Here is a 108,348-nt window from a genome sequence, read left to right as displayed (position 1 = left end):
TTTTCTCAAAAACGTTTGCAAAATTCTTCCAATTAATTTCTGGGGAAAAAAAAATCATATGAGGAGTTTTTATATTTTATCCAATCAAAACGCTGTAAATAATGCGTCAGGAAAAGAAAAAACTCTTCCAAAACTCCTTAAAACCAACATCCAGGAAAAAAAAACTCGTCCAAAAACGCCTCGAAGATGGAGACTTTCCTGACGCAGTTTCCGGTAGAAAACAAATTTTTAACTGCCTTGAAAAAAAACTCAATGTGCAAAAACTTTAAGGCCCTGTGCAGTTTTTGATGCGTTTTTTTTGGTGCAGTTTGTTGCCCAAATCTGCATGTCTATCTTTATGCCAGCAAAGTGAATGAGATTTCTGAAGTGTTGTGCGCACGTTGCTTCTTTTTTTCCTTGCAGTTTTGGGTGCAGAAATAAAGAAACAGCGTGTCAATTGTTGGTGCGTGTTTTTTTTAAGCCCTTCCACTCATTGATTTGACTAAAAAAACGCATGGCACAAAAAGGCACCAAAAAACGCACCAAAATTGCATGCATTTTTGTTGCGTTTTTCTGCCACTAGATGCAGTTTTGGTGCAGTAAATTTCTGCAACCAAAAACTCAGCGTGCGTACATTTGCTAAGTCTTTTTGCAGAATTTTTGGAGCAGAAACTGAATTCCTCTGTGGTTAGTAGTTGCTTTGCAGTCCAGGAAACCTGTGTTCAAATCCTTCCAAGGAGATTTTCCCAAAAAAAGATCTTAGATTAGCAAAGGTTTTGATTTCATGTTCTGTATATTGCAAAACTGCATTATATAGGAGAAACAATCATCTCTGCCTAAAGCCAGCACAGTGGCTCAGTGGTTAGCGTTGTTGCATTTCTGTTGCTGAAAAGCCTGTGTTCAAATCTCACCAAGAAGCACATCTATAAGGACCTGGGGTTATTTCTTTAGCCGTAGTTTGATTGTCTGATGTATGTGTATGTATGTATGTGTATGTCACACATTGAATTATATAGAAGAAATGACCATCACCTATTTAGTGCAATGTGATGGCTCAGTGGTTAGCACTGTTTCTTTACAGTGAGTGAAATCTGTGTTCAAATTTCTAAAAATGTCTTAGGTTACTTCTTTAGCCAGGGGTTTGATTGCTTTTTTATGTACTCCAGAATTGCGTTATGTATATAAGAAATGACCTTCTTCTACTTAAGGCGGCTCAGTGGGTTGTACTGTTGCTTTGCATTGTCAGACACCTGGGTTCAAGGCCTAATAAGGAAAATGTATGTAAAGACCTTGGGTTAGTTATTTATCTATAGTTTGAGTGCTTGTTCTATATACTACTTCAATATATAGAAGAAATTACCACCTCTGACTTAGGGTGAAGCGGTGGCTCAGTGGGTTGCACTGTTGCTTTGCAATATTGGACCCCTGGGTTCAAGGCCCACTAAGGAAAAGAACTGCAAAGCCCTTAGGTTAGTTCTTTATCTATAATTTGATTGCTTAGTCTATATACTATTATATGGAAGAAATGACCACCACTGGCTTAAGGCCCAGTCACACTAAACAACTTACCAGCGATCCCAACAACGATACAACCTGATAGGGATCGCTGGTAAGTTGCTAGGAGGTCGCTGGTGAGATGTCACACTAAGCGACACTCCAGTGATCCCACCAGCAACCTGACCTGGCAGGGATCGCTGGAGCGTGGCTACACGTGGAAGATGCTGCGCTTGGTAACTAAGGTAAATATCGGGTAACCAACCCGATATTTACCTTGGTTACCAGCGCACACCGCTGGCTCCCTGCACACCTAGCCACAGTACACATCGGGTTAATTACCCGATGTGTACTCTGCTACGTGTGCAGGCAGCCGGCTTCTGCGGACGCTGGTAACCATGGTAAACATCGGGTAACCAAGAAGCCCTTCCCTTGGTTACCCGATATTTACCTTCGTTACCAGCGTCCGCTGCTCTCAGCTGTCAGTGCCGGCTCACTGTTCCCTGCACTTCCTAGTGACAGTACACATAGGGTTAATTACCCGATGTGTACTCTGCTACGTGTGCAGGGAGCAGGAGCCGGGACTGACAGCTGAGAGCGGAGGACGCTGGTAACGAAGGTAAATATTGGGTAACCAAGGAAAGGGCTTCTTGGTTACCCGATGTTTACCGTGGTTACCAGCGTCTGCAGAAGCCGGCTCACTGCACATTTAGTTGTTGCTCTGTCGCTGTCACACACAGCGATCTGTGCTTCACAGCGGGAGAGCAACAACTAAAAAATGGTCCAGGACATTCAGCAACAACCAGCGACCTCACAGCAGGGGCCGGGTTGTTGCTGGATGTCACACACAGCAACATCACTAGCAAGTTGTGCCTCAGCAGCGATGTTGCTAGCGATGTTGCTTAGTGTGACGGTACCTTAAGGTGGTGCAGTGGTTAGCATGTTACCTTCCAGTGCAAGAAACCTGTGATCAAATCCTAACAAATAGAGTCTTGTAATGACCTTGGGTTTCTTTAGCTACAGATGAAAATTCTGAATGATTTTAATTAGCAAAAAATATATATATATATATATATATATATATATACCATTTCAGAAATATTATGCCAAGTCATGTTCCCCAGAAGGGCCACCATTCTAACCACAAGTGTTGTCTTCTAGTACAGAGGATTTGAACCCAGGAGTCCAACACTGAAACACAACACAGCTTTCCACTGAGCCACTATGTCACCCTAGGGAAGGAGATGGTAAATTACTCTATATATTTCTGTATATAGAACAAGCAATCAGACTGCAGCTAAAGAAGTAACCCAAGATCCTTACAAAGTCTCTCTGTGATAGGATTTGATCCCAGGTTCCCTGCTCTGGAAAGTAGCAATTCTAACCACTGAGCCACCATCTCACCCTATGTCAGAGGTGGTAATTTCTTCTATATAATGCAGTAGAATATTGTAGAACAAGGAATCAATGAACTAACACAAGGTCTTTTCAGTTGTTCCCTTTGGTAGGATTTGAACCCAGGTGTTCACCCTGGAATAACACCTATGCTAACCACTGAGCCAATGTGTTGCCTAATGTATAAGATGGTCATTTCTTCTACATAATGAAGTTTGGCAGTATATAGAACAAGCGATCAAAAGCTCTACTAAACAAGTACCCTAAGATCTTTATAGAAGTTGTTCTCGGTAGGATTTGAACACAGGTTTGCTGCACTGTAACATAACAGTGCTAACCACTGAGCCATCAGATTGACATATTATATATATAACAGGCAATAAAAATATACAGCACAAAGAGTCTTTTCAGATGTTTTTCTTAGGGATTTGAATACTTGTCTTCTACATGGCAAAGGACCGATGCTAACCACTGAGCCACCATACCGCTCTACTAGAAGGAGATCAATTCTTCAATATAACACCAATCAACATTTACAAATTCAGGGACTAAATAAATAAATACATTAATTGAATTATTTAAATGGCAGATTGTGTATCAGTTCTTTATAGAGTTTATGATCTCTGCTTGCTGTCATTGAATGGCCTCTTTGATTACTTGTAGGACACTTGAGACAAGCTCTTCTCGCTGCTTTCACACATCCGGCTTGAGCTCTGCGGCTCAATCCGGCTGTGCAAGCTATGCAATGGATGCGGTGAACACACCGCATCCTTTGCATATGTTTTTCCTTTGCGGCCAGTCCGGTTTTTGCCACTTGCGGCATGCTACTGAGCATGCGCAGTGGCAAAAACCGCATGCGGCGGCCGGATGCGGTTATTGCCGCATCGCGCCGCATCCGGCCGCCATTGGCATGCATTGAAAAATGCGCCGCATCGGCCGAATGCGGCGCGATGCGGTTTTTTTTTGCCGCACGAAAAAACGTGCCAGGCAACGTTCCATCCGGCCGCCGCATCGGCTAAATCTGCCGCATGCGGCAAAAACCGGACCGAACGGGAGCCCATGCGGCACAATGCGGCACTAATTAAAGTCTATGCAGGAAAATCGCAACCGGCAGCAAACAAAAACGATTGCGATTTTCCTGCAAAGTGCCGGATTGTGCCGCATTGCAGAAACCGGAGGTGTGAAAGCAGCCTTAGGGGTACTTCACACACAGCGAGATCGCTACTGAGAGCGCTGCTGAGTCACGGTTTTTGTGACCTCATTAGCGATCTCGCTGTGTGTGACACTGAGCAGTGATCTGGCCCCTGCTGTGAGATCGCTGCTCGTTACACACAGCCCTGCTTTGTTTTTTTATTGTTGCTCTCCCGCTGATAAGCACACATCGCTGTGTGTGACAGCGAGAGAGCAACAATCCTGAATGTGCAGGGAGCAGGAGCCGGCGTCTGACAGCCTGCGGTAAGCTGTAAGGTGGTTACCCGATATTTACCTTCGTTACCAGCCTCCGCAGCTCTTGCGCTGCCAGTGCCGGCTCCTGCTTCCTGCACACGCTAAGCTAAGCGGTGTGCGCTGGTAACTAAGGTAAACATCGGGTAACCATACCCGATGTTTACCTTAGTTACCAGTGTCCGCAGCTTCCAGACGCCGGCTCCGTGCAAGCGCAGCGTCGCTTGCACGTCGCTGCTGGCTGGGGGATGGTCACTGGTCGCTGGTGAGATCTGCCTGTTTGACAGCTCACCAGCGACCATGTAGCGACGCAGCAGCGATCCTGACCAGGTCAGATCGCTGGTGGGATCGCTGCTGCGTCGCTAAAGTGTGCCGGTACCCTTAAGGCCACGTCACACTAAGCAACATCGCTAGCAACATCGCTGCTAAGGAACAACTTTTGTGACGTTGCTAGTGATGTTGCTGTGTGTGACCTCTAGCAACAACCTGGCCCCTGCTGTGAGGTCGTTGGTTGTTGCTGAATGTCCTGGGCCATTTTTTAGTTGTTGCTCTCCTGCTGTGAAGCACAGATCGCTGTGTGTGACAGCGAGACAGCAACAACTGAATGTGCAGGCAGCAGGAGCCGGCTTCTGCAGACGCTGGTAACCACGGTAAACATCGGGTAACCAAGAAGCCCTTACCTTGGTTACCCGATGTTTGTTTACCTTCGTTACCAGCGTCCGCCGCTCTCAGCTGTCAGTGCCGGCTCCTGCTCTCTGCACATGTAGCTGCAGTACACATCGGGTAATTAACCGGATGTGTACTGTGGCTATGTGTGCAGGCACTGGCAGTGTGAGACCGGCGGACGCTGGTAACGAAGGTAAATATTGGGTAACCAAGGTAAGGGCTTCTTGGTTACCCGATGTTTACCGTGGTTACCAGCGTCTGCAGAAGCCGGCTCCTGCTGCCTGCACATGTAGCAGAGTACACATCGGGTAATTAACCCGATGTGTACTGTGGCTAGGTGTGCAGGGAGCCAGCGCTAAGCGGTGTGCGCTGGTAACCAAGGTAAATATCGGGTTGGTTACCCGATATTTACCTTAGTTACCAAGCGCAGCATGCTTCCACGTGTAGCGACGCTCCAGCGATCCCTGCCAGGTCAGGTTGCTGGTGGGATCACTGGAGCGTCGCAGTGTGACATCTCACCAGCGACCTCCTAGCAACTTACCAGCGATCCCTATCAGGTTGTATCGTTGTTGGAATCGCTGGTAAGTTGTTTAGTGTGACTGGGCCTTTATCCTGCCCTTGTTTGCAGATAGAACTTACACCCATCCAACCCTAATTACCTCTATTTTTTTATTTTTTTTAGGAAAGTTATAAATAGGTACAAAAATAAGCATTTTTTTCCACCAGAAAAACAGAGAGCAGTCCTTGAAGAAGTCCTTGATGGCGTCTGTGTCCTTCAGCCGCCACACCTTACAGACTTATATTATCTGGATGGGGTTAATGATTAATGCCAGGTTTTCTTCCTGTTTTTTCTTTTTATCTATCGCCATATTCTGTATGACCCTTATGTCATGGCGCGGTGTCAGAGTTTCTGCAATCAGCAGACTCAGTTTTTACTAGTTCACACCTTGTGAGCCTGGACTGTCACTGACATACACTCATCCGAGTGGACCATGACCCGGGTATATAGTAGCGTTCACATAATAAGCATTTGGAGCATAATTTCACGTGCCAGATAAAAAAACGCAGCAGCATTTTTCAGCTCCAGCAAAGTGGACGAGACTTATTACCACTTTGCTGTTTGTTTTTTAAATTCTACAGAAACTGCACATCCGCCTCCCATTCACATCAATAGGAGGTGCAGTACCCAGCCACGGCCACTATCAGAAGACGGAGCAGCTCCAAAACTGAGCATTTCTGTCCGCCTGCTACCACCGGGACCGAGATCAGCTGATCAGCGGTGGTGCGGGGTGTCTTCCCCAGGCTGAGCAGACAGTGATAACCTATCCTAAGGACAGGCCATCAATGTAAAAGTAATGGACAACCCCTCTAAGTCTACCTTCAACCTTAAAAACTATAAAACTCATTTATCCGTACATGACTTCATCACGAACGTCAGCAAACAACAAGTTACCAAAGACATAGTAAGAAGCACAATTATAAAATGCAGGTAACCCAAGTTACCAACTTTGTTGCAGCATCAACTACTCATCATCGTGGGAACTGAAACTAACGGTCCCCGTGCTCCTTATTGCCATCCTGTGCTCCTCATTGGCCTCCTGTGCTCCTCATTGGCCTCCTGTGCTCCTCATTGGCCTCGTGTGCTCCTTACTGACCTCCTGTGCTACTTAATCGCCTCCTGTGCTTCTTATTGGCCTCCTGTGCTTCTTATTGCACTCCTGTGCTCCTTACTTATTGCCCTCCTGTGCTCCTTATTGCCCTCCTGTGCGCCTTATTGCCCTCCTGTGCTTCTTATTGCCCTCCTGTGCTCCTTATTGCCCTCCTGTGCTCCTTATTGCCCTCCTGTGCTCCTTATTGCCCTCCTGTGCTCCTTATTGCCCTTCTATGCTCCTTATTGACCTCCTGTGCTCCTTATTGCCCTCCTGTGCCCCTTATTGCCCTTCTGTGCTCCTTATTGACCTCCTGTGCTCCTTATTGACCTCCTGTGCCCCTTATTGCCCTTCTGTACCCCTTATTGCCCTTCTGTACTCCTTATTGCCCTCCTGTGCTCCTTATTGCCCTCCTGTGCCCCTTATTGCCCTTATGTGCTCCTTATTGACCTCCTGTGCTCCTTATTGACCTCCTGTGCTCCTTACTGCCCTCCTGTGCTTGTTATTTACCTCCTGTGCTCCTTATTGCCCTTCTGTACCCCTTATTGCCCTTCTGTACTCCTTATTGCCCTCCTGTGCTCCTTATTGCCCTCCTGTGCCCCTTATTGCCCTTATGTGCTCCTTATTGACCTCCTGTGCTCCTTATTGACCTCCTGTGCTCCTTACTGCCCTCCTGTGCTTGTTATTTACCTCCTGTGCTCCTTATTGACCTCCTGTGCTTCTTATTGACCTCGAATTTTCAGATTGCAGTGAATTGTGGCTGAACATTCCCATCTGCTTTGTCCTGTAGAACTGTAAACTAGGGACCTTGGAAACTCTGAATTATTGCACTCCTGTGCTCCTTACGTATTGCCCTTCTGTGCTCCTTATTGCCTTCCTGTGCTCCTTATTGCCCTCCTGTGCTCCTTATTGACCTCCTGTGCTCCTTATTGATCTCCTGTGCTCCTTATTGCCCTCCTGTGCCCCTTATTGCCCTTCTTTGCTTCTTATTGACCTCCTGTGCTCCTTATTGTCCTCCTGTGCCCCTTATTGCCCTTCTGTGCTCCTTTTTGCCCTTCTGTGCTCCTTATTGCCCTCCTGTGCTTGTTATTTACCTCCTGTGCTCCTTATTGACCTCCTGTGCTCCTTATTGACTTCGAATTTTCAGATTGCAGTGAATTGTGGCTGAACATTCCCATCTGCTTTGTCCTGTAGAACTGTAAACTAGGGACATTGGAAACTCAATTGTGACTGCAATGTGAGAATTACAATTCATGAGCCATTGGGCAAGTTTTGCTACCTAGTATTGTAACGATACAGTATACAGCAGTGTTGGTTGATATAAGAGTATACAGATGTATAAGGACCCTCGTGTGCTGCCCCCCCAATATAGAACATTATATATATATATATATATATATATATATATATATATATATATATATATATATATATATATATATATATATATATAAAATTGATGGATAGATAGATAAATAAAAAATAAAAGGACTATATATGAGCCGCTTTTTCCCAGCATGATTTTATGATAATTTGTTGGGAAATGTTTATATCATACGTGTCTATATGTGGCCATCCAGAGGTTTCGATGTGAATTTATGCCTTGCAATGGTTTTCTTAGTCAATTCGTTTTTTTAAAGGTTTGGGAAAACTCCCGTCCCTCTTTTCCTCACCCTCCCTGGGTCCAGCACCGAACCGCCGCCATTGCTCCCGGTGTCTATTATTCAACCAATATCTTTCCTCATTGGCTTTGCCTCAGTTAATGTCTCGAGTCGCTGAGCTCAGTTACTGGCTGCAGATAATAAAACATGGAGAGCAGCGCTGGACCTGGGGAGGGTGAGTAAAGCATTTTTTTTTTTTTTTTCTGTGCCTGGGGACGAATTTTTCGAAACCCAACAGTCGCTTTTATTACATTTTTGGCAAGTGTGGATATAGCTGTACATAGTAATAATGAGCAAATCTGCCCAATCTCGATTACGTACAGGAAATAAACATTTTTAGCTGCTATTTTGCCCGTAACCCTTTAGGCTTCTTTTCGGCAAAGTCTTGGGTGGCTACATCCATACCATTGACTTCCATGACCCCCGTGTACATCTGGATTAGAGATTCGTAAAGGAACAAGCGAGAATATAATAGAAGAATGCAATATGTGGTATGATCGATGTATTAGGTCAATGTGCGTCCAATTAGCTGTAATAAAACTTGTTTTCTCCTGTAATTTCCTACTAACAACGGATCCTATTAGTTTCTCAGTGATCCATGGCCAGGACCTCGCCGTTTCACCAGCGCCGGCGGTGCGGAAAGCCACACGGTGAGGATCAGCGAGGATGGGGTATTAATTTGGGTAACGTTGTGATGGTTGCTGTGGGGACTGAGAGCGCCGGATGCAGAATTTTGTTTATTCCTTTCCTTCAGGGTTTCTTTTTTTGCGTTGTTTTGTCTCTTGATGTAACTGTTTGCAGCAATTCTACGCGTGCAGCATTCAGAAAAGGGCCGTCAATGTGTTCACCGACGGGTAAATGTCATTACAAAACACGATCGGGAAATTCTAGCAGCCAAAGAGGACGAGAGTCAGGAAGTGTTCTGCTGTATAAAAGAATAATTTGTGCTAGGAGTAAAAGACTGACGACCAATCAGATGTCTGCTTACATTATAGAATGCGTCTCTGCAAAATGAGAGCTGAAATCTGATTGGTCATAATTAGCTTTCTATTTGATATAGTGTAGTAGCTGAATGTCCTGGATCGTTCAGCAGGAAATATCAGAACCTGTATACAGTGGGCTCCCCCTTGTGGTGGTTGCTGGCATATAGCATATTAGCATATTACCATTTAAAAGGGGTTGTAATAAATTATTTATATATATATATATATATATATATATATATATATATATATATATTTATTTTTTTTATTATTATTTTTTTTAAAGTCAAGGAATGTGCTAAAATGATAACATAACTAATGCACCAGCAAGCCACCACCATAATGGTGCAGCTGATCTAGTCCCCGCCGGTCTGTAGCTACTTCCAGGGAGCTGGTCACCTGCCAAGTACATGACCTCTGTCAATCATTAGCCCAAGGACTATCACCTCCATAAAGATAAAGTATGAAATAAAAAAGTTGAACGTCTCATGTTTCCTCCCTCTCCTAACCTTGCTAAACCCAATATTACCATCTCCGTGTGTGCTTCTATCATTAGGCCCCTCTCTTGGGGTTGGTTATATGTGACTCGGATCTTTTTTACTCCCTACATCCGATCACTCGCTCGCTCATGTCACCTCCACCTCAAATACATTTTTAGAATTTGACCTTTTCTTACCTTTGACTCTGCAAAGACTCTTATTATCACTCTTATTCAGTCTCGTCTGGATTATTGCAACCCACTACTAATCGGTCCCCCTCTTAGGGTACTTTCACACCTCCGGTTTTTCTTCTGCGGCACAATCCGGCACTTTGCAGGAAAATCGCAACCGTTTTTTTTTGCTGCCGGTTGCGATTTTCCTGCATAGACTTTAATTAGTGCCGCATTGTGCCGCATGGCCTTGCGTTCCATCCGGTTTTTGCCACATGCGGCAGATTTAGCCGATGCGGCGGCCGGATGGAACGTTGCCTGGCACGTTTTTTCGTGCGGCAAAAAAAACCGCATCGCGCCGCATTCGGCCGATGCGGCGCATCTCTCAATGCATGCCTATGGCGGCCGGATGCGGCGCGATGCGGCAAATACCGCATCCGGCCGCCGCATGCGGTTTTTGCCACTGCGCATGCTCAGTAGCATGCCGCAAGCGGCAAAAACCGGGCGGGCCGCATGGGAAAAACTTATGCAAAGGATGCGGTGTTTTCACCGCATCCGTTGCATAGCTTGCACAGCCGGATTGAGCCGCAGGGCTCAAGCCGGATCTGTGAAAGTAGCCTTACTAATCTCTCCCCTCTCCAATCCATCCTGAATGCTGCAGCCAGGATCATATTCCTTTCCAACCATTCCACCGATGCCTCTACCCTGTGCCAGTCATTGCACTGGTTGCCTATCCGCTACAGAGTACAATATAAACTTATCACTCTCATCCACAAAGCTCTCCACAGTTCTGCACCGCCCTACATCTCTTCCCTCACCTCTGTCTAATCACCCAACCTATGCCCTCTATTCCACTAGTGACCTAAGACTGTCATCCTCTATAATCCGAATGTTACGGTCGCCGAGAGGCGGCGAGTATCCGGGAGTGGACCCACTGGGCCGTACACCAGACTCCCCTGGAGGAGATAACCTAGAGCTACAGGGATTGTCAGGCGCAGCCCCAGTGGGGCCTAAATACACGGCAGCCAGGACCAGTGGAGTCGGCTTTGACGGACTGGTGAGTGTCTGATGTCCAGTACAGATGTCCTCAGATATGACAGCATGGATGTAGTGACTCAGACGTGGCAGCACAGAGGTGGAAACTCAGACGTGGCATCATGGAGCTAGTGGCAGCAAGCTGGCTCTAAGAAGAGAGACAGGTTGGCGGAACAAGTAACTAGTACCAGGACAAGAAACACAGAACTAGACACAGTAGCGGGTACGCGAGCGGAGAACTAGCAACGCAGTAAGAGTAAGCAACGTTGCTCAGGCACCTCCCCTTAAGGGAGGCAGTCTTAAATACCTTTAGGGTAATAGCTGACCTCAAGGATCACTTCTGGGTAATGGGACACCAGCCCTTTAAGAAAGGGGGTGTGGCCGCACACACACCCTATGGGCACTCCCAGAAGGCCTGCGTGTGGCATGGAAGCAGGAGGAGGCCGCGGCAGACCCAGGGGCAGGAACAGAATGCATGGGACCAGGGGGCAAGTGAGGAGAATGGCACCCTCTCCGGGGCCTTGGAGAGTGCAGGGGTGCTGTACCGGGACCTAGCACTACACTGAACCTCCTACTCCAGTCTCCAGGACTTCTCTTGAGGTGCACCCAGGGCTGTATTTTGCCTTCGTGCTGCCCTAGGCACTTTAAGTGGTCGCGCCCCTTAGTGACAACGTAACACTATGAGTTTTCGCACACAACATCTGTTTAAGGCAGATCTACTCTGTAAAACACTTGAAAAAGTATCAATGAGAAACGAAGGGCACTAACCCCCCCCCCCAATGGGGATCACCACAGGCACATCAAATCATAGCATGAGTATAAAATATTCCCACCACACCGTCCCCACTTATATACTGTGACTGTCACACTGCCCCTAATAAACTACACACTGCCCTCCCTTATAAATTATACCCACCACACCTTCCTCAATTATGAAATATGATCTGCACATTGACCTCACATCATGTTGCCCCCTCCTCACAATGTCCCATGCATGCTGCCCCCTCCTCACAATGTCCCATGCATGCTGCCCCCTCCTCACAATGTCCCATGCATACTGCCCCCTCCTCACAATGTCCCATGCATGCTGCCCCTTCCTCACAATGTCCCATGCATGCTGCCCCCTCCTCACAATGTCCCATGCATGCTGCCCCCTTCTCCCAATGTCCTATGCATGCTGCCCCCTCCTCACAATGTCCCATGCATGCTTCCCCCTCCTCACAGTGTCCCATGCATGCTGCTCCCTCCTCACAATGTCCCATGCATGCTGCCCCCTCCTCACAATGTCCCATGCATGCTGCCCCCTCCTCACAGTGTCCCATGCATGCTGCTCCCTCCTCACAATGTCCCATGCATGCTGCCCCCTCCTCACATTGTCCCATGCATGCTGCCCCCTTCTCACAGTTTCCCATGCATGCTGCCCCCTCCTCACAATGTCCCATGCATGCTGCCCCCTTCTCACAATGTCCCATGCATGCTGCTCCCTCCTCACAATGTCCCATGCATGCTGCTCCCTCCTCACAATGTCCCATGCATGCTGCCCCCTCCTCACAGTGTCCCATGCATGCTGCCCCCTCCTCACAATGTCCCATGCATGCTGCCCTCCCCCTCACAATGTCCCATGCATGCTTCCCCCTCCTCACAATGTCCCATGCATGCTGCCCCCTCCTCACAATGTCCCATGCATGCTGCCCCCTCCTCACAATATCCCATGCATGCTGCCCCCTCCTCACAATGTCCCATGCATGCTGCCCCTCTCCATGAGCTCCTAATGCTGCCTTCCTCTTTTCCATAATGACACCTCCATGCTGCCCCATTCATCATACTAAGACCACCACACTAACGCTTATGCTGAGACCCCCCCCCACACACACACTACCCCACTCTTGATATTGACTCCCCTACATTGCTCCACTCCATACTGAGCCCACACATGCTGCCCCTTCTCCATAATGAGCTCCCAATGCTGCCCCCCTCTCATTCTGAGTCCTTACACTCCCCCCATCGATTTTGTCATTGCACTATCCCTCAACCCTTGTCCTCTGTCTCTAGCATTGGCCCCTCTCTCCCATTCCCCCAGCAGCAGCCTCTCTCCCCTGCCTTCAGCAGCAGCCTCTCCCCCAGCATCAGCCTCTCTTCCCCAGCCCCCCCAGCATCAACCTCTCTCCCCCCAGCGTCCCCCAGCACCAGCCTCTCTCCCCCCAGCCTCCCCAGTTTCAGCCTCTCTCCCCCAGCTTTCCCCAGCATCAGCCTCTCTCCCCCAGCTTCCCCCAGCATCAGCCTCTCTGCCCCCAGCATCAGCCTCTCTGCCCCCAGCATCAGCCTCTCTTCTCCCAGCCTCCCCCAGCATTAGCCTCCCTCCTCCCAGGCTCCCCCAGCATCAGCCTCCCCCCTCCCAGCCTCTCCCAGCATCAGCCTCTGTCCTCCCAGCCTCCCCCAGCATCAGCCTCCCCCAGCATCAGCCTCTCTTCTCCCAGCCTCCCCCAGCATCAGCCTCTCTCCTCCCAGCCTCCCTCAGCATCAGCTTCCCCCTCCCAGCCTCCCCCAGCATCAGCCTCTCCCAGCATCAGCCTCTCTCCTCCCAGCCTCCCCCAGCATCAGCCTCCCTCAGCATCAGCCTCCCTCCTCCCAGCCTCCCCCAGCATCAGCCTCCCTCCTCCCAGCCTCCCCCCTCCCAGCCTCCCCCAGCATCAGCCTCTCTCCTCCCAGCCTCCCCCAGCATCAGCCTCTCTCCTCCCAGCCTCCCCCAGCATCAGCCTCCCTCAGCATCAGCCTCTCCCAGCATCAGCCTCCCTCAGCATCAGCCTCTTTCCTCCCAGCCTCCCCCAGCATCAGCCTCTCTCCTCCCAGCCTCTCCCAGCATCAGCCTCTCTCCTCCCAGCCTCCCCCAGCATCAGCCTCCCTCCTCCCAGCCTCCCCCAGCATCAGCCTCTCTCCTCCCAGCCTCCCCCAGTATCAGCCTCTTTCCTCCCAGCCTCCCCCAGCATCAGCCTCTCTCCTCCCAGCCTCCCCAGTATCAGCCTCTCTCCTCCCAGCCTCTCCCAGCATCAACCTCCCCCAGCATCAGCCTCTCTCCTCCCAGCCTCCCCCAGCATCAGCCTCCCTTAGCATCAGCCTCCCTCCTCCCAGCCTCCCCCAGCATCCGCCTCTCTCCTCCCAGCCTCCCCCAGCATCAGCCTCTTTCCTCCCAGCCTCCCCCAGCATCAGCCTCTCTCCTCCCAGCCTCCTCCAGCATCAGCCTCTCTCCTCCCAGCCTCTCTCCTCCCAGCCTCAGCCTCTCTCCTCCCAGCCTCCCCCAGCATCAGCCTCTCTCCTCCAAGCCTCCCCCAGCATCAGCCTCCCCCAGCATCAGCCTCCCTCTTCCTAGCCTCCCCCAGCATCAGCCTCCCCCAGCATTAGCCTCTTTCCTCCCAGCCCAGCCTCCCCCAGCCTCAGCCTCCCCCAGCATCAGCCTCCCTCCTCCCAGCCTTCCCCAGCATCAGCCTCCCTCCTCCCAGCCTCCCCCAGCATCAGCCTCCCCCAGCATCAGTCTCTCTCCTCCCAGCCTCCCCCAGCATCAGCCTCAGCCTTGCTCCTCCCAGCCTCCCCCAGCGTCAGCCTCCCCCAGCATCAGCCTCCCCCCTCCTAGCCTCCCCCAGCATCAGCCTCCCCCTCCCAGCCTCCCCCCTCCTAGCCTCCCCCAGTATCAGCTTCTCTTCCCCCAAGTCTCCCCCAATATCAGCCTCTCTCCCCCCACCACATGCGCAGATCTCCAGTCTGCATTAGAGACACCCCCATGCTCCTTATGAATTTTCAGCTCTGCGAGCACTTACCTGCTCCGGGGCCCACTGTCATCTTCCTGGCTCACGTAAGTATCCTCTTCTGACACCGGCTTCCATTGCGGTGTCCTCTGCGGCGTCCTGCTGTGAGCTCTGCATGTGAAATCCACACAGCATTGGACGCAGCACAGAGGAAGGAGCTGATTGGCGCGCCTGTGACCTCGGAAGTGCAGGCGCCGGCAGTTCCGGGGTCAATCAGCTCTCTGTGCCCGGCCGCCGCAGTTTGTTTGCATTCGCGTCTTAATTGATGCGGATACAAATAAATGGAGGTGCACCTCTTCCCCCTCCCCCCTCCGAAAATACAGCGGATTTAATGGATATGTAAACAAAAAAAAAAAAAATGGTTTTTTTACTGCTAGAAGGTGCCGCCCCCCCGCATCCTGCCGCCCCAGGCACGGGACCACGGGTGCCTAATGGTAAATACGGCCCTGGGTGCACCAATTCTCTGGAACGCAATAACCAAGAAAATTTGCCTAATTCACAAAAACCACAGTTTTAGGCATGTCCTATAGATGCATTTCTTTAGACTGGCATTTCACATCACCTCACTTATCGTTGTGAATTTACAAAGTTTTCTTCCATATCTGGTCCCATGCAACTAGTTCCACCCTCCATGTACTTCATAGCCGTTTATACCTGTACAATACACACAGCGGCTGGTGACCGGTTCATGCAGCGATATATGAATCCCCTATTGATTATATTGATGACCGGACCACACAATACAAGCACTTTTACCATGTATCGTTTGTGCCCCCCATTTCCTCATAGACTGTAGCCTGAGAGCAGGACCCTCACTCCTCTTGGTATCTGTTGAATTGTGATATTCTGTAATGGCTGATATTCTCTGTACATGTCCCCTCTGTATTGTAAAGTGCTGCGGAATATGTTGGCGCTATAGAAATAAAAATGATTATTAGTATTATTAAAAGCATTAAGTTTTTAATGTCTTTACAGTAAAATGTGCCAGCATCGATTATTTGTCAGTGTTTTGGAGAGCATCCAGCGGCATCGCAGTGGTCTGAACGGTGCGCTCATCAATGCCCCCACAGCATCGGAAAAGAGCAGGCCAGATTGGGAGCTAACGGTGATCCGGCCAGCTTCAGAGCAGCACTTACAAACTCTATGGGAAAGAGCTAGTCAGCACTGCGCATGTTAGTTCCACCACTAATAGACTGCAGGGGTGGGGGGGGTAACATAACAGACAAGCCGCAAACAATAAAATAACTAAAAAAAAAAACCTCAATCCATAATTTCTTAATAAAAATTCATTTGCTGCTTAATTTTATAAGTGCTTACAATTTTACCCCTTAAAAAACTCACAAGAATAATCCTGTAAGGAGGACTTGTCCGGTCATCAAGTCTTTGTGTTCTTGGAAATGCTTGAATGCTCCTTAAAGTAATATTTCTTCAAAGACGTCAATGTTGTTCCTCCGTTACTCAAAATATGAGCACCCGAGCATGGTAGTGCCCACTCATCACCAATCGTCACAAGCACCCGAGCATGGTAGTGCCCGCTCATCACCAATCGTCACAAGCACCCGAGCATGGTAGTGCCCGCTCATCACCAATCGTCACAAGCACCCGAGCATGGTAGTGCCCGCTCATCACCAATCGTCACAAGCACCCAAGCATGGTAGTGCCCGCTCATCATTAATTGTTACAAGCACCCGAGCATGGTAGTGCCCGCTCATCATTAATCGTTACAAGCACCAGAGCATGGTAGTGCCCGCTCATCGCTAGTTGTTACGAGCACCCGAACATGGTAGTGCCCGCTCATCATTAATTGTTACAAGCATCCGAGCATGGTAGTGCCCACTCATCACTAGTTGATACGAGCACCCGAGCATGGTAGTGCCCGCTCATCACTAATCATTACGAGCACCTGAGCATGGTAGTGCCCACTCATCACTAATCGTTACGAGCACCCGAGCATGGTAGTGTCCGCTCATCACTAATCGTTACGAGCACCCGAGCATGGTAGTGCCCGCTCATCACTAATCGTTACGAGCACCCAAGCATGGTAGTGCCCGCTCATCACTAATCGTTACGAGCACCAGAGCATGGTAGTGCCCGCTCATCACTAATCGTTACGAGCACCCGAGCATGGTAGTGCCCGCTCATCATTAATCGTTACAAGCACCAGAGCATGGTAGTGCCTGCTCATCACTAATCATTACGAGCCCCTGAGCATGGTAGTGCCCGCTCATCACTAATCATTACGAGCACCTGAGCATGGTAGTGCCCACTCATCACTAATCGTTACGAGCACCCGAGCATGGTAATGTCCGCTCATCACTAATCGTTACGAGCACCAGAGCATGGTAGTGCCCGCTCATCACTAATCGTTACGAGCACCAGAGCATGGTAGTGCCCGCTCATCACTAATCGTTACGAGCACCCGAGCATGGTAGTGCCCACTCATCATTAATCGTTACAAGCACCAGAGCATGGTAGTGCCCGCTCATCATTAATTGTTACAAGCACCAGAGCATGGTAGTGCCCGCTCATCACTAGTTGTTACGAGCCCCCGAACATGGTAGTGCCCGCTCATCATTAATCGTTACGAGCACCTGAGCATGGTAGTGCCCGCTCATCATTAATTGTTATGGACACCCATGCATGGTAGTGCCCATTCATCACTAATCTCTACGAGCACCTGAGCATGGTAGTGCCCGCTCATCACTAATCATTACGAGCACCTGAGCATGGTAGTGCCCGTTCATCACTAATCATTACGACTCGAGCACCTGAGCATGGTAGTGCCTGCTCATCACTAATCATTATGAGTACCTGAGCATGGTAGTGCCCACTCATCACTAATCATTGAGTACCTGAGCATAGTAGTGCCTGCTCATCACTAATCGTTACGAGCACCCGAGCATGGTAGTGCCCACTCATCACTAATCGTTACGAGCACCCGAGCATGGTAGTGCCCGCTCATCACTAATCATTACGAGCACCCGAGCATGGTAGTGCCCGCTCATCACTAATCATTACGAGCACCTGAGCATGGTAGTGCCCGCTCATCACTAATCATTACGAGCACCTGAGCATGGTAGTGCCTGCTCATCACTAATCATTATGAGTACCTGAGCATGGTAGTGCCCACTCATCACTAATCATTGAGTACCTGAGCATGGTAGTGTCCGCTCATCACTAATCGTTACGAGCACCCGAGCATGGTAGTGCCCACTCATCACTAATCATTGAGTACCTGAGCATGGTAGTGTCCGCTCATCACTAATCGTTACGAGCACCCGAGCATGGTAGTGCCCACTCATCACTAATCATTGAGTACCTGAGCATGGTAGTGTCCGCTCATCACTAATCATTACGAGCACCTGAGCATGGTAGTGCCCACTCATCACTAATCGTTACGAGCACCTGAGCATGGTAGTGCCCACTCATCACTAATCGTTACGAGCACCTGAGCATGGTAGTGCCCACTCATCACTAATCGTTACGAGCACCAGAGCATGGTAGTGCCCGCTCATCACTAATCGTTACGAGCACCAGAGCATGGTAGTGCCCGCTCATCACTAATCGTTACGAGCACCAGAGCATGGTAGTGCCCACTCATCACTAATCATTACGAGCACCCGAGCATGGTAGTGCCCGCTCATCACTAATCATTACGAGCACCCGAGCATGGTAGTGCCCGCTCATCACTAATCGTTACGAGCACCAGAGCATGGTAGTGCCCACTCATCACTAATCATTGAGTACCTGAGCATGGTAGTGTCCGCTCATCACTAATCATTGAGTACCTGAGCATGGTAGTGTCCGCTCATCACTAATCATTGAGTACCTGAGCATGGTAGTGCCCGCTCATCACTAATCATTGAGTACCTGAGCATGGTAGTGCCCGCTCATCACTACTCTCCACATAATCAGACAACTTGTTACTCTATTCGTCATTCTATTTATGTCCACATTGAAGGCATCAAGGTAACTGTAAATTATTAACTCCTACAAATGTTCTAGTCACTTTGTAGAAAACTCGCCCTGCAGGAATTACTGCAGAAAAATCAATCTCATTATCCCTGGAAGTATAAATCTGCAGAATCTCTGCCCAGTAGTGTCAGGAAGGAGCCCGTCCTAGGATCACATGCCAGTATTTGCATATGTCGAGCTCCAAATGTCAACAGTAAATTGCTGTATCCTCAGGGGCTTTGCTGCTGCAGAGTAGAAATGTAGCAGGAGATACAGCAGAGTATGGGGATGAGCAGGAGACATTTATCAAAAGCAGAGCAGGCTGTTTAACCTTCACGTCACCTTGAGAAGCTCCTGTCTGCCGCTACTGGCTCCTATTATGGTAAAAGGAGGCAAATGACAACACAGTCCCAATTCTACACTCCTCATCATGGGTGATGGGAAAGGTCTTATTTTCCAATTAAAAAAAAAAGAATTGATGCTACATAAGTCCCTGTAAAATATCTTTTAACATCATAATTTTTTAATGTATCTTTAAAGCTGTCAGAGCAACAAATCCCCTTCATTAAAGGAATAGCCTATATATACATGGCTTGGGTACCGTACATAGCTTCAGACCATGCAGTGACTATGGGGACCGTGAGCTCAGCACCGGGCCCGGCCCCCGCCCATCGACACAATGTCAGCTGAATCTGCATCTTCAGGATAGGGTACCATTGAATAGCATGGAGGATCAGAGAGCCAGGGGGTCCTTGATCCACCACAATGGCCATGAAAGAAGTATCATGGGTGAAAAGAGGAGGGGGTCAAGAGCCTCATAATTAGTGAACGTGCCAAAGGACCCTCTTCTTGTTTCTAAAAGTTAGTACATTTCAGCCACCTATTGTGCTGATTATATTTTTGAGGAAGGGGGGACTAATTACTACTTTTGCGATGGGACTCTGATTCCTATGTACGCCCCTGATTAGCATGCCCACGTAATATGCCATAAGTATAACAACTAATTGGGAGCAGGGAAAAGGATAAGTGGTGCCTCACCAGAATCCAAAGGAACACAGGTGCCAGGAACAAGTGGCTGGATACCTACCACTCCTTAGCAATAATGGGGCGGGGCCTCAACCAACATAGCTGATACCAGGAAGCAACATTATTCTGTTGGCTGAGGCCCCGCCCCTTCTGGTCACATGGGTATGTCATCAGCACAGGTCCTTCTAGTTACTTTGTAAAATGATTTTATAATAGAATTAGCATAAATAACAAGGGGGGGATTGAGAGGCAGGGAATCACTATGAATATCCACCCCAGCTTTCAGCTGATCGGCAGCTGCTGTCACTCAAAAAGCTGCTAATTTTACAAACTTTACTTGCTTGTGTTTCAAAACCTATACATCCGAGCTGACCACTAATGGTATGTAGAGAATCAGCCTGATAGTGCCAGTATAGCACTGGCTTTAGATCATATAGGAAAATCCTGGTGATTGGTGCGCTTTAAAACTCATTTTCCCAGGAATATTAAACCTGACATCCCCACATGTATACCGCTACAGGGGATCTCAGTCGACTTCATCATCTTTTCCTTTTCCAACCCATGCTGTGAATAAAATGGTGTCATGTCAGCGTCTTCAACACAATTACTGTCAGAAGCCTCCCACCGACAGAACACATGCTATTGTCACTTATATAATAGAGGATGATATCACCTAATGGGCAGTAATAAGTGCGCGGAGCCAGTTATTATAGCCCGATAATATATTATGTCAGGGAGAAGAGAAGTCTCACCGGTGACTATCTTGTATCTGCACAACCAAAGTATGCACAACTGGGGAAATATAGATTACAACTGCACCCAGATCCTGGGCCAACTTGTCAGATGTTGCATTTAAAGGGATGAGTATATTCACACTCACATGTACTGGCACTGACTACTGAGAGACCACCAAAAAAAGAAAAGCTCCCTAGGGAAAAGGTTGGCAATAGCCTCTTCACAAAAGAACAGTCTCTCTAGCACCACCTATTGGATGTAGCTTTAAAAGGAGACTTGCCACATCACATAGACTATACAGCCCAGCCAAAATCTTCCCCCAAAAGGAAAAGACCTCCACTTACAGATATCTGTTTCATAGTTTTTGCTCAAGAAACATTGAACCCTAAATGGTCAATAAACCTTTCCTAAATCACTAGTACAAGAAAATATAAGTAAATTTGTCATATATCTGTTCAAATAAATATGCTTCTTTCTCCACTTATGAGCCATTTCTCTCTCATTCACTATAAAAACCAGCTAAAATCTATGTGATTACAGGCAAGATGGTCTGCTAGTGCACTGAGGCATCAGACTACAGCTGCCTAGTGTAGTCTATGGAAAGATTGGTTAGTGGGGGGAAAGAGCAGGGAGAAAGGTGAGAGTAGGGAAGAGGAGAGAGGGGAGGGAGTGGGAAGGGAGGAGAGAAAATTAGGAGAGAGATTGAGGGAGAGAGAGGAGAAAGTGGGGTGAGGAGAGAGTGGGGAGACAGGAGACAGTGGGGAGAGAGTGAGGAGAGTGGGAAGAGAAGAGACAGTGGGAAGAGAGGAGAGAGCAGGCAGAGAGGAGAAAGCAAAGAGATAGGAGGAAAATTGGAAGAGAGGAGAGAGCAAGGAGATAGGAGAAAATGGGGAGGAAGGGGAGGGAGGAGAGAGTGGGGAGATAGGAGACAGTGGGGTGAGAATGAGGAGAGGGAAGAGAGTGGGGAGAGAAGAGTGAGTGGGAAGAGAGGAGAGAGCGGGCAGAAAGGAGAAAGCAAGGTGATGGGACAAAATGGTAATAGAGCGGGGAGAGAGGAAAGAGCAATGAAAGAATGGGGAGAGAGGAGAGCGTGGGGAAAGAGGAGAAAGTGAGAAGAGTGGGGAGAAGGAGGGAGTGAAGAGAGATAAGAGAGTGGGCGTAGAGGACAGTGTGGGGAGAGAGGAGATGATGGGGACAGAGGAGAGAAAGTGAGGAGAGAGTAGGGAGAGATGAAAGAGGAGAAAGTGGGGAGGGAGGTGGGGGTGGGGGGAGAGGAAAAAGGAGAATGTTGGCAAAGAGGAGAAAGTAAAGTTGTGTGGAGAGAGGGTAGCGTGGGGAGAGAGAGAGGTGGAGGTGGAGGTGGGAGAGAGGAGAGAGTGGAACATGAGAGAGATTCTGAACATGTAATACTTAGAGACTGGAGAGCAGCATTCCCTCATGCCTCTGTGTGCTGTGTATAGGAGACATCAAAGCAGTCTTCACCCACTAGCTTGGCTGCAACTATAAACTATAGACAGAGCCTTCAGAGGGGAAAACTGGTGAAATATGCCGGATACAATTGTGATAAGTAGTGTTAATCTTCATGTATACACAAATAGCATCTTATTTTGAACAAGTCACCTGACACAATATGTACACGCTAATAATAAACCAGTATGCAATAAGCTCCCCCTAGTGGTGGCCGCAGAGGATCTTTTTTGTCAAGTTTTAATTCAATGCAGGGCATTTGGAGCTTTGAATTGGCAAAACAGCACACATTGTTAATAACATATATATATATATATATATATTTTTTTTTTTTAAGGAATTAATCAGCACAGAATTTATGACCTTGAAGATAAAGTGGAATCTGAGAAATGGATAAACTCGTTTGCAGGTAATTTAAAATGTTTTTGAAAAAGAAAAGGCTTTATGGGAAGCAAAAAAACTGAGATCCGTTTAATTTAATACTCTCTAGAGAATATATCATAAACCAATGCGGCGTCTAATGACTACATGGTGACAGACGCTCTTTCAAGTGCAGGAGCTTTATTCTGTTGTCACCAGGTAGTAACTTCCAGCCGCTTATATGTGTAATTGGTTTTGCGGTGTCACAAACAAACACTTTTAAAGCAGCAAATGCACAAAAATGATTTGTGCTCGAACTTTTTGGGATAAGTTAACCCCATAAAGTCCAAGCTGCCTTTTTTTTTTACTGACACACATGTATTATGGCTCAAACATTATTTTTGCAATGGGTTTTGTTAAAATTTTGCACCGTTTGTCTTCTGTAGCCCTTGTGTTGTACTGTTTATTGCTGGCTGCACAATGAGTTAACTTAGAACCCATAAGGGAGCTCTCTATGACACCTGAGGGGAGTTTGTAACTGTCTTATCTGGGGGTTTTTCAGCTCTAACCACATCAAAGTTGATTGTGTGGAAAAACAAAGCGCCTGTAATAGCCATACTGTGCAAATTTTGTTTTTCTTTTCTTCAAATTTAAAGGAGTTGTCCTGATTATTTTCTATTGATAGTCTACCCTAAGGATAGGTCATCAATATGTGATCAGTGGGAGTCTGACACCCGGCGCCCCCGCCGATCAGTTGATCACGCTGCTGGCGTTGGACGGATGTGCACAGTTGCAGAGCAGAATGGCACAGCGCCATCAATTTAGTGGTGGTCACAGCAGGTAACTGCAAATCTACCTTTATTCATTCAAACAGAAGCGGGTGTGCAGTACCCGTCCGCAGCCACTATACAGTTGATGGCGCTAAGCTGTGCATTTTTAAAAGGTATATGTCACTAGACAGACTTCAAGGGTAACCAGATTTTCAAGTAATCTTTAGTCCTTTGTGTGTGTACATGAGGAATAACATTGTAGGTGGCCATTATATCACTTGAATTCTGCATTTTCAACAGTTTTGCTCTCCACATACTCACTCTCAATTTGCAATCCACTCTGAGCTGGTGGTAGACTACTTGCTATGATTTCTCTTAGGCTGGACTCACACGAGCGTATGGCATACGATGCGAGAGCATCGGATGCGATATGCTAATGTCCCCGGCTCAGGCTCTGCTGCGAGCGTGAGCCGGGTGTCATGCGACTGTAACCCGATCTTGCGATCGGGTCACAGCTGTGAAGCTGAGTGCAGGTGCTGCGGAGGAGAGGGTGGGATTAATCCTCCCATCTCCTCCACTGTCAGCCTGTGCGTAGATCGCACTGCACTGGGATAACATCCGAGTGCAGTCCGATGTATCTCTCGCATCCATTCACTTGAATGGGTGCGAGAGATACGGCGGTAGCAGCAAAACGCTGCATGCTGCCGCTTTTCTCGCATCCAGAATCTGGATGCGAGAAAAGCTGACCAACAGCTCAACCTCATTACCTAACATTGGTCAGAGTGCAATGCGAGAATTTCTCGCATTGCACTGGTCCGATTTTCACGCTCGTGTGAGCGTACCCTTATACACAGAGCAATGCAGAGATGGATTCCTGCTCTTCATTACTTTTTAGTACATAGAGACAAGCAGCAGAAGAAGAACATTATACAGTAGTACTGAACAGTGTAGATGCGAGTCCAGCACTGGGGGGGGATAAACAAATAATTTATAGAAAGCAGCAGCATGGAGGACATTATACAGTAGTACTGAACAGTGTAGCTGTGAGTCCAGCACTGGGGGGAGATACACACATAATTTATAGAAAGCAGCAGCATGGAGGGCATTATACAGTAGTACTGAACAGTGTAGCTGTGAGTCCAGCACTGGGGGGTGGGGATAAACAAATACTTTATAGAAAGCAGCAGCATGGAGGACATTTTATAGTAGTACTGAACAGTGTAGCTGTGAGTCCAGCACTGGGGGGAGATAAACACATAATTTATAGAAAGCAGCAGCATGGAGGGCATTATACAGTAGTACTGAACAGTGTAGCTGTGAGTCCAGCACTGGGGGGGGGGGATAAACAAATACTTTATAGAAAGCAGCAGCATGGAGGACATTATACAGTAGTACTGAACAGTGTAGCTGTGAGTCCAGCACTGGGGGGGGAGATAAACAAATAATTTATAGAAAGCAGCAGCATGGAGGACATTATACAGTAGTACTGAACAGTGTAGCTGTGAGTCCAGCACTGGGGGGGGAGATAAATAATTTATAGAAAGCAGCAGCATGGAGGGCATTATACAGTAGCACTGAACAGTGTAGCTGTGAGTCCAGCACTGGGGGGGGAGATAAACAAATAATTTATAGAAAGCAGCAGCATGGAGGACATTATACAGTAGTACTGAACAGTGTAGCTGTGAGTCCAGCACTGGGGGGGGAGATAAACAAATAATTTATAGAAAGCAGCAGCATGGAGGACATTATACAGTAGTACTGAACAGTGTAGCTGTGAGTCCAGCACTGGGGGGAGATACACACATAATTTATAGAAAGCAGCAGCATGGAGGGCATTATACAGTAGTACTGAACAGTGTAGCTGTGAGTCCAGCACTGGGGGGGGGATAAACAAATACTTTATAGAAAGCAGCAGCATGGAGGACATTTTATAGTAGTACTGAACAGTGTAGCTGTGAGTCCAGCACTGGGGGGAGATAAACACATAATTTATAGAAAGCAGCAGCATGGAGGGCATTATACAGTAGTACTGAACAGTGTAGCTGTGAGTCCAGCACTGGGGGGAGATAAACACATAATTTATAGAAAGCAGCAGCATGGAGGGCATTATACAGTAGTACTGAACAGTGTAGCTGTGAGTCCAGCACTGGGGGGGGGGGATAAACAAATACTTTATAGAAAGCAGCAGCATGGAGGACATTATACAGTAGTACTGAACAGTGTAGCTGTGAGTCCAGCACTGGGGGGGGGAGATAAACAAATAATTTATAGAAAGCAGCAGCATGGAGGACATTATACAGTAGTACTGAACAGTGTAGCTGTGAGTCCAGCACTGGGGGGGGGGAGATAAACAAATAATTTATAGAAAGCAGCAGCATGGAGGACATTTTATAGTAGTACTGAACAGTGTAGCTGTGAGTCCAGCACTGGGGGGGGGATAAACAAATACTTTATAGAAAGCAGCAGCATGGAGGACATTATACAGTAGTACTGAACAGTGTAGCTGTGAGTCCAGCACTGGGGGGGGGGAGATAAACAAATAATTTATAGAAAGCAGCAGCATGGAGGACATTTTATAGTAGTACTGAACAGTGTAGCTGTGAGTCCAGCACTGGGGGGAGATAAACACATAATTTATAGAAAGCAGCAGCATGGAGGGCATTATACAGTAGTACTGAACAGTGTAGCTGTGAGTCCAGCACTGGGGGGGGAGATAAACAAATACTTTATAGAAAGCAGCAGCATGGAGGACATTATACAGTAGTACTGAACAGTGTAGCTGTGAGTCCAGCACTGGGGGGAGATAAGCACTGTATAGAAAGCAGCAGTATGGAGAAAATTAGACAGTGGTACTGAACAGTGTAGATGTGAATCCAGCACTGGGGGGGAGATAAACAAACACTGTATAGAAAGCAGCAGCATGGAGGACATTATACAGTAGTACTGAATAGTGTAGCTATGATTTCAGCACTGGGGGAGATAAACAAACACTGTATAGAAAGCAGCAGCATGGAGGACATTATACAGTAGTACTGAATAGTGTAGCTATGATTTCAGCACTGGGGGAGATAAACAAACACTGTATAGAGAGCAGCAGCATGGAGGACATTATACAGTAGTGCTGAACAGTGTAGATGTGAATCCAGCTCTGGGGTGAAGTAGAAAATTGCTAGAAAAGTCTCTTTTTGCAGTTTTCTCATTCTGCTCCTCAATCCTTCCCTGGGCTGTTTAATCTGACAGCACACTGTGGATGAAGTCTGCCTTGAGCAAGACAGAGTTGAGCTGCTTTTTGGAGTGGATGACAAGTGCAGGAGGCAGGGAGAGAAGTGTCTCATAAGTGGAGAAAGAAGAATATTTCTCTGATAAGATATATTACAAAGTTTCATATAGTCGTACTATTGATTTATGAAAAATGTGTTGACAGTACAATTCCTTATTAAAGGGGCATCTCCTCCCTGTAAATCCCCAACCACCCCACAAGGGCACTATAGGTACAGAAAGCACTTTTAACAAATCGGGCACATCAAGGAGGGCAATAACCCTTTAAGCTAGCATTGCCTTTGGTATTGTTAGCAAGTTCCATATTCAAAATTATGTTCCACAATAAATATCCAATTTCTCAGCCCAATTTTAGCTGCAAAATCATGTACCGTTATTTAGTCAGAAACATTTTTTTTTCCAGAAGAGCAGAATATCAGATTGTTATGCTTCGTAGATGCCCGGCTCCGACTAGGAATGTCCTGGGGGATTTTCTGACTCGTGATGCAGAACAGTCCCAGGGTTTGGGTGTGGGCTGTGTGCATTATACCGCCAGCTGGAAAACATTAATAATATCCAGCATGTGAGCCGTGCAGGACTGGTACAAGAATGTCATACTTTACATATTTTTCCCTTTGCACATACAGTCATGACCTAAAGTGTTGGCACCCTTGAAATTGTTCCAGAAAATGAAGTATTTCTCCAAGAAAATTATTGCAATTACACATCTTATGTTATACACGTTTATTTCCTTTATGTGTATTGGAAGAACAGAAAAAAAAAACTAAGAAAAAAAGGTAAATTGGACATAATTTCACACAAAACTCAAACAATGGGCCGGACAACATCGTTTACACCTTCTATTTAATATTGGGTTGCACACCCTTTACCCTTTGGAATAAATAACTTCCCTCAGTTGCGTCCACAAGCTTCTTACTTCTCTCACCTGGAATTTTGGACTCTTCTTTATAAACGTCTCCAGGTCTCTCATATTTCAAGGCTTCTTCTCTTCTCCCAACAGCAATTTTAAGATCTCCCCACAGGTGCCAATGGGATTTAGATCCGGAATCATTGCTGCCTTTTCAGATCTCTTCAGTGCTTTGCTTCCATCCATTCCTGGGGGCTTCTTGAAGTGTTTGGGGTCATTGTACTGCTGGATGACCCATGAATTAAAATGCAAACACAGCTTTCTGACTCTGAGCACTACATTGCACCCTAAAATCCTTTGGTAATCTTCAGATTTCATGGTTCCTTGCACACTGTCACTGTCAAGGAACCCAGTGCCAGAGTCAGCAAAACAACCCCAAAACATCTTTGAGCTTCCACCATGCCTGACTTTAGGTGCTGTGTTCTTTTCTTTTCCATTTTCAGTAAACAGTAGACCCGGAATGCCATCTAATTCCCCCCCCCTCCCCTCTCCCCCTCCCTAGTTACCTCCTTGCAACCATCCATGGTTCACCCCCTCCCTCCACCTCTCTCTCTCTCTCCTCCCATTTCTTATCTTCCTTTCTTACTCTCTGGTTCTGGTTGTTTGGAAGCCTCGTTTTGAGGATTAAAGAGTAAATTGTAGGTTGACGCTATACATATTGGGTATTGATTAACCTAAAAAAAGTTGCAACATGCATCAGACATGATTGTCGGTGGTTTGATAGGAAATATGAATCATAATCAAAGGTTATCATACTATGAAGAAAAAGACATGGATCGCACATCCCAAAAATACATTGATCTAAAGCCGCTAGGCAAAAAATTAAATAGAACATGAGGTTCTTTTGTTACCATTCTGATCAGATTGTATTAAGCCCACTGCCACGTCACGGCAAACCTCTTGAGTGGGTCCCTAACCTGACCTTTTTGTGCGGCACTGTGCACTGACCACCGCCGCAGCGATAAAACGCCAGCAGGGCGGGCGACCTGGTGCCTCACAGCACCCATGCTGCAAGGCGAAGCCCCCAAGGCTCCAGGCCGCGCCGCCCCACTGACACGACACCACCACGACAGCAGCCACCACACAGCACCAGCACGCAGTGAGAGGAGCTGTGCACTCACCTCCCACTGGCTCCCATATGTGAACTGGGAGCAAAAAGAAGGCTGGCCCCTCTTGCAGTCTCCTGCTGATTAAAATCACCTGTGCCAAATGGGGAGAGTGCAGATCCAAGCAAAAAAAAGAGGGGGATAGCCTGATATAAATACCATACTATGTCTTTTTCTTCATAGTATGGTATTTATAATCAAAGGTTATACTACCACATGTTACAGCGTTGTTCTCTTTGTGTATTATTGTCAATGATACCTGAATTTCTTCTTTTTGTAATGTAACTTCCTACAATAAAAATTGGTTGGGAAAAAAACAAAAAAAAAGCAAAAAAGGTAAACAGTAGAATGATGTGCTTTACCAAGAACCTCTATCTTGGTCTCATCTATCCAAAACAAGCTTTCCCAGAAGGATTTTGGTTACCAGTATAGCTTTGTTATGTCTCTGTGTCAGCAGTGGATTCCTCCTGGGTCTCCTCCATAGCATTTCATTTTATTCAGATGTGGATGGATAGTTTGTGTTGACTCTGATGCCCCCTGAGCCTGCAGGACAGCTTGAATTTATTTGGAACTTGACTGGGGCGGCTTATCCACCATCCGGACTATCTTGCATTACAATCTTTCACCAATTTTTCTCTGCTGTCCTCATCCAGGGAGATTACCTACAGTGCCATGGGTTGCAAACTTCATTGTGTTGCGAACTATGGACAAAGAAACATCAAGATCTCCGGAAACTGACTTGTAACCTTGAGATTGTTGATATTTTTCAACAATTTTGGCTCTCAAGTCCTCAGACAGTTCTCTTCTCGTCTTTCTGTTCTCCATGCTTAGTGTGACACATACAGACTTACAATGCCAAAATTGAGTCAACTTCTCCCTTTTTAATCTGGTTTCAGGTGTGATTTTCTTATTGCCCACACCTGATACTTGTCACAGGTGAGTTTGAACGAACATAAAATGCTTTAAACAAAGGTTTTTACCGTCAATTTTGGAAAAGCATCAACAATTTTGTTAGGACAATTACCTAATATACTATTATTTTAGGAATTGCGCCCCCATGGCAGCTTCATGACTAGGGATGACCAAATGAAAAAAATGGCAGGTCACTTGTGCTGTGGTCACGTCAGTAATCTGTCGCTGTCTGACCGGAAACTGATCCCCAGGGGAGCTTTTGATGCTTTGCTTATTATCATACACAGCAACTAATATCAGGAAGCAAAGCTGCAGTGTAAAGCACAGAGGGTGGATTTTAACCAAAAGGCTTGCAATTTAGATACAATGTTTTGAAGGCGCGTCTCAGTTGGATGGATTTCTAGTTCCTAATCAATGGTAATATCCTGCTTTCTAGCAATTCAGCACCGGCTGTTAATTTTGGAGGCTGCTGACTGCAAAAATAGTGTTATAAATCAGTGCAGCCAGGTAATTCTGACAAGGTCACCTCTGGATACACCAGACACTCTGTGCCCCCCAGCTAATTCGGCAGGGAACGGATGAAAGTCAAATGTCCGCACAGATTATGGTGGATATGATTCAGCAGCCGCCATGTGACTGACGCGGGATAAGGTTTATCGCCTGTGTATACTGAAATACTTCTCCACTGTTTACTCTAGAAGACGTCACTTCATTTTCTTAAAGTGAAGGTGCCCTTCTTGTGCTATGTATTTAAAAGGGACAGTCCTTCTTCTCTCACTTGCGTATAAAAGGACGAGCGGGGCCGGTGACATCTACATCACATCTACTGATACCTGCGAGAAAGTATCACGAGACCTGACGTCACCTTCAAGCACTCGCCTCTCTATGTACAAGGGAGTGGAGCAGGACTAGCCCTTTAAGATTTTCCAGTAGATGTCACCACTGGGATCCATGCCCTACTGGGGTGGGTGGAATTAAGCGATTGCCGAGCTATTCTGAGCCCTTAACATGCGCAGCATTAGCTCAGTAACACGAGTTTAATCCAAAAGGCTTTTTGCATCTGTATTATACTCTTGTGAAATTGATTTTAAAGGGGTTGTCCACTACTCAGACAACCCATCCTCATTCCACATGTATACCCCCATTACAAAGCTTATCCTCACCTCCGATGCCGGCACCATTCCAGCAGTGTCGCCACTCACTCATCACTAGTTAGGAGTACTGAGCACCTGAGCATGGTAGTGCCCGCTCATCACTAGTTACGAGTACAGAGCACCCGAGCATGGTAGTGCCCGCTCATTACTAGTTACGAGTACTGAGTACCCAAGCATGGTAGTGCCCGCTCATCACTAGTTACAAGTACTGAGCACCTGAGCATGGTAGTGCCCGCTCATCACTAGTTACGAGTACAGAGCACCCGAGCATGGTAGTGCCCGCTCATTACTAGTTACGAGTACTGAGCACCCGAGCATGGTAGTGCCCGCTCATCACTAGTTACAAGTACTGAGCACCTGAGCATGGTAGTGCCCGCTCATCACTAGTTACAAGTACTGAGCACCTGAGCATGGTAGTGCCCGCTCATCACTAGTTACAAGTACTGAGCACCTGAGCATGGTAGTGCCCGCTCATCACTAGTTACGAGTACTGAGCACCCGAGCATGGTAGTGCCCGCTCATTACTAGTTACGAGTACTGAGTACCCGAGCATGGTAGTGCCCGCTCATCACTAGTTACAAGTACTGAACACCTGAGCATGGTAGTGCCCGCTCATCACTAGTTACGAGTACAGAGCACCCGAGCATGGTAGTGCCCGCTCATTACTAGTTACGAGTACTGAGCACCTGAGCATGGTAGTGCCCGCTCATCACTAGTTACGAGTACTGAGCACCTGAGCATGGTAGTGCCCGCTCATCACTAGTTACGAGTACAGAGCACCCGAGCATGGTAGTGCCCGCTCATTACTAGTTACGAGTACTGAGTACCCAAGCATGGTAGTGCCCGCTCATCACTAGTTACAAGTACTGAGCACCTGAGCATGGTAGTGCCCGCTCATCACTAGTTACGAGTACTGAGCACCCGAGCATGGTAGTGCCCGCTCATTACTAGTTACGAGTACAGAGCACCTGAGCATGGTAGAGCCCGCTCATCACTAGTTACGAGTACTGAGCACCCGAGCATGGTAGTGCCCGCTCATTACTAGTTACGAGTACAGAGCACCTGAGCATGGTAGAGCCCGCTCATCACTAGTTACGAGTACTGAGCACCCGAGCATGGTAGAGCCCGCTCATCACTAGTTACAAGTACAGAGCACCTGAGCATGGTAGTGCCCGCTCATCACTAGTTACAAGTACTGAGCACCCGAGCATGGTAGTGCCCGCTCATCACTAGTTACAAGTACTGAGCACCCGAGCATGGTAGAGCCAACCCATCACTAGTTACGAGTACAGAGCACCCGAGCATGGTAGTGCCCGCTCATCACTAGTTACAAGTACTGAGCACCCGAGCATGGTAGTGCCCGCTCATCACTAGTTACCAGTACTGAGCACCCGAGCATGGTAGTGCCCGCTCATCACTAGTTACCAGTACTGAGCACCCGAGCATGGTAGTGCCCACTCATCACTAGTTACGAGTACTGAGCACCCGAGCATGGTAGTGCCCGCTCATCACTAGTTACAAGTACAGAGCACCCGAGCATGGTAGTGCCCACTCATCACTAGTTACAAGTACTGAGCACCCGAGCATGGTAGTGCCCGCTCATCACTAGTTACAAGTACTGAGCACCCGAGCATGGTAGAGCCAACCCATCACTAGTTACGAGTACAGAGCACCCGAGCATGGTAGTGCCCGCTCATCACTAGTTACAAGTACTGAGCACCCGAGCATGGTAGTGCCCACTCATCACTAGTTACAAGTACTGAGCACCCGAGCATGGTAGTGCCCACTCATCACTAGTTACAAGTACTGAGCACCCGAGCATGGTAGTGCCCACTCATCACTAGTTACAAGTACAGAGCACCCGAGCATGGTAGAGCCCGCTCATCACTAGTTACGAGTACAGAGCACCCGAGCATGGTAGTGCCCACTCATCACTAGTTACAAGTACTGAGCACCCGAGCATGGTAGTGCCCACTCATCACTAGTTACCAGTACTGAGCAGCCGAGCATGGTAGTGCCCGCTCATCACTAGTTACCAGTACTGAGCACCCGAGCATGGTAGTGCCCGCTCATCACTAGTTACCAGTACTGAGCACCCGAGCATGGTAGTGCCCGCTCATCACTAGTTACGAGTACTGAGCACCTGAGCATGGTAGTGCCCGCTCATCACTAGTTACGAGTACAGAGCATTTGTGGTTTTCATATTAATGATTTTTATCCCAATTGTCGCAGATTTATGAGTGGTTTATTGAGGAAACCGCAGTGAACACCAAAGATGAAGTTCTTCTTCCCTCTGATTCTCCGGGATCAGTCTCTCTGGTCTGCGTTCAGCTTCATTTTCATGCATGAAGAGAAGTTTTCCCGTACGCCCCCTCACAAGCCTCAGCGAGGACACTGTATCCAGCATTCAGTACGGCTGTACATCTTGTATACTGAGCCTCCTACGGCAAACACCATGACGTAAGAAAAAGGCTGATTGTTTCTGTTGAGAACAGAATTGGATAGTGATTCTTCACATCCATTGCCAGTGCGGAGATTAAAGGGATTGTGCCGCAGCGGTCCCATCCGCATCAGGAGGTGAGCACTGCTGATGCCGGAACATCTCCCCATACCCACCAGGACATATGCCTGATTGACAGGTGACAGGACATTAGCAGCAATGATTACCTCTATATAGAAAAGTGAACGTCTCCTTCAAGTTTACAGCTTTAGTTCTGCATCTTCATACCCTCCTCAAGGCTGAACGGCCTTCTGTATCTAGTACAGTATATAGTCTGTGTCCCCGAATAATATAGATTATGAGAAAAGATGACTGTGCAGTATATATGGTTAGTGGGCCGCTTGTCTTGGGATACACCCACAATTGTCCATTACACAATATATACCATGTGTGCGTTTTGTGGTTTTTTTTGTTTATTTGCAGTTTTTGTGTGTTATTCCGGATTGCTTTTTGGTAAAAAAAATAAAAAATCATAGAAAATTATTTTTTTCCTTAGCACAAAGCTGAGTTAAAAACTCAAGTTTTTGAGGAGGATTTGGAGAGTTTTGGCTCCTAAAAATGATTTATGCTGCAAAAATGCGAAGTGTGAACACAGCCTAAACCTATATCTACAGGATCACAACATTTGGGGACATTTTCTCTTTAAAAATAAAGGAAACTCATTGAATCAGGACATCAAACCCCCACAAAAAACCTTCACAGAAAAGAAAGGTCCCTGTTCATAGTACTGGCAGGACCCCATGATAAGAGGCGGCGGGGGGCAGACGACCACCCACCCCGATCATGGGGAGGTGGATGCTTAGTATTTTAGCTGCACTAGGATCCCGGATAATAGCTTAGGCCTCAACAATAGGCTGTAAGCCAGCAATGGTGCACTACATGTACCTGGGTGACTGGCGCCTTGTCTGTGTGCATCTACAATACTGAGCCACCACGCTCATCACTGATGGTCCATATGTGAGTGGCTGTCACTGGGTGGCTGTCACTGCGCGGCTGTATCTGGGTGGCTGTCACTGGGCAGCTGTCAATGCGCGGCTGTCAATGCGCTGCTGTATCTGGGTGGCTGTTACTGGGTGGCTGTCACTGCGCGGCTGTATCTGGGTGGCTGTCACTGCGCGGCTGTATCTGGGTGGCTGTCACTGGGCAGCTGTCACTGGGCGGCTGCCACTGGGTGGCTGTCACTGCACGGCTGTCACTGCGCGGCTGTTTCTGGGTGGCTGTCAGTGCGCGGCTTTCACTGGGTGGCTGTAATTGGCTGTCACTGGGTGGCTGTCACCAGGTAGTGAGTCAGGAGGGGAGATACGCCAGAATGAATCATTCAATTGTGTGAAGGTCATGTTTTTTTACATACAAGTCCTCCCGTATGAAAATATTGACCTTTTATTGTCTGGTCAGGATACTATTTTCTTTTGAAATAAGATTATGCAAATTCTAAATATGAAAGGAAGGAGGGAGTGATGGATGGAATAAGGAATAGAGGGAAGGTTGGGAGAAGGGAAGGAGGGATGGATAAAAGGATGAATGGAAGGAGAGATGGATGGAGAGTTGGATAGATGGATGACGTGACAGAGGGAGTAATAGATGAAAGGATGGATGTAGAGAGTGATGGATGCAGAGAGGGATATATGGAGGAAGGGAGAAAGGGAGGGATGGATGGAGAGAAGGAGAGATGGATGAGTGAGGCATAGATGGAGATATGGATGGATAGAGGGCGGGATGGAGTGAGAGATAGATGGATGGAAGGATCGATGGAGGGAGGGATGGAGAGAGGGATAGATGGATTAAGTGAGGGATAAATGTAGAGAGAAATAGATAAATGGATGGAGGAAGGGATAGATGGATAGATGGAGGGATAGATGGAGAGATGGATGGATGGAGTAAGGGATAGATGGATGGATGGATAGATGGATGGATGGATAGATGGATGGATGGAGTGATGGATGGATGGAGTGATCGATGGATGGAGTGATGGATGGATGGAGTGATGGATGGATGGAGTGATCAATGGATGGAGTGATCAATGGATGGAGTGATCAATGGATGGAGTGAGGGTTAGATGGATGAATGGAGGGAGGGATGGAGAGAGGGATAGATGGAGAGATGGATGGATAGATGAATAGATGGAGGGAGGGACGCAGTGAGGGATAGATGGAGAGATGGATGGAGTGATGGATAGATGGAGAGATGGATGGAGTGATGGATAGATGGAGAGATGGATGGAGTGATGGATAGATGGATTGAGGGTTAGATGGATGAATGGAGGGAGGGATGGAGAGAGAGATAGATGGAGAGATGGACGCAGTGAGGGATAGATGGAGAGATGGATGGAGTGATGGATAGATGGAGAGATGGATGGAGTGATGGATAGATGGAGAGATGGATGGAGTGATGGATAGATGGATTGAGGGTTAGATGTATGAATGGAGGGGGGGATGGAGAGAGAGATAGATGGAGAGATGGATGGAGTGAGGGATGGATGGAGAGATCTTGGGATGGATAGATGGTTGGAGGGAAGGATTGAGGAAGGGATAGCTGGAGGGAGGGATGGATGGAGGAAAGTAGGGAAGGTGGGGAGAAGGGGAGGAGGGTGGGATAATGTACAGTCGTATGCCTTGCTTTTAAGCTTCAGAATGAACATTTATATAGTTCTGTGTCTTGCTCCTTTAAGTCTGGTGGGTAAATGTGTATCTTTCTTCTTGATGTGTTGCGGTCTTGACAGATATCTCTAGCACCCTGAGACTCCGGGGTGAGAGGCTTTTGGCATCTCACGTCCAGACCAAGTGTGACTAGAGTTGTCATCTGGAAGCTATGACGGATCCGCTCAGACTCCCCCCTCCCGGCCGCCCCTCTCTGCACCTACACTGTATATAACAAGCGCTTGTTAATGCTTCATCCAGCTGCGGCCCTGTATAAACCAGCAGGATTCGGATGATCCTGCAATGGGCGCCGATTGTGCCGTGTAAATTAACCCCGTCATCACTGCACTATACATTCAAAATAATACAACTTTGATCATCTCAGCTTCCGTGTTTAGCGCCATTCGAGGACCCCAGCGACCCCACAATCAATGTCATTACGACTTTAAGCGACATTGTAGGTAAGAACCTGAAACGCGTTGGGGATGGGTCTTCGCTCCCGAGGGCTCTGATGAGGGTTTTCAAATACACATGGTCATTTTCTTAAAACCTGGAGGAAATAAAGACAGTTTTAAAGTTTTAATGACTGCTGGAAGGCGTATCCTAATACAGGCTGCGAGCACATCATGAATATTGAGGGTAAGGGGAGACGGATTAAAAGAAGAAGTGACCCCTTCCCTTGTACGTGAGGTATGTGATACAAAACCACTTGCTCAGCTGAGAAGGAACTTATGAAGAAACGAGGACTATGCATAACCATAAAAAAATGACATTCACTTGAGTAGGTATTCCTGCTGCATTTTCATCTCGGTGCTGGCAATTACGGGGTTACATTATGCCGTGATGCACAAGGCTTTCCCAAATCACCAGTATTTAGTGCGCTTTAGATTTGGATTAAAGTAGGCTGAACTTGATACACTTTGGCAGGATTGGCCAAAGATATAAAATAACAATGGAGGTTTTCCCACCTCCAGACACTGCTGTGGATCAATCATAAACTGCTCTTATAGTTGGTGCCAACTTCAAAAGCAATGACTCCCATGGAGCTGGTGATCGGCGTTACTTTACCTGTACAGCTCTCATTGACACTAATGGGAGCTCCATCAATATGCAGTCGGTGAGCGCCCTCTGGTGGCAGCTGGAGAGAGACAGAATTTTATTTAGGCTTGTGGCTTGGAAAGGAAATAGAAATATATACAATAATTAAAAGATACAGAATGACATTAATTAGAGTCCAAATTCTGTGCTACTTTAAAAATATGCCCAAATTTCCAATAAATCAATATTAAGGGGGCTTTACATGCAGCGACATCACTCTTGATGTCGCTCGTGAAAGCACCCGCCCCCGTTGTTTGTGTGTCACAGGCAAATCGCTACCTGTGGCGCACAATATCGCTAAGCCCCATCACACGGACTTAACTGCCTAGCAACGTCGCTGTGGCTGGCGAACTGCCTCCTTTCTAAAGGGGCACTTCGTGCGACGTCACACGGCAGGCGTCCAATAGAAGCAGAGGGGTGGAGAGCAGCCGCATGAAAGTCATGCCCACCTCGTTGCAGGAGGACGCAGGTACGGTGTTGTTCCTCGTTCCCGAGGTGTCACACGTAGGGATGTGGGCTGCCTCAGGAACGACCAACAACCTGCGTCCAGAACGAGGAACGATATTTGGGAAATGGACGACGTGTCAACGATCAACAATTTGGTGAGTATTTTGCGGTCGCTCATACGTGTCACACGCAACAACGTCGCTAACGAGGCCGGATGTGCGTCATGAATTCCGTGACCCCCAACGACATCTCTTTAGCGATGTCGTTGCGTGTAACGGGGCCTTAAGACTTTGAAATTTACAGCAATTTGTTCCCAATGAGAAACTACAGCTCCCAGCATGCTGAGTGCCAGGATCTGCTGGAAGTTTTGCTCAGAGCCCCGGGCGTCTATAAAATATTCCCATGCGGCAAATTTAGCTGTTTTTTTTTCAGTAGTGAATGTATTATGGATCCCCGGATCTGGTTGTGGGACGCCGTGTGGCTGCAACTTATTTCTCCATGCCAGATTCACACACCATTGATCACAGATAACTGCAGTGAAAATAGCGGATTAATGAGGAAGAATGCGGCTGCCATCCTTAGAGTCACGCTGCGCCCTTGGCAAGCGCCCAGCGCTGATTCTGGCTTTCTTCCAGGCTTCCTAGATCACAGTTATCTGGAGTAGGATGTTCCGATAATCATTGTGATTATTTACAAATAAAACAATACATCACCTTATTCCTGAACTGGCGGGAGACGGGGGCCGGGGTGCGGTATGAGGAACGGGAGGCATCACAAGGACGTTATTCAGATTGGGCCAAGGGGACGTCATCCTAAAACAAACGAGCTTGGGACCCAAGTGCACATGTAAAAAAAATACATAAATAAATTAATAAATAAATAAAAAAGTGCAATAACACAAATAAACACATTAAATTAGTGACAAAGAAACAAACAGAACATAAAAAAAATGCAAAACACCAAAATTCAGAGCAAGCCCTCTACTGATGGACCTATGCACCCAAGGCTAAGCCCCCTATGGATGGGGGATGTACCTGCCCCTGTATATCATGTAGGGTGAAATGATCCCTATTATAGCACCATCGCAACAACACCACAATGAGCTGCAGGAGACTCTACCATCCTGATACAATAGATGACAGGTGCAGCACTAGAGGAGTCTTGTCAATGGATGTTTATTTGATGCCTGCTCATCACTAGTTACGAGTACAGAGCACCCTAGCATGGTAGTGCCCGCTCATCACTAGTTACGAGTACAGAGCACCGGAGCATGGTAGTGTCCGCTCATCACTAGTTACGAGTACAGAGCACCGGAGCATGGTAGTGTCCGCTCATCACTAGTTACGAGTACTGAGCACCCGAGCATGGTAGTGCCCGCTCATCACTAGTTACGAGTACAGAGCACCCGAGCATGGTAGTGCCCGCTCATCACTAGTTACGAGTACAGAGCACCCGAGCATGGTAGTGCCCACTCATCACTAGTTACCAGTACTGAGCACCCGAGCATGATAGTGCCCGCTCATCACTAGTTACGAGTACCGAGCACCCGAGCATGGTAGTGCCCGCTCATCACTAGTTACGAGTACCGAGCACCCGAGCATGGTAGTGCCCGCTCATCACTAGTTACGAGTACAGAGCACCTGAGCATGGTAGTGCCCGCTCATCACTAGTTACGAGTACAGAGCACCTGAGCATGGTAGTGCCCACTCATCACTAGTTACGAGTACAGAGCACCTGAGCATGGTAGTGCCCGCTCATCACTAGTTACGAGTACAGAGCACCCGAGCATGGTAGTGCCCGCTCATCACTAGTTATGAGTACTGAGCTCCTGACCATGGTAGTGCTCGCTCATCACTAGTTATGAGTACTGAGCTCCTGAGCATGGTAGTGCTCGCTCATCACTAGTTATGAGTACTGAGCTCCTGAGCATGGTAGTGCTCGCTCATCACTAGTTACGAGTACAGAGCACCTGAGCATGGTAGTGCCCGCTCATCACTAGTTACGAGTACAGAGCACCCGAGCATGGTAGTGCCCGCTCATCACTAGTTACGAGTACAGAGCACCCGAGCATGGTAATGCCCACTCATCACTAGTTACCAGTACTGAGCACCCGAGCATGATAGTGCCCGCTCATCACTAGTTACGAGTACCGAGCACCCGAGCATGGTAGTGCCCGCTCATCACTAGTTACGAGTACCGAGCACCCGAGCATGGTAGTGCCCGCTCATCACTAGTTACGAGTACAGAGCACCTGAGCATGGTAGTGCCCGCTCATCACTAGTTACGAGTACAGAGCACCTGAGCATGGTAGTGCCCACTCATCACTAGTTACGAGTACAGAGCACCTGAGCATGGTAGTGCCCGCTCATCACTAGTTACGAGTACAGAGCACCCGAGCATGGTAGTGCCCGCTCATCACTAGTTATGAGTACTGAGCTCCTGACCATGGTAGTGCTCGCTCATCACTAGTTATGAGTACTGAGCTCCTGAGCATGGTAGTGCTCGCTCATCACTAGTTATGAGTACTGAGCTCCTGAGCATGGTAGTGCTCGCTCATCACTAGTTATGAGTACTGAGCTCCTGAGCATGGTAGTGCCCGCTCATCCATAGCTGAGAAGTAGGAATACTCCTTTAAGTTGTCACCCTAGTTTATTTAGTAACAGATATAACTAAGTAACATTTTATGGCAACTGAAGAATGGCCTTGTTGTTGCGGTTCATGCTTGTAGGCGGCTCTTGACACTTTGTATATTTCTGTTTTATGGTGTGGGGCACTAGTGGAGGAGAGTCGCTCTTCAGTTTGTCTTTCTTTAATTCTGGATGTGGCCTTCCTCTTTTTTTCATTCTCCGGTAATAGATTGTGATAAGACCAATGGCTTATTTCATGGGGTGATATGGAAGTCAGGACAATGCATGAAAAGCCGTTTCTAAGGCTACAATGAACGGCGTAAGAACATTGCGGCTCATTACAGATTCGCTCGAGGTTTGGGAGCAGATGGGGTGAGAACGAGGCACAATCCGCGTCTCACAAAGCCCTTGGAATCACACACGTCTCTTCCGATCATATAGAAGGGAAATCAAACACTTTGGGAACTTTTTCTGGAGGCAAAATTAGTTTAAGTTTTCCCTTTTTTTGTATAAATGAGGGATAAATCCTTAGCGATTACACCTAGAAAGACACCATGAAGGGGCGGTAAGAGGAGCCGGGCTGAATTTGGGGGATTTGGTTGCATGTTAATGGCTCTGCATTATGAAGGTGGTTGTTAATTTCAAGCCTATTCAGGACTATTATGATCCTGCTCCTTTTAGAGGGGGAAAATCTGAATTTCTGAAAAATCTGGAGCAGAGCTGTCTATGAGACACTTGCAAAAATGAACAAGACATTCGTTGGGGTTTTAGTTTCTAAATCCCTACTGATCTTCCCTTCTAGATGCCATCGTCTGATTACCTCTTTATAATAAAAGGAGTTGTCTGGGACTTAAGACCCCCATACACATTAGACTAATGTCGGCTGTTTGCAGCTCCATGGCGGGCAGGGGTGCCGGGCCGGTACACTACAGTTCCATACACCAGTGTATCGCCCATTGTTGCCTACTGCAGCTCCGCTCCCACTAATTTTGGTGGCTGCAGTACCTTAGAATGGCCACTATAGAGTGTATGGCGCTGCGCAGTTCTGGAACATCCAGCAACCACAGGAGCTGCAAACAGGGGTGATGGTGTCAAGAGGACCCCATTTTTTTAAAACATTTCTCATACACACAATGACTCTGGGATAGCGGGGAACTGGGGCTCCTAAGCTGTCCCTCAAACTAGGAGGCCCCTATGCTATCCCTAATCTCATGGATACTCCTGAGGGTGGAGAGGCCTGAGTCTCCTTCCTGGCCCTGCTCCTGACCAGTCCTGATCCTATTCCCCCTACCAGCAGGGAGGGACAGGACAGGAGTGTGGTGAAACCCACAGATATAGACAGACAAGGGAAAACCAAAACTCTGTCACACAGCACACACACAGGATAGGACAATAAGAGGTTCAGGAGGTAAAATAAGAGCAGGAAGGAAACTACAAAACTACAGGGGTAAACTCCACAACCATATCCAGCAGATAGCACAACTTTCACCAGTAAGTCTGGGACACCACGCTTCACAGGCCAACATAGAATAAACTATAGCTGGCATGCGTGGAAGCAATCAACCAGCATAAATAGGAGGGGAACAGATGTGATAGGCTTCCCCAGAAGTGACTAAAAGAGCAAGCAGACCAGCAGGAGATTAACTCTTGCTAGCCTGCCTATGAATCAGCACACAGCAGGTCAACACGCGTGTCTGCCTGTGCTGATCCTAGATACCAGTGAAACTATCGGGTGGAGAGTCAGAATCTGCAATGTGAACAGAGCCCAACGCTGTCATGACAGTCGGCGGAGTTTGTGCGAAACTCCTTGTCACACTTTGCCTATGATCTCCAATGCATTTTTAACCTTGTATTTTAAAGGGAATTTGTCAGCAGGTTTTTCCCATGTAATCTGACAGCAGCATAATGTAGTGGCAGAGACTCGGATTCCAGCGATGTATCACTTAATATACTGGGTGCTGCAGTCGTGATAGAATCTCAGTTTGCAGATCCTGCATAGCTTGGAATGCTGAGCTGCGTATAGCCCTGCCCACACCACTGATTGGTTGCTTCTTGTGTACATTGTTGACAGTTGTGGTGGTGGGGTTGGACCAAGAGGCACGAAACATCTAGTGCTGTAGTGATAATCTCCTGCTGATAAAACACTGATTTTACTGAAACAGCAAAACATCCCAGTAAGTGCACACCCCTGGAATCCGGATCATGTTGCGCTCAGATTACATAACAAAAACTATTTAATATTCTTTGGTACAATATTCTCTGATGAATAATTTTTTAAGTCTTCATAGCATTTTCAGCTCCAATTCCCCTGCATAGAGATAAAGATAAAGGGGGTATTCCCTCTTAACTTCCATTAGTGATTTTGCTCTCAATAACGATACAGATCTTCAATGGTCCGTGTCGGAGAGGGTGACCTAGGACAAAGAGGGCCGTGTACCTGGCTAGTGAGAGTGATTGAGAAGCTGTGCACACTCCTGCTCTATAATGGTTATTCTGTTGAATCGGAGTTACACTTTAAGGTTACAAGATAATTGCGTTAATCCTGAATTCTTTTTCATGACATTTTGTCTTTTGCCAAATTATTTAATCCAAAACAGGGTCATTTTCAGTTCAGTCCTCGGCTGTTTTGTAACTGTAGAACACTTTGTTAAAAGCCGATGGCAGGTTTATTTTTTGCAAACCTGTATCTGCCCGATGTAATTTCGGTGATGTGCAGCCTGCCCTGAATTGTAAATGGCACTGCGGACTCCTGGTGTTTGCAGTTTATTACGCACGGCCGCGCTCTCCGGGGCCTGACTGTGCAGAACGCAGTGTACTGTAGAGGGCGAGGATGTGTCTCCAGTGTAACTCCTTGGGTGCTGTGCCCACCAGGTTCAGACATCACTTTTTTTCCATCAGGCACAATCGGGGAAAAAACGTATAAAACGGATCCGGCGCCCGATCCGTTTTATCCCCATTGATTTGTATTAGCACTGGATTGTGCCTGATGGCCTCGCGTTGCATCCGGCTTTTGACGGATCCGGCGTAATTACTCAATGCATCGGCCGGATGGAACGTCTCATTGAACGTTTTTTTTGTCTCTGAAAAAAAAAAAACGTATTGCGCCGGATCCGGTGCGATACAGTGTGATTTACAATGGAAGCCTATGGACGCCGGATCCGGCAAAAAACGGATCTGTTTTTTAAACTGAGTATCCTCCAATTTATTGAAAAAAAACATATCCAGCAAAAAAACGGACGAAATGGATGCAAAAAACAGATACGCCGGATCCAATTTTTGACGGATCAGGTATACCGGATCCATAAGAAAAAAGGATCAGGCGCATCCGTTTTTGCATACTCTGTGCCGGATCCGTTGCATCAGGCACACGCCGGATTGTGCCTGATGCCAAAAAACTGATGTGTGAACGTAGCCTTACTGCAACTTGTAATAGAAAAGATAACTCCAACTCTGGTATCAGAAATGCCGAATACTAATCTATTAGACAAAGGAGGACATTTCCAATATTCTGACTCAAAAAGCTGGGAACGGCAGCCAATTTATTAAGCTAATGACCAGCAATGCTTGATATCCAATAGATCATTCTCGTGTTCTTTTTACACTGAGGCCTGCAACAAGGACGAGTGGCATCTTCTACATCAAAAGGAAAGACAGTTTAATCATCTTCACAGACAGCAATTCTTTACTGTAAAGAGTTAGATTAAGGATTCTTTACTGTAACAGCAGGGATATTATGGATTACTGTATGAGCAATGAGATTATGGTTTCTATACTGTAACAGCAGTGAAAGTATGGATTCTTTACTGTAACAGCAGTGTGATTATGTATTTTTTACTCTATGAGCAGTGCGATTATGAATTATTTACTGTATGAGCAGTGAGATTGTGTCTTATTTACGAGTAGTGAGATTATTGATTCTTTATAGTAACAGCAGTGAGATTAAGTATTCTTTAGTGTAACAGCAGTAAGATTGTGGATTATTTACTGCACGAGCATTCAGACTATGGTTTCTGTAGTGTAATAGCAGTGGGATTATGGATTCTTTACTGTAACTGCATTGTGATTATGTATTTTTTACAGTATGAACAGTAAAATTATGAATTCTTTACTGAAAGAGCAGTGAGATTGTGGCTTCTTTGCTGTACAAGCAGTGGGATTGCTGCTTATTTACTGTAATAGCAGTGAGATTAAGGATTCTTTACTGTAACAGCAATGAGATTCTGGATTATTTACTGTACGAGCACATCACGCTACGGTTTCTTTACTGTATTAGCAGTGAGATTAAGGATTCTTTACTGTAACAGCAATGAGATTCTGGACTATTTACTGTACGAGCAGTCATGTTATGGTTTCTTTATTGTAATAGCAGTGAGATTAAGGATTCTTTACTGTAACAGCAATGAGATTCTGGATCATTTACTGTACGAGCAGTCAGATTATGGTTTCTTTACTGTAACAGCAGTGAGATTATGGATTCTTTACTGTAACAGCAGTGACATTATGGAACTCTCTGCCCCATGATGCTGCACTGATTGAGATTACAGTCTGCATTGTAAACCTGAGCTGCATTCACTATTCTGCAGCCTTCAGAGCTTAAATTTCCAGCATCTTGATATTTACACAGAACGTGAACTGCTGTTATTATATATATCAGACATTAGCAACAGTGAGATTATGGCTTATTTACTGTACAAGCAGTGCAATTATGGATTCCTTACCGTAAACATAGTGAGATTATGGATTCTTTACTGTACGAGAAGTGAGACTATGGATTATTTACTGTAAGAGCAATGAGATAGGGAATTACTGTAAGAGCAGTGAGTTTCTGGATTCTTTACTGTAAGAGCACTGAGTTTGTGGATTCTTCTGTGTACAAGCAGTGAGATTATTGATTCATTATTGTAACAGCAGTAAGATTATGGATTTTCTACTGTACGACCAGTGAGATTATAGATTCTGTATTGCACAAGCAGTGAGATTGTGGAACTCTCTACCATGTGGTATTGCAAACAGCGGAATATGGTCTTTTCTGGGACGGTGAAGATGTCGTAGCAATGCTCACGTGGATAAGTATGGAAAAGGCGTGGTATATACGGTAAACTTCTGCAGGTCCAGGAACCAAGAATTGCAGGAGATGGGAACAACAAGTGGTTTTACTGCGCTCTTATAAATCGGCGACCTCAACAGATTCGGTAACATGGAAGTGGGTTATTAGATCTACGCAAGTCATCTGACATCTTCAGGATTGTGGTGTGATTCCTGTACATGGAGCGGGCTCAAGAGCTGAGCCAGCAGTAAGAGCACGCTATCAGATGATTGCAGATTCAAGTCCCTTGGGAGGACTAAAACAACAATTAAAAAAGAGAAACGTGAAGAAAAAAAAAGATTAAAAATTAGACTAATTCCCCATTCTTTTTTATTAAAATATTAATAATTGGACTTATTCCCCTTTTTCTTTCGCTAAATAAATTATATATACACCTCCATAAAAAATGTAATAAAAAGTGATCAAAATGTCGTATGTAACCAAAAATGGTTCTAATAAAACACTTGGCTCCCCACCCAAACAACCAATACCTCATCTGCTTAATCTACCGAAAAATGAAAACGCTGTGGGTCTCAGACAATGAAGACACAAGGCATTTTTTTTTCATATTTCTGATTTTTTTTTTCAGAATACTTTACTGTACGAGCAGTGACAATATGGATTCTTTACTGTAAGAGCAGTGAGACTATGGATTCTTTACTGTAAGAGCAGTGAGAGTATGGATTCTTTACTGTAAGAGCAGTGAGACTATGGATTCTTTACTGTAAGAGCAGTGAGACTATGGATTCTTCACTGTAAGAGCAGTGAGACTATGGATTCTTTACTGTAAGAGCAGTGAGAGTATGGATTCTTTACTGTAAGAGCAGTGAGACTATTGATTCTTTACTGTAAGAGCAGTGAGACTATGGATTCTTTACTGTAAGAGCAGTGAGAGTATGGATTCTTTACTGTAAGAGCAGTGAGACAATGGATTCTTTACTGTAAGAGCAGTGAGATTTTGAATTATTTACTGTAAAGGCAGCTTTACACGCAACGACATTGCTAACGAGATGTCGTTGGGGTCACGGAATTCGTGACGCACATATAGCCTCATTAGCGACGTCGTTGCGTATGACACGTACGAGCGACTGCTAACGATGCAAAATACTCACCAAATCGTTGATTGTTGACACGTCGTCCATTTCCCAAATATCGTTGCTGATTTTGGACGCAGGTTGTTCGTTGTTCCTGAGGCAGCACACATTGCTACATGTGACACCCCAGAAATGACGAACACCGTACATGCGTCCTCTGGCAATGAGGTGGGTGTGACTTTCTTTCGGCTGCTCTCCGCCCCTCCGCTTTTATTGGCCACTTGCCGTGTGACGTCGCTGTGACACCGCACGGACCGCCCCCTTAGAAGAGAGGTTGTTTGCCGCCCACACCGACATCATTAGGAAGGTAAATATGTGTGACGGGTCCTAGCAATTTTGTCCGCCACGGGCAGCGATTTGCCCATGACACACAAACGACGGGGGCGGGTGCAAACACTAGTGACATCGCTAGCGATGTCGCAGCGTGTAAAGCCCCCTTAAGAGTAGTGAGATTTTCAATTCCTGTAAGAACAGTGAGATTATTGATTCTTTACTGTAACAGCAGTGAAATAATACAAACTCCTCACTCTACCAAAAAATGAAAACATCACGGGTCTCAGACAATGAAGGCACAAGGGATTTATTTTTTTAAGATTTCTTTTTTTTTTTCGAATTCTTTACTGTACGAGCAGTGACATTATGGATTATTTACTGTTCTTTACTGTAAGAGAAGTGACATTGTGAATCACTGTAAGAGCAGTGAATTTATGGATTCCTTTTTGTACGAGCAGTGATTCTTTACTGTAACAGCAGTGAGATTATGCAAACTGCTCAATCTATTGAAAAAATGAAGACGTTACAGGTCTCAGACAATGGAGACATGGCAATTTTATTTTTTTTTTTTCATATTTCTGAATTTGTTTTTCACCACCTAAATAATTATCGCAGCACGGCCTGGAGAATCATGTCACCAGATCATATTTACTACTAAGTAAATGCCATAAAAATAAATCTCCCCCCCCAAAAAAAATAAACAAAAAACATTGTAAGCATTGCAAATTTTTTTTTTCACCATTTTATTGCACACATGGTGTTTAATGACACCATTTGGTTAATATGTTGGAAAATGGAAAAAAAAAATAATTCTGAAGATAAAAAAAAAGCCTTTCATATGGTTGGGTCAAGAAAAAAATATCTATAAAAAAATAAAATAAAAAAAGTCATGGTTCTTCGAAGTGGGAAAAAAATGAATTCACAGAGATGGAAAACTAACCGGTCAAAAAAAGGGTTAAAGCCCAAAAAGTTGAATACGGTCCTGATTTTAGTCGCAACGTTCCGTGAGCTTGAAAGAAAAATGCTAATTTGCATAAAAGGGGTCTTTGCTTATTTTGGGGGGCATCATGGCCTTAGCACAATGAACCACAGTGGAGCATATGCTCATATTTTCACCCCCCCACGTTGCCGTATATTTTGGGGGGCATCAGCATCTCTCCGCTTATCACACATTGTCGGCTTCATCAAGCAGCGCAGGAATTAAAACGCTAATAAAGATCTAGAAAAAAGCGGCGCCGTGTAGAAAAATCCTTCTCGAAGATTATAGGTTATTATTACTGCAAACAGCAGCACATGTGGCCTTGGGAGACGTTTTACAGATAATTGACTTTATGATGATTCAGCGTCTTGGAGATGCTCTGCGCACGACGAGGGGACGGCACAGTAACTCCATGCAACGTAGCCCCGAGATGTACGACATTATGGGATTGCGCGTCTCAGGGGAAGCCGTCAGATCTGGACAGATGGCTGGTGTCATATCACTGCGGCACTGCAGAGGCGGCTGTCAGTCACAGTGCCGGGGCGTGTCTTCATTAAAATGGCGCCGGAGATCGCGGTACGCGCATGCCCAGACTCCGGCACTATTTTAATGAAGACAGAATTACTGTGTCAATGCGCATGCACCGCCAACACCAGCAATGATGGCGCGGTGCGATATTCAAGGGGGCATGTAATAGAGGACGCTGGGGGAGAACTTTACAGCGAGGACCCAACCACAAAGATCAGCCCCTGATGCACCTGTCAATCAAAGTGCAGTACATTTCTACAACTCTGATTACAGATATTTCATCAACCAAGGATCCGATGCTCCTATTAGGGTAGGATTCCACTTGCGAGAGACTCGCTCGTATCATGCATCGCATTACCGGGGACGTCCTGCCTCTTTCCCGACGGGAGCGTCTCAGCTGCATAGAAATACATGCAGCTGACCTGCTCCTGTCGGAAAAGAGGCAGGCCGCGTCGGGTAATGCGATGTAGGATACGCGCGAGTCTCTCGCAAGTGGAATTCTACCCTAATAGGTATGTCTGTATTCAGCTTCTTACTACCTATATGGACGACTAAGTGCTTTATTTTATCTTTGTTTTTCAGAGCAGCAGGGATGGGGGGCATCCTCTACTTCAAGAGAAAAGCAGATTTAGTTTTTAACACAGATGGTGATTCTTTACTGTAAGAGCAGTGATATTATGCATTCTTTACTGTGAGAGCAGTGATATGGATTCTTTATGTAATATTAATTATACTATGGATTTTTTACTGTAAGAGCAGTGATATTATGGATTCTTTATTGTAAAAACATTGAGACTATGGATTATTTACTGTAAGAGCAGTGAGATTATGGATTATTTATTGTAAGAGCAGTGATATGGATTTGTTACTGAGATTATGGATTCTTTATTGTAAGAATAGTGAGACTATGGATTCTTTACTGTAAAAGCAGTGAGATTATGGATTATTTACTGCAAGAGTAGTGATATGGATTTGTTACTGTAAGAGCAGTGAGATTATGGATTATTTATTGTAAGGGCAGAGAGACAATGCATTCTTTTCTGTAAGTGCCGTGAGACTATTGATTCTTTACCATTAGAGCAGTTATATTATGGATTCTTTACTTTATGAGCAGTGTTATTATGGATTATTTAATGTAAGAGCAGTGATACTATGGATTCTTTACTGTAAAAGCAGTGAGATTCTGGATTATTTACTGCAAGAGTAGTGATATGGATTTGTTACTGTAAGAGCAGTGAGATTATGGATTATTTATTGTAAGGGCAGAGAGACAATGCATTCTTTACTGTAAGTGCCGTGAGACTATTGATTCTTTACCATTAGAGCAGTTATATTATGGATTCTTTACTTTATGAGCAGTGTTATTATGGATTATTTAATGTAAGAGCAGTAATACTATGGATTCTTTACTGTAAAAGCAGTGAGACTATGCAATATTTGCTGTGAGAGCAGTAAATCTATGGATTATTTATTGTAAAAGCAGTAAGATTATGGATTTACTGTAAAAGCAGTGATATGGATTTGTCACTGTAGGAACAGTGATACTATAGATTCTTTACTGTAAGAGCAGTGAGATTATGGAACTCTCTGCCACATGATGCTGTAATAGTTGATGTTACAGTCTGCATTGTAAACTTGAGCTGCATTCACTATTCTGCAGCCCTCAGAGCTTAAATCTCCAGCATCTTGATATTTACACAGAGCATAGTCTGCTGTTATCTTTATATTAGACATTATTCAGACATTATCATTATTGTGATGTATGTCTGTCGACATGCTTGACTATTTCTCATAAAAAAAAAAATAATAGTAGCCCTATTTCAAAAGTATTCGACCAGTTAATAATGTGACCAAATGAAGTCCTCCATGGGCCAGTTAGGAGGGGGGGGGCACATACATTTTTTGTCAGCCCTAAAATAAAAGCTCGATCTGCTGACATGAATGCCGTATTCCCAATTCTCATGAAATTTGTAGCGGTTATTGTAGATCGGTCGGAGAAGAAGTCTATGAAGTTCTTTCACATGGATGTTCAGGCCCAGGAGGCCTCCGACGCCTATTCACAAACGCTGCGAACAAAGGGCATCTGTGCGCCTGATTGGCAGCAGACGCGGCGGCTTTGTGCAGCATTGATACTCCGCTCACGTAGCTCATTGTTCATCAGTTCAATGAAAAGTGACCTCCCAGGATGCGATCTAGGAAATCTCTGTGTGACGACAGACTGAGCAAACCAGAACCAACAAGAGTGGGGGAAAAGCTGCAAAGCAAGAAGGATTCCAAAAAGAAAATATTAAAGACTGGCTGTCATTTAATTTTTTTTGTTCATGAACCAATTATACAAGTGACAATAAGAAACTTCGTCTATATCAGAAAATTCCACTTCTTTCTCCTCCTGAACTGATCTTTCATTCTTAAAATTCTCAATTCAGGGGTAAAATGTGGCTTCAATAAACACAGATTTCCCCATTGTCAAGAGAGGAGATGGCAGTTGGTGCTCATAAAGGTCTATGGAGAATGTAACTGTCGTTTCAGTAGAATGTCTGTGTCTGCCTCTAGCTCCTCCCCTATTTGTTGGCCTCTAGCGCCTCCCTCTCTGTCTTTGTGTGCCTCTAGCTGCTCCCCTATGCATGTGCTTGACTCTAGCTCCTCCCCTATGTATGTCTGCCTCTAGCCACTCCCTAGCTTTTAGCTCCTTCCCATGTTTATAGGTCCTCCCCACTCTGGCTGCCTCTGGCACCTCCCACCATGGATATTCTTGAGTCTAGCTCCTCCTCCTGTCTGTTTCTGTCTCTAGCTCCTCCCCCTATGTTCTTGATTCTATGTTCTCACCCTCTGTCTGCCTCTTGCTGTGTATGTGCTTGACTAGTTCCTCCCTTATGTATGTGGCTGTCTCTAGCTCTTCCCTTATGTATGTGGCCAGCTCTAGCTCCTCACTTATGTTTTTGGCTGTCTAGCTTCTCCCTTATGTATGAGGCTCTCTCTAGCTCAACCCTTATGTATGTGGCTGTCTCTAGCTCCTCCCTTATGTGGCTTTCTCTAGCTCCTCCCTTATGTATATGGCTGTCTCTAGCTCCTCCCTTATATATATGTGGCTGTCTCTAGCTCCTCCCTTATATATGTGGCTGTCTCTAGCTCCTCCCTTATGTATGAGGCTGTCTCTAGCTCCTCCCTTATGTGGCTTTCTCTAGCTCCTCCCTTATGTATGTGGCTTTCTCTAGCCCCTCCCTTATGTGGCAGTCTCTAGCTCCCCCCTTATGTATGAAGCTGTCTCTAGCTCCTCCCGTATATGGCTTTCTCTAGCTCCTCCCTTATATATGTGGCTTTCTCTAGCTCCTCCCTTATGTATGTCGCTTTCTCTAGCTCCTCCCTTATGTGGCTATCTCTAGCTCCTCCCTTATGTGGCTGTCTCTAGCTCCTCCCTTATATATGTGGCAGTCTCTAGCTCCTCCCTTATGTATGAGGCCTTCTGTAGCTCCTCCCTTATGTATGTGGCTATCTCTACCTATCTATAAGGGGTAACGCCATCCAAACATCTGCTCCTTTTGAAGTATTGTAACATATAGCGGCATTTTTGGACAGAAGTCTATAAAATGGAAATATGCATGTGGAAACCATCAGCAGCCAGTATACCTCCAACTGTCACGTGCAGGCAGCGGGGGAGGAGCAATTAATCGCCACGCCCCTGTGAGTGTTAGTAGAGCATGGCCTTCTGGGATATGGAACAATGAAGGCTGAAAGTATATATGTGGCAGTCTCTAGCTCCTCCCTTATGTATGAGGCCTTCTGTAGCTCCTCCCTTATGTATGTGGCTATCTCTAGCTCCTCCCTTATGTATGCGGCTGTGTCTAGCTCCTCCCTTATGTATGCGGCTGTCTCTAGCTGCTCCCTTATGTAGGTGGCTATCTCTAGCTCCTCCCTTATGTATGCGGCTGGCTCTAGCTCCTCCCCTATGTCTGTATCAGCCTCTTGCTCCTCCATGGAATTTTACAAGCACCAACTGTCATCTCCTCTCTTAGTAACGAGAACTCCAGTCTTCCTTGAATACAGATTTTATAGTTTTTACCCATAAATTGAAATATCAGTCCCAGTGGAGAAAGAAGCAGATTTCTCTGATAAGACATATTGCAAAGGTTGCTAGGTGGTTTACAAAAATGACAAATCGCTCCTATCTATAAGGGGTAACGCCATCCAAACATCTGCTCCTTTTGAAGTATTGTAACAAATAGCGGCATTTTTGGACAGAAGTCTATAAAATGGAAATATGCATGTGGAAACCATCAGCAGGCAGTATACCTCCAACTGTCACGTGCAGGCAGCGGGGGAGGAGCAATTAATCGCCACACCCCTGTGAGTGTTAGTAGAGCATGGCCTTCTGGGATATGGAACAATGAAGGCTGAAAGTTTGACGCTCGGTCGTTCCCCTTGACACTCAGTTGCTTTACTTCAGTAATACTAAAAGTAGCCAGTCTGACATTCTAGAATTATTTGACAAAGTATCTTAATAAATTAGCGCTGATCAGACCTCCGCGCAGAACATGGTAGAAGTTTGTGCCGCTTTACAGATCTCTGAGCCCACTCGGATCTAGACAAAGCCCCCGCATCTTCTCACCACCCACCTGTTTGACGTAGTTCACCGTTCTACGCTGCTGTGAATCATTAATGTGTACATTCTAAGAGAAACGCTGCCATGCCAACGATACAGCGAGGATGAACAGCTGCCACCACAAACCGCGGGCGGAAGAGGTCCCTGATCGCGGAAAGTGGGGGACCAAGGAAGCATTGCACCCCTGGCACATTTATTGCCCCAATGCATCTAAAAAATATATATATACTTTGACAAATTGTAAATATCATCTCTTACCGTTTTGCATTGCAGCTCCTACGCAAACCTATGTGTCTCCATGGCGACAGATTACAGTCCAATCCTGCCGTCCGGTGTTACTTTACCTCCTCTTCTATCAAGGGGACGACAGTAGTAATTCACGACCACAGGATCCGACTACACACCAGGTCTGTAACCATGGAGACATATGGCTCTGCACAGGGGCTGTACACATAAGGCCATTTTTAATATATATATATATATATATATATATATATATATATATATATATATATATATATGTGTATATATATATATATATACAGTTAGGTCCAGAAATATTTGGACAGTGACACAATTTTCGCGAGTTGGGCTCTGCATGCCACCACATTGGATTTGAAATGAAACCTCTACAACAGAATTCAAGTGCAGATTGTAACGTTTAATTTGAAGGTTTGAACAAAAATATCTGATAGAAATTGTAGGAATTGTCACATTTCTTTACAAACACTCCACATTTTAGGAGGTCAAAAGTAATTGGACAAATAAACCAAACCCAAAAAATTTTTTTTTATTTTCAATATTTTGTTGCGAATCCTTTGGAGGCAATCACTGCCTTAAGTCTGGAACCCATGGACATCACCAAACGCTGGGTTTCCTCCTTCTTAATGCTTTGCCAGGCCTTTACAGCCGCAGCCTTCAGGTCTTGCTTGTTTGTGGGTCTTTCCGTCTTAAGTCTGGATTTGAGCAAGTGAAATGCATGCTCAATTGGGTTAAGATCTGGTGATTGGCTTGGCCATTGCAGAATGTTCCACTTTTTTGCACTCATGAACTCCTGGGTAGCTTTGGCTGTATGCTTGGAATCATTGTCCATCTGTACTATGAAGCGCCGTCTGATCAACTTTGCGGCATTTGGCAGAATCTGGGCTGAAAGTATATCCCGGTACACTTCAGAATTCATCCGGCTACTCTTGTCTGCTGTTATGTCATCAATAAACACAAGTGACCCAGTGCCATTGAAAGCAATGCCTGCCCATGCCATCACGTTGCCTCCACCATGTTTTACAGAGGATGTGGTGTGCCTTGGATCATGTGCCGTTCCCTTTCTTCTCCAAACTTTTTTCTTCCCATCATTCTGGTACAGGTTGATCTTTGTCTCATCTGTCCATAGAATACTTTTCCAGAACTGAGCTGGCTTCATGAGGTGTTTTTCAGCAAATTTAACTCTGGCCTGTCTATTTTTGGAATTGATGAATGGTTTGCATCTAGATATGAACCCTTTGTATTTACTTTCATGGAGTCTTCTCTTTACTGTTGACTTAGAGACAGATACACCTACTTCACTGAGAGTGTTCTGGACTTCAGTTGATGTTGTGAACGGGTTCTTCTTCACCAAAGAAAGTATGCGTCGATCATCCATCACTGTTGTCATCCGTGGACACCCAGGCCTTTTTGAGTTCCCAAGCTCACCAGTCAATTCCTTTTTTCTCAGAATGTACCCGGCTGTTGATTTTGCTACTCCAAGCATGTCTGCTATCTCTCTGATGGATTTTTTCTTTTTTTTCAGCCTCAGGATGTTCTGCTTCACTTCAATTGAGAGTTCCTTAGACAGCATGTTGTCTGGTCACAGCAACAGCTTCCAAATGCAAAACCACACACCTGTAATCAACCCCAGACCTTTTAACTACTTCATTGATTACAGGTTAACGAGGGAGATGCCTTCAGAGTTAATTGCAGCCCTTAGAGTCCCTTGTCCAATTACTTTTGGTCCCTTGAAAAAGAGGAGGCTATGCATTACAGAGCTATGATTCCTAAACCCTTTCTCCGATTTGGATGTGAAAACTCTCATATTGCAGCTGGGAGTGTGCACTTTCAGCCCATATTATATATATAATTGTATTTCTGAACATGTTTTTGTAACCAGCTAAAATAACAAAACTTGTGTCACTGTCCAAATATTTCTGGACCTAACTGTATATATACATATATATATATATATATATATATATATATATATATATATATATATATATATATAAAAATAAAATTAAAAATATATAGATACTGTACATATACATACACATACTATTTTTTGTTATTTTTTTGTAGATGAAAATGGATTGGGGAAGATCTGTGTTGCAGCGTGAAGTAAGGAGTTGGATTTTAGGAGTTTCCTGCAAAAATAAAGGTTTTTTCCCTCCATTATCTGATCCACTAATGATAAGTGGTTTGTCATTTACTGGAGGGATATTTAGTTTTCTGCAGTTTACTGGAAATGCAAGATAAGTAAATGAGAAGTGGTATAAATAAATGGGGAATTATCGTTACATGTATGTAGCATTGTTAAAGGGGTTATACGCTAATATTGATGGCTTATCCTTAGGATAGTTCAGCAATACCAGGATCACCGGGGTGCGACACCCGACACCTCCACCAATCAGCTGTTCTTAGTGTCAGACAGATGTGATCAGTTGCAGATGGCGCCATCAACTGGGTACTGCACATAACTGAATAGGGGTGGACCTGCACTACCCCACTTTGGCCACTATGCAGTTGATGGCGCTGTCCACCTCCAGCATCGGTAACAGCTGATCGGCGGGAGTGTTGGCTGTCGCACCCCAAAAAGTCTGATATTGATGACCTATCCTAAGTATAGGCCTTCAATATTAAAGTAATTGGCAACCCTTTTAAAGGGGTGGTTCACCCATATTTTTTATTGTCTAGATCGATATTATATTGAGAAACAATGTTTCTCTCAAATACCTTGTGTTGTCAATAGTACCTGTGAGAGGCGCTATTGCAGACCGCTGCTCCCCGTCCAGTGACGTACCCGTCCAATGCTGCCTCGTCACATCCGTGCAGCCGGCTACATTCTGAGCCCATCTGCTCCCTGCTCCCCCTCCCTCCTCCCTCACAGCACATCTCTTGCTTGCAGCATTCTGCGAGGAGGGAGGAGGAAGGGGGAGCAGGAGACGTGCCGTGCTAGGAGGGAGGAGGGAGGGGGAGCAAATGGGCTGTGGCAGCAGTGAAACACCGCTCACAGCTCAGAGTCTGGAAGACTGTAGCCGGCTGCACGGATGTGACGAGGCAGCATTGGACGGGTACGTCACTGGACGGGGAGCAGCGGTCTGCAATAGCGCCTCTCACAGGTACTATTGACAACACAAGGTATTTGAGAGAAACATTGTTTCTCAATATAATATTGATCTAGACAATAAAAAATATGGGTGACCCACCCCTTTAAGGAAAATAACAAAAGATGTCCACTGTTCCCAAAATTCATCCTGCTGATCGGCCCAGTGCGGGTGATCTGTGTCATGATTGAGAGCTCTGATACATAACTATAGGCCTACCTGCGGACATCACTACACATACCCATCAGTATTATAGAACACAGCAAATACAGTATATCACAAAAGTGAGTACACACCACACATTTTTGTAAATACAGTATTTTATTCTATCTTGTCATGGGACAGCACTGCAGATCTGCCCCTGTGATACAATGTACAGTGTCAGTGTGCAGCTTGTATAACAGTGTAAATTTGGTGTCCTCTAAATAACTCAGCACACAGCCATTAATGTCTAAACCGCTGGCAACAAAAGAAACCACATCCCTAAGTGAAAATGCTGAAATTGTGCCCAATTAGCCATTCTCCCTCCCCAATGTCATGTGACTCATTAGTGTTTCGAGGTGTCAGGTGTGAATGGGGGGGGCAGGGGTGTTACATTTGGTGTTATCCCTCACACACTCTCATACTGGTCATTGGAAGCTCAACATAGCTCCTTATGGCAACGGATTCTTTGAGGATCTGAAAAAAATAATTGTTGCTCTACATAAAGATGGCCGAGGCTGTAAGAAGATTGTTAACACCCTGACACTGAGCTGCAGCACGGCGGCCAAGACCATACAGCGGTATAACAAGACAGGATCAACTCAAAACAGGCCTCGCCATGGTTGACCAAAGAAGCTGAGTGCACGTGCTCAGCGTTATTTCCAGAGTGCTGCCAGCATTGCTATTGCTGCAGAGGTTACAGGGGTGGGGGGGTCCGCCTGTCAGTGCTCAGACCATACACCGCACACTACAGAGGTTTCGGAGGTGGGGGGGATCTGCCTGTCAGTGCTCAGACCATACACCATACACTGTAGAGGTTACAGCGTCCTTAGTTATCCCTCTCCACCCATAGCAGTTTTTAATTGCAATGAGATGACACACAGTTAGGGTCACAGAGCTAGGGACCCCAATATAGAGATATACCTTGACGAGGCCTTGGGGCTCAGTTACATTGATCAATGCGATTGCTAAATATCTCCTTTTTCCTAATATTCATGGCAGGTATGCAATTCATTATTCACATGTTCAAATTAGCAAGTAGCATTTTTCATTGTATATTCCAATATTTTTCCATATGCTTGAGGCATTATACCTTTATCTAAGTTTGATGTGCAGCCTTATTCTTATATAATCTCTGTGATATATGACTTTTCCATTATTATAAATGGCACATGGCAGGTGAGTAGGACCTGTCACACATTTTGCATTTAGTCTGGATCCAGCTTTGATTGCAGCAGTTTAACCCTTTAGATGCGGTGTTGAGCAGCATCCATAGCATCTAAGCAGTTAGATTGGGGCGGTCTCTGTGATCCCCATTGGCCCTGCACAAAATGATTGCAGGAACCCAATAGGTTGTTTAATGACAGTCGGGAGGTCATGGAGTTAGCCCAAGTCGCAGCAGTTTAACCCCTTAGATGTGTTAGATAACGACTGTACCATCTAGTGGTTATACTAGGGACGCCTCGATCACCCCCTATAGGCCCCACGCAAAATGATCAGAGGAACCAATGAGTTAAGGTAGGCCCACTGTTAGAGGGCTCCCGGATTTCTATGTATGCCCCTGCTGCTGTATTAGGCTGCTTTCACACTTCCGTTGTTTGACATCACTCACAATCCGTCGCGTTGAGGAATTACGGTATCCTGCAAAATATTTTGCAGGAATCTGTTTTTTCCCCATAGACTTCTATTAGCGATGGATTGTGACTGATGGCCCTGTGTTGCATCCGCTGCATGACGGATCAGTCGTATACTGAGTGACCGTCAGGCGGGAGCATCGCTGAATGTAACTTTTTTTGTGTGCGGTGGATCGTTTTATTACTGTGAGCATGCGCACAGTAAAAAACCATGATCGACTGTAAATCCACTTCCAGCGGCCGGAACGATCAGCTGATCACCCGGTGGCCGCCTTTTGTGAACGATCAGCTGATCGCCCGGTGGCCGCCTTTTGTGAACGATCAGCTGATCGCCCGGTGGCCGCCTTTTGTGAACGATCTGCTGATCACCCGGTGGCCGCCTTTTGTGAACGATCAGCTGATCGCCCGGTGGCCGCCTTTTGTGAACGATCAGCTGATCGCCCGGTGGCCGCCTTTTGTGAACGATCAGCTGATCGCCCGGTGGCCGCCTTTTGTGAACGATCTGCTGATCACCCGGTGGCCGCCTTTTGTGAACGATCAGCTGATCGCCAGGTGGCCGCCTTTTCTGAACGATCAGCTGATCACCCGGTGGCCGCCTTTTGTGAACGATCAGCTGATCGCCAGGTGGCCGCCTTTTGTGAACGATCTGCTGATCACCTGGTGGCCGCCTTTTGTGAACGATCAGCTGATCGCCAGGTGGCCGCCTTTTCTGAACGATCAGCTGATCGCCAGGTGGCCGCCTTTTGTGAACGATCTGCTGATCACCCGGTGGCCGCCTTTTGTGAACGATCAGCTGATCGCCAGGTGGCCGCCTTTTCTGAACGATCAGCTGATCACCCGGTGGCCACCTTTTCTGAACAATCTGCTGGCGGCTGCCTTTTCTGAACTATCAGCTGATCATTCACAAAAGCCGGCCGCCGGTAAGACAGTAAAAAAAACCAATGGATCGTTTTTTTGCAGCATCAGTCACATCAGTTGTGCCACTATCTGCATCGCATGCGTTACATCAGTCACATCAGTTGTGCCACTATCTGCATCGCATGCGTTACATCAGTCACACAACTGTGACAGATGCAAAACAACGCAAGTGTGAAAGCAGCCTAACTTGTGGGCCCAAAGGTCTCTCTGACACATAAAAACACACCATTTTGCATATATTAAAATATTCTACAGATTCTAAAAAAAAAATTAATACTAAATAAGGAGCTTTTTCAGAAAAGAATTTTGGGGAAGAAGGAGCTTTATGTTGTGACTTTGAGTGGAAAGGATCTAAGGGCAGCCAGTAGTATTTTCTGGAAAAATGCTTTTTAAGCTATGTCCACATCGTTACCTACATAGCGGACGGTAACCCTACATTTTTTGCATTAGCTGTAGAATTACCCCCTCGTCTTTACTTAGACAAAGCCCCCCACTTCCCCCATTGCAGAGCTCACACACAGCCTCATCATGCTGCGGAGGGAAGCATCTGGCTTTTGCATTACAAGGAGTGAATAGGAATGTCTTCTCACTCCATGACCAGCATATAATAAGCAGGTCAAGAGGTCTGGCCCACTGTAAAATTACAATAAGTGATTGACCCCGGCAGTGGGGGGAGACGGGTGATTATATTGTACTGATCTGCGGAGAAGCTCGCTGAAGCATACTAATTGGAACATTTTTACAAGACTGGAAATAATTCCCCTAGAAGCTTGTGAAACAGATGGGAACTTATTTTTTTCCTTGTATTTTTCAGATATTATTTATAGGTCACTTCCCCCAAATCCTGAGTAATCAGAAGCGCTGTGGAAAATGCATCCTGTTTCTATCTATAAACCCGAGTCGAGGCTGTAAGTGTACACACGACCATTCTGGATTCAAGCTTGGATGGAAACCAGAGAAGAAAGCGGAACGTCCCTGGGAGTGTTACTGTGCTGTTTATTAACCTGTGGTCATTGAACTGATCTTATTTCCAATCAGTCGACTGCTCTTAAGGCCTCCAACAAGATTAGACTTGTCCGGAACATGGGCGCAACTACCATGTGTCAACTGTACCGATGCATTCGAGAGGCCCCCGGACAGGAGGAGACCTCCCGGACTCCTGTGTGCCGCACAATCCTCCCATGAGGCAGCGTTACCCATCTCTTCCTTCACCATGTCATCCAGATACACATTCATGGCTCAGGAACGGTGACGTAGATGGGAATCATGATAAAAGATAAAGGGGGCACATTCATGCAAAAAAAAACCAACCCAAAATCTTCTGAAGTTCAAGCCTCCCCATGTTTCACCTATACAGGCTTCATCAGGGGAACATTTTAGCCTCATATGTTCCCCTGATGAAGCCTGTATAGGTGAAACATGTTGGGGAAGCTTGAACTTTAGAATTTTAATAGCTAGTGATAGGACAGCATTTACTACTAATAGTTGCTGAAACAATATGCGGTCATTATGCAGTTATAGTAGGAGAGAGATAATATTCAGAATCTCCATAAAGATATTAGAATTAGCTGCTCTTCACTAAGTGTTCTTAAATGTATGTACACTGCACTTTATCTAATTATTTACTTTTTTGGATAAAAGTTAAGTTTTACTATTAAGTTTTTAGTTGCCATTGACAAATAGTAATCAAGATCACCCCTACACTGACTTATGAACTATTTAATAAGAACAATATATGGACCCTTTGCAGCACAATAGCTCATCATGATGCACCATTCCACCTGACCTGGAGGTAAAACTGGGCCCCTGAACCTCTTGGACCCCTGTGCATTTGCACTAGTTGTACAAAAGACATGTCCGCCCCTGGTCTCAACATACTTGATGGTTCAATGGTGTGTCAATCTGACCCTACGTACCTCTGGGCAGAAGACATTATTTTTGCGAACCTTTTGAGCTGTATAAAATAGTGATGAAGCAGCGTGACTGACACAGTTATGGAGGAACGTTAGAAGAGCCTGCTTTTAGGGCACCATGACTGTACGGTTATAGGGCATACATGTCATCGTCAGTAGTAGGATAGGCTAAATGATGCCCCTGTGTAGTCATCACCAAAATTTGGGTAGTGTAATGATGCCCCAGTATGGTCATCACTACAATTTGGGTAGTGTAATGATGCCCATGTATGATCATCACTATAATTTGGGGAGTCTAATGATGGCTGACCTCGTATCGTCATCACCAGATTTTGGGTAGTCATATGATACCCCCATATAGTCATCACTATAATTTGGGGACGCCAATGATGCCCCCGTGTAGCCATCATCACCAGAATTTGGGAAGTCTAATGATACCCCCGTATGGTCATCACTAGAATTGGGGTAGTCTAATGATATGTAAGAGTGGTGGACAATGGTGGTCGCATTCCTGCCCCTGAAGACGCCCCAGTGGCTGTGAGGTACTCGGTCCCAGGCGTGCGGTGCGCAGGGGAGGGGAAACAGTCGTGGTCGTGGCCGAGGCCCAGTCCGATAAAAAAGGGTGAAAAATAAAAAGGGAATAAAAATCAAGGAGTTTTCGACTACACCACTTGCGGAGTGCGGCCAGGTTATTGATGCCGCCGCTGCAGAGTCCTGCTGGGGCTGGTGGAGTGGTGCAGCTTGGGTGTTTTGGGCTCTCCGCAAGCAGGGACAGGCCCCAGCAGTGGATGATAAGGGGGGCAATGGTAAGGAACAATCAGTATATGTGTGCAGAAGCGAAAAGGAGACAGTCCACACTGGTATTTGCAGGTTCAACTTGCCTTTACTGGAGGCTGATACCTGGACCCGCTAGTGCTGGTTACAGGTGTTCCGATCCCCTTGTTCTGCGTGCCAGCTGTGACCTGGGATGGTTGTCCTCTGTGCACACTTGTTGATGGGCTCCCGTGGCCTAGAGCTTCTTGGGAGTCCCTTCTCTTCAGTCTTGGTCCTATTGCAGGCAGCCTGGACTATTTAAGGGGGTCAGTCCTCGGTCCCCTCTTCGCTGCTGATGCTTCAGACTCTTTGCATGGTGAGGGACCCTAGAGATCCCCTCACCTGGCAGAATTAACAGTTGACCATAAAGTGTCCCGCTGTCCTAGGGTCTGCACCCCGCCTTGTGCTGAGTCCTGTGAGCCTTGGTTCCAGACTTCCACAGGCGACCCGCAGTTCCTGGAGTCCTGGTTCCTGGCTCCACATTCCCTCACTCCTGCCACAGCAGTCCGTTATTACTGCAGGTCTTTTCCTTTCTTTCTGTACTTTCACTCTCAACTCCCCTCTCCTCACAACTCCTCTCCTACTACCCTCCGACTACTTTCCACACAGTTCTTCTCCTTCTTTTCTCAACTCTCAACTAAACACTTCCTCCCGCCAACTTCCAAACTGACCACTGGCCCCTCCCCCTACAGATCTCTCCCTACAGATTGGGTGGCAACTATCCAATCAGTGCCCATCCCTTTTACCTATTGCTATGCAGTCTCCCAGTCTGGTGTTGGGATTGTGTATGTGGCCTGAAGGTGCTGGTGTGTTGACTGGCACGGATATTCCGGGGTTTGGGTTTCCACAGGTTACATTTTGTGGCACCTGGTACCTCAGGGGTGCTACATGTAGCAGTGTTGATAATGTACTATGTAATGTACAGTATTTATATTAGAATGTTTATGTAGGTGAAAGGTTAAGTCTGCCCAGCAACAGACTGCAGGGACAGAAACAGTCAATGGTTGGGATTACCCTACCCTGGGAGGGTTCAGCTGATGGATAAAGGATGGTGTGGAGACACGGGGCTCAGTGGGTGCTCTCGTCCACTAAAACCCACCGCCTTTAGAAAGACAGCGTGGCTCAGAGCTCATCCCAACTGAACGCCGGCCTCCTTAACCGTGTGCATAACACTACTCAGACAATACAGGGTGAGGGAACCACAATAATTAGACTTTATTGGATCCCCAAACAATTAACGGCACATAACACATAACCGGCAAAACACAAATGTAACAGGCAACAGAGTCTCACCCTTCCGCTGGCTCACCAGGGATATGGAATGTCCATGCCTCAGAAGTTCCAGGGCTATTTACTCCAATCCAGCAGCACCCCGCTTTTGGCGGGCACCCACGAGAAAGGAATAATGCCAGCTTTAGGAAGCTGTGTGAGGTCTGCAAAGTCTGTACCAGGTGACTGAACTGTCCCAACCTGAGTGTCCTCCTTAGGTAGTCCTGGTATGATGTTACAATACTGGCAGCCGGAGTCGAAATCCCTAGGCTGTAGATATGGTCTCCAACCGGAACCGGAGTCCCTAGATTGAAGCCATAAGATATCCTGATCCTCTAGTCAGCTCCAAAGAGCTTAGACTGGATCCATCAACAACCTGGTGGCTTAAAGAAGTCCCTTTTATAGCCACAGCCTTCCACTTAGATACACTGCGTCCTCATCGATTGGTTGGACAAGAGCGCCTCTCCCATTGGATGAATCTCAAGCTGCATGGACAATGTTCATCCAAATGATGTCTACAGAAAGACTGAGGGTATACATGTAGTCTGGGAGTCACCGACTAGACAATGGCTACTAAGGTAATCACATTAGCAATACACAACTACAATACAATGATTACTGGAAAAGTCTGGAGAAACAATACGTCTGGCTTTCAGTGGCCAACACAATTACATGAGTCCAAAAGAGTCTTGTAAAAACAATGAGGGACTTATGCCACGTCTATAAACAGTCTATCATCCTGTCTGGCTGAATGTTAAGAACCTTTAACCCATGAGAGTCCATGTCGTCACAGACGGTTCTTTCTGGAAAGAATCAGTGAAGGCCTAATGAATGGACATGATAGTACAGTCAGTTAGTAGGTGAACTGTGGCAACAGAACAAAAGAGACAGAAGAAGAGATAGCATGATTCTCAAGAGAGGCCAGATACACATGGTGGGTATAGTATGGTAACTAGAGGCCGATCCTCGGACGGAGTGGATCCAGGCTATTGGAGCCGGAGAGCGCAAGCCAAGTAACCAGGCCCCATAACAATCAAGGTACTGCATAATCTCCACTGATGCAGGACTCAAGTGACCAGGCCCCTTAACTGTCAAGGTACCGGGTTAACCTCAAATGGTGTGTGGCGTAGTCCACCAAATCTGGTGGTGTTCCAATAAGACAAAACAGTGTGCAATGCTTTATTCCAGTCATTGGGACCTCTGAGGAGGCCAGACGTGGGACTGTAGGAAGGTAAGGTGACCGTCACGGTGTATACTGTAACGCCAGACTAGGTTGCACTGGGACTTGCTGGCCCAGTTAAATCAGATGCAGCCCGGAGGGAACTTGAACTGTGTCTATTAATGGAAAGTAAAAATGTAAGGCTCTGGAAGATACCGGCCCAGTTCCTGGAGTGCAAAGTCGTGAACGACAATGAACCGTCCATTAAAGAGTTGTGGTGTAAAGTAAACGTTCTCCTTGTGCGTGTGAGTCATCATCCGGCCCTGGTCATCCGACACCAGTGGCAGTATACATCCTTCAGGAGGTGCCAACCTACAAGGCCAAAGTCCACACCCCCAGGTATTTCACGTAGTGTGCCGGGGCGTATGAAGTCATCCGTCGTCCACGACCACCGCCTCGCACCACTTAGGAGATACATCCATATTGTATTCACATAAATTTTTGATGTCCCCGTATACGTAGCCATTGATACGACTTATTATCTGCTTACTATACGTAGCTATCTGAACTTCTGGGAAAATATAATGAGTCAGCACAGCACGTATCCCCCTCGTGGTGCAGGATTAGATGCACTTGTGAAACACAGGAGAATAAAAGCCTTTTACTCTTAATGAGTAACAATAAAAGAAAAGACAAAAAACACAAAAAAAACCCTAAATCTGGTTCAAGGAGCATTCAAATCACCACTGTCAGTTAAGGGACACAGTGCTGGGAAAATCTAGGACGTTGGCATCTTCTGCAGGTTGCCATGGCGATTCCAAAAGCAAGCATGATTAATAGGCGGCATTCCCAGGAAGGTTGATGCAGCAGCCAGCAGCGGTCTAAGTTTACATTACAGATCAGGACGCGTTACCATCATCACCACATATGGACACGGGCGGGAAAGTGCTCTGCTGCGATAGGAACGTTGTCTGGAGGAGAAATCCATAATTACAGCATGGATGGGTATGTGATGACGACGCACAATGGAAGCCGCCGACAGGGAAACCTAATGGCCCGTGCAAAATCTCATAGAACCACAGAAAACAGGAGGTGGCAAATTAGTGTGACCAGATTCAAGATCATTACTCTCCTGAGTGCCAAGGGGGCAGATAAGGCTCGGATTAGGAAATTCAACAACGGCAAAGATTCCACACATTTTCTTACAAAATGACTAAGTGGAATGCTACCATTACAACGCCAAGAGGACACCTCCATAATGGTGTGGATTTCCATACCAGTGTGTAAGAGGGTTATAGCCCCTTCAGATGGACCGATACAAGGCATTATAGGGGCTGTACCAACTTTGGAAGCTATCAAGGGGATAACTGACTGATTTTTGGGGGTACCACCGCTTGGACCCCCACAGATCTTAAGAACGGGTCTCAGTAGAGTTTTGACTGAATGTGCTTCGTTGATTTTCTTTGGGAACGCTGTAGATGGCTGTGCCTGGTTTTCGGAACTCCTATTACGAATAAATGGAGCGCAGGTCAGCCATCTGTTGACTTTCTTTCAGAACAGTGGAGATGGCTGTGCCTGGTCTTCAGCACTCCTATTAAGAATGAATTGTGCGGAGGTGGTCAGAAATCCGTTTACTTTCTTTGGGAACGGTGGAGATGTCTGTGCCTGGTCTTTGGCATTCCTATTAAGAATGAATGTAGTGGAGGAGGTCGGTCATCCATTGACTTTGTTTGGGAATGGTGGAGATGGTTGTGCATGGTCTTCGACACTCCTATTAAGAATGAATGGAGAAAAGGTCAGCCATTCCTTGACTTTCTTTGGGAACAGTGGAGATGGCTGTGCCTGGTCTTCAGCACTCCTATTAAAAATAAATGGAGCGGAGGTCATTCATCCGTTGACTTTCTTTGGGAATGGTGGAGATGGTTGTGCCTGGTCTTCGGCACTCCTATTAAAAATGAATGGAGCGGAGGTTCAGCCATCCGTTGACTTTCTTTGGGAACGGTGGAAATGGTTGTGCCTGGTCTTCGGCACGCCTAAAAAGAATGAAGCGGAGGAGGTCAGGCATCCATTGACTTTCCTTGGCAATGGTGGCGATGGCGGTGCCTGGTCTTCAGGACTTCTATTAAAAATGAGTACAGTGGAGGTCGGCCATTCCTTGACTTTCTTTGGGAATGGTGGAGATGGCTGTGCCTGGTCTTCTGCACTCATAATAAGAATGAAAGGAGCGGCGATACGCACACTCGAGTGGCTATATTCTTAGGATCGGTGGGGTCCCCTATTCTTGATACAACCCCTTTAAACAATGACTATATTGAAGTCAATCGCCCAATGCTTACAGACCTCTGAACGATACCCAATACGCTTGCTCTGTGCACACAGAACATCCCGTTCTCGGCAGCACTTCACCTGCGTACACAGAACGATTCGCTGCCGAGAACTATTTTTAATCCAGCTTAAAAATAATTGCACCCAACGAACAAGTGTTTTGCTTATTCTTTCCATGATTGGCGGCTCGTGTAGACCGGCCGATAGACCCTACCAACTCTCGTTCCCTGATGATTGGCTCGCCAAAATGGGCCATTAGAAAGGTCTGTCCTGTGTTTTCTTGTGAGAGCAGCTCTGCCATACCTGCAATAAAAAACATTCCATCTGCTTTAGTGGAAATATGTTTTTTCACCGACTCTTTTCATAAGCAATGATATTTGGTAGCAATGGGATCTATTAATTGGCAGTATATAGACCGTTCACCTCCAGGTACAGCAAGAACCCCTGGGTGTTCCGCCAGATGGCGTCAAGTCATTAGTGCAGCTTCATTATGTATTCTGAGTGTCGGATCTCTTCTAAGGCTGCACCGCTTTCATTTATACTCCAAACCTGAACACATTGTACAATGGCGACCTTCCAGGGAGGAAGAACGAAGCCGGTGAAGGCTCGGCTGTTGGAATAATATATATGGTTTATTGATAGCCAATGCAAAAAGAAGGAAACCATGCAAGACTGCCTTCCCATGCCATATATTTAGACAGTCCTTGGCACCCTGTTCTAGAGCAGGTGGCATTCAGATGATATAGTGTTAGGACGTGAGTCCAGTTTACCATTTAAAGGGAATCGGTCTGCAGGTTTTTGCTACTCCATCTGAGAACACCATGATGTAGGGGCAGAGACCCTGATTCCAGCAATGTATCGCTTAGTTTACTGGGTGCAGCAGTTGTCATACCATCCCTGTTTTCTATCTTGCACATCTAGCAGAGTATAACCACTCCCACTTCACTGATTGGCATCTCTTTATGTACCCTGTATATTGTCAGAAAGCTGCTAATCAGAGCTGGGGGCGGGATTACACAGAGCAGGCGGGTTAGGAGACACAAGAGTGATAATCTCCTGCTGATAAAACACTGATTTTATTGAAACAATACTATATAGCTTAGAAAGTAACACCGCTGGAATCAGGGTCTCAGCCCCCTACATCTTGCTGCTCTCAGATTACTTAGCAAAAACCTGCTGACAGATTCCCTTTAAAATAAAGGTTAAATGAATAACTAATTTCTTTTTGAGATATTAACCGTTTAGCTGCCTGAAACCCCAGTGATCTATAGAAGAAATCCGGCATTAAGTGCTCAATTTCCTTGCACTGCCTCTACAGGGGAAATTAGGTATTGCACAGCGTCCACTGAAAAGTCCTCTTTGCAGTAAAATGTAGAAGGGGACCTTAGGAAAAGCTAGCAGGGGAGATCCATTGAGGTTTTGCTCTGGCGGCGTCTGTCCTTCATGGATGCTCACCTTTTCCATCTACAGGTTTGCTTTTTATGTGCGTTTCCATCCTCATCTCCTCTGCTCTCTTATGCACGTTACGTCACTTTATCCATTTTTAAAACCTCTGAATTATTCACTGTGAGATGTCACAGGCGATCTTTCATGGAGGGGAATACGGCGTGCGAGGAGCAAGTTTTATTGCAGCCTCACTGTAAACAGAAGCAGAAAGACCTTGGCGGACATAACGGCTTGACGATTTTCAAGGCCAAGTGTGATGGCATAGGGGACACCCGCGTCCCACCAGAGAGGATTTTTAATTATTTAGGATGAATACACTTAAATCATGGCGTCAGCTAAAATTCCCCTTCAGTGAGTATCGAATAAAGACAGACAGCACAAAACTGGGCTTAATTTGTTCTGTACCAGAGATCCAGCTATGATTGATCCTATATATAAACTCAAGTGCCTAATTACCAAACAGCGAGCCACAGGTCATAGCCGACCGGTGGTCAGCGATATCCAAAAGCAGGCATAGCGGAATCACAGTCTGATGACCCCATAACTGTCCAGACCTCCTCTACTAACATCAGCACAAACACTGCGTCTGCCGGGAGCCTCATAGCCGAGCAGCTGCTCAATGCCAAGTCATGCATCAAAAAAGTACAATCTTGAGGCATATGTCACCAGGCACAATTCCGAGCCGTACATCACAAAGCACAATGCTGAGCCATACATCACCAAGCACAATGCCGAGCCGTACATCACCAAGCACAATGCCGAACCGTACATCACCAAACACAATGCCGAACCGTACATCACCAAGCACAATGCCGAGCCGTACATCACCAAACACAATGCCGAGCCATACATCACCAAGCACAATGCCGAACCGTACATCACCAAACACAATGCCGAGCCGTACATCACCAAGCACAATGCAGAGCCGTACATCACCAAACACAATGCCGAACCGTACATCACCAAGCACAATGCCGAGCCGTACATCACCAAGCACAATGCCGAGCCGTACATCACCAAGCACAATGCCGAGCCGTACATCACCAAACACAATGCCGAGCCGTACATCACCAAGCACAATGCCGAGCCGTACATCACCAAGCACAATGCCGAGCCGTACATCACCAAACACAATGCCGAGCCGTACATCACCAAGCACAATGCCGAGCCGTACATCACCAAGCACAATGCCGAGCCGTACATCACCAAGCACAATGCCGAGCCGTACATCACCATACACAATGCCGAGCCGTACATCACCAAGCACAATGCCGAGCCGTACATCACCAAACACAATGCCGAGCCGTACATCACCAAGCACAATGCCGAGCCGTACATCACCAAGCACAATGCCAAGCCATACATCACCAAGCACAATGCCGAGCCGTACATCACCAAGCACAATGCCGAGCCGTACATCACCAAGCCCAATGCCGAGCCATGCATCACCAAGCACAATGCCGAGCCATACATCACCAAGCACAATGCCGAGCCATACATCACCAAGCACAATGCCGAGCCGTACATCACCAAGCACAATGCCGAGCCGTACATCACCAAGCACAATGCCGAGCCGTACATCACCAAGCACAATGCCGAGCCGTACATCACCAAGCACAATGCCGAGCCGTACATCACCAAACACAATGCCGAGCCGTACATCACCAAGCACAATGCCGAGCCGTACATCACCAAGCACAATGCCGAGCCGTACATCACCAAGCACAATGCCGAGCCGTACATCACCAAACACAATGCTGAGCCGTACATCAAACACAATGCCGAGCCGTACATCACCAAGCACAATGCTGAGCCATACATCACCAAGCACAATGCTGTGCCATACATCACCAAGCACAATGCCGAGCCGTACATCACCAAGCACAATGCCGAGCCGTACATCACCAAGCACAATGCCGAGCCGTACATCACCAAGCACAATGCCGAGCCGTACATCACCAAACACAATGCCGAGCCGTACATCACCAAGCACAATGCCGAGCCGTACATCACCAAGCACAATGCCGAGCCGTACATCACCAAGCACAATGCCGAGCCGTACATCACCAAGCACAATGCCGAGCCGTACATCACCAAGCACAATGCCGAGCCGTACATCACCAAACACAATGCCGAGCCGTACATCACCAAGCACAATGCCGAGCCGTACATCACCAAGCACAATGCCGAGCCGTACATCACCAAGCACAATGCCGAGCCGTACATCACCAAACACAATGCTGAGCCGTACATCAAACACAATGCCGAGCCGTACATCACCAAGCACAATGCTGAGCCATACATCACCAAGCACAATGCTGTGCCATACATCACCAAGCACAATGCCGAGCCGTACATCACCAAGCACAATGCCGAGCCGTACATCACCAAGCACAATGCCGAGCCGTACATCACCAAGCACAATGCCGAGCCGTACATCACCAAACACAATGCCGAGCCGTACATCACCAAGCACAATGCCGAGCTGTACATCACCAAGCACAATGCCGAGCCGTACATCACCAAGCACAATGCCGAGCCGTACATCACCAAGCACAATGCTGTGCCATACATCACCAAGCACAATGCTGTGCCATACATCACCAAGCACAATGCCGAGCCGTACATCACCAAGCACAATGCCGAGCCATACATCACCAAGCACAATGCCGAGCTGTACATCACCAAGCACACTGCCGAGCCATACATCACCAAGCACAATGCCGAGCCGTACATCACCAAGCACAATGCCGAGCCATACATCACCAAGCACAATGCCGGGCTGTACATCACCAAGCACAATGCCGAGCCGTATTTTACCAAGCACATTTTCTAGCCATACATCACCAAGCACAATGTATAACCGTACATCACCAAGCACAATGTCTAACCGTACATCACCAAGCACAATACTGACCCGTACATCACTAAGTACAATCCTGAGCCATGTATCACCAAGTAAAATGCTGAGCCGTACAACCAAGCACAATGCTGAGCTGTACAACCAAGCACAATGCCGGGCCGTACACCACCAAGCACAATGCTGAGCCATACATCACCAAGCACAATGCCAAGCTGTATATTACCAAGCACAATGCCGAGCCGTACATCACCAAGCACAATGCCGAGCTGTATATTACCAAGCACAATGCCGAACCATACATCACCAAGCACAATGCCGAGCCCTACATCACCAAGCACAATGCCGAGCTGTATATTACCAAGCACAATGCCGAGCCATACATCACCAAGCACAATGCTGAGCCGTACATCACCAAGCACAATGCCGAGCCGTACATCACCAAGCACAATGCCGAGCCGTACATCACCAAGCACAATGCTGAGCGATACATCACCAAGCACAATGCTGAGCCGTACATCACCAAGCACAATGCTGAGCGATACATCACCAAGCGCAATGCTGAGCCGTACATCACCAAGCGCAATGCCGAGCCATACATCACCAAGCACAATGCCGAGCCATACATCACCAAGCACAATGCTGAGCCATACATCACCAAGAACAATGCTGAGCCGTACATCACCAAGCCCAATGCCGAGCCATACATCACCAAGCACAATGCTGAGCGATACATCACCAAGCACAATGCTGAGCCGTACATCACCAAGCACAATGCCGAGCCATACATTACCAAGCACAATGCCGAGCCATACATCACCAAGCACAATGCCGAGCCATACATCACCAAGCACAATGCTGAGCCGTACATCACCAAGCACAATGCCGAGCCGTACATCACCAAGCACAATGCTGAGCCGTACATCACCAAACACAATGTCGAGCCATACATCACCAAGCACAATGCCGAGCCATACATCACCAAGCACAATGCTGAGCCATTCATCACCAAGCACAATGCCGAGCCGTACATCACCAAGCACAATGCCGAGCCGTACATCACCAAGCACAATGCCGAGTCGTACATCACCAAGAACAATGCTGAGCCGTACATCACCAAGCACAATGCTGATCATCGAATGGAGCGGTGTAAAGACACCATCACAGGACTCTAGAGGAAATATGTTTTATGCAGTGACAGATTACACTTCTCTATCTGGGTCTGATGGAGGAGTCTGGGTTTGGTGATCATAAGAGAACGTTACCCCCTGACTGCATTGTGGCCGCTGTACAGTTTGATGGAGGAGGGATTTTGCAATGAGTTGCTATTTCAGGGCTCGGGCTCTTAGCTCCAGTGAAGGACAATCTTAATACTTCAGCACTAGACATTGTGGACAATTGTAGCTTCCAGCTTTGTGGGAACAGTTTGGAGAAGACCCTTTTCTGTTCCCCATGACTGTGCTCAGTGCCCAAGGTCCATACAGACATGGTTGGGAGAAGTTTGTTAGAATAACATGGCCGTCCGTGCATGGCCTGGACCTCAGCCCTACCAACACCTATAATGGAGATTGTGAGCCCAGCCTGCACCCAACATCAGTGTCTGACCCCACACATGGCTTTTCTGGATGAAGGGGCAAACATTTAATAGATACCTCCAAAATCTTGTAGAACCCTTTACAGAAGAATGGGAGCTGTTACACTGGCGGAGACAGACCGAAAAGGGCCCCTATGCAAGAACAATATATGGGCCCTTTGGCAAAGCCTTTGCAGCCCTAGAGTTCATCAAAATGCAAAATTGCACTCGATTTGGAGGTATCCAGAAAAATGTTGCAACATAAATAACCCTGATACCAAAAGATGAATCGGACATATTATCACACAACGTTGCACTTAGTATAAATAGAAGCATTGTGTCTCTGACGTGTCCCATCACTCCTTGCTGCATGTTACTAGTGCTCTGATGATAACAGCCTCCATCTCCGCCGGAGTAATTGGACGCAGACCCAGCGCTGACTTCTCCTGTCACCTCGTCTCATATCCTTCATTTACATAAAATATTAATGCTCTGTGGTTTTCCTCTGCCGCTCGCGTTTACGAGATCCTCATGATCCGCTCATTTCCCCCCCCCTCTGCCCCACACGTTGGGGGCAGCATTATAAGAAAGGACATTTCATCAGCTACATTTCATTTATGCTTTTCTGAATTTCCTTCCTGGTGGTAGCAGTCCCTCCTTAATGAGAATCCGCCGATACCTCTGTGCAGAGGCACTAGTATTAAGATTATTCACCAGCTCTCAAAAGACAACCCTGCCCCCACACGCTGTCTGCAGGATTTACTTTTGAAAAATACCTTGTTTCGTTTTCCCAGATCATTATCTTTTTTGAAAATAATAAAAAATTGACATCTTTTAATTTTCCATAATGGCCACTCAGCCAAATACCGGGCTCATAATCCCTGTTCTGTAAAAGGATGCGTTTTCAGCAGTCTCATTATCATCACAGACAGGATAGAATGACATTTATAGTTCGGCATACAGTAAGTAACACAGGATCCACCATTCACTATAGGTGATGTCACAGCTCACCTCCTTCTCCTCCTTTACAATGACTGATAACACCTCTATATACAGTAAATAACACAGGATCCATCATTCACAATAGGTGGCGTCATAGCTCAGCTACTCCTCCTCCTGTACAATGATTGATAACACCTCTATGTACAGTCGATAACTAAGGATCCACCATTCACAATAGATGAGGTCACGGATCACCTGCTCCTCCTGTACAATGACTGACAAAACCTCTATCTACAGTAGATAACACAGGATCCACCATTCACAATAGATGATGTCACAGCTCACCTCCTCCCCCTCCTGTACAACGACTGATAGCTCTATATACAGTTGATAACACAGTATCCACCCTTCACAATAGGTGATGCCACAGCTCCCCTCCTCCTCCTACTACTGTACAATGACTGATAATACAGGATACACCATTACAATAGGTGATATCACAGCTCACCTCCTCCTCCTGTACAATGACTGATAACACCATTATATACAGTTGACAACACAGGATCCACCATTCATAACAGGTGCTGTCACAGCTCCCCTATTCCTCCTTTCACAATACCATTTACACTGATTAGAGAATGAAAAGAAAATTCTCCCATGCAAGTCATTGATCACAGTCAGTCTATTGCTGCTTATGCCTAACCGTCAGCCGAAAAGAACAGGAATTATGAATATCCCATGAGACCTAGTGACTAGTGTGAAAATTGCAAGATTTCAGAAGTATTTTTAATATAAATATGGAAAAAAAAATATAAAACAAATACATTTCAGATAAAAACCTGATTTAAACAGGAGGTCATTTTCTGATATCATGTCTAATAGGATAATATACTGCCTGAGCTAAGATAGGCAGCTTTCTCACCATCATTGTCCTAAAGGGACTTTATCGGGACATTTTTGCTATGTAATCTGAAGCCAGTACGCTGTAAGAGTAAGGGTACAGTCACACTTTAGCGACGCAGCAGCGATCTGACCTGGTCAGGATCGCTGCTGCGTCGCTACATGGTCATTGGTGAGCTGTCAAACAGGCAGATCTCACCAGTGACCGGCCCCCAGCCAGCAGCGACGTGCAAGCGACCCTGCGCTTGCACGGAGCCGGCGTCTGGAAGCTGCGGACACTGGTAACTAAGGTAAACATCGGGTATGGTTACCCGATGTTTACCTTAGTTACCAGCGCACACTGCTTAGCTTAGCGTGTGCAGGAAGCAGGAGCCGGCACTGGCAGCGTGAGAGCTGCGGAGGCTGGTAACGAAGGTAAATATCGGGTAACCATCTTGGTTACCCGATGTTTACCTTAGGTTACAGCTTACCGCAGGCTGTCAGACGCCGGCTCCTGCTCCCTGCACATTCAGGATTGTTGCTCTCTCGCTGTCACACACAGCGATGTCTGCTTATCAGCGGGAGAGCAACAATAAAAAAACGAACCAGGGCTGTGTGTAACGAGCAGCGATCTCACAGCAGGGGCCAGATCGCTGCTCAGTGTCACACACAGCGAGATCGCTAATGAGGTCACAAAAACCGTGACTCAGCAGCGATCTCAGTAGTGATCTCGCTGTGTGTGAAGTACCCCTTAAGATACTTCACACACAGCGAGATCGCTACTGAGATCAACCAGAACCTTTCTTTCACTGAAGACTAGGCATGTAAAAAATCCCATTCCTTATTGCCATAGCATGTGGTGGGTATCAAGGGAAATCAAAAGGAGCATGTCTGTATTATCAACAGGATTGTAATCCTATAGCATATAACTACAATGATCATAAAAATTAATCATAGATATATCAAGTGGTACAACCACCAAGATAATTCCCCAAGTACCACAATCCTAGAAAAAAGGAACAGAACCTCAACCAGACATATGGAGATAATACATAAAATTGGTGCCAAGAAACAACATTTCAACAGCGGGGCTAGACATATAGGAACCTCATTCCCAATGCTGTAATATATGGCAAAAGTTTATAACAAGCCAAGAGAGGCCATAACTGCAGTCTCAGCAATGGTAAGCCTTTAAGGAGTGGCCAGGCCGGCCATAAAAACCGACCTTAACAGAGGATGATAAGCCCACAAAGACACACACCTACAAGATGTTAATCTGAGGGTAGATAATACCCCAACACGTGTTTCGCAGAAAGCTTCTTCCAAGGGGTGCTAATGGTAGTCAATACCCAGGTATATATACCCCCACTCACCAGCGTGATGTGTTACAGCGGCGCTCCATCACAGCTCCACTATCGCGCACATGGGGTCCGGCGTCTGACGTCACCATGGTCCGCCCATGTCAGACGCGTCATAACATGGGAGGAGCATGGCGAGATGGAGAGACACGTCGCCTTATTACATCACTTGCTCCTTCTTCCTCTTTTATTAAATAATAAAGATATTATGTTTTTATATGTCTATTTTCTGTTGTTTTCCATCTGTCTCCTCTTCTTCTCTATATATCCTCTCCATATATCTTTTTACTATTTCTTTTTTGTATTGTTCTTCTATTGGTTTCGAACACCCTTTTCATGCACTACATGCACCACACATTAGTAGGGCTGATTTTCGATGTGTGCCACTGACACATCGCTTTGTTGCATGCATTTTATTTATCATGTTGAATCACCTCTAGCATTATTCAAAGCACTTTATATTTCTACTATTTTGCGTCTTTGTACAAGAATTTACATTGCACTGTGCACTTTTGTATTGTCATTCCTCAATACAGCATCACCGGTACTGTATTTTGCACTTTTTAATATTTAAATATGGAATTGTCACATGGTCATTTTATATTATATTCACGTGTAGATTCCTTATAAGGGTATGTGTATGTATGTTTATACATACACTTTGCACTAAGATATATATGTGTTCATACATTTTTATGCACTAATTTTTTTTATTCGTTTTATATATATACTTGTATTCCTCTTAGCTTTATACTAAAAGGATTAAGGTTCCTTTTTCTGTAAATCTTTATACTCTATTCTGCCTAGATCCTTACATGCACCTCTGTGTAAATTCATGCTAATATGGATGGTCTATAGCTGCGTGCCACTGACATATTGTTGTTTTTGCCTTGCCTTAATGGCAATATCGCTTTATTTCCCAGCGTGTGTGGAGCGCTCCAGTCCTCCGCCCACCTTCTGCGCTCTGGGGCGACGTGTCTCTCCATCTCGCCATGCTCCTCCCATGTTATGACGCGTCTGACATGGGCGGACCATGGTGACGTCAGACGCCGGACCCCATGTGCGCGATAGTGGAGCTGTGATGGAGCGCCGCTGTAACACATCACGCTGGTGAGTGGGGGTATATATACCTGGGTATTGACTACCATTAGCACCCCTTGGAAGAAGCTTTCTGCGAAACACGTGTTGGGGTATTATCTACCCTCAGATTAACATCTTGTAGGTGTGTGTCTTTGTGGGCTTATCATCCTCTGTTAAGGTCGGTTTTTATGGCCGGCCTGGCCACTCCTTAAAGGCTTACCATTGCTGAGACTGCAGTTATGGCCTCTCTTGGCTTGTTATAAACTTTTGCCATATATTACAGCATTGGGAATGAGGTTCCTATATGTCTAGCCCCGCTGTTGAAATGTTGTTTCTTGGCACCAATTTTATGTATTATCTCCATATGTCTGGTTGAGGTTCTGTTCCTTTTTTCTAGGATTGTGGTACTTGGGGAATTATCTTGGTGGTTGTACCACTTGATATATCTATGATTAATTTTTATGATCATTGTAGTTATATGCTATAGGATTACAATCCTGTTGATAATACAGACATGCTCCTTTTGATTTCCCTTGATACCCACCACATGCTATGGCAATAAGGAATGGGATTTTTTACATGCCTAGTCTTCAGTGAAAGAAAGGTTCTGGTTGGACCGAATTGATCATATATTCCTCATCCCTATATGTTCTCCTCAGAACATTATTTTTTCATCTAGCCAAAGACTATTGGTTCCTAAAGAAATATTAAAGGTATTTTTACCTGACCCCTTTTTGGTGTATCATCTTATATGGTTTTCTGACACACGGCTACTATGCACTTATGCTACTTATTGCCCTAATATTTTGTCTACCTGAGGGTAATTGAATGTGTCCTTGTCATTGTTCATCTTTTATATGTCTGTTTTAAATCTAATTTTCAAATAAAGAATTTATATTTTATTTGGCTTGTTCACTCATATCTTTATAGGTTTTTATTATTGCATGAGTGTAGCTACCATCTACTTTTGGTCATTTAATTGGTTCCGATGTTTACCTTAGTTACCAGTCTCCGCAGCTTCTAGACGCCGGCTCCGTGCAAGCGCAGGGTCGCTTGCACGTCGCTGCTGGCTGGGGGCTGGTCACTGGTCGCTGGTGAGATCTGCCTGTTTGACAGCTCACCAATGACCATGCAGCGACGCAGCAGCGATCCTGACCGGGTCAGATCGCTGGTGGGATCGCTGCTGCGTCGCTAAAGTGTGACGGTACCCTAACATGAAGTTTACAACCAGCCCTCTCTTATCTCTAAGTGTGCTTTTGTTTTCCTATAATGTTGGTTTAAGCCCCTTAGCTTTATCATTAGTGGATCTGAGCTGTAGTCTGACTACGAACCCCCCCACCCTCTGTGATTAGCAGCTTCTGTCTATGGAAATACAGTGCTCTGAAAGCCTGGTGTGGGTGGGGCAGCTCCCAGAGCTCTGCAACATGTTAAAAATATTATCTTTCACTGTGTCAGAATAGCTCCATCCAATAATCTAAGTGATCTGCTGCTCTTAGAGAAGGTAGCAAAAAAAATACTGAGACATTCCCTTTAAAGAGAATCTGTCAGCAGGTTTTTGCTATGTAATCTGAAAACAGCATGGTGTAAGGGTCCATACACAGAATTTCAGGACAGCTGCACCCAGTAATCTAAGTGATACATCATTAGATTCAGAATCTCTCTGCTTAGATGAGGTAGCAAAAACCTGCTGACACATTCCCTTTAAAGGGAATATGTCAGCAGGTTTTTTGCTACTGTATATAATCTGAAAACAGCATGGTGTAAGGGTTAATGCACAGAATTCAGGACAGCTGCACCCAGTAATCTAAGTAATACATTGTTAGATTCAGAATCTCTTTTCCTACATCATGCTGCTCTTAGATGAGGAAGCAAAAACCTGCTGACACATTCCCTTTAAAGGGAATCTGTCAGCATGTTTTTGCTATGTAATCTGAAAACAGCATGGTGTAAGGGTTAATACACAGAATTCAGGACAGCTGCACCCAGTAATCTAAGTAATATATTGTTAGATTCAGAATCTCTTTGCCTACATCATGTTGCTCTTAGATGGGGTAGCAAAAACTTGCTGACAGATTACCTTTAAAGGGAATCTGTCAGCAGGTTTTTGCTATGTAATTTGAAAACAACATGGTGTAAGGTTTAATACACATAATTCAGGGATGCTCTCTTATCATGGTCCATGATGTTTACTTGCAATATTCATTTTAGCACCACGATCTGATCATTGCTGTGACTAGCTGGCAGGGAGCACTTGTTCGACTCTGCCCCTGGCTGTGATTAGCAGCTCACTGTCTATAGACTTTGTATACATTTCCTGAAACTGGACAACTCCTTTAAGACTCTCGTGATTGTATTTTATACAGTGTAAGAAATAGTGTATTTTGGATGCCTTGGGATAACTAGCTCCGTGTAGTCTGATTTGTTTTGGGTCCTATACAGAAGTACAGATGTGCGCCCATAGCCGGGTGGCACATGCAGACTGTTTAGTTACAATTGAGTGGCAAATGGATGAGATTACAAAGTGTGCACTGGATTCTTCCCTTGAGATATCACTTAGCACTCAGGGGGTCTTGCTGTGTGGTCCTGGCACTCACCCATATGCATCTGCGAGATGCTGCACGACGGCGATTGACAGCTGTGCTCCTCCGGTAATGTCGCAGCAGCTGCGGTATCCTGCTTCACAAGCTGTTACAGGCCACGGCCTGGTGGATTCTCTGGTGCTTAAGTGTTTTGGGTGACAATAATTCCCAGTGGGGGGGGGGGGGGGGGACAAAAGATGGGGCCCTAATGGATCAGCTGAATGGTACCGTGCCCCTTATCAGAAAAGAGCTGCACATTCTTCCAGAGAAGAGGCAATTACCCTTCATATCATCTACAGAGAGCGGATCTGCTGCTGCAGTAATGATAAGTACAATTCCCCAGTGATTGTTCAGAAATAGACGGCACAGCCATGAGATCATGAAATATACGCTTCATCCGCCCGAACAGAAGACTCTAAACATCTTGTGAGCGGCGTCTTTTAAATACGGATCGTCCTCAAGATTCCTTTTTGATAAATTTCCCTATTAAAAAGAAATAATGAAGTACTAAATCTAAGTCCCTAAGAAGCCCTTGTTTATTCGGCAGTTAAAGGGGTCGTCCAGGACTGGAATGTTGATGGGAATCGATTCGCACATCCCATTCCATGGGCCACAACACGGGAGCGGGAGTATGGCTTCTTACCTGCCGGCATCCTCAGCTCTTCTATTGATTGGGCAGCCAAGACGTCATGCCAGGCTGGCTAATAATATAATAATATTTATTAATTTATATAGCGCTATTAATTCCACAGCACTTTACACACATTGTGATCCCCAATGGGGACAGTGCTGCCAAGCTAGAGTCCCTAACTGTATGTTTTTGGAGTGTGAGAGGAAACAGGAGAACCCGGAGGAAACCCATGTAAACATGGGGAGAACATACCAACTGCTTGCAGATGTTGTCCTTGGTGGGATTAGAACCCAGGACCCCAGCGCTGCAAGGCTACAGTGCTAACCACTGAGCCACCGTGTCACTAATCAAAAGAAGAGCTGAGGATGCCGGCAGGTAAGAAGCCATACTCCCGCTCTTGTTGAGCAGCCACAGACCACTATCATGGCGGATGGAATGGGACGTGAGAATCCAATTTGCTCCCATCCTTAGGATAGAAAAAAAATGATGGAGGTCCAATCCAACACCAAGCACCGACACCGAGTAGCCGTAAACAGTGTACAGCGCCATATAGTGGCTTTTCTCAGGTATTGCAAGATGTACTCCTGTTCTTGGTGAGCAGCCACATACCACTGTCATGGCAGATGGAATGGGAGGCGAGAATCCAATTTGCTCCCATCCTTAGGATAGAAAACTAATGGTGGAGGTCCAATCTAGCACCAAGCACCGACACCGATTAGCCATAAACAGTGTACAGAGCCATGTAGTGGCTGTTCCCAGGTACTGCAGCTAGAAAAAGCCGCTAATCTGCAGTGCTGCAAAAAGCTGATCCATTAGAGCTAGGTGTTGGACCCCCACCCATCGGATATTGATGACTTACCCTAGTGATAGGTTATTAAAACAACCCCCTGTTGTCCTCTAGTCACATGACTAGCCAGGAGGAGTTTAATGCAGTGGCAGGATGTGCATACCCAGTTGGCTAACAAGACTAGATTTCCATACAGGGAACATTGAGGCATATTTCAGGGACGGAGAGAGCTCTGTATAACTCCACCCACACCACCGATTGACAACTTTATGTTTATGCTGTGCATAGGCAGAAAGTTGCCAATCAGTGGTGGAGGCAGGCTTATAAAGAGCTCAAATATATGGAGGACTACATGTCAGCAGGTTTACTAGTCCTCAAGAGATAATCTCCCGCTGATAAAACCGTGATTATATCAAAACAACATCAAGCAGCCCGGTAAGTTACACATCGCAGGAATCAGGATCTCTACCCCTACATTATGCTTCTCTCTGATTAGGTGGCAAAAGCCTGGTGACAGATTCCCTGTAACAAATGATGACTGGTTATACCCATGCAATGACTGCCAGCTGTGTAACTAACTGGCACTTATGGTCAATCACTGGGGGTTTAGCTCGGCTCCTGGGGAAGGGGGGGGGGCACAGCAGCCGGACAACTCGGGGACAGAACTATTGGATACAATATTTATTCAAGAATTTTACATGGTGTCCACATATACAGATCTAATAATAAATCACCATAGAAACTGAGGTCTCCGAATTATGTACCATAAACTGATACACTGAAACAAACAGCAGGACTCCTATTCACATTTAAAGGGATATTAGCAAAGTTAAAAGCCATCACTAATTTATGATCTCCACTGAACCTGAAGCCTGACGATACATTAGGAATTGGTAACTCGGTCATAAAATCCATTGATTTGTTAACTCATCCGTTAATATTAATGCTGTTTATTACCCTATCGTGTCCGGCTAAAGGAGACCAGATGGAGTCCAAAAGCTGCAGACTTTGGAGTCTGTTCTCTCATTGCACAAAGAGGCTAAAAGTGACATTTTCTGCACATCTAAAATAAAAATTGTAACTGCTTCCTTTGGAGTGAATGGGAGCTTAGCTGCAGTACCTGAGAATGGCCACTACAAGGTGTACGGAGCTGGTCCTGTTGTGCGCACTCTGCTGGAGCATGGGGCCAGGTATCGGCCTCCCACCAAATTGGACCTATACTAAAGGCTGGGTGATCAAAACAAGTCCTTGACTGTCATGCTAGGTACAGGGAAGTATCACGCGAACGGGAAGAGAAAGGAAACCCTAGGTCTAGGGAGAGGGGAGATGGTGACCCTTGACCAAACCTACCGCTGTTTCCTGGGATCCCTCCCCACCCTAGATAGGTTCCGTACCTATGTGCCGAGCCGGATACCTGCCCAAAGATATCCCTAGTGCTGGACCCTAACTAGGGAACGGGTAGGATGAGCTCTTGATCAACCCCACTAAACACTATAGAAGACACAAGCAGGACACACAGGGGAAAAATAAATTAACTACTTATATATAGATGACACAGGTAGACGTTTAGTAACAATACCACAGAGGAGTACAAGCCACCTGCTTGCAACCAAGGCTTGAATGAACTGAAAGTATCACCAGCACCAGTCCAAGGAAGGAAAGGGTATTTAAGCACCAAGGGAATACTGGTGATCAACAAATGGGTAGAAGTCGAGCTCCTGCTGTGTCCAAAAGCGGGAGAGATGAATCCAGCAGGAAAGCTAAGTATACCAATGCATACTGACAGCAGGAAAGTCAGGGAGCGTTCTGCGCAGCCAGATGCTGTGACCTTCTATGCCCAGAAATGACATGACTGTCTGTCACCTGTGACATGGACAGTCCCTGAATATTAATATTATGACCAGATATTGGCAAGTCAGGACCTTATTTTCCTGTGATGTGTTTGGATTTTAGATCCTTTTTACATCCAGGGTGCTGGGTTTCGCAGGGCCCAACACAGGTGACAATTCGGCTGGTCCATCCCCCTATATAGAACAGAACAGTGCAATTTATATATATATATATATATATATATATATATATATATATATATATATATATATATATATCTGAAATAGGGTTTTCTTCTGCACAACTTATTTAGTAAGAGCCTGGATCCACTGGAGGATGATCTGCTATCGCCGGCCAGTGCAGGCCTTGAGGATGTGACAGTACAGATTGCATTTAAAGGAAATACCTTCCTAATAGACTTCCTCTCTGGGCCAAGCTGAGTGATTATGGCTGACGTCGCTCGCCTGCGGTCACATGTATCATCTGAGCGTGGATGAAGCAGAGGTTAGATGACTTTACCATTGAAGGTCAAGAATTATGCATGATCTACAACTTAGAAATATAGCCCACAAGTCTTCCAACGCTAGATAATGTGACCACGAGATCAGCCTCGTTAGTAATCAGATCCCGTCACTCTTTGCATGCTTATACCAGAAGGCCATTGATTTCTATAGATTGAAAGGTGTCAATAATCAGCTCATGGCCACCAATCCATAAGGATCATTAGCCTTCATCATTGCAATTCAGGAGCACACTGCTCCTCAGCCTCCCCCGACTTACTACCATGGAGCGGCCCGGTCCTGCTTGATTGACAGTTTGGCTGAGGCCCTGACATAACCCAGCGCTTACAAGCTCTACAGGAAACAGATTGTCAGCGCTGCACTCCTTGTCTGATGGACACTGCGGCATCAACACAACACGAAGGAAAATATCAGAAACTAAACTAAACAAACCAGGAAAAATCACACAGTACACTATTTAAAAAGCTCCCTATGGCTACATGCACACAGAGTTTATTCCTGGAACAAGTCTGTTCCCCCAAAATAAGCCTGAAAAAAAAATCACTTGAAAGACTCTTCCTATTATTTTTTTTATTATTAAACCACTTATTATAAAGCCCTACCCCAAAAATAAGCTCTTGTAGTAGTTTGGGGGCTTTTTTTTTTCAAAGTATGCGTAAATATAAGCCCTACACCAAAAATAAGCCGTAGTTGCGGCTCCATAAGCAAGTGTTTAAAAAGCTAAAAAAGCTCAAGAATACAGCAGGACTCCATCAAAGGAAGCAGACACGACCAAAAGAACGCAGACACTCCTAAAAGAAAGCACACACCCGTAAAAGAAAGCAGACACCCACAAAAGAAAGCAGACACTCCTAAAAGAAAGCAGACACCCACAAAAGAAAGCAGACACCCGCAAAAGAAAGCAGACACTCCTAAAAGAAAGCAGACACCCGTAAAAGAAAGCAGACACCCACAAAAGAAAGCAGACACTCCTAAAAGAAAGCAGACACCCACAAAAGAAAGCAGACACCCGCAAAAGAAAGCAGACACTCCTAAAAGAAAGCAGACACCCGTAAAAGAAAGCAGACACCCACAAAAGAAAGCAGACACTCCTAAAAGAAAGCAGACACCCACAAAAGAAAGCAGACACTCCTAAAAGAAAGCAGACACTCCTAAAAGAAAGCAGACACCCACAAAAGAAAGCAGACACGCGCAAAAGAAAGTAAACACCCGCAAAAGAAAGCAGACACCTCTAAAAGAAAGCAGACAACCCTAAAAAAAAAAAAAAGCAGACACGCCTAAAAGAAAACAGGCATCCCCAAAGTAAAGTAGACCCCCCAAAATAAAGCAGGCATCCCCAAAAGAAAGCAGACACCCCCAAAAGAAAGCAGGCATCCCCAAAAGAAAGCAAACACCCCCAAAAGAAAGCAGACACCCCTAAAAAAGCAGGACACCCCCAAAAGAAAGCAGGACATCCCCAAAAGAAAGCAGATATCCACAAAAGAAAGCAGATTTGTATGTGAGAGCCCATTCAAATGCCAAGTGTAAATGTTTGGGGTCTGGTATGTGCGATTCTTTTAGGGGGTGTCTACTTTCTTTTGGGGGAAACTCAGCAGTACATAGAGAATAATACATTTAACCCTTTGTAAATCTGGTATGTACCCACCACTATAGGACTGGTGCTGCAACATGAGAATAGCAGATCTGATAAGAGAATGTGCATCTGAACCAGTAATGGGATTAACACAAAATGTTGATGTCCAGAAAGTGATGACAGGATTAGATTTCAATAAATGCCGATTTTTTTATGTTCAAGAATAAATGTGGATTGTTATTCATGGGAAAATATAAAAGACATCCCCTGATAATAAGCCCTAGTGCATCTTTCAGAGCAAAAAATAATATAAGACCTGGTCTTATTTTTTGGGGAAACATGGGTATAGTTCAGTGCTTTTAGCCTTTTTTCCACCTGGTAGAAAAAAAAAGTGGACGTCAGGCTGAAAAAAATACTTCAGATAAAAACGGTTCTAAACTGCTTCAAAGAATCTTCTCCAAAGAATGAGATTCTTGAAGCAGTTTCTGCTTGAAAAACTGTTAGTCTAATAATTGACATAGCGCCATCTGCTGTCTGCTCACAGTCGCTCCCCAGCATAAGCCTGCAGCTGCTGTATACTCCAACAGGATGTCATAAGGCAAGAAATGGAGTCTTTGAGTTTGCAAAATAACAAAAGCATACCCAAACGAGCAGAGATATTGTGAAATGTTTATTGACATAAAGTGCTCAAGGATATATTATACATAATAGTAGTAGGTTCAAGTAAAAAGGAAGGGGTGTGCTGAAGGGGAAGGAACCCCACGTGTCCCGGAGTGAAATAAGGAGAAAAGGAATTTCCTTTATCTCCAGTACAGGGTAACTATGAGTAAATTATGGCATAGTGCCCAGGGAAAGAGCGGTGCTATATCAGTAGCAATAGTAAGCTCATAAGGAAACACATTGTGTTCCTAAGTCAAAACCAAAAGAGGTAAAGCCACTTACCCAAATCAAGTTACCGTGAGGTACCGGGTTAACACGTGGGGACCAGCGCCATCTACTGTCTGCTCACAGTAGCTCCTCAGCATAAGCCTGCAGCTGCTGTATACTTCAACAGGATGTCGGCTGAGTCTGCTGATTTCAGCAGGACCAGACGACTATGAAATGTATATGGTTGTGTCCCTTCTTAAGTATTTTTCAACTTCAAGTGCAGCAGCGGCCTATTCCATTATCCCTAATAAAAACATATGCACGCTCAGCCGAGCTGAGAGTGCAGGTGTATGTGAGGGGCCAAAGAAATAGCAGGTAGCCAAACAAGTCGATATTGTCTAAGGTGTATAGCCATCGTAAAATAATGTCCTTCATGCACAGCCATGCAATGACTATTCCTACAAGCTCACGCCTAGATTAATGCATACAGGCAGACAGCTGCAGCCTATATGATTCATGTGCCTCTTGCTTGCTCCCTAGTGCAAGATGCACAAAGAAACCTGCACCGCGCGGTCAATACAGCTGGAACATGATGCATTGGACTGTGTGATGCATGGGAGCAAAGACACAAGGTGCAGGCCTGAAAACAGATGGGGTTATACTGCCACCTGGTGGAAGAAACGTGCACTAGTGATTTAAAAAAATAAAATAAAAAATATAATAGATATATTAAATTATTATTATATTCTATATTAAAAAATAATAATAAATGTGTGTGTATATATATATATATATATATATATATACATACATACACATACATACATACATACATACACACACACACACACACACACACACACACACACACATATATTGATTTGTGCAAAGTAGAGGTCATCCATGATAAACTGAAGCCCTTAATCTACATATGCAACAGCACAGCTCAATCTATACAGAAATGTATAGGATTGTGAGAAAAATTATAAGTACATTTTGTACAAATGTTGACATAATTATCAAAAGTCGCAGGGTATAAGACCACCATGGTGCACCTATAATCACCGCAAGGCAGTGTTCACTTCATATAGAATTATACAGCTGGCATTGACGCCTATAGTCTCTGCATAAAGCCATAGGCAGTAGCTCCCCCTAGTGGCAGCTGCCAGCAGAGAAACAGGTCGCCGCTATAAAGATAAATTAACCAGTTGAAGATCATTTTTTACTTTTTTTCTGGTTTTGTTAATTTGATACTATTTTTATTTTAGTATTTTTGTTTATTCCTCTGAGAAATCAGTAATTGTTTTTTAACAAGGTATAATTAGTTTTGGTTCCTCGGGGGTGGGGTTATTGATGTATGAACACGTGGTGGCATTCTTTGTTTTACTTTTTATATATTTAATGTTGTAGTTATTTATTTTATACGCTGTGATGGGGTTACTCGCTCTGTTTGCTGTGTAAAGTAGCACAAAGGAACACTTCTATTAAAAGATCAGCAGGTTTATTAAAAAAAAACAAAAAAAAACCTGCACTTTAGTGACATCACACAGCTTCTACCGGCTTAAAGTAACATACACGGTACACAGTCTGTTAACTTACGGTACCCCCCACAGGTTCGAATACCCCTTCTCCTCAGAAGGATCCCCAATGGAGGCATTTCTCTCTCCATTCACTAACCCCGGTTGTTACACATCTCTCCCCAGAGGTACCTTGTGGAGGTATCACAAACCTCCCTACACGGTCCCAGTCAGGACCAGCTAATCTACTTTCTTTCAGAGGATTCCTTAATGGAAACAACACAGCCGACTTACAGTGACCACGTATCAAAAAATCAGTCTCCATCTTGACACAAGACACCTGCCCCTGGAATGCCCTAATAGGACGCGTGGTACTGCAAGTACCAGAGTAGACATATATGTTTAAACCATCTCCGTGATACATATCCCCGTTATGTTAAAATGTATTTACATTAAAGGGAATCTGTCACTAGGCTTTTGCTGTTCTATCTGAGATCAGCATGTAGAGGTAGGGATATTGATTCCAGTGATGTGTCACTTACTAGGCTTCTTGCTGCAGTTTTTATAAAAATCCCTTTTTTATCTGCTGCAGATCTACCAGTTCTCACGGGTGTGTCTGTGATACCAATGTGATATGACTGAAAGAATGTGTGATTAGATAGGAATCATAAAAGATAGGAGTGATCCCAGATATTATTTGACCTATCAATAATTCAGTATCAAAGAGATGTCCTTTGGAAGGCCAATATGATGACCAAAGAATACATGTCTTGAAGCAGTTTCAAGATAATGGGGAAGTCACATTTACAGTTCCACTTACCGGAAACTTGTGGTTGGCTTAAAGACAGGTTTAAGGAAGCTTGCATATGAAATTTACGGCTCATTGCAATATTTCACTAACACTATGGTCAAACTGTGGTCGGCCAGTTGTCAACTGGCAGGATGTGGAGGAAATGTGCAGGAAGCTGCCAGTGCCCACAGCAGCTTGTGGTCAAGTTACATGAACATGACTCAGCTGTCACATGCTGGTGACCATTTAAACCCAACCTACAAAGTTTTCCTATAAAAAATACACCGGACTCGCTTAATGTTAGGGAAACCTTCCAGGACATTGAAGTGTACGTACGCACTGTTCCTGTGATGCTGTGATGCAAGATGCCATGTTGATTCCTTATCATTAACTCGAGTTCCCTCCGATGTGAAAGGATTGCTACAACAAACGGTAATGTTGATGCATATTTCTGTTATTGTATAAGTTTCTATGACTATAGTTCTAAATGCCTATGTACCATTAATTATATTCATGTACTATTAAAATAAATAGTATCTTGCTATAAAGAATATTAGTATTCGTGCCTGATTAGGATATCAGTGAGCGCTTCGTAAGTACGGGCTTTCAGCCCCCTTTTTAGTAGAATTTAGCAAGACATAAATTGGCGTAGTCGGCAGGATTACTTCTATAAGAAGTAATTAACGAATTTTTGTAATTTGGAAATTAAAAACATATATTTGGCAAAATTCCAGATATATTTTTTCAATCTTTTTGCATAGTGTCAAAATGTTCAGAAAATGTAAGGATAATGTTAAGGAGGTTGTTGTGGAGATCCCATGCTGGACTGAGGCTCCCTACAATCTTATAGCACATGAATTGGTCAATTGTGGATTGGCAGAACAATGGCAGAATAAGCTTAAGGGTTGTGTACCTACTGATGTTGTGAATGTACTCAGTGGTGCCCCTGTGAAAGCAGGTGATGTAGTGTCTTTAGCACGGCGCAAACAATGGCAGAATAAGCTTAAGGGTTGTGAAGCTACTGATGTTGTGAATGTACTCAGTGGTGCCCCTGTGAAAATAGGTGATGTAGTGTCTTGTGGATTGGCAGAACAATGGCAGGACAAGCTCAAGGGTTGTGAAGCTACTGATGTTGTGAATGTACTCAGTAGTGCCCCTGTAAAAACAGGTGATGTAGTGTCTTGTGGATTGGCAGAACAATGGCAGGATAAGCTTAAGGGTAGTGAAGCTACTGATGTTGTGAATGTATTCGGTAGTGTCCCTGTGAAAGCAGGTGATGTAGTGTCTTTAGCACGGCGCAAACAATGGCAGGATAAGCTTAAGGGTACTGAAGCTAATGATGTGAATGTATTCGGTAGTGTCCCTGTGAAAGCAGGTGATGTAGTGTCTTTAGGACGGCGCATCTGGATTTTGGCAAGTGCATATAGTGTAATGCATGAGCGTAATCTAAAGAGGCAGAATAAAAGTTCCCAGATGGAACAAAAGATGATAGAATTAGGTGGCCTGAAAACAGTTATGGAATGTAATACCAGAGTGTTGAAGGATAAATTGGAACATTATCAGAATGTGGCAGAAAAAGCTGCCATAAAAATTGCTCAAAATAAGTACAAGAAAAGAAGAGGAAAAGTAAATAAAACCAAAGTACATAAAAGTATCGCCTCAGCTTCTATAAACTGGGATCCCGATACTTGGGATGGGGATGTGTGGGATTCATCTTCATCATCTGATGAGGAGGATTACCATAAAGGGAAGATTCAGGCTAATCCAGTAAGGAGGCGCCTAGAGAGGACAGAGAATGAGATCATCCGGGAACATGTCCGGGATGGTCAGGGAAATCTGCAATATGACGAAGATGGTAATGCCATCACAAATGAGAGAACGATTCCTCATGTAAAAAAATCGAGTAACCATTGAAGATTACTCTCAGGGAGAAGTTGATAGCATTTTAACACAGTTTAGACAAAAACCAGGAGAAGGAGAAATTCCCTGGTTGGTCAGGATGCACGATCTCGGAGGAGGTGGAGTGCACTTTGACGCCGGAGACGTGGCAAAATTTGTCACCATGTCTCGTGACCCAGAAATTCAGAGATCAATAAAAAATTATTTTGTTGATCATAATGAGCATGGTACTCAAAACTTAATCATGATCTTAGCCCATGCTTTTCTGGACAAATATCCATCAGAAGCAGACTTTCCTATCAATGATAAACCTTGGTATACCTTAAAAGATGGTATGGAAAGGCTGAAGGAAGAAGCAATGAGGAATGCTCTTCCTCTTTTGGGAATGGATGATGATTATCTCCAGTACCCATTGACAGCCAGCATAAGAAATAGGCTGGTTAAACATGGTCCTCCAGCATACAAAACAGTTATTTTAACCTTAACTGTAGCGCTGACTGGAGAATCAATCGGTGTAGTTCTAGGGAGGATGAAGGAGTTACAGGATATGGGACAGTGGGATAAATCGTCCCCTGGAGGCCATGTTGGTAACAGTAAGCCAAACAATCCTGATTGTAAAGAGAAATCAGTAGGGAAGGCCCCACGGGTGTCTCGCAAAGACATGTTCCAGGCTTTGCTTAAAGCCGGGATAAATAAGGAAAGGATTGATGGAAAGGAGACAGGAGAATTATGGACGTTGTACAAACAGAAAGTTCTATCCACAAAGAAAGTGACCACTACTAATGTGGAAGGGGGTTCAAAAACCCCCAAGGTAAAGAAATCAGAGGGAAAAGGGGAAAACCCCCCAAAGAATGTGTCTTGGGAAGATTTTCAGTCAGTTTATCCATGGGAAGAACTGGCTGCAGCCGTGGCCACAAAGGTCACGGAAGGAAGGGCTAATACACAGACTGAAGTCTGTGTAAATGAAAGTTCAGAAGGAAGTGATTTACCATAGGTAGCCAGCCAAGCCCCCCTATTGATAAAAAGGGACGAACGTCCCTACGTCAATCTTAGCATACATTGGAAAGGGGGAAATGTTCAAAGAGTCCCAGCTTTGATTGACACGGGGGCAGAGGCTACTTTAATTCATGGAAACCCAGAAAAAATAAAAGGACCTCGAGTAAAAATTGCTGGACTAGGTGGTCAAGTGATCATCGGGGTTCAGACACAGGTAGCTTTGAAGATAGGTAATTTACCTATCAAGGAGTATACGGTACTGGTAGTTCCTATACCAGAATATATTTTGGGAATTGATATCCTAAAATGGATGACTCTTAATCTAACCGAAGGAAAATTCTCCTTTGGGGTTATGTCTTGTCATAAGGAAATGCAGATCTCACATTATATCAATGATATAATGATACAAGGACAAGATGAGCAAAGTGTGAAAGATCAATTGACAAAACTGGTTGCTCATATGAGGAGTAAAGGATGGGAAATCAATGATGCCAAGGTTCAAGGACCGTCTCAGGTGGTAACATTTCTAGGGATTCAGTGGAACAAGGGGCACAGAGAGATCTTGCCCAATGCCAGACAGAAAATTATTAATTTTCCGGTCCCTAAATCCAAACAGGAGACTCAGTCTTATATTGGATTGTTTGATTTTTGGAGACAACATATCCCTCATTTGGGACAAATGTTGGCTCCTTTGTACAAAGTAACGAGGAAAAAATATGAGTTCCACTGGGGAGAGGAACAGCAAAATGTGTTTGAGATGGTCAGGGAAGTGTGGCAAGACATTGAAGAGATTATTCAATCTACCAAGACCACTGTATTTCATGTCGATGCTCATGTCCCTACTAACTCACTTGAACGTTTGTTTAATTCAGAAGCAGATAAAGCAGCAGCTATCAGACAAGTCAGTCCAACAGTTGACAAGGCAAGGTACAGCTGTTTGGGCACACCAGAAAGAGCGACGCCTTATTCAGCAGGTTTAGACCCCAGTACATTGGAAACTGTCGTGGTACCCCCAGAAGGTGTGGTAAATAAGCGGAATCCATGGTATCGGTTACTGGGAAGAGCTCGATAGTGAGGAGATGGAGAAATTCCTGTGTTTGATGTTTGCCTCTTTGGTCGTTGGATGGACAAGTCTACATCAGGAGGAACCTATGGCGAATACATTTCTGATGCATCATCACATTTTCAACACACAGATTGCTGTATCTGTACACATTCTCCGGTTACAGCCACCAGTATCCCTTATCTGGATGTCCCGGTATCGAGGGAGGAAATCTTAAAGTGGAAAAGTTGTTCTGATCATCTTGCTGATAAAGACACTTGAAGTGTTCGTCTATAGAATACTACAGTACCCATTTCCATAGTGGGATGGATCAATCTTCCATGGTGGCAAGGCAATTTGAATGCAACAGTCACCAATTTGCAATATCTGGCTTTTAAGGGAGGAATTTGGGTACTAAGATATAAGACTGGACTGACTAACCTGGGATTCATCCCTATGGAGAATATAAAAATAAGTTTTGGGACAGCTATAAATACTGTAGATGCTTTTAAACCCAGCTTAGTGGAAAGGACAATTCATGATATGTTATGGCCTTATGCCAATATGTTCATAAATGGGACTAGTGAAACTCGTAGTAACATATCGGGAAATGTAATGTGTAATGATTCCTTTGAATATCGAGCAAATGCCAAAACACATGATATTCAAGGGAGCTTTTCAGATAATATTGCTTTTAGTTTTAATATACTGTACAAAAGTAGTGAAAGTGATTATATTTGTGATTCAACGTTTATCCAAACAAACCAAGAAATCAAAATCTGTGGCAAAGTCAATGTTAGTGTCCTATTAAAAGCGACATTTCTTGGTCATGGTATGGTATATTCCGAGTGATCTTCTTCTAGTGGAATGCTGATGATGGAAAATAATCCCTGGGATCAAGGACCGATTGTGATACCAATGTGATATGACTGAAAGAATGTGTGATTAGATAAGAATCATAAAAGATAGGAGTGATCCCAGATATTATTTGACCTATCAATAATTCAGTATCAAAGAGATGTCCTTTGGAAGGCCAATATGATGACCAAAGAATACATGTCTTGAAGCAGTTTCAAGATAATGGGGAAGTCACATTTACAGTTCCACTTACCGGAAACTTGTGGTTGGCTTAAAGACAGGTTTAAGGAAGCTTGCATATGAAATTTACGGCTCATTGCAATATTTCACTAACACTATGGTCAAACTGTGGTCGGCCAGTTGTCAACTGGCAGGATGTGCAGGAAATGTGCAGGAAGCTGCCAGTGCCCACAGCAGCTTGTGGTCAAGTTACATGAACATGACTCAGCTGTCACATGCTGGTGACCATTTAAACCCAACCTACAAAGTTTTCCTATAAAAAATACACCGGACTCGCTTAATGTTAGGGAAACGCACTGTTCCTGTGATGCAAGATGCCATGTTGATTCCTTATCATTAACTCGAGTTCCCTCCGATGTGAAAGGATTGCTACAACAAACGGTAATGTGGATGCATATTTCTGTTATTGTATAAGTTTCTATGACTATAGTTCTAAATGCCTATGTACCATTAATTATATTCATGTACTATTAAAATAAATAGTATCTTGCTATAAAGAATATTAGTATTCGTGCCTGATTAGGATATCAGTGAGCGCTTCGTAAGTACGGGCTTTCAGCCCCCTTTTTAGTAGAATTTAGCAAGACAGTGTCACAGTTGACAGACAATCCCATGGTGTCCGGCTGTAGAAGGTCGCAGCATTTGGCTACACAAACTGCTCCCCAAGCTTCTATTCCTCTAGCTGTGGTGTAAATGGTATCCTATGTATCTTCTCTGCTTGGGGTTAATCCCTTTCCTTTAGGACCCTGCGGATATCCTCACATTTCAGCTGTTAATCACCATTAATTCCCCTTGTGTCTTTAAATACCCACATTTCCCCTTGGTGTTTGCTGGTGATAGTTATATTCCTATACACGCCTTGGATGCAAGCAGTCGGCTTGCATTCATCTGAAGAAATGTTGTATGTTGCTGTACATCTCCCAGAGTCATCCTGGAGATAAGTTGTTCATATACCTTCCCTTGTGTGTGTGTTCCCTGTATGTTCTTTAGAGCTTAGTGGGGTTGCACTCATCCCATCCGCTCCATACCTAGGGCCTAGTTCAGGGTCAGGTATCCTGCTTGGCACATAGGTGTGGAACCTAACTAGAGTAGTCAGTTAAGCCAAGGGCCTGCGGAAGGTTTGGTCAGAGGTCACCATCTCCCCCTTCCTTAGACACAGGGTTTCCCTTACCTGTTGCCATACGTGTAATATTTCCCCATACCTAGCGTGACACCAATTCTCTGAATGCTGAGCTCGTTACACGGTGTGCAGAATTATTAGGCAAATGAGTATTTTGATCACATGATACTTTTTATACATGCTGTCCTACTTCAAGCTGTATAGACTTGAGAGCTAACTACCAATTAAGTAAATCAGGTGATGTGCATCTCTGTAATGAGGAGGGGTGCGGTGTAATGACATCAACACCCTATATAAGGTGTACTTAATTATTAGGCAACTTCCTTTCCTTTGGCAAAATGGGTCAGAAGAGAGATTTGACGGGCTCTGAAAAGTCCAAAATTGTGAGGTGTCTTGCAGAGGGATGCAGCAGTCTTGAAATTGCCAAACTTTTGAAGCATGATCACTGAACAATCAAGCGTTTCATGGCAAATAGCCAACAGGGTCGCAAGAAGGGTGTTGGGCAAAAGAGGCGCAAAATAACTGCCCAGGGATTGAGGAAAATCAAGCGTGAAGCTGCCAAGATGCCATTTGCCACCAGTTTGGCCATATTTCAGAGCTGCAACGTTACTGGAGTGAGTATCAAAAAGCACAAGGTGTGCCATACTCAGGGACATGGCCAAGGTAAGGAAGGCTGAAAAACCACCACCTCTGAACAAGAAACATAAGATAAAACGTCAAGACTGGGCCAAGAAATATCTTGACTGATTTTTCAAAGGTTTTATGGACTGATGAAATGAGAGTGACTCTTGATGGGCCAGATGGATGGGCCAGAGGCTGGATCAGTAAAGGGCAGAGAGCTCCACTCCGACTCAGACGCCAGCAAGGTGGAGGTGGGGTACTGGTATGGGCTGGTATCATCAAAGATGAACTGAAGCTCAACTCCCAGACCTACTGCCAGTTTCTGGAAGACAACTTCTTCAAGCTGTGGTACAGGAAGAAGTCGGTATCGTTCAAGGAAAATATGATTTTCATGCAGGACAATGCTCCGTCACATGCATCCAACTACTCCACAGTGTGGCTGGCCAGTAAAGGTCTAAAACATAAAAAAATAATGACATGGCCCCCTTGTTCACCTGATCTGAACCCCATAGAGAACCTGTGGTCCCTCATAATATGTAAGATCTACAGGGAGGGAAAACAGTACACTTCTTGGAAGTGTCTGGAGGCTGTGGTGGCTGCTGCACGCAATGTTGATCGTAAACAGATCAAGCAGCTGACAATCTATGGATGTTCGGCTGCTGAGTATCATTATAAAGAAAGGTGGCTATATTGGTCACTAATATTTTGGGGTTTTGTTTTTGCATGTCAGAAATATTTCTAAATTTTGTGCAGTTATATTGGTTTACCTGGTGAAAATAAACAAGTGAGATGGGAATATATTTGTTTTTTATTAAGTTGCCTAATAATTATGCACTGTAATAGTTACCTGCACAAACCGATATCCTCCTAAAATAACCAAATCTAAAAAAAAACACTCCAACTTCCAAAAATATTAAGCTTTGATATTTATGAGTCTTTTGGGTTGATTGAGAACATAGTTGTTGATTAATAATAAAAAAAATCCTCTAAAATACAACTTGCTTAATAATTCTGCACACAGTGTATAAACACACACACACACACCGCTAATTGGAAGCTTTCTGCCTTTGCACAGTGTACGCAGAAAGCTGCCAATCAATGGTTGGTGGCGGGGTTATACCAAGCTCATTAATATGAAGAACTACATGCCAGCAGCTTTACTACTCCTCTAGTGATAAAAATCACAGTTTTATCAGCAGGAGATTATCAAAAACCTCAGGAAGCAGCTCAGTAAGTAACACATCACTGGAATCAGGATTTCTGTCTCTACATCATGCTGCTCTCAGATTAGGTGGAAAAAACCTAAATTACAGATTCCAATAATTACATTTGGCACCATAATTCATTACAGATACTTAGGGGACATTTTAACAATTTTGTTTTTACATTTTTTATCTTTGCTGCCTTACCTTGTAAATTGATCTGACAAAATTAGACACCGGTACAGAAGAAATATGGCCACCTGGTGTGCAAGCGGATACATAATAGACTTAGCTGCTTGCTAGATTTTGCAGAGGATGATCAATCCTTGTCCCGCTGAATCCGGCCATCACCTTGGGCAATGATATAGCAGTTTTCTTCTCTTGCTGGAGTCCATCTTTGTTATTTCATTACCACAATCCAGAACTCAAACAATTGGAGCTGCTATGAATAATTGTCAGGGGAACACGTAAACCTTACAGTTTAGATACCGTGCCATTTCTATTGCCTTCAGTAAGGCTTGTACAATGCCGTCACCAGCTATATTGTATTATATAAAGAGGCTGACAACATTTTTTCTACTTACATGCATGTATTTGGGGCTGAAAAATCACTTTTGCAATTGGGTTTTATTAAAAACTTTGCATTGTTTAGGTGTCTTGACCTCAAAGTAACCTTCACAGAACAAAGCACAATCTTAGATTTAGAACTTATTTTTACATCATTAAAAATTACTTTTACACATGAGCAAAAATGTATTTTCCCTTTTTTTAAAAAAAAAAAACCAAACAAACAAACTACAATAAAGAGACAATATAGCTTAAAAAAAGTGTTAAAAAAATAAAATAAAAAATTAATAAAATCATTTTTTTTGCTCCTAAAATGTATTTAATAATAAAAAGAGACAATATTGCGTTAAAAAAGATTAAAAAAAATAAAATAAACTTCCCTTAAAATGTATTTTACAACCAAAATAAAAAAAAGAAGATAAGGGAGAGTCCAGCTCACCAAGGACTGACCTGCTGGCTGCAATCAGGGATCCTGCGCAAGGAATGAGGCTCGGCAGCCATCCAATTGAAAATAGAAAAAGAGGTTTCCAGCGCCAGGAATAGATTAAAAATCCTTTTTTATTGAAAATAAGGTAATAAAAATCCAGCAGATACCATAATAGATGTCATAAAGATGGCAGAACAACGCGTTTCGACGCTTCAAGTCTTAGTCATGTTCTCAGAACATGACTGACCTGAAGCGTCGAAACGCGTTGTTCTGCCATCTTTCTGACATCTATTATGGTATCTGCTGGATTTTTATTACCTTATTTTCAATAAAAAAGGATTTTTAATCTATTCCTGGCGCTGGAAACCTCTTTTTCTAAAATAAAAAAAAGGTACAATATTGCTTTGAAAAGCTAAAAAAAAAATTTTTTTTTGACCCTAAAATATATTTTCCCTCTTTTTTTTTTTTTTTTTTTTTATAAAAAAAAACAAAAAAGATAAATCATTGTTGTTCATAAAATGTATTTTTCACAACCAAAATAAAAAGGGAAAAAGGGACAATATTGCCTTAAAAAGATAAAAAAAATTAAAATGTATTTTTCCTTTTTTTTTTTCAACCACAATAAAAAAGATATTACTTTAAAAAGATAAAAAAAAAAATAAAAAAAAATATTTTATCCTGTTGCCCCTAACAAGCATGTTCAGGTCAGAAATGTCTGTAGCTAGAAAAGAGGGATTAATAGGTCCTATAGGTAAAGGATACATATCAGGACGATCATTATATATGTATGTATATATATATATCATATCATATATATATATATATATATATATATATATATATATAATGATACACATACATACATATATACACACATATTCACACACACAGGACAAAGAGTGGTTGGATGTATCGCTGCAGAGTTGTACAAAAAAAATTTTACATGGAAGCATCAAGGCACGCAAAAGCATCTGAAAGTGAAAGAGATATGGGGCATAAAGCATAAAAGGCGTTATGGAGCCTTTTAGGAAAGACATACAAACATTCATAGGATAACGTTGACATGTTAATTATCATGAAAAATAATTTTTCATGTTTTTTTCACCCATGTTTTTTCTCTGCTCCATGGATTCAATTAACACGTAGTTAGTAACGTATCTGCGCTTTTAACTCTGCTCCCGAGAAGCTTCATGCCTTTCTTCTTAGATGGCTGCATCACCAGGAGGCATTAATTCCCCACAATGATGCAGAGAACAGAAGAAATGTATTTCTCCTTGAAATCTAATGATTTTTCTTTTTCTTTTTTTCTTATGTGTTGACATGGGGACAAATGTGAAAAAATGGAGTTATTCCCACATTTAATTTATCTTCCAAAAATCATTTCTGGACTCAAGGAGATACACTCCTCGACACTGAACTTGCAACACCAAGAAGCCGTGGAGTGTTGAAAATTAAAGGATGGATATATATGAGAATGGTCTGCAAATGATGAAAAAATGGAAACATTTACAGAACTAAACATCTGGATTTATTCACTATGGACTAGGAGTCATGTGCAGTATTTGCTGCTATCACTGAGGTTATTAATGGTCGTCTGAGGAATGTTTCAGCACTGAATGCACTTGGGCAAATCATCAAGATCCTCTGCTGGCAGCTCCTGTGTAATCGCAGACCAACGACATCCATGATGTGATCGATGGGAGACAAGTCCGGAGACACTGCAGCCACGAGCACATTTAGGCCACAGAGGCTGCTTACAGTAACACGAGCAACATGTGGCCTGAAGACGTCTTGTACTGAAACGGTTACTGGGACACTTGGAGAATTGGACATATCACTGGTTCCAAGACCAAATCAAAGCTGCTACACTGCTTTGAATGAAGAATGGAGTGGACCTCTTAATGGACATTATGCCAACCCTCACCATCAGAAGGCGTTTGCCTGCCATTTGGCTATGAGCCAGACATTCAGCTACAGGTGTTATATTGACCTCATCAAAAGCTACACAGCAAGACTGCAATGCAGATTGAATAGAGGTCTTTACTTTTCAAGGATGAGAACCGCATGTGTTTTGGACACGACAGCCAAAGATTGGTCTTGGGCAATACCAGGAAGAGGCCTTCACAAGGAAACGTCTTTATCCCAGGTGACTTGGCATAATGTCCGGTAGCCGGACCCCTCCAGTATTCATTCCAGGTGAACTAATAGCTCAGAGTTGCATTGATTTGGTCATGGAATCAGTTGTGCGGCCATTGTACCGTTTAGGCTGGTTTCACACTACGTCTTTTTAACATCCGTCCTTAACGTTATTTTAGCGGACAAGCGGATCCAGTGCAAATGCGTTTTCATTTCAATGCATTTGCAATGGACTCGCGTTAACATCCGTTCACCTGCGTTTGCCTGCGTTATAGTGAGGATCCAGTGACTTGCAGTTTTTTAACATGTTTCAAAAACGCTACTTGTAGCGTTTTTGAGCTCCGTCCAAATACTGCAAATTGCTGGATCCTGACTATAACGCACGCAAACGCAGGTGAACGCTGGCGTGCTGATAGACAGGATCCTGCTTTTGTACTGAGCATGCCCAGAAAGTACTGAGCATGCCCAGAACCAGTCTCCAGTGATCTGTCTATCTCTCTACTCCCTCCCTCACCCTCTCTCTCTCTCTATCTCTGTCTTTCCCCCTTCCTCCCCTCCCTCTCTCTCCCACCTGAGAGCTGCGGACACTCGTAACCAAGGTAAATATCGCGTAACCACTTCTCTTAGTTACCCGATGTTTACGTTGGTTACGCGTGCAGGCAGCCCGGCTCCTAGCAGCTGCAGACACTCGTAACCAAGATAAATATCGGGTATCCAAGGCCGATGTTTACCTTGGTTACCAGCGTCTGCAGCTGTCAGAAGCCTCCTCCCAGTCTAGCTCCCCTCACTCCCGATCACATGACTCCAATGCCCGCCCCTAAACATCCAGTGCAGGATCCTGCAAAATAACATATGCGTTTGCATACGTTATTTGCTGTAAAAGCAGGATCCGTACTTCCGCTAAAAAAACGTTTTCAGCGGATGTTAAAAAGACGTAGTGTGAAACTAGCCTTACATCTGCCGAGCGTGTTTTGACCAACAGATGTATGAACACACAACAAAAACACCACAAACAACATCATAAACAAGGGGGACACCAGGAATACAATAACAATGGTAGGCCCTGGCGCTAGTGAGAGGGTAGATGGGACACCTCCTACGTTTACCTGCTGCTGCACCCTACACTAGTAGCCAGACCCTATACAGGCTCCACACCTGTCGTCAAGCAAGAACCTGAAGCCCTGAAACGACCCTTCAATAGTCCTGGCTAGGGAGTGGGAAGGTAGGGCTCACTAGGCCCACTGCTGCACTAATACAACAAGAGGGTAGGTGAGACAAACGGGATTTACAACCAAAATGGAGAAGATTTCAGGACAAAGCCACAGCAGCTCCTTCCACCAAGGCGGCCAGAACTCAAATGGATTTGTATAATCAGCAAAGATTAATGGGAAACCCTGCTACTAAAACACAAAGGTGTGTGGCTACAGAGCAGTTGCAGCAGACCTGCACTGCTGGGAAGCTGCTAGAAGCAAAACTGACATTAACTGTTTCAGCTCCAAGAGAAACGAAACAATTTAAATGATGAGAGGCTCCAGTCCTAAAGCTGTAACTTGTCTCTAAAAACAGGGAGATGACCATGACAGCCATTTCTCCTAAGTGTCCCAGGAGTGGTTTCTCAACACAATAATGCCAGACTGCATGTTGCTTGTGTTTCTGTGAGCAGCCTGCGTTGCCAAAAACTGCTCCATGACAGCAACGTCTCCGGACTTGATTCCCCTTGAGCACATCTGTCACGTCATTGATCGGTGCTGGAGAGGAAAAGCGAGGTTAATGAAGAGATTGTTGATTATTAATAATTTTCTTTCATTTCATCACTTCATAGGTCTATGCATTCCAGGGCTCAAGTCCCCTTGTTCAAGGCCAAAAGGAGGAATCAACAATACATCACTGATCACTTGTTTTCTTTGCATTATTTGAGGTGTGAAAGCACTGTGCACTGTTTTGTTATTTTGACCATTTCTCATTTTCAGAAAATAAATACATAATTTAGCACTTGGAAATTTGGAGACGTTGTCAGTAGTTTATAGAATAAAAGAACAATTTACATTTTACTCAAAAATATACCTATAAAGAGAAGAATCAGAAAAACTGAAAATTTTGCAGTGGTCACATATATATATACAGCTCTGGCAAAAATTATTATATAAATATATTATTCTTGAAAATCAATGGTGTAAGGTTCAGGAACGGATCATTGTAACCTCTGTTTTTAACCCTAAGGAGGTCAAGAGTAGTGATGGGCGAACCCGTACTGTAAAAGTCCGAATCCGTGCAGTTTCAAATGTATCTAAGTGCCAGACTTGGGCCCAGATTTCTCAAGGACCTCCAAGCTAATGATCCAGGTCCGGTACTTGGGAAATAAGAAAATAAAATAAAGGAAAAATAAAGAAAATAAAAATAAAGTAAGCGCTTCATACTTACCAAGTCTCCGGCGCAGCCGTAACTGCTCCCACGATGACTCATTCTTCTTCCAGGGCCGCTCATTATCGCTAATCCATATGCACTGCTTCTCCCGCCCACCGGCCAGTCTGGCGTCTCTGATTGGTTGCAGTCAGAAGCGCCTCCAGCCTCCTCAATACCACCCCACTTCTCCTCTCTGCATGTCCCTCCGCTGGCTCCCAATCTTCCATCGTATCCAATTCAAACTACTAACACTGACCTACAAACCCATCCATAATCTGTCTCCTCCGTGTATCTCTGAACTAATCTCTCGCTACCCTCCAAAACGTAATCTCCGGTACTCCCAAGGTCTCCTACTCTCCTCCTCTCTCATTCGCTCCTCCCGCAACCGACTCCAAGACTTCTCCTGAGCATCCCGTCTCCTGGAATTCGCTGCCTCAACACGTCAGACTATCTACTACACTTGCAAACTTCAAACGGAACCTAAAAACCCATCTGTTCAGAAATGCCTATAGTCTTCAATGACCCCACTGCCCCATCACCGTGCGGAGCTGCCGCCTCACCACCACCGTGCGGAGCTGCCGCCTCACCACCACCGTGCGGAGCTGCCGCCCAACCTACACCCCACCTACTGTCTCCTCCCCAAAATCCTATAGAATGTAAGCCCGCAAGGGCTTCTCTCTGTACTAGTCTGTCTATTGAAACTTGTATATGTATTCTGTATCTAACCCCTTTCTCATGTACAGCACCATGGAATCAATGGTGTTCTATAAATAATAATAATAATAATAATAATAAATAAAATAATAATAATAATAATAATAATAATAATATGGATGAGCAATAATGAGCGGCCCCGGAAAAAGAATTAGCAGCAGTGAGAGCAGTTACAGCCGCGCCGGAGCATCGTTAAGTATGGAGCGCCTACTCCAATTCCCCTATCCCTTCTACCACCATTTTTACTAGCTGGATTCTGGTCCCCGTAGACTCATATGGGGACCAGCATCCGAGATCAATTTCGGGTTGAAACTGGATTTTTTTTTTTAAATCTGGTTAGATCCATCGGTCCTGCGAGTTATCTGTGAGTCCGCCCATCACTAGTCAAGAGTCAATCTCCAGGGCTATCGATATAGAAATATGTGCAAACCTTTTGTGTTGCGATTGTGTAAGGTCGATGTAGCATTAGGGGAACCAGATACACACTAGGCGTCGTTGTAGTTAAAGTCAAAGTACATTAGCTTGACAATTTTTTTTTTTAAATTTACCATACATAGCTAAATTATATAATATTCCATTTTATTTCTTGATTACATAAATTGTGCTTGGGATAAATATTCATATTCATGATTTTCTAACTGCTCCAAAATAAGTAGCTATAAAAAGATTACTTTTTTTCTCCTTGCAGCAAAAAAAAAAATTCTTTTACATCACGAGAACTAAAGAACATTATAATTATGGTCAAATATCTGGGAAAAATAGACATGGAAAACCACAAAATGGGAGTGACGGAAGGTTTCGTTAGAAAATTAAGAAAAATTATTCTTTACACTTCAGAACAAAGTGAAATATAAAAATGGATTTTTTTTTCTATTCACAACATGGTCCAATATAAAATAACCTGAAGGGCGGAGAGGATAGAAAAAAAAAAAAAAAGATAGAAAAATTGTTATCTGGAGAACTTCGGGTGGTCACCGGGAAAAAGGAAAATGTTCTACGGCTTTACGGTATAAGACAGGTGTGCCACCCGGGCATCACAATGCCAATCTCATGATGTTTTGTATCCAGTTTGGTTGTCAGGGGAACCGGCAAACCGTATAATTTGGAAGCCGTGTGGTTTCTATTGTTTACAGTATGGCATGTACTGAACATGCACAATTCCCGCACCTACCTCATGTACAGTTCCAATTTAGCAAATGTCTTATTATATAGATTTTTTTTCCCACTGCTGAAGCATGAGGGAATAGTTGTCACCTGTGATATAAAAAAACCCCAAAACATTTGCAAGGTCACGCAGATACATCAGAAAGTGGAGTTAATGCATCTTATTTGGAGACTTGAGCGGTTTCCTCACCTCTGTTCCTTATTCACAGTCTACAATTCCAATCTTCATAAATGAGTATTAATTTTGCAATTTACTGCTTATTACATTTTTGAATCATTCTTGAGATATGGTCACTCTTTTGTTTGCAGCTCGTTGCCCAGGAGACCGGCCACCTCTGCCGCCTAGCTTGTCAGCACTGAGATGAAACTGGCAGGTATTAGGAGGTAACAGTGCGCTGCAGCTCAGCTTTAAAACTGTGCTTCCAAGCTCTAAATAGCTGTTTACACTTTTCTTTTGTTTACAGCTTGTTGCCCAGGAGACCGGCCACCACTGCCGCCTACCTTGTAAGCACTGCACTGAAACTGGGCGATATTAGGAGGTAACAGTGCGCTCCAGGTCAGCTTTAAAACTGTGCTTACTAGCTCTAAATAGCTATAAACACTATTTTGTTTACAGCTCGTTGCCTTGGAGACCGACCACATCTGCTAGACAGCAGAGCATGCGCAGCGCCTACCAGCTCTTTCATGGAGAGTGTAGCTGGAGCATTTCTGTTACTTCCTAATCCCATCTATCTTTAACATAGTGCTTAACAGCTAGGCAGCAGCGGTGGTCGGTCTCCTAGGCAACAAAGTAGAAAAAATAAAAGCGTTAATATCTCAAGCATGGTGGTAAATTTAAATAAATAGCAAATTGTAAAGGTTCTGGTATTTACAAGCAAATTTTACAATACCCATCTATGAAGGTGGGTATAACCCTTTAGAGGGAATCTATCAGTAGGTTTTTGCCATGTAATCTGAGAGCAGCATGATGTAGAGGCTGAGATCCTGATTTCAGGTATGTGTCACTTTCTCAACAGTTTGCTGTAGTTTCAATACAATCAGTGTTTTATCAGCAGGAGATTATCACTAGCGGATTATAGGTTGCATGCAATACAGTTCAGCTAATCTAAGTAACCACACCCTCACCACTGATTGGCTGATTACTGACCAAGGCACAGTGTATACAGGAAGCAGCCTATCAGTGGTGTGGGCGGGGTTATACACTGCTCAGCATTCTAGGCTCTGCTAGATCTGTAGCAGAAAAAAACAGGAATTTTATCAAAACTGCAATAAGCAGTCCAGTAAGCGATACATCGTTGAAATCAGGCTTTCTGTCCCTATATCATGCTGCTCTCAGATTCCATAGCAAAATATATGCTGACTGATTCTCTTTAAGATAAATGTTCCGAAACCTGATCTGTAAAAAAAACAAAACATATATTCGGTAACACAACTACTGAATGGGGAGGAGTGGGGAGGAGGGAGTGGATGAAGCTGCAGATGTTCTTTACCATGTTTATGTTATGAGAAGAAAAAACTGTGGAAAAAAGAGCGCAATAGGGTCTTACCCCAGTAGGAAGGGGGGTTATGAAGAGGGGTGGTTCAACTCACCTACAGGGGTTGTGAAAGATATTAGCATAATTTTAGCCATACTAGATATCAGACTCATGGGACCACTTAGTAGTGTCCCATGAGAGAATGCCTACTCCAAGAAGCATATGAAACTGGAGAAAAAACGGAGATAAGGCAACAACCATAAGTAGAAAATTCCATTTTATTAATTAAAAAGTTACATATAATTTATTACAAAATTACATCAATAGACAAGGTCAGGACCTTTGGTGGGAAAACGGAGAAAGAGGTAAGGTGGAAAGGTGTCAGCCCAGCAGGAATACTATGCTTCACAATGTGTATCTAGGAGTATCTCCTAGATACACATTGTGAAGCATAGTATTCCTGCTGGGCTGACACCTTTCCACAGTATCTTGAGATAATTCCATGTGACTGGAGGCATTGCAGCCCCTATATAATAGAACTACCCACTTGGTTCTGTGTGGCAGGGGTTGTCCCCAGAATGCCACCCCCCCATCCCCCTCCACCTTACCTCTTTCTCCGTTTTCCCACCAAAGGTCCTGACCTTGTCTATTGATGTAATTTTGTAATAAATTATATGTAACTTTTTAATGAATAAAATGGAATTTTCTACTTATGGTTGTTGCCTTATCTCCGTTTTTTCTCCAGTTTCACAAGGGGTTGTGAAAGTCACAACTCCTATAACAGCATATAAGTAACTCCGAGTCACGGCAGCGGTCCCCAAGTAGGCAGATAACAGAGAGTGGTAGAGCAGGGTATTTCCAAGCCGCGCCAATGACTACCAGATCATGAAGATTGAAGATTAATGTAGCTTTTTTTGTGCACTGGTCAATGCGTTTCGGGAGGCTCCCTTCCTCAGGACAGTCAGGCAAAGAACATCAAATCTCATGTTTATGTTATGAGAAGGGAGACGCAGATTGGCCTTAGTAACCAGTATACTTGAAGATGTAGGGAGAGGGGAGAGAAAGACAACTATAACCATGCTTAAATCTCACCTAAAAGGGTTAACATAATTTACCATAGTTATAATAGGAATAAAAAGACGAATCCTCCGGTCACTCCAGTGGTCTCTACCAGAACTGTACATGTCTCTGGACTGCTGCAGACAATAAGGGGCCCCAGGGGTCATATGTGTATATATAGCATAGGATCTCTGAGGCTAGTCATTGGCTGCAGCAATCAGGTGACTGATAAACAGGATGTCATCAGTTCCCATCCATCAGTCACCTGACTGCTGCAGCTGTCATAAGTGCATGTATTGCAAAGGATCTCTGTGGCTAATCATTGTGAGTGATGAGGTGACTTTTACTGGCTGCAGTAATTAGGTGACTGATAAACAGGACGTCATCACTTCCCTTCCATCAGTCACCTGATTGCTGCAATCATTGGCCGCAGGGGTCATATGTGCATGTATAGCAGAGAATCTCTGTGGCTAGTCATGGGCTGCAGTGATGAGGTGACTGATACAGGACGTCACTGTGACGCCCTGGCCTATCAGGTCGTCACAGGGTATTGTGCAATCTGCCCTTCTGCACAGTATCCGCATTCTCCTTGGTTAGGGATCCCTGTCCTTTGGTGTTGCTAAGAGCCAAGCCAGTCAAAATCCTAGGAACACTTTGCAACACACCCACCAGACACACCATTGGGGGGCCTGAAAGGAATAGGGCCACCCACTTGGGGGGTTGGTGAGGGGAGGGGAGAAGTGTCAAAGAGAAAAAGAGGAGAAGGAGTTGGAAAGTGGAGAGTGAAGGGCGAGTCGCTGGTCTCCTAGTAGAATCCTAGGTGGCAGACGGTCTGGGCCTGGTAGGAGCTGGAACCCCGGTCGCAGGGGATCGTTTCAAGGGGCACGGATCTGCAGAGGAGGGCAGCCGGCGGCCTTGAGCCATCTCCGGGCAGGGGCCAGGGCATGACTGGGTACGTGGACCCTAGGCCGGTAAGTAGCTTCAAGCAGCCCGGTAATTTACCCGACGGGGGTGAAGTCTTCAGGATTCATCCCTCACCCGCTCCAAAATCGGGGTACTAGCGCACCAATGGGATAGGACTTTCCCAAACACAGTCCAGAAAATCTCGAGCGTGAACCCTGAAAGCAAGCTCACTCCGTTAGCCATACGGGTGAGCGGGACCCGACTAGTTCCACACTACAGGGTCCAAATAGTGAAGAAGGTGCCACGGAAAAGGTCACAGGCTAACAAGCAACACCAAGGGCACGGATCCAAGCGTGCTCCCTCTTTGCTGCAGCGGTGCTCAGAATTCTGGTTTACAAGCTGTCGGTGTCAGTATTCTTGGACTCAGTGAGTATGCAGAAACCCTTTCCTCCCCAATGGCACCCCTTCACCACTATCACCGGGCACCCGGGGCAAAAAACCCCTTACCCATGGAGGGGTTAAACATCCTGCTGCCTTATCATCGGAACCGAGTGTCCCTAACAGCAGCGGTGGTACCTTATTTTACCATGCACCGTGCGTGGCGTCACGAACTTCTAATCCCACTGTACATAGCCCCCCTTTATCGGGTGGCCGCGCGACCCCCATGTCCGGAGACCCCTCAAGCCACCGCGGATCTGGATCCGAGCAGCAGCCCGGCTGCTGGCACGGGGGCGGCACATCACAGCTTCCCTTCTATCAGTCACCTGATTGCTGCAGAAAATCATTGGCCACAGGGGTCATGCAAATGATGGACTCTACTAATCCTGGGATGTGTTTGGAAGTAATACGGTTTCTGCCCTACGTGCCACTACAGCCACACGAGTCTTATTTCAGGACCATACATACCCAACTAGAACCGGCTTCGTCCTGGCAGTGCTCACACATGGCCACTAATTGGATATTACTTGGAAAACACAAAGCCGCAGGACGAGCAAAAACACCTGAACTTTATTAAACCTGTATAAACAAGAAAACTGAAAAAGACACGCATGAAAGCAACACTTCTTTTAATGACAGATATGCAAGTACAGCTGCTGCTGGTTCCATATTAGCGACCATTAAAGAAAAAAAAAAAATTACAATCATTAATAGACGGGTTTGCACATTAATGCTGGAGGCTATACAATAAGTCAGCGTCTGTAATGAGAGAGGACGCGCGTTTTCACCTGTGTTCGGCTCTTCCCCAGAGTACAGCGCGGAGTAGCATGCTTTACAATAGCAGAAAGTAGCATTGTCAGAACAAGACTGTCCGATGAAGGGTCCTCAATGGCGGCAAAAATCGCCTTCACCGATTATTTGTTCAATAATGAAACACTTCGAAACGCGTCATGCAAGATCAATAGGTGAGATTTTCTCCTACCTATGAAATCAGTTACCACTTGGTATTATGATATGTTTTCACTGTGAGGTCGGAAATGCTGGTGAATGGAAAGGAACTCTCTTTACCTGATATGTAAATAGGCAAACAAGTTGTCATTCAGCCAGAATAGGCCGGCGAAATAAAGCCCCACCAAGATTAAAGGGGCTGTCCTGCAAAATAACCCCATCATTGAGAATCTCTTTAAAGCTCCCCCTATATGATAATGGATTGGACCCCCTTATCTTTGCAGCCTGGAAATGCAAAAAGACCCCTGATAAAGAGGGTGAGGAATGATATAATACAATATGACCAAATGAAGTATGCCTTAGAGGGGATGTCCACTACTTTTAGATCATCGATATGTGATCTGCCAGTCTGCACCCCTTCTGCTCAGCTGTTCTCGCTAACGGCCGGAAATGCACAGTTTATGAGCTGCCTCCAGTACGCAGCTGATAGTGGCCGCAGCTGGGTACTGCACATCCACCTCTTATTGATCTGAATAGGAGGCGGATGTTCTGCACCCACCCGCGGCCACTATCAGAAGACAGGATAGCATCAGAACTGAGCATTTCCTGTTATGATCTGGTAACCGTGGACGATAACAAAAAATCCCATTAATTAGGAAAAAACAAAACCAAAAGAGTAGTTGGAAACTGAGCTGACCGCAATCCCCTATCAGACAACACTAGAAGTAGCAGTGGGTTGTTCCTAACACGCCTAGACACCTCGTCACTGCCGGAGAAACTTGTTACATCTCAAAGATAGAAATGAGGAATCCTAACTTACTCGGAGCAGTCCCAAAGAAAAAACAAGCCCCAAACATGTAAACGACAGTGATGTAAGAAAACACAATACACAGATAAAAAATATAGATTAGCAAAGGTGAGGCCCGACTTACTAGATACAACAGGACAGGACAGATAACTGATTGCGGCCAGCAAAAACAAAAACCGCAAAAAATACCAATTTCCTGATAAAAAAAAAAAATACTG

General features: G+C 45.0%; 2 long non-coding RNA genes across 2 annotated transcripts; one reads left to right on the top strand and one right to left on the bottom strand.

Annotated features, from left to right (window-relative positions):
* Positions 1–8,875: 8,875 nt before the first annotated feature.
* On the top strand, positions 8,876–54,662 carry LOC142258024 (uncharacterized). Its single transcript, XR_012727699.1, has 3 exons — positions 8,876–8,937; positions 22,274–22,345; positions 54,621–54,662. It is a non-coding gene; the product is annotated as an uncharacterized LOC142258024 (long non-coding RNA).
* LOC142258023 (uncharacterized) lies at positions 36,031–95,453 on the bottom strand. Its single transcript, XR_012727698.1, has 4 exons — positions 95,296–95,453; positions 37,819–37,931; positions 36,629–36,698; positions 36,031–36,110 (listed from the first exon to the last, which is right to left on the bottom strand). It is a non-coding gene; the product is annotated as an uncharacterized LOC142258023 (long non-coding RNA).
* Between the last annotated feature and the right edge of the window lie 12,895 nt (positions 95,454–108,348).

The sequence above is a fragment of the Anomaloglossus baeobatrachus genome, chromosome 12, assembly GCF_048569485.1.
Source record: "Anomaloglossus baeobatrachus isolate aAnoBae1 chromosome 12, aAnoBae1.hap1, whole genome shotgun sequence".
Lineage (NCBI taxonomy): Eukaryota > Metazoa > Chordata > Amphibia > Anura > Aromobatidae > Anomaloglossus > Anomaloglossus baeobatrachus.
Note: the sequence above shows the minus strand (reverse complement) of the source record. Positions and strands in the feature narration are given on the sequence as shown.